At 41.9% G+C, this 126,536-nt stretch overlaps 3 protein-coding genes across 4 annotated transcripts; 2 read left to right on the forward strand and 1 right to left on the reverse strand.

Moving 5' to 3' along the window:
- The first annotated feature begins 9,016 nt into the window (after window positions 1–9,016).
- GRAMD2B (GRAM domain containing 2B) lies at window positions 9,017–51,213 on the forward strand. Of its 2 annotated transcripts, none has more exons than XM_009469193.2 (14): window positions 9,017–9,198; window positions 32,025–32,147; window positions 33,885–33,972; window positions 34,284–34,350; window positions 35,328–35,431; window positions 39,494–39,589; window positions 40,620–40,691; window positions 40,812–40,892; window positions 41,577–41,688; window positions 43,445–43,567; window positions 43,761–43,848; window positions 44,299–44,400; window positions 46,237–46,330; window positions 50,001–51,213. In XM_009469193.2, exons 1-14 carry the CDS (start codon window positions 9,074–9,076, stop codon window positions 50,040–50,042), a joined length of 1,317 nt encoding a protein of 438 aa, XP_009467468.1. In that variant the 5' UTR covers window positions 9,017–9,073; the 3' UTR covers window positions 50,043–51,213. The 2 variants fall into 2 exon arrangements, with proteins under 2 accessions (XP_009467468.1, XP_087598604.1); XM_087742478.1 differs by lacking the exon at window positions 9,017–9,198 and adding an exon at window positions 19,288–19,454.
- Window positions 51,214–67,440: 16,227 nt separating this feature from the next.
- ALDH7A1 (aldehyde dehydrogenase 7 family member A1) lies at window positions 67,441–84,447 on the reverse strand. The gene is made up of 18 exons (XM_087742477.1): window positions 84,245–84,447; window positions 84,013–84,066; window positions 82,595–82,660; window positions 80,836–80,916; window positions 78,672–78,795; window positions 77,942–78,074; window positions 77,283–77,327; window positions 76,211–76,288; window positions 75,243–75,340; window positions 74,208–74,249; window positions 72,803–72,897; window positions 71,841–71,925; window positions 71,448–71,554; window positions 70,558–70,674; window positions 70,007–70,104; window positions 69,768–69,841; window positions 68,755–68,830; window positions 67,441–67,958 (listed from the first exon to the last, which is right to left on the reverse strand). Exons 1-18 carry the CDS (start codon window positions 84,419–84,421, stop codon window positions 67,904–67,906), a joined length of 1,605 nt encoding a protein of 534 aa, XP_087598603.1. The 5' UTR covers window positions 84,422–84,447; the 3' UTR covers window positions 67,441–67,903.
- Window positions 84,448–103,372: 18,925 nt separating this feature from the next.
- LOC148050451 (endogenous retrovirus group K member 6 Gag polyprotein-like) lies at window positions 103,373–104,626 on the forward strand. The gene has a single exon (XM_087742249.1). It carries the CDS (start codon window positions 103,373–103,375, stop codon window positions 104,624–104,626), a length of 1,254 nt encoding a protein of 417 aa, XP_087598375.1.
- Window positions 104,627–126,536: the final 21,910 nt, after the last annotated feature.

The raw sequence follows: 126,536 nt of genomic DNA on the forward strand, positions 1-126,536 counted from the left end.
CAAGACAGCAATTGCAGATGGTCAGTGAAGAATCCCATTACAATATACCTTTCCTAGCTTCTAAGGGGAAGCTCAGAAACAAGGCTGAACCCAGAAGTTAGGTTGAACATCTGTTAGGCAAAGAACAAATCCAGTGCTTGTCCAAATAACAATACACAGAAAGCAACCTGCTCATGAAAACTATTATACGTGCAAAGTTACCATCACCCCTCAAGAACCTAGTATAAAACAGTGAGTTTTACCAGCATTTTTAAGGACATAGGATTAAAATTACATTGGAATGGTTGATGTAAAACCAAACTTCTTAAAGTAAGCAATGATCCTGACTATAAACCAAAGTTGATTCTAAGTATGACTGCAGAGATTTAATTTAACCTTTTAGACATAAAACTGACAAAAATGTTAAAGGTTACCAAGAAAACTAGCAAGTGAGCAAAAAGAAAAGTACTTGTGATATTTTCTGTCTTTCCTTAACACACATAAATTACTGCCAGATTAGATCACTCAGCAAATTAAAAAGTAATATTTATTATAATTAAAAGTCACTAGTAATTAAAAATAATGTTAGGAATGTAAAGCTAAATGTTAAAAAGCCTAGTACTATTGTTTCCAGTTTTACTGGAACACTGGGCTATGTCTCCTGTTTAAGCATAAACACATTTTGTTCACTTACAGTACTATTATATTATCAATAACAAATTGATAGCTTGGCATATGAACTGACATACAAATCTATACTTAGTTTTAAATATAAAAACCATGGTTCAGCTCCTCTAAGCAACGTTACCTACTGCAAATTGAGCCAAACAATAGCTTTATGTAATTAATTTGAAGCATTAGGGGCACAGTCCCGTATTGCTGGTCAAATTGAAGAGCTTAAGTTTTGAAGGCTCTCCCTACCTCACTTATCCGAATGACATGGGCGGCTTGAATGGGCTTTTCAAACACTCAGCATTAATTGGTAACAGAGTCTAGATCAGAATCAGCCGAGTTCCTTTAACCTTCCCCAAATACTCTCACATCTTCAAGTTTCACTTAATGTAATTGTAAAAACAGGTCTACTGTTATTCAACTCTCAAGGGTGGTATTAACTTCATTAGGTGCTGTTTGTACAATGTTTTAAGCTCCTCATTAGAACATGCACAGAGGTATTTCAGACTAATGAGGCACTATTGTTATAACCTATCACTGCATAATTGCAATTTCTTTATAAGTAGCTGATGTGGTGCAAACGCTCTTAAATGGTAAATTTAAGCACAACAATCAGGTTTCATTGATGTGTACTTTAAAATAAATCTTCCCATTAGGGTGCAGACTCTATGCCTGCTAGCTTCAGACAAAAGAGATTTAAAAAAGAAAAAAAAGAAAAACAAAACTACATACACGTGACCAACGCCTCACCCATTTGCTGAAGAGTACTGCAGCCTCCTTCCTTCTTGCGGCCCCATTACACAGCCCGATCTGCTGACCGGACACACAGCAGCAGCAGCAGATAGGCTCTACAGCTACAGCTGAGATGACAAGAGTCCAGCTCACCCCGCCTGTGCTTTTCAGCAGCAGCCTTCAGTGACACCCTCAGTTCAGGTATTTCACTGTCTCCTCGCACACTAGGAGAGAAGCAAGCCCAGAGGTCTGCACAGACGGGCTCCTCTCTCACAAGTGCATAGTCACAAGAGCTAAACCGTGTTATTTCAACTGTGCTCCTGGTGGCAGGAGGGACGGAGGGAGTCAGTCAACTCAGCAAATGCAGCAACTAATGCTCTAGGCCGGGTATATACAGCAACTCAAGCACAACACCTAAGAGTGTCTTGGAACGAAAGAAGTTAAGCAAATCAAGGGAAAAACAAAAGCAAAACCGACCAAATAAATATCCAGGTTGCAAACAGGAAGTATCCTTCTGACACAGGTTTGTTTCTGAACAATCTAATTTCTATGCTCTTTTCTGCCCTTCAAGAAGGAAAGACACGAGGCTTATGTAATTCAAATCGTGTACATAGCTAAATATAATAAAATCTTCAAGGGAAAAGAGCTGCACCTAAAAAAAAAAAGTTTTGCTTTTAGCACAGTTGCACAGAGAAAGACAGCAGATTAAAATAGATGTGTGCATATGCAAGGACAGCAATTTATCTCTGAAAAGACATTCAAAAGGAAAAAAAAAATTCAAAAAACATTATTTCACTTTCAGGAAGCACTCTGCTGTGCAATCACTTAAGATTAAACTTGTCTCTCCAACTCTTCCTCCTATTGTTTGTGTTAAACACAATAAAAATATATGGTAAGAGGTAGGAAGGGAATATAACAACTGGGCTCATATTCTGATCGGGACTACATCAGAGCAGTAAGTTGCCACCATTCTTATAAAGAACAGAAAAACAGGTTTGAAGTGCTTAAACTTCCTGGATCTGTTTACTTTCCTCATGGGCTAGTCTAATGGTTTCCTGAGAAAATCAAAGTAACCAAAGCCATGATTTGTTCAGACTGTCTTTACTGATTACTCGAGGCAAGTTTCTATGAAGTGAGGGTTTTTTCCATGCTTCCTACCTTCAAATTAAGTTCACTGCTGCAGCACAAGGTTGTCTGACAGTGAACTGATTAGAAGTCTGATGAAGCTTCTGTTCACCTCGGTGGGGTTTTGTGTAAGGTCTCCAATGCCCTTCCCATTTTAACAATTTGCTACACTGACATATTACAGCTGGCCTTGCTGGAGTTTTATTCCTGTTACCACCTTGTTATTTTACTGACAACTGTATTCCCAGCTGTGATCTCACCAACATTATTACTGTCTCATGCATCTTCCTGGTGCTGCTACGCTAGCTAAACATTGCTGGAATTTCCTATTTTATTCACTAACGCTTTTTGCCATGCAACCCTTGAGAGGGGGCGGCACTGCACAGTCAGCAATGGTATTTTACACTGTGCAGACCAGCACCTCATTTACCAAGTGAAGTGTTTGATAAAGCAGAGGTCTAGATAGAAGACAGCTAGCATAAGCTCACCTCAGAGATGACAGTACTATGGGTAAGCAGAAATTTTCAACATTTCACAATGCTGCTTACTGAATTTATGTGTTCCTTTCATGTCAGCAGCCACCAGCTCGGCAAGATTTGTCACTTCTCATTCTTAGCAACATTTTACTCACCTGGCTGTAATCCTCACCATTACCACAGAAAGTCTGAAAACATGACCTTGACAAACTCATCAGATTCAAATCCATAAATAAAAAGTTGGTTTTGGTTTTTTTTTTAATTATCTTCTTATGCCACTCAGAAAAGAGAATAGAAAGAAAATCAATTCACATTTTTTAATGCTCGGACTGATAGTACCGCAAGACTAGACATCACTTAAAGAATGAGAAATGCAGCCATTAACAAAGCTAAGTTTTTTTACCTTTTTAAAGCATATCCTGCAAACATCCATAAGGCGAAGAATGGGTCATTCACTTAAATAAGCAGCACCCTGCAAAAATCAGGTGCTAGTAGCCTATTTGCTTCGCATACCTATATTCTCTTGTTTACTACCACAGAGTCTACGTTCTCATTCTCACCCAAGCCACTCAGGCCAGGCATTATTAATAGCAGGACTCCTTCAATCCACCAGAAGATATATTTTTTTGTTGTTATTAACAAATCCCTCACTCACACAGGGCAACAAACTCAGACACTTTTTGACTTATATTTATCAGCCTCTGGTGCTAAAGCATTAAAGCTGTACGTACACCAAATTTTTAGACTTCAGGGTTTCCTACTATTCCAACAAAATTTTACAAAACACTATCTTCCAAGTCAGACTTGCCTTTCGTAATCCCACATCAGACTCTTCTCTCCACCCCACTGGCTTTCTTCCAAGTTCATTGGGTGTGTGTTTGTTTTTTTAAAAAACTCTTTCCTGCCTGGAAGTAGAGGCTCCCAAACACAGATAAGCCCAAATACTCAAAGTGGGTAAGTCTCATCTATGTGGCTCCAGAAGTTGAGCATAAAGGAGCTGCTGGGGGAGGGAAGTGAACATTCATACACTGGAGTAAGCACAACAGCATCTACTGAGGTGACCACCATGCCAGAGAGCAAAAAAGACATAGTTTTAAGTGCATGTTCCTACAACAAGATTACTGAAGGGAAAAACAGTCACTGGCTTCCACAAACATGGACTCCACTCCATTCAGTTCATTCCTATATACTTGTAGGTGTCATTCTTCTATGCTACATTTTCATCTACCTCTCTCACTGCACCTGACCAGTTGAAGAAGTTTTCTGTCTCCTTACTCCATAAATGTGGTTGTGATTCTACCAGTTCTGCACTCATCCAGCACTTAGAGCAGCACAGGAGCCACAGCAATCCTCAGTTTCTGCCTGTAGCATCCCACATACTCAACAGTTAAGTACTGGTGTAAGTTTAAGCAGAAACAGGCACAACTCAAAACTCACTGCATACAAACTGAGTGTATATCACTGTTGCAGACTAAGCATAGGGTGGAACAGATCAAACACAAGTTCAAGAGGAAAACCAAGAAATCTAAGATTAGAAAGAGGAACAGAATATAGGAACCTAGATATAAAACTTACCTAAAAACATCCAAACCTATTTTATAGTGAACTAGATCTGATCCATATTTCATTCTGGAATTATCTGCGGAAAGCTGCACTTTTCAAATGTACAATTCAGAGAAAAAAGACTAGTTTTTGCACAGGCTTGGTCCAGGCAGCAAAAAAAGAAAACAAAGATTGGAGGCAATCCTAACCATGAAAGACAATATCAGCTCTGAATCAGAGCAGCTGCTTCTTCACGTACCACAGAGAACAAAAATTATGCGAGCCAAACCCATAAAGCAAGAACTCAGTGCTCTAGGCTACTAGTTAAATGTTGTGTCCCCCCCCGCCCCTCCATTCTAGGGATCATACCAGACTAATTATGCAGTCTTATTCCAATTTACAGGCCTGTAAATTCTGAGACTCACAACTAACTGATGAAACACCCACTCATCCATTCCCCTGCTCTTTACTGTAAAATCTATAAGGTTTTGTGGCTGCTCTCCAACCAAGATGTAAACTCTTCTAAGATTGTACATAAAAACATTCACTACCATCTCAAATCACTAGTATGACATTCTGCCACAAGTAGAGCAGCTGGTTTGTTGTTGATTTGATTCATTCTTGGATGGTAATAAAATTGAATGTTTCGTTCAGAATATCTTTCCAGCCATCTCTTTACCTTTTTTGTTCAATAACATCTCACTTTATCCTCACTTCAATTTGCAATCTTTATGCAGTTTCTTAGCAGTTACCTACCACAAGGCACAAAGGCTTTCCTGGCATAAATGAAAGCTCTCACTCTGAATACCCAGAATTCATCACTTTTTTCTTCCTATCCAGTAACATGAGATCATTTTAGTAAAGACATAGGGACTTACAATAGGTGCAACACAATTGGCATTGCTAATATATTTCCCGGTATCTCTTTCCTCCGAAGAAACACTTCAGGAACTGAGAAAGCAAAAATAAACCATTTTTCCTGGAGTTACACACTTTTTGAAAAAAAATTCACAGCAATCATGAGGATAAAAGAAGAAAAGAGAATTGTAAATTTTTCAGGACAAATTCTAACCTTTCAGTGATGACCATTGCAGACTGAGAATAAAATTCTATGAGGTTCAAGGACACCAACAACTTTTTTTTCCTGTGTCTGCCTATCAGAAACAATTGCAACAATGCTAGATTTCACAAGATACAGTCTAGCAGGTAAGTGATAACGGAGTGTCAGTGACAAAGGTCAGAATTAAAGGGCATAGTTTGAGAAAAATAAGGATACACTTGGCCAAATATGTATATGGAGTTGAAGAAAAGTAGTTTACAGGAAGAGAAACAAGAAATAAAGGGGAAAAGCTGTTTTCATGATATGGGACAGCAAGAGCTAGAGTCAAAAAAATGTATTCAAGCTTACAAGCCACTGAGGTAGCAATTTCTTCAGAACATAAAGCACAATTCTCTGGGGAGATGTCCGTGTACAGAAGATAGCCACACGGTCAGCAGTATCAACTTCTCCCCACACCTGATCCACCGCATCAGAAAGAAAAAAGATATTGGTGTCCGTTAACTACTGCTAAGAGATCTGAAGCAAGCAGCTAAGAAAAGTAAATACTGTATCTGCTACACACCTCTATAGGTGAAATTTCTGTAGGTATCTAAACCTCCCCTGGAAAATTTTATGGATACAAGGAATCAGAAAGACAGGGAGTGATTGACTGCTTTAAAAATTTGCATGGTGATTATAAACTACAAGGTTTGCATACGGTTGCATCAAAATAGGGCAATCCTGAGGCTGATCATACAGCTTAAATCCCCTTCCCCTTGTCTTATCTTTTATAGAGGCACCATCAGGTCAGCCCTTTTGGGCTCCTACCTGCAAACTACCATGTCCTTTTCCAGACCCAAAACAATCTCCAAAACATCTCAACATCACAGTTGTGCAGAAGCACTAGAAATCAATAGTAAACTCAATGTGTCTGAGCCTGGTAATAAGGAAAGCTCCATCCGTTGGGCATATAATGACATCACTACCACCACTGTACCTCTCTGCTCCCACCAGAAATGCATCTTGTAGGCCTGCTCTTCTTTTTTCTATCAATCCAGGCAGTTACTGCTGCAACGCTCAAGAAAGGTGAGCCCTCTTAATAAGCAGCAGCAGTGAGTCTCAGAGCACTCTCACAGAAGCCTGTTTTGTTCCACACGGCCATACATAATGCCAGTGTCACTGCACAAAGTTCATGTGGTGGACTTGGCAGCATTAGGTTTACGGTTAGACTTGATGATCTTAAAGTTCTTTTCCAACCTAAGTGATTCTATGATTCTATGTAGTCAGGCCTGAGCTAGTCCTAAACTAGCTCAGTAACATCAGCTGTGTAGCCACAAGAGCATTTAACTCACCAAGTTAAGTACCTAATCTGGTTAGTATAGTACAGGCATATGGGATACAGTCATGTAATTGCAGGCCGGAAAGGATAGACTTACCACGTGATAGTGTATGATGGAATACAGTAGTTTACAGGGTGGCACAGTGCTCTGTAAGAGAACTTAACTGTTTTATGGACAACAGCAAAGATGCATAAACTTGAAGGAAGAAAATCGTCTCATGGTTGCTCCTTGCTAAAAATGTTCCTGTAATTACCCATTCAGGGAAAAATTCCATTGCCCTTTCTCTGTACTTGCTCTTGGAACACAGTTGCCATTCTGACTTTTATTGAAGGGTTTTTATTACATTTTACTATACAAATAGATTGTTTTCAAAGATAAATATTTCCTATTAATGATTTATGAGCTCACTATGTCACTTAAGTTTTCTAATTAGTTTTAAGGATGTTTGTTTCTTTAAAAAGAATAAAGACTTCCTATCCTAAGTGGATATATGTGAACAACACGACAGAGCCAAGGCCAACTCTCCTTGTGACTAGAAGAGGAAAATAGCTTTTGTTTACTATATTTGTTGAAGGTTATATCACTTGTTTTATGGCGGAGGAATAAAGTACAGAGACTTTGCCCAGCTAGCCAGCCCTGTGTTCGTAGTTTAATGTCATGCAGGATCAAGCAGATTCAGAGTAACAAAAAGGCCTAGATAGCAGGAAATCAAAGATGTATAGCATAGCTGCTGAAGGAGGCATTAATTCTGAACGTTTAACTCAGGAAAAACAAGAAGTCCAACTCACTTTCCAAGCAGCTTAAATACTGCTCCTAAGTACAAGTGTTCAATTTTTTCCACTTCACAGGGAAAACCTAAGATGATGAAGAGTGTGTATGTCATTCCTTTTCTGCCTTTGGTCTTTCAAGACTTGTCACATTTATTCAGAATTTTCACTTCCAAGGAAACTGCTGTTTCATCTCTGCCTTTGCTCCTTTGGTCTCCTTAGCTATTATGCTAATTGTGTATTTTAATATTACTGTTTCTCCTGTTGTTTCTGACATTTATAGATTTCATTACAGTTTGCTTAATACTGATCACAAAATAAATTTTATGTTTAAAAAAGCAAAGACCAGGTATTTAGTCATGTAAAGAAACCAGAGACAAAAAAACCAAACCAAAACAAAAAAAAAACATGGAGAAAGACATCATAGTTTGACTAAATGTCTTCAAGCTTACGAGTAAAACCTGGGAACAGTCCAAAGGCATTTGTATTGTTTCACAATCTATTTATAGATGCTGAGAATAGAAAGAGAGCAGTACGTTCCACATGTTTTTTCAGTCTCATAGACAAACCCTTATTACCATGGAGGTCCTAAATGAAGTTTAACAGAATTTCTGGCAGCCTTGGGATGCTCATTTGATATTATAAGAGGATTTGAAATCTAAAGAAACATTGCTTATCAATTCCTTGACTAACCTAATCATTATAGTCATCTTCAATAAACAGAAAACTCTGCAAGTTTGTAGTTAATGTTTGCCAGTTCCTATGGAAAAAATGGTTCAGCAAACTGCTTTTGTTCAGTTGCATTTGGTGCATTGAGAATTAAAAGATTATCTGTATTTAAGCTGAACTGGAACGACTCGACTTTATAGCAGCTGCATGCACACATGTACACCAATTTGTCACTGGAGAGAGAAGTGCAATATAATAATTTTGACATGTCAGCACAGGTATCCCTTCTGAAAGAGAGAAAATTATGTTATTCAAGCTTGGGTAATTAGAGATAGGTAGATAATTCACAAAGTAGAACTTGTGACAGACCATGTTACAGTTTTTGGTACAAACCTGTCAATGAAACATTATTTGAATTAGAGTTCTTGTTTTACATTCCTTCTTTTTCTTAATTCATCAAAACAAGTTATTGCTATTAATAATGACATTCCAAAGACACGGTACACCTAGATTTGATGATTTCTGTTTCCAAGTAAACCTATGAAGTGCTGCGGATAAAAAAGAAAACCACCTCATGATGTCACATCAATATGTTACTCATTAACCAATTTTAAAAACTAGCCTGAGCTGGAGTCACATTGAGACTGCACTTCCTATAGCAGTGAAAGGCTGTGTGTTTGAAGGATCGCTCTAGAACTGAACTTAGTTAACTCTGCAGTTAACTCCATTAAAATGATGAGAAAAGGGAATTCCCTGGAGGACTCCGTTTTTTATTCTGAAAGTCAGAACAGCTTCCAAATGTCATGTAATGACACCCCAGTCAGCCCTACAGAGAGTTTCGGATCAGTATTTATAAGGTAAATCCTGATGTGTTTGAGCGTTCTGTATGTACTTGATGCTGGGAGGGACGGGGCAGCAACACAGGAGGGCACTGGGACAAATACACCAGTGAAAATACCCTGAAGAGGAAGCTTAATATGAAATGGCAATGCATGCAGAGATGATAATTTCACTCATGTTACTGATTGCACTGGGAAAGGGAGCGCTACTGTAAAGGAGAAATTTTTAAGGGATGACAGGACGGTGTTGTTCTCTCTTTCCTTATCTATTACACTGAAGTAGGGCTTTGATTGTGTATAGCATTGTACATTAATAAACTCAAGTCTTAAAATGACCTCTGCAAGGTCATCCAATACTATCTATGATATTCGAGTGGATCTCTCTACAAAACAAACGTAAGCGTTGTTAGAACAAGGAATTTAACAAAATATCTTCAGGTGTGTTTTGGCCTATATGAAGCTTTACAATGCTTATTAAATTATGTTTCAAGAGAAACGCTACCATAATTACAAGGAGTATTCATGGAAGTTGAATGCTTGCATGAATGAATACTGCTAAAGGGTTTGCTGATAGAACAATCACAAACTATTTTTAACGGGAAATATGCTTTCTTACTTTGGGAGGGTGGACTTGCTGGATTGTGGACTCACATTGAGGTGGAATTCATTGTAATGAAGAGTTCTGGATAAATCATGTGCATTTTAACATAGATAAATGAGGGAAGGCAGCGTCAGAGGGTTATTGGCACTTACCACGTATCCTTTCCCATCTACTGCATGAGAGAGACAAGTAAACATCCATAGTATTTATGTCAACCCATTATGAAAAAAATAGCTTTAAAAAGCTATCCAAAGTAGCTTTAGACATTTATTCGTTCTTAACCAACTTCAAAATTCTTTACCAAGCGCTGTTCTTAATATCTGCTCAGTGCCCAGCCACCCTGAAGAGTGATTTGGAGGGAGCACCTCTACATATTCTTTGTGTGACTGAATTTTATTTCTTTGTAGCTGTGCACAAATTCTTTATATGGGGTGACGGCTTATGTCACTAATTGGGTCACAAGTATAATTAAGTCTTCTGGCCTCATTTTTCCTCTTTTGAAATGTTATTAGGGCTTTTTAATATTATATCTGCATAACATCCTTTCTTCCAACTCAAATGTCAGAGAGATAATGTCTAACAGTTTGAACACAGAATAAGGAATCAGAAATTTTAAGTTTTAATTAGAGCTCTCAAAGGCTCTTACTTAGAACTACCCACTTGGAGACTTTTTTAAAACAATATCCACATATGGTTTTGTATGCCTCTCTTGATCTTATTTTCCAATAGGCATGGGACATGAGTACACACAGTGGCATATGCAGGGTTCAACGCAAGTAGGTGATGTTTAACCACTTCTAATTTGGGCAATAGAAAGTTTGCCTTTTTTTCCACTGTTCAGCCCGGAACACTGGGCAGACAGATTTACCTACTTTTTTATTTACCACTAGATAACCAGTACACAAAAAGATACCATATATGCTCTGATAGCAACATGGTCAGCCCTTACAGAGAACAGAGTCCTTTCCCTCAGATTTCTCAATAATCAACCTGCTGCCAAGTAGCGAATGGCAGGGGCAGGCCTTCTAGAAATCCAGTTTACTCAATTGCTGTTTCAGTGAGAAGGATAATATGATTATAAAACCCTGCTGTGAAACTACACCTCTATCGATAGCAATGATGGAATAGCAGGCTCTAAATACTAGACAATCTAATACGAAGAATGCATGATTGGACACAATGAGCCAGTGGCTGGACTGAGCTCTCACCAAACTTGCTTTTCATGTGTTTGTCACAGTCATGATACACTTGTCCAAAATGAGCCACATGAAAAATCAGGGAAAATGCTTTTGGGAAAAAGAAATGCAGGCTCTGCATTTTTAGGTACTATTTTCAATACAGTCTTACTTACTTAGAGCCTATTTCCTGTGTATGAAGATGCAACCACAAACAAAATTTACTATATTAATGATTGCTCTTGTTTATCGTAATTATTCTTGCCTGAGGACAAAACCTGACTATATGCCTAAGTTTTTATATACCTCTGTTTTCACCTCACTGTAATTGGCACCATGTGGATGAGCACAAATTTGCCAGGATCAGGGGGGTTATTAATGTTTCAGACAGGGGAGCTCACAGTTTATCACCATGGCAGCATGCAAATGCTGACACAGAGCGGAACTGATTTCAGAAGCAAATTAAGACTCTGGAGCTATAGCTGAGGTGTCAGCCATGCATAATAGATCAGAGATTTGTATTGATAAAAGTACTGGCCACGTGTGTATGCAGCATTTTATCAGCATCAATGTAGAGTTGTTCTGACCTTACACAAAAACATTTTCCAGTAGTTCAGATCAAAATATTGGCAAAAACAATAGGGATCTCAACCTCCCCTTTGAAGCCCATCCCCATAATGTGACTCAATACCCTGCATCCACATCTCCTAAACTGTAGAAAAATCTCAAGCCTTGTGGTTTTGACCAATATTCAGAATGACCCTGAAGAAAATATATTGAACACAAAAGGATGAGATTTTTAAGCAATTTAGATCAGGACTACTGATCACCAGCTCTGTGAATGTCATACTGCTACATATGTTAACATCAACCCTAGAAATAATCAAATGCAGATGGTATATCAAATACTTGTAAAAAAAAAGTCAAAGATTCAGCATTTGCTTGTAACATTAAGTAAAAATCATAAATAAAAAAAAATCAGGAAAAAAGTACAGTATGGAGAGGTAGTTTTCTAAATGCAAAGTCATGGAAATGGAAGTCAAAAGGGTCCTGGACTCTAATCCTGACTTGGCAGCTCATTTGGTGTACTGCAATGCATAAATCAATTAAATACAATACTTGCATTTTCCATCTGTGATTTGGCATTAATATTTACCTACCTTTTGCATATAGCAGAATAACAGAAAAACTGTGTAACAACTTGTAACATAAACTGTAAAGATTGTTTTGTTGCAGTTGGGTTTTTGTTTGGACACAAGATAGGATCTGTACACTCAGGTTTCCTCTCTGAAGATTTTTGGATGGGAATGTGAACTTTTTTTAGGAAATTTACTTCGGCATTAAAATTATACCCCTCAGAAACATCCAATGCACTGCTGTAAGTCTAAGGCTTAGTTCAGACTAATCCAAGCAGTCCTATTAAAGAGATAAGCACATACCTACCATCTTCTAATAGGTGTATTGTCTTTATAGCTCAAGTATGAACACCCAAAACACTGCCAACCACTTTACTGCTCAAAGGCTTGCATCTGGGATTTGGCATTCACCCTACGTGGCCTTGCAAGTCCTATCTACTTTTTTTCCCCCCACCGTAATATAGCTCCTAGTTCTAAATGAGATAAAACAGTAAGTCTATCTGGTTCAGCAGAATAGTTTATTATTCACAACCCCAGCTGATGTAAGGACTGTGAGAGAAGTGATAGCATGATTCATTCTTTCACATTATCCTGTGTCCCTCACTTTAACCTTCCTCTCCTCAGAGTAAGAACAATCCTTTCCTAAGCTCCGGGAAAGTCTGGGCACTATTTTTTCTTGTGGAAGATTCAATTCATCCTCAAAGAAACTGTGCTAACTTCCACTTTCTTGCATACTTAACATAGTATAGTGCTGCTCTTCAGAGACTGCTAGATGACTAAAGGTTTCTCTCAAGAAAATGATCACCATGTTTAGATATACCATGAATGTTTGCAGGCATGCATGCATATCTGGTTCATGGAAGTATCCATGTATATTCCTTTATGATACACAGACTCAGTAATTACATACATGCATGCACATTATTCATTAGACCCACGTAATCTCTTTGATGTCTTAAACATACTGGTGCACGTGGATTGAAATTTTTGTCCATGTAATCTGTATACAGAGATGTCACACTTGGATGTCACCTGGGATTTCCTCTGGACATTTATAAGCAGAGGATGACAAATCAAGCTAAGCTGATCCACCAGGGTAGAATAAGCAATATTTGTATTTATCTTTTCCTGCCTAGCTGGCCAATATATTAAATGACAGTTATAAATGCAGAAAAATGGATTTCACTGCCATGGGATTTGGTACTTTCATCATAAATGACAAGATCTAGGCATCACAACATTCTAACAATGCCATCCATGAGGCATCCAGGGCAATATATTGCTTGGAAGGTATTCCATGACCGCTTTTTTTCTCATGAACTCAGAGGAGACACTGACCTGTGTTTTTCAGCGAAGTGCCAACTGGCTGAGTGCCACCTCATAGGTAGCAGAACTGAACTATTACATGTCCCGAGGTTGCTTTTTTCAAAATATAAGAAAGTTGCCATGCACACTTTGGAGAGAGATCAATGTTCCTTTACTGCACCAATTCCACTGTGTTTTGCCATTCACCCTCCTTCCCATGCTGTTCTTTTGATCAGTATGACACACAGTAAGACACATTGGTAAGACGCACAGTATGCAGTGTGTCTTCTGTGACTACACAGTAAGTTGTGTGAAGATCATTGGTATCAAAATGGCAGTAAATGTGCTGGCGGAGTACACATACAATGATGTGTTACACATTCACTATCAGGGGGCTGACACAACATTACTAATATTCCAGAAGTTTTGTGTGAGAATTTCTCTCCTTTTTCTTGCTGGGTGCTACAGTACATAATTGTAGTGCAGTCTATTTCATCCAATTGCTTCAGTATTCAAGCCGCAATGAACAGCCCCAGCGTGCCTCACCATTTGTGGTGAGAAATGCTCTAACTAGCTTTCACCCCAGCTTACCTCATATGCCCTATGCACCTCCATGTCAAAAGGGGAGTTCAGCCAATACGGTAATCCAGGCTCCTTTAAACAAAAAACAGGAATGGATAGGCAGATAGGACTTCTAGCAAACTGCTCAGAAGAAACCAATCACCTGATATAGGTCTCTATAAAGCAATCTCACACTTTTAAAAACCAATGAATTACTAAATTCTTAATCCAGGCCAGGAATGGGGAGCAATTGGCCAAAACTGCTTTTCACTCCTTACAAAATTTCACCACTCACTGTGTTCTGGCCCTAGTTATCTTCTACAGACTATTCAGGACCTTGGTTTACTCCATTTATTTTGAGCATACTTCAAGTATGCTGACTGACTTGCAGATGTTTCTGAACATTCCTGCTTGAGGCAGAAGTATCACCGACACCAGACCAGGTGTGGCTTTGTCTAGCTGGTCTTGTAACCTCCAAAGACAGAGTCTACAGCCTCTCTGGGCAACCTGTTCCAATGCTGCACCACTCTTTTACTGCAGTTTTTTTTGTCTTTTCTAGTCTGCACCTCCCAAGCTGTAACCCACTTCACTCTGGCTTGTGGCTGACTTGCATATATTCTAGAAACCAAAATTTTTCAACATCTTTCCAAATGTCTATTAGTTTGTGTCTCATACTATCACAGTTCCTATTTCTATTGTATCTAACATAAGTCTGCTTTCCTATCCATATTTCAACAGAGTAATGTAAGGACTTACTTAGCGGGTCCTTCATCACTTAATGGCTTCCAAGGCATTTCAGTAGCTTTCACAGAATCCTACCAATGCAGAATATCACATAGAAAACTGAAGACAAGACATAATGACCTATAATCCAAAAGTACCTGTATTCAGGTACTGTTAAGGCTGTATCTCTTTGTAGCTTTTCGTTCCTGCAAAGAACTACAGAAGAATTCTCTACTGAGGAGAAATGTGCTCAAAGTATACAGAATGCCAGAAATCACTGTACTTATTTTCTGCTTTGTTCCTTCTCAAGGAAGTTTCTTCACATTTAGGCATACTGATACTCACCATATAAGCTGAGAAATACTTTATGAACAGCCTTGATGACCGTACTGAAATAAAGCCCCAAGATACATTAATACTGTTCATTACGACAATCTCTAACCCTGTTTATTTCCAGCTATATTGTCTTTTTTTATCATTCATCAGCAATATGCTATCCAAGAATCTCTAGGCATGGGTAGCAGTCATACTGCTTTTTATACTGACCTTTCCAGTGTGTCTCATTGGGCTCCTTTACTCTTCCTTTTGTCATGTCATTCAAGACAGGATTCATAATTATTCTGATAAACTGAAAAAACAGCTTGAAAAAAACAAAAGTGAAATTCAAAAAGGATATGTAGGAGGTCATACTTAGTCAAATCTAACAATCAGCTGCTAATGTACCAAAAGAGAACAACATTTCAGTTGTCCTTTATAAAAGCTTCACCAGGTCATACTGGTTCAACAATTAAACCTGAGCCAGCCTCATGCTGCTGTGAAATACGTAAACGCTTTACTACAAAATATAAACAATGGTAGTGTGTATAGGACAGATACAGTAATCTTTTAATCTTGCCACTATTCAGCCTTCGTAAGGCTTCTGGTGTCCAGCTTGGGGCACTGCACTTCCGAAAAGATGTGAACCTATTAGAGACAGTTCATAGAAAAAAAAAAAAAAAAAGTCCAGAAAACACAATTTGTATCTTTCATCTGAGGCTAAAGAGAAGAAGAAAATGGGGGGAAATGGGAGACAGTTTTTCACTGTCCTTCATACTGAACAAATTAAGAAGCAATGACTTTAAATTTCAGCAAGAAGGATTTGGGATCATGTTAGAGATTAAGAAGGATTTCGCCTTCCAGCAAACACTGGAATTGATTGCCTGGATACATTGCTGACTTTTAAGAACAACTTAGACATCTAAGTGTCTTGTCAGGAATACACAGGAATAGCAGGCCTTGCCTTGGGATAGGGAGTGAACTCAGTGAATCTCTCCTCATTCTGGTTTTCTGTGATTTCATATGTAACTTAAGTCTTTTTTTACAATGGAAGTTTTTCGTATTATTTCATCTCTAGTTTTTCATCCTTGGCTGTGTTATACATGATGTTGAAGGTCCTGATTATCGAAAATCCTCAACCCTCTCTGAGGCTTAATGTAGTCTCTTCAGAGGAGGAACATGTCAATTTTTGCCTACATGGCATCACTGGTGCTGCAGGCATTAAACAGTAATCAATAATTTTGTAGTACACTAATTTCTCTTTCTCTCCCCAGTCTGCACTTCACCAATTAGAGAAAAACACAGTGCAAATTTTCACACAACAATGGGTCTCTGTTGGTGACAGCTTGGTCTTCACATACTTGCTTTACTGTATCTGTATACACGAGCAACTATAACTGTACTTGTTAAGCACAAAGGTCCTTTGTGCTTTTTTTGCATATGTAAGACATGCCACAGCGTATCAAAATAAAAGCATAAGGTTTTCAAGTATATTCCACCCACATGAGCAGCTGCACATTTGATTGTTAATATAAGGCATTCCTTGTACATAGTACTGAGAATCCTGGCATTCAGGACTTTTATCACTCAGGAGTGTGTCCTTTTGCTCTGGAGTTGCTGTACTGTGCACAGCTTGACAAAACTTGGCCACAGAGTTTCTTTTTCAAATCCTCCAAAAAACACAAGCTATAGTAATTGCTTATTACTTCCACTGTCACTAACAGATAATAACAAAACACACTCAAGAGGCACATATTGAAAATTTGCCAGAACCAAGTCTCTGTCAAGAGTTAAGATATCATGATATGGAACAAAGTATTTAGTAAGGATTCATTTTTAGTGTCTAGGCTGCAGGCATCAATTTATTTGAATGTAAGTTTCTTCTACAGTGAATATCTTGACTAAAATTAAAACAGAGAGCTTTGCATACCTTGAGAATGGAGCCAGATGAAATGAAAACAGACTGAGCTCCAGGGACCAAGCAGCTCCTTTCCAGTTCTTGCACCACAGTGGTAGAGGCAGGAACCTCTGGAGATGAGTGAACAAAACAGTCACCGGTAGCATTTATCTCCTGTAGCTAAATCTGCCAGAGGCTAAAAATCTAAGCCCTCAAAAGGCAGCTGATTTTATTTGTTCAAATATCTAAAAGTCAGACACTCACCTACTGTAAACCAGCATTGTTCTGCTGGAGTTGGTAGAGCTACGTAAGAGTTATTCAACCACAAGACTGCCTTCAGCCTCAAAATTATGACTAAAATAGCAACTGATACCTTTCTAGTGCAATGAAAGGCCTCCAAAAACCATATGAAGGGTAGGCAGTCACTTTTCCTACTGACTCCAGACATACTGTGCATGCCTTGGTAGTGCACACCGATAGGAGAACAATTCCCACGGAACCCAAAACCTCACACAGGTTGCTGCACCCCAGCAAAGGGTCCTGGGTCCAAAGAGACACACGATGCCAACCCTGCCTTCCCTGACTCTTTCAGTTCCAGCTCTACTCACAGCCCAGACAGCTGAAACGGGGCCTATTCTGTTATCCCTTGGATAAATGGGATGCCGCTATATAGCCCCAGGTTGCTTCCAGCATACGGGGGTGAGAGAGGCTCTGCAATGCAGTGCCAAACCTGCTCAGGTGCATCACAGGGAAGCATAAGGCAGCAGTCAAAGTTTCACAGGTGCAGGACCTAACAGGTCTGAAGAATCTTTCCTGTAAATTACATCTCATTTTTCCACCTGTGCCTTGGTTTTATGTTAAATACTACATAAACATTAGTGAATGGTGTTTTCCAGAAATACAGCCCTTGTAAATGTCTTCTGTCCTATGCAGCTTGGCACACAGTCTTTAAATTTTCTCGGATTGGAGCTAATTAAATACACCTGGTCTAGCTAAGACCATATAGCAATCTCACATTTTCTTCCCAAGCAGCTCTGGCAATCCTGAGCCTTTTCACCATTAATACCTTTCTCTTTACGTATTTCCTGACTGTATTGCAACAATACTTAATACTTAGCTCTTGCACCTTCAAAATACTCTGTATCTAGCAATCCTAACAATGCCACTGGAAGGCTGATTGTTTTGCTTTGTGTATCTTTTAATCTGAAATGTACATTAGTATATATCTCCTACCCTTATATCCACTAACAGAGACCACTCTCCTGTACATATTCTCCCCTTACCTCCTGTGAACAATCCCCCAGTTAGGAAGAAAACTTAATATATTCTGTTGTTAATTCTATTAATATATTCTAACACATTAAACCATGAAAACAGGCCTTTTTGTAGAGATGTTATGTTGAATTCTCATCCCAAGGTTGGCCTACCTTAGATTGTATCATTACAGCCACGGACTCCATCTTTGCTTTGTGAAAATATTAGTTCACCAAACTGAACCCTGACTTGGGTATTAACCACGTAATGGAAAACATTTTTCATATGCACATTGATAGTTTGTGTCTGCCGCGTGAGATGACTTTAGCCAAATGTTGCCATTTAACGTTTCTGAGGACACGCAACTTCCCCAACAGCCCCACCAGCACAAGCCAGGAAAAGACTATGCTCGTTCTGGTTTTTGCGCAACATCAGGCCACATCCTGGGCAGACAAACCAGCCTAGGGTGCTGCTGAAGGAAACAAAAAACAAAACACCTGAGGGAGCCACAGATGGAAATATCAGCTGATCACCACATTAGTTCATGTTAGTACAGCTGTCTGCAGGCATCGGTATTTGGACCACCGCCTGCTTCAGAGAGGCACCAAGGAAATGCTCTGACAGAACCCTGCGGAAGGCCGTTTTCTGTGAGTGACTGCCGCCCCGCAAACTCCCTCCCAGACGGGGCAGGCAGCCCCCTGGGCCGCGCCAGGCGCTGTCCTGCCTGGCTGCCTTCACCTCAGGGCCTGGAACCCGGCCGCCGCTCCTCCTCAGAGCGTGTGTGTGCGTGTGTGAAACCGCATCTGCCGCCCCCCCGTATAAAACATTAAGGGCGCCTTTTGTTCGAGCCAGCGGCAGGCAGCGTCTCACGCGACGGCCTCCTGGCTGAGTAATTTAAGGCGCGTAACGGATCTGCTGCGCGGGCTCCCGCCAGGGCCACGTCAGTCACTCGGCGGCCGCAACCGGCCCCGACCTCCCCGCCGCGGCCCGGGGCGACAGCCAGCCCCCGGACGGACCGGCGGAACCGGTTTTTAGCGGCTTCCCGTCGCGGGCCCGCGCTCCGGCTCCAACTGGCCCACGACGACGACGGCGGCGGCGGTGGTGGGGCCCGCCCGGGGGCGGGGCGGCCGGGGCGAGGGCGGTGCGGTGCAGCTCGGCCCGGCGCGGCCCGCCGGTTGAGTGCTGTGGGGCGGCGGGCTGTGTGGTGCTGTGCCGATGGTGCTCATGACCGAGCAGCGGTGCGATGCGGAGGAGCCGAAGGCTGCGCGGTCCGCCGGCAGGCGGGAAAACAGGGGCGCCCTGCGGCTGTGAGTACTGCCCGGAGCGGGAGGGGCGGCCGCCAGCCCGCCGCGACCCCGCGGCTCCCGCCCGGGCTGCCCCGCAGGGGAGAGGAGGCCGCGGGGAGTTACTCGGCGGAGTCACGGCGGCGGCCGGGCCCTGTGAGGCGGCGGCGGCGGGGGGAAGCCCCCGGGGCGGCGGGCGTTGGGCTCGGCGGCGCGGTGGGGGCTTCGCTCTCCTGGGCGTTGGCTTTGCTTTGAAGTTCATAGGGAAGAGTCGCCAAGGGGTCTCCGCGTCCAGGCTTAAATTAGGCACGAACATTTCTGCTCAGCCGAGATCTGCGCTCCTCAGGAGGCGGCCCCGAGCACAGCGTTGAACTCCGATGTCGTACTTTTAGGAGCAAGGCATATAAATATTGCTTCTAGTGATTTCATGCAACAGCGTGGAAATCCTTCTCTGCCGTGGCACAGAAATCCAGCAGCTGTGCTTTATCACTTACAGTAATGTGCGTGGGCTCCAGTGGGAAGCTGTGATCCTCTCCTCTGGGTGCCAAGAAAACCCAGAACTTTGTCGAAAGTTCACAAACTTTGGTACAGGAAAGATGCAGTAAAATGGGAGTTCAGTCTGACTTACATCCCAGACAGAGACGGGATGGGCTACTCCAGCCAGGCAGTGGGCACTGGCCTGCCTTGGCATGGTTCCCCACTGCGCTCCTTGCCCAGCACAGCTGTACCCATACCTGGCCTCCCTCTGCTTTTTAACCTGAGAGGTACTGTAAAAATTGAGCAGATGAAGAGATCAAAAATACTTAATATCCTTCGGGAGGAAGAGGAGGCCTTGCTGCCTGGTAAAGACTGCTTAGGCTAACTGATGGAAGGTAGGGAAGTCAGAGGGCTTCCCCTTCCATGGGCAGGAGGACTCCCTGCACTCCCCCAAGGCCACTGACCTTCCAAGCCTCCTATGGTGGCTGGGGATGTCAGGGGTTAAAAGCTGCATCTCCTGCATTGGTCTTTGGCTTTCTTTGGAGGTCTCAAGTTGTTTAGGTGCTTGTATGCCATGGGGATGACCATCACATGAAAGTCTTGCTGGAATCAAGCAGCTGTCTGGTTCCATACCAGGCTCCCAATTCACATGGGACTTGACAGTCCCAAGGATGCTGTTTGAGAAGTTAACTATCTGTGACAGAAGAAACTAAAAAATCTGGGGCTTTCTCCTTGAAAGAAAAAAAAAAAATTACTTTCTCCTACTCTGGGATGATTCCCCTCCCCAAAGAACTTTTCTTCACAAAGATTTAATCTGAAACAGCCTCCAGGAGAAAAGAGAACAAGTTACCAGCAACTAGCTCATTTTCTGGAAAGAAACTCTGAGAAGGTCTGTGGTGTTGTTTGGTTTTTTTTTTTTTTTCCCCAGCTGTTGTATTCCTGGTCTCTAAGCAGGTGTATTCCCAAAGTATGTATTGCAGTGAAATCTGTTGCCAGAAATAACTTGCTTGTTAGAGAGCACTGGGAATCAAAGTGTCTTCTAAGTGTCCTTTATCCTGTATGGTGTAGTCACATCAGTGACTTCACATTACAAATGAGACATAATTCCCCAGCCTTCTCTAGAGCCTTCTGACTTCAAGCCTCGGGTCATGATCCCCCACGCAGAATTATGCCAATGAACTTAGTGAAGTTCTTCAGGTATGCAAGATCTGTATCTGATTTTTCTCTTGAGAACGGGACTGGGAGTCCAAGACTGTATAGAAAGCTTGATGTCAGAGACATTGCACATGCATCAGCTAACTGTCTCTGTTTTGTCCCCAGGTGTTTAATCTTTCAGTGCTGAATCAGCTACAGTTGTAGAAGTGAGGTCAGTCTTTACCTGTGTGATAAATGGAGAAGTCTCACTTGCTATGACTCTCCTTTTTTTAGCTGTCAATTTTTGCTGTTCAGTAGGAGGTAGGTGTCATGCAGCAGAAAGCTAGGCAGTCTGTTATGCTGCAAGCTATAGTGTTCAGCAGTACCAGCCTGGGCAGCAGGAGGGTGAAAAGACTGGGATAGGCAAAAAAGTTGACAAAATGCTTTGTCTTAAACTAGAAAATTGTTTAAGCATTTGCTCGCTGGAAACAAAGTTGGAATTTATTTGCCAATCCCATTTAACTAGTAGCTGGATCCTTCTGAGAAACCATCGTGTTCATTTGTGAGTTAACCTCAGAAACGAAGTAACGTTGGTTTGACTAAAGTGAAGCTACGGGGGGGATTGTTCAGCTGAAGAACAAGAACAGAATCTTGGTTTTGATTTGGTTAGAAGTGAACTAACTAAAAGTTGGATCGTTGAAGATTTGGTTTTAGAAAATTTCATAAATAAGCATGTGTGGTTGTGCTGCAGTTTGATTCCCTTCATGTACTTTCATAGAACAATACCCAACCAACAGAGCTCATGCTGACCTCTATTTGGAAAAAAAATCCTAGCAGAGTTATAGAGGCTCAGGGAATCTTTTAGTGTTTTCCAGAGCTCAGGGCAGAGAGATTTATGTGTGTACTGTAATCTGTACTTCTTGAAGGTATGCTTAAAACGTTGTTCAGTTTAGAGATGGACTTTATAGCCCAATGTGCTTCTGCTGCTACCATAAAGGCGTCCCTGGGGGATAGGTGCTTCTGAAGGATTGAAGCTGTAGGAGCTTTTGGGGTTTTTTTTGTTGGATTGGGTTTCTTAATTATTTCAAGATTAGATCTGAGAAGATGGTATTTATCTGCCAGTGATTCAGGAAACTCAATACAGAAAGAGTTAAGTACATTCATACTGATTTAGCAAATGGGCCTCTCTGGCATGTTTAGCAATAGTTATATCTTTGCACAGTTTGCAGTACTTCTCTGTGGGTTGTACAACCCCAGAGGTAACACTCTGTGGAAGATGGGCGCTGTTATGAAGCAGACCCAAAATAATGATGTGCCAAAAGTTTGTTGTTACGTGGAGTTCCTCCCAAGCAAATCAAAAGTTCCTGGACGGAAAACACCTTCCAAGTGGTGTTCCCTGACCCTTACATCCTGATGTGGCCTTCAACCAAAAAGGAATTAACCCTTGCATTCTATTTGGAGGATGTTTATTTTTCTGACTTGAAAGTAGGGTGTGTTATGTTTGTGATGGCGCTGGACCTGCCTCAGAAGTTGTCAGCCCCACTACAGGGACAGCTGGTGAAACAGTTGTATTGTTGAAAAGGGAGTGTAGTACATTAAGGAGAAATGGCAGTGATGTGTTAATGGGCAGTTCATATTCCATGTCGGCATCCTTCTACTTTCGCACACACTTGCTTCTGTTGAAGTCAATATAGCATTTTCTGGTTTCCACAGGTAGTATTTGGCCTAGTACCATTAAATCTGTCTGTATGAGGGCAGTGTGCTCAGTTACCATATGGTAAGATACTGCTAACATTGTGTCACATTCTGTCCCCTTACAGTTACAGCATAAGGTAATGTCCAGGTACTGAGTGTAACTTAAAGAAATGAGGAGGCTGGGACTTAAGACTCTGACAGATATGGAAAGTTTTAGAGATTTTTTTTTTTTTTTTTTTTTGAGCAAAAATACATTGCAGACACTGGGGAAAATCCACTATTGAAAGCAGTGGAAAATGCTTACAGGCAAATTATGTACTTCTGGGAAAAGAGAGAATATGGTCTTTATGGTTTGTTTGTCTGACGTGTTATGCTGCTGTAACAGATGTTTCCTAATAACTGTTTATCAGTTGATACGTTAAAAGACAATTAATTGACTGACCTGTGCATAATCATGACTCACTTTTTTTCCTAAACTCTCTTAGGAGAAATAAAATGCAAAGAAGAAAGGGGAGGTTATTTATTACTGATTCAAAATGTTATTTCAGCTTTGATCGAGGTTAACTCCTTTCAAGTAGCCAAACTTCTACTGGGTTTTTTTTGTGAAGGTAAAAAGACATAGATATGTGCCTGTGTTATTCATGTTCTGTACTTTCAGTGCATGAAGATATTAACACATATTATGTATCACATTTTTTAATTCTTCCCTGGTAGTTCTTCCCTGTTTTTATAGCCAAAGTTGTAACGCGTGATCTGCAAAGAAGGACAGACTTGCAAAGTGAAGCATTTAAATTTGAGGTGTGACAGAAAAGAGGTTTCCTATCTGGATGACCTCCATTTGTTCATGATATTTTTTAATTGCTCCTATTTTTTCCTTTTTTCCTGTCATTCTTACTTTGTTCACTCTATATACGTGCTTAAGTTATAAAAGCAGCTTTTTAAAAATAATTGTGCCATGTGTAAATGCGTGCCATGAACCTGAACGGCCTTTTCTTTGTAGCAAAGTGCCTCATTGGCTAACCTGCAACACTCCCAAATGTGCTGCCTTTTCTGGGTTTATGAGGTGTGTGAGAAATGCTTGTTAGGCAACATATACTACAGATAAGCTTTAGGCAGCAGGATTTGTTGCTGGTATTTGACAGGTGATGCATAAACATAGTATCAGAGTATTGTCTTATTACCACCATCTCCATAAATGTTGCAGTCATGTGGTTAGAAATTATGTGCTTATCCAGTGATACCACCGCTGGGACTAATGATCTTCATGCTCCGTACATAGCTGCTGCCAAGTCCATACCTATCCTTTCCAGTTAAGCTTTTTAGACTTGTGTTACTGTTATGCCAGAGAGGTCTTATGTTTGGTCTAGCAATCTTTACAGACCTCTTTCGTAGTACTTATTTTAACCAAAATTCATGGGTAACTGTCTGGATCCAGCTAGGCTGATCAGCAAGAGTCTCTTCAAATATTGTGATCACAGGGCAAATAATTTCTCTGCAGATAATAGGAATACGTCAGGGCAAGTTGTCTCCCCCTGTTTCTCCACTTTTCCTTGAAAAGAAACTTCTTGCTTTATCTAGAAGATCTCTGAGCTACCCAAAATTACAGAGAGATTATGTTTTCCTGCCAGAAAACTGTAAACAAATATTTAAAACATCCATTTTTCCATAATGCAAGTGTCAGTGGGAGATTCCAGGAGGACATGGGCAACTGTTCCCTGCCAGCCCACTGTGTAGGGCCCTTGTCTCCTCTTTGTAAAATGACATAGCGTGCTGTCTCGTGCTGGGGTCACTGTTAAAGTAGTGCAATTAAGTACTGGGGGAATTAAGTACTGGGAGGTGGGACACCTGAATAAAAGGGATAACCAGGGGTTGTAGGGTACATACAAGGAGAACACCGTTCCCTCTTCTCAGTTCCCTGGTAATTGAGCTTCAGTGCTGTACTGAAGGATTCACTTCCTTTAACTAAACTTCTACCTGGCACTGACGGGCTTCTGCCTCCATCCTTGAAAAATAGCACACTAAGGTGAGGGAGGTTAGTAAGCTTCCAGAAGTTGTGACAGGAAATAATGTGCAAGTTGCAGATAGGCAGCAGAGAAACTCAGCAGGGTAGAGGATGTAGAGGCAGACTGAAGCCTTCCTCCTCTGCAGATACATGGGGGAAGCTACTATGAAGCAACAGTTCCTGACGTCCCCAAAAAAACCAACCATACCTAGGCATGTCCTCTACAAAGATCCGTTCCTGTAGGCACTTCAGTGGTTTAGCCCTTTGGGAATCTTAGTTTAGGCTGTTTATGAAAGATAGACCACCTAGGCAAAAGACTCTTGATGGGAGTTTTGTACCTACCATTTATGCTACGCTAGTTCAAGAAGAGCCATTTAGGTTTGTTCAGCCTTTTTCTGGACAAGAAGGAATGTTATAGTACAAAAGTCCAGTAAATAACAAAATTATATATATGCCCATTGGTTTTCTGAAATTTTACAATAAATATAAATATGCTATGGCCAGCATAGGAGAGAGTGGGTGTTGCCATGGAGGACAGCGTGCAGGCAGTGGAAAGGCTCATGCTGGAGAAGGAGTCTTACAGAGCATTCAGACTCAGTGTCTGGGTGACACAGAAAATAAAAAGTCTGGCTGGCCCTAGGAGGGATCTGGCCACCACATGTCACATCTGGTTCTAATAAGAATATCTTTTTTCCAAGACTTTGGAAGGAAAATGGTTCCTTATATGCAGTGTTGCAGTCAAGGCACTGTTGTGATGAGCGTCGGTTAGACCCGTTGTTGGAAACTAATATTTCCTACTGTGAAATAATAGCTTTTGTATTAGATTATCTACATTGTTCTGATCTTTTCCATGAACACATAGACGGGTCTGTAAGAAAAATCATATATTGCAAAGGTAATTATGGGAAATACAGCATTGCCAAACGTTTGGTGAACAGTGCGCCTCCAACAGTGATTTCACTTTGATCCGCTTCTGTCCTTGATGGAAGGTGTGATGAAACAGGGTGGATGGACATAATTAGATGCTCATTTTCATCTCAGTTAGTGTTTTGCATTAGGCCTTGTGCACTGTTGTTGCTGGGGAGCCTACAAAAAACGTTGTACTTGGGCATCCCTTGAAATAGCTACTTTAAATTTTCTCTGCTCAATTAGTGTTGCCTTTTAAACAAAGAAATCTCATTAATGATTGTGGGTTATCTGTTGTCAATGCCAGTTCTCAAAGAATCTGCTGCATGATCAAACCCAACCATCTTTCTCTTTTTGCATATTCTGTCTGAAGAACCAAAATTATGGTTTCCCCCATACTTTGATTAAAACACTTCATGTGCAGCACATTGAGTCATTACTTCTGTGCAGCATATTGAGTCATTATTTCTAAAAGTACCATAAAACAAGTTTCTGATCAAATGATTAGTGGCAGCTTCATTTTTTGTTTTTCTTAAGGAGCAGAGAAAGGAATAAAGGTGTTGGTAGGACCGCTCCCAAACCTCCGGTATCATCTCTAACTGTTCTGCGTTCTTAATAGCAGTTGTTAATACAATTGCTGGCGTCTGCTTTTTTTTTCCCTTTTTTTTTTTTTTTTTTAATCCTAATTTAGTCTGATGTAACTGCTCAATTTTTTTCAAGAACACAGTTAATGCTGGAAAACTGTCAGCCAGGTCTTATATCATGTGGAGGCATGTTGCTCTGGAGTTCTTCCTCCAAAAAACAGAGATGTAGGTTCAGGTAATGAGGCCAAACCTTTATGCTTATGCTCTGGTGATCAGGCCTCATTTGTCAAGATGCTTGTGCTGTTCCAGAGAGACATTTGTGTTGTTTCTGCCCAAGTTACAGAGCAGATCTAATTGATCAATGCGTATGAGGTCATACTGAACACATGGATTGTGTATAGATGCAGTATTTATCTTTTTTATTGAATATGATATAGAACAATTGGTAGACCTGACACTCAACTGCCTTTGCCTTCTTTTCTGCATCCTGAACAAGTCGTATATCAGGAATTCTTCTTCCTTCTCTCTTTTGCCTGTTACCTCTGGAAGCTGAAGATAAAAATGTGATCTGATATAAGGCTGCATGCTTCCTCTTCAGTAGGAGTTGTGATCCTGGTTTTTGTCTTGTTCTGGGTTAGAAGATAGGGTAGGCTAGAACTAGGAGATAGGAAAACCTTTCCCACTAAAGACTGCCAGCGAGTTGGAGAATGAAACGAACACATGCTCCAGTCCAAAGTAGATGTGAATGAGCATCTCCCCTAAGGTCTTTTGCTTCACATTTTTTTCAGAAATGTCTGTCGAGACAATTTGTGTCGTGTGCTGGAATTGGCCATGCCTATGTTCACATAAATAGTTGTTAGTCACCCTGCTGAGACTCCCATGAAAACTGCATCATGGGAATCTTGTGGAGTTGAGTGAAGATACATATGAGAGGGCTTTTGCTTTTTGAAGTGGATATCTGAAACGGAAACTCTTGAAAAGACAAGAGAGCTAAATGGCTTATGTTCCTGTTCTAGTGTTAACTTAATAAAATATCTTGTTATAGTGTCTCATGTTTCAGAGCACAGGGAATTCTTCTGTGGTTTGTTTTTTTTTTTTTTTTTCTCTGGAACTTGATAGCAGTCTGGTTTTGATTAGACAGGGAATACAGCCAGTTAATAATAGATGGTATTTAAAGCAGAGAATTTACATACTTGCTAATGACGTCTGTGGTGTCACAGTGATCTTGATGATGTCCAAGTGGTAAGGTAGTGTGAAACTTGATCTGGTTATTAAGTGAAATGTCTATTCAGTTGAGGAAAAAACCTGACTTACTCTGTCCTTAACAGTGTTGGAGAGGTTTCTGTTCAGTATTAACTAAAAAATTCCATTCATCCTTTTAATAAAGGTATAGCAACACAGATATACAAAATGAGTAATTGTGTTCCAAGATATAGCTGTGAAATAGAACACAGTAAATATTTCTGAAATTAATTACCTTGATACATAAAATAAGATTCATAATTAACAAGTCTTTACAGTTGGGTTGGTTGCTCTTTCACTGCTAGCTGACATCGAGATTCCACCTTGCCTGCAGACCTGTTTCATCCTAGAAATGCATAGAGAAGCGCCTGGTGTATATGCATGTGTGCGCATCCATACGCATATGATATTCAGTTAATGTGCACCTGTATAACTTTGCCTCCATTATGCCGCGTTTGACTGTGATATCATGAGAAGAGAATTAGCCTGCTCCTTGAACAACCTGAGGTAGTTAAATCTCAGTCTGGTTCATATGTATTCATATTAACAAACTGACCCTTTCCCTTATGCAGGGTTTCACATCTCTGCTCCTTCATTAATGCTTTGCAGCTCTCCATATTTGGTATAAATACATCTGCTAGCTGTATATCTGTCATACAAATTACATAAGAAATGCCATACCTCAGAATCAGCTCCTCCACTTTTCAGCCTTAAGTACAGGCTGTGCACTAAGTATATGGAATTATACAAATACCAAATGCATACATTATGGCTATCCTTAACATCTATTATAGCAGCTATTAAGCATCTCTCTGCTCCTTTGTGATTAGGGCAGCTGTAACTCATTTTCTGTCTGTTTTGGTAGTTTTGGACTCTTGATGATAGTTGATATTTGGCTTTCCATTTGCACAGTAAAAGTGATACTTGGTCATAGCGTTATTCTGAGGCATGTCCTTTTAGGAGATGTATTTTTCACCCGTAAACAGTGCTGTGTGCCACATAACACTGAAGCATGGCTGTAGAGCTACTGGAGGCATCTTGTCTCTGAGTGACCAGACTTTGTAGAAACACACAACATCTAAATCCTCGACTTGAGCACTGTTGTTAGTTTATCTAGTACAGAGACCACTCTAATATGCTATGAAGAGGACAGCAAGAGAGTTTACAATGGAAAAGGTGTTTTCTAAAGTCCAAGGGTGAAATAATTCAACTGCGTAAGGTATGAAAGCAAGCTTCTCAGATAAAGCACTCCGGATTCTGATTACACATCCAAAAAAGGTTTGTTCAGACTGGTGTGGCATAGAAAAGATGTTTAGTGGAATGATGGGACATACCTTCTGAAAGAAGATTTAGGACTTAAGATATTAGGCCTAGCAAAAGGAAGGCTGAGGTGATTGCTCCCTCAGGGTGTGATAGGTCAAGGAAAGTCTGTGCTGAGGAGGAGGCCTCTGGCCTGCGGCATGCTTAGAAGGGTGTCCTTTCAAGCACTAGTAGACAACTTCTTTCTTTCTTTCTTTTAGCTGATATTTTAAATAGGTTTGGTAGTAGTACCAAATACATGATATATTGTGTGTATTTGAAAAATGTTTATTTTCATATCAGCAAAGTCCTGATGTCACAAAGTTTACGTGCTTTGCCCTGATATTTGCAAATACAGTGCACTTATATGCAACTGTTGCTAACAGTTGTAGTGAGCATCACTTTGTTTCTTAAGTGCACTTGATCTAATTTTTTTTTCATGGTTTGTTGACTTTCGTGCTCTTTTTACAAAGCATTTACGACTCCTTACTCACACATGAAAATGTCAGGAGTGCTTTAATTTGCTTGTGACTTGATGAACAATATTGTACTGGTTTTAGGTCATACCTGTGATATTTCCTTCTCCAGAAGGTCAGCTAAGATTCTTCTGATACTTTAAAGACACCTACTAGGAACTTAGCTGCTGTGTGGAGCTATAGTTTTCAGAAGCGTAAGGACAAATCCTTATGTAGTTTTTTATTATGTGAAGGGGGCATATGGGAGGTAGGGTAAAGGATAGACGTAGCAAGACCACATCAGCTAGTAAGAATACACCCAATTGCTACTGTCAGTGGCATGTGTTACATGGGTGAGTCTCCTCATGGCTGACATGTTTTGGGGGAAACTTTTGCTGTGTTTGGGTACATTCTCCCTGTTCTCAGCTGCAGAAGACGATCCCGGAGAGGTGGCCAGACTGGCATGAGACAACTCAGCATTTCCACACGCAGCAGTCAGCAGGTTTAACGTGTTGAGATGCTGTAGCTCTCCACTGTCTGAAAGCAGCTAGAGGGAATGACTTCAGACAGTAGCGGTTCAGGAATAGTAGTGGTTAATAGGGAAGACAAACAGGATAGAACAAGTTCATATGTTTAACTGTAAAGTAGGGATTAATTTATGGGTGAGGGAAAAGGGAATAAGAGTGGTAACTAAATAAAGCGTTTAAGAGCAACAAAGCACCTAACCATGCTGGCAGGTGTAAGTGAACACTAAAACCTGTGTTATAAGTATTTTTGAAACAAACTTGTAGTACAGAAGCGTGGGTGTGATACAGGCTGCTTTATATCAGTCAATAGCATTGCCATGTAAGAAAAGGAGGCTGCCCAAGGCAATGATGGACACCAGTCGAGCTCCAGGCTCAAGCAACTGCATCTTTAAAATGCTGCTGTGTTATGTAGTCTTATTCACTTGGGAGTTTCCATGCTGCGCTGTTCTTTTGACATGCAGGTGTGATTGAACCTGACAATTTTGCCTCACTCTGTTCCTCATCCCATTCATGTCTGCTATTCTCTGGCCTCCCTTGAAGCCCAAGAATTTGGGTAACAGAAAAATAACAGATAGGAATGTGACTAAGACATTTGCAGGATTTGCAGACTTGTGGAATACAAGCTCCCCTATGCTTGCAGGGAGCACCTTGGGTTAGCAGTTCTCTCTGCTTAAAATCTCAAACAGCATAAAACTGCTTATTTGGGTTTTTCAGGCAAAAGATTGGGTTCCACTTAAATCTTTTGAATTGCCCATTTAATTCTAGTTTATATTGGCCAAAAATAAAAGCTGGTGCCTAGTGGTGAGGCAGGGCTGATCCAACAGTGAAGCAATGGGGAAACAATTGTTTTTTTCCTCATTGACTTTATTAGTGCTGTAACCCTTTCAAGTATACACTAAGTGTGACTTAGGAAGTGTCAGTTCGGTACCCCTGTGGTGGGGAGTGGTAAGGGTTGGGGAAGGATTTGATAGGGGAATAGTTGCGGTATGTAAATATAAGACCCCTTGAGAACAAGTCCCTGCACCAGTAAGGCAAACTTCATGGCTTTTGTCCTGTGACATAAGCTCTAGTTTAGCTGCAAAGTAAGATACCACCTCATTAGATCTCGATTAAGATGTTGTGAGGTGTATCTTCTGATCTTATTCACCAAAGTGTAATCAAAGCAATGGATCTTTTTATGCCCTTCCTAAAAGAAAATGGAGATTAAATTAGTCTGGGGACCTCTGTCAGCAAAACTTTTGTCTTAGTAGAAGAAACTGTTTATTGTCAAGACAACCTCACATGACGGCAGCGGCTATGTTGTTGCCATAAAATTGCAGAAATAAAACATTATAATGGAAAGCTTCTGTAAATGGGGTCATTCAGGCCAGGCATTAAATTAACAGGCAACATAATTTCTCTTTCTTCTTTAATGCTAAGAGCATCCTGTAGTCTTTCTCAGTCTTTAGTCTTCCGAAGGAGGGTGTTTGTATATATTTATCATGTCTTATTTTAAAGTATTGTCATTCTTCAGACCCTGCTGTTAATGACAGCTCTTTTCTCTAAATCTTCTGAGTTAACATTTTATTAGAAAATTATGAAAAGGGAAACCAGGGAAAGGCTCCGATGGCACATCTCTTAGCTCTCAGGCTCTACTTCCTTAACATATATTTCTGATGCAGTGGCATGTGCTGTGAAAGGGCAATGCACTGTGGTGGCAGTGCTGCTTTTGTAAAATAAAACCAGCACTTTTGATACTTTGAGAGGACCCTTTATCGTGAAAATCCTGCAGGTGGACTTTCACAGAAGAGGTAAGTGAGAGGCAAAATAGGACCCAGCTTCCTCTTGCAATATTGAGCCACAAAGAATCTGCTAAGCACTAGGTACTGTCATGCAGGATGTTTGTCTCCCAACTTGCCAATCAAATTAATTTCCATTAGTCACACGGTCTGAGTACTGAATATGGAATGCATTTTTCCTAAACGAGACATTCTCTTTGGAACGGAAGCTAGAGCTACAAATTTTATGAGCACTGAAATATCCACGGCAGTATTTCAATTTTCCTCTTTTCATTACTGAAATTCCAATACTGGAGCTCAGAATAGTGTTCAGATGTATAATACTGTAAAGTCAGTAGATGAGGACTTTTCAGGACCTTAATATAAAAGATATGTCATAATTTTATTCTTTAATATGTGCTGTATTGTCAACATGTTGCAGTGGCATTTGACATTGGTATGAATCCTGCAATACACATTTCTATCTCTTTTTTTATTTTTTTTTTCCCTCTGCAGTTCAGATGGAGAAAATGGAACAGATGAAAAAAGAAAGGCAGGAAAATCACCTACTGTGTTGCTGCAGACCCCTACAAGTGAAATGGAATATTTTGATGACCGGAAAAAAGCTGATACTGCTAGGTAATGTCAGAAATGCTGTCAGTTTTCTTCTAGTCAGATAATCAGAATGGTTACAACCTATTCAAGAAGCTACACTGAGTAGCAAGTTTTATCAGACATACCAGTTGTGGGTTAGCTTGCACACTACGCAAGGAAACAGGAATCAGAGCCACCTTCCAGGGGTTGCTCTGTTACCCACCACAAGCAGTCACAATAATGAGAATTTAGACTTTGGGACCGGCTTAGCTTCCCTGTTCTAGGAAAAATACATTGCCCTGTTTGGTGCCACTGCTAGTTACATCCCTTTCACAGTCAATTTGACAGGCAGTCAAATGAGCTGCAGTTTGAGTCCTGGGCTGTTCCCAGAACACTTTTGTGCTGGAATATTGATTGTCCGTGGTAAAGCTATGACAAAAGTTTTAATTTTGGACTCTGTGCTGTATATTGCATCAGATTATTGTAATGTCTCTGCAAAAACAGTCATTCTTCCTTTGTTGGAGAACAGGAACGAATGCATTTGAAACTCTTGTAAAAAAAAGCTAAATAATAATAATTTTTTTTTGGTAAACTTTCCTTCCAGTCTCACCTCTCACATACCATGTAATTGACTGTGTGCTGGTGAGGGGTTGGCATAAGTTTTTTGTAAGGCTCACTATTCATTTCAGTTTGACCTGTACTTTACGTGGGCACACAAATACACAAACACATGTATTTTAGAGTTTTCTTTTGTGAGGGACCACCTAAGATATGCAGCCAGCCCCCCTGCTATCTAAATCAGTTCTGCTGTACAATCTCTTTCCTAAATCCAGCTATATCTCCATTACATCTGGGGGTTCTCATCCCCTCACTCTTACAGTTTTTACTGGAAATCCTGAACCTCTCAGGTTTAGGAAAGTAAAGATGACTTATTGTGCAGGATAAGGTGCAGTAATGGAACGTTTTGTAACACCTTTCTTTCCCCATTGAATCTTTAGCACAACATGTTCTTCAGGACATTTAATATAGGAGTCCTGTGTTGTGTTTTTCCCTCTGTTCTTCAGTCTGCATCTGAAGGCCTCTAAAAAAGAGCTACCTTATTTTTATAGCCTGTTGATATGGTTTTGTTCTGTGCTAAACAGCTCTCAGGGATAATGTTCTTCTCTTCCTGATTTATGAAACACTTATCCCACCTCTGTTTTTGTTTTTCTGAACAGTCCATGCCATTAATTTCTCCTCTATAAAACAAACAGAACTTATTTTCCCAGCCATCCGCAGAGACTTTCCTCTGTACTTGTTCTGCTCTAGAGTTATTGGGTTTTTGGTTGGTTTTCTTTTTCCAGTATGAATGGCTAGAGCTGTACAGGTGCAGCTTGCTATGCAACTGGCACTCACAATTCCCTTTCATCTCCTCGAGGATTGCTGTCTATCTTAACGATTTCACTACACCACACTACACTACACTACACAGTTCATAGCCATCCTCTGACTTGTGCACCTATGTTTCCTCTCTGTTGCACTTTGCAAATGATCTCACATTTTGTAGTACAAGTTCATAGCTTTCGGTACACTACCCTGCACTCTCGGCTACTAAGTTCAGTGAGGGCTGGAATGGTTTAAGAATAAGATGTGCTCCTCTTTATTGCTGCATAATCCTTGATGAATCAGATAATAGTTATTAAAGGATTAATATGTTTCATGGAAAAGCATGTCCTGTTGATAACTTACCAAGACTAATGAACTGAGGCCAAGCTTATATGGGATATCTTGTTTAATCTTCAGGACAAAGAGCAGCACAGATAGTCCACTCCTGACAGTGGATATCAAGAGTGACTCCAAGATTGAAAGGAAAAAACATGCCTCGAATCAGGTAAGGCAGAGGAAGGACTTGTTTGTTTGTATGTAATGAGTAAATACATTACTACCATGAGAGCCCCCATCGTTAGCAATATTGTAGTTCATGGTTGTATAAGGACATAGATTCCTTTTTCATCTGTGTGTTAGAGTCTGCGTAAAGCAGGATACAGACTTAATAGCCACATAGCAAAAATGAGGATTTATTGTAAAACAAGTGGGCAAAATGAGAAGGTATTGGGAGGACAGGAAGTGGAATGGGTCACTTGTTTGTAAGAATCTCTAATAAGGTATGTGTCTCTGGGTGTGGGGCTTTTTGTTTTTTAGCTGAAGGCAAATGCACACTTTCATAAGCTGTTTCTAGATGTTCCCATTGATGAGCCACTGAAACAAAGTAAGTATTAACCCACTTGTCATTGCTGGCTGTGGGTCTAAGATAATGTTGTTACCCACCAACTGTGCTGATGTACAAGAGGGGCTACTTAAATTTTAAAAACCTTGAACTCCAGCTGCCTAGAGCTACAAGGCCTTCATCTGCATGCAGTGGGTGTTTTTGTTGTAATCTTGCAAAATTTGACTCTTCAAATGTTGGGCATCTTTGGGAATTGTAGCCTGCTTTGCACTTCTTAGCAGAGTAACCTAGTGCAACATTTTTTTGCTACTGAAGCTACCTTACTAAAGGCACTACTTAATTGAGACAGCACTGGTCAAGCGACTAGCTTGAGCTTTTGCTGTTGATGATGCTTTAAGATTTAAAAACACTGGTAGGAGAAGGACTTAAAATGTTTAAAGATTCTGCTGTTTTCTGCGGTAATTACAAGTGAATTCTGCATAGATACTTATAACAAATGTTTCTTGAAAAGAATACAAGGAAAGCAGTTCATGAGTGGGAAATGGTTTGCTCAGTGGCTGTGAAGTAAAAGCAGTATTATTTTACGTATGTTGTACCTCTGTTGGTCGTCTAGTCCGGACAGCTGCTATAGGGCTAAAAGTTTAAAGCTGAAACCTTTCATTAACCTCCTTACATTTACGTAATATAGTCACCTGAAAGCTAGTCAAAAAGTTTATAGGAAGCTAGGTGGTACTCTCTCAGAAAGGATTCTTGGCTTCTGGGAGCCAGTTGCGTGTTACTATTTATTTCAGTCTTTGTCCTTCATATATTTTGAGTCTAAACTTAGGCCTGGGAAATCTTCTGAGCTTGTCAGTATTAGTTAAACTTATTGAATAGTTCAAGGTTTGAGAATGTTTATCAAAAGGTATAAACCTAAACATATTATGGCTTTGAAAAGAGAGCAAAACAAAAGCCAAACTGGTAATAGTTGGCTTGCATTGTGGTTACATTAAAGATTATAGAGTATCTATTTGTTTCAGGTTTTACCTGTGCTCTGCAGAAAGAAATTCTGTACCAAGGAAAGTTATTCCTTTCTGAAAACTGGATTTGCTTCCATTCCAAGGTTTTTGGTAAAGACACTAAGGTTAGTAAAATCTTTACATATAGAACAGTAACGCTATTCCTTAACAGTTTATTCATCACCAGAAGTTCACAGTATTATGCAAGGCTAGAGTACTAATACTTCTAAGTATTACTGAATACAATCACTGTTCAGAAGCGATGCCTGAAAGTCACTCTAGAACTGGAACACTATTATTATTACAGATCTAGTCTCTCTCTTAAGGACTTCCTGTGTGAAAAAAATAGATGAAAGGAAAGGATCTGACATGCAACGGTGAGGGCATTGCCAAGCCCATGTAGCACACACTGTACAAAAATGTCTCTCTTGGGGTTAGTATGGAAGAAAGGAGGAGAAGGGAAGGCTGAAAGGAAGACTGTAGCTGGGGAACTGGAGGGAAGGATCAAGCATATTAAGACAATTAAAGAGGAAGAACTAAAAATGGCTTCTGAGTTGAGTGGCAGAGGTCTTCTAGCACTCCTTCTGTTCTGCGTAAACAGAGAACAGGGAAAGAAAAAACAGTTTGCTAGGTTTTTACTTGTGAGCCTAGTATGAAGAGCAAAAATGCAACATCAGGAAGATCCTAATTTACAAGATCATCATTTATTCTTCCTTCGTGCAGATATGACCCACCTAAGGCTTGGGCCCCCTGTCATGAAAAAAAAAAGATAAAAATAAAGCCTTTCCAAAAAGAATTGTCTTCTGGTTCTGTTGATTCAGAGCTTTTGGAGTGGTTTTCTTTGTTTACATAAACTCTGCTTTGTTTTTGAGCTTTTATTGGAAAACAGCTCAATTTGCTGCGAGTATTTCTTTGGCTTCTTTCTTGAGTACTTTCTTAAACAAAGTTCCTGGTTAGATCCAGACCTTTTGTCAGTGAATTGGGTGCTGAAACCAGTTTAGGAGGTGGCAGTATCTCATTTCTCTGCTGTCACCCATTTTGATAGAACACCATCTATCTTCGAAATGGCTTTTAAGAAGGTGGAATAGATTTTAAAAATGCTTAAAATTATTAACAACACATTGTTCATAGTGACCTTATGGGTTATTGTGTTTTACTGCTTGGCCCAAGGAACTGTTATTGTTGATTCCTAGTTAATCTAGTTAATGGATTTTATTAGTCATAGGCAGTACATTAATGTGGATGGTGTGTATGTCGGTGAAAGCCATGTGGCACAAACAAGGAAATCAAAATTAACAAATGATTGGGTACTATCATTCATAATTAATAACAGCTATCTTGGCAGTTAGTTTCATTAAAATTGAAGCTGCTGTACTATCAGTCTCCTGTTCATCATGAATAAATGTGACTACTTCAAACTGTGGGACAGCTTTCTAAATTCAAGCTAAGATAAATGTATACAAAAATCTAGTAGAAATCTACCAAGTAGACGAGAAAGACCTGGGAAAACCAATGCAGAATGATAATGATGTAATACTAGGAAATTACCTTTGTCAACAGTGTTTTAAATGCAGGAATATATACATATTTATGTATACGATGAAAAGGGCAAACATATTACAAGATAGGGTAGAATGGACAGTATTTGTAAATGTGGCTATAGTGATAGTCCAAATTATTCAATTCTGGGTAATTGTTTTCAGAAAACATTGCAGGGAAAATGAAGAATGAAGGGGATAGGCCTGATCATTTATTTCCAGCTGTCTTCCCCTACCCCTGCAACACACACTTAAAGCTTTGTTCAGTCACATACAGCAGGCACAAGCTTTTAGGAATACCATCATCAAAAAAGCAGGTAAATCAGGGATATAATGAAAAATAACGTATTGGGAGGAGGAGGAGGAAATCAAGCTTAACAGGAGGAGGAACCTTCTTAGCAGTCAGATGCACTGACAAAGTTTCCAAGACACAAAACCTGTATTGCTTACAACTTGTAAAACAGTTTAAGCTTAGTGATAAAGTGTTTTATTGTGAGAAGTAGCAGGTCTACACATTCTAATAAATTTTTGAATGTTAATTCTTCTACCTGCAGATTTTTATTTTTTTTTTATTGAAAGCTTTGGTGGGGGGAATAGCCATGCAAGTCAGGAGATTTCAATCTGCAGTGTAAACATTGTGCATATTCAAAAACAAAAGATTGCTTCTGCAGGATTGAATAGGCTTTGAAAGACACCACTGTCTGTCCAGGTAGTTCTGTTTTGGCTATATATATTGGCCTTGAGTCTTTCCTAGAGCTAAGCATTATCTTATGCGTTTTAGTTGCTTTCCAAGTTCCCTGCAGGTAGACTTTGTTTCCTGAAATAATTATTACTCCAGATAGAAATAAAGTACTTTGCAGTGATTTTACCATTATAATCTAATGCTGGGGTAACAGTGCAGTAAGCAAATGCTTAATCCCACTTAAGTACACTTTAGTCTTGATTACAGTAATGTTATCCATCAAAATAGCATGCAGTAGAATGCCATTAACATCTCTGATTTAAGGTTCTTTGAGGTGAACTGAGCCAATCAGAAAACTTCTAAGCTGCTTTTTTATCATTACCGTTAGCTGGATTTCTGCTGAAAAATCTTCTGGTTTGGTTTTGTTTTGGTTTGTCATTTGTTTGAGTTTTTTTTAAAAAAGTGATGCAGATTCTGTTCTGACTACCTGAGCATTCTGGGTTTTTCCCATCAAACACGCATCGTAGCTGCTCCTTTCTCCCCGCTCCCAGAAAAAAGCTGTTTTGAAAAGTGTTGCAAAACTTTGTGGAACGATACAATATCCAGTTAAAGCAGAAAAGGTATAGTGGAGGACCTGTTTAATTACCCGTTTTCGAAAGACCTGGCTTCTGAAGCAGGACAAATAGAGCTGACATGTTTAAAAAAGTCAATAGAACAAATAATGACCAGATTTACAGATTCTTAGACCCAGGCCTGGGACTAAGAATAATTAAAATTATATGCTTTGTGTTGGGTTGGTTTGGGTTTTTTCTGCTAGCACACTTTTTTAACAAAACTAAGTACCAACTAAAGAGTGAGTTTCTAGCCGCTTAGATGACAAGCAGATACTTGACTAGCCATGCTTAAACAGTGGCTGGCAATCATGTACCCGAACTAAGGTACACAGATACATTTTTTTGTTACCTGAAACAATTTTTCATTTCATGACTTTGTGTTGCTGTTCTGAACAAAAGTTAACAAGGTTTTATGAAACTGTGCACAGAGTAGTTTCATTCTCCTTCTGCATTGACGTGTTTTTAATTCAGTGCTATGATCACTCATTGAACAATCCTTGGACACTTTTAATCTTGCTTCCAAATTTCTCAGGTAGTTGTGACAGTGTGTGCCAAAGGAATTTTTAACAGGAGCTGTATACTAATCATGTGTATCCAGGGTTATTATATTTGCCTGACTCACTAAGCTCTAGGCTTTTCAACTGAAAGTCAAACCACGTATTCGGTCCTTTGTAATACTGGGTTTACAAGAGCACATACAGAATGTCTGAAGTGAAATACTCTGAAACTTAGCAGGCATTAAGCTAATGGGGTTGGATGTAAACACAAAGCAGGAAGGAAAATTGAGAACTTCTCAATGTAAATGTAGACAGTCTGGATGGCACACACAGGAATCAGTTTAAGTAAGTCAGTGGGTGTGTGGGTATTGGATCTTTCAACGTTACTGAAGGATGAGCTGCTTACTGAGCTACTTGTTGCAGACTAAAGGATCTGTACGTGGTGAGAAGACTTTTATGTTCATTCTTCAACAACCCTCTCTTGTCTGATGTGTTCTGAAATGTTTTGTTTCTAAACAAAGAAGCCTAGCTTTAAGGCTGGTTTGTTGTGCAGATCTACAGTGAGCTAAGCCTGTCGTCTTGTAAGAGCCGTAAGGGATCAGGAAAGGAAGACACAAACAAAAGCCTGGATTGGCATCTGATAAAAATAGAAGTAAAAATATTTAAGAAATAGTAATAATCTGAAACCATACCTGTTCATATGAAATATTAGTAATCAGAGACATAGTGGAGATATCTTTAAGTGAAGAGTGTTGAAGGTCTGGCTTATCACAGTTGGTAGGCTGGCTCCTTTGAAAGAGCATGCAGATTCGTATGTGTGTATTGGGACTCTAACACTACATTGATCTTGTTTCAGATTAGCATACCTGTGCTCTCAGTGACACTTTTGAAGAAAACCAAAACTGCCCTTCTTGTGCCAAATGCTCTGATCATAGCAACAGTCACAGACAGGGTAAGTACTGGTAGAGGGCAAAGCTGTTGCGCTCTGCCTGCTTTCTTTTTCATTTGTTTCTACTTTTTTTTTGTCCCTACTTGTTGGCAGTAATGTGAGGGATTCTTGAAGGTGCCCAGTGGCCATTTAAACAGCTATAGGAATTGGTTGCATGTGGCCATTTAGATTTAGGACCTTGGAGGATCTGGCTTCTTAGGGGATGATTCTAGCTTCTTCTGCCTCCTCTCTTGTGACAGGCAAGGACCATTTTTATTCTTCCTACTAACTCCATCTTTTTCCTTTGGGTCAGCAGTAAACAAAGCTATGTAGAACTTGGTGAGAAAATAAGAAATGGAATCTCTGGTTGCCACCTGTTCTCTGTAATCTGTCATTCCCTGTTCTCAGGACTGCTGTGTAGTAGCATGGGGGGAACTGAAGCAGTGGGTCAGGAAGTGCACGCGCAGATGGTTAACTGCCTTGTTGGCAGCTCTGACAGTATTTTTTCATTTACTTGGGTCTCTTACCTGACGAGAAGTACCATAGATGCACAAAATACAGTTGCTTACAGTGATACTCAGGAATAGTAGTTGCATCAATAAGTTGAAGATGTGATTATCCTGAATAGTAGTTGCATCAATAAGTTGAAGATGTGATTATCCTAAGAGCAGCTTTAGAACCAGCCCATTTTCATTGCACAAATATTTTGTGGGTGCAGGAGACCATACAAAAAATGAGTTGTGGTTTTGTTTTGTTTTTTTTTTTAAAGGGGTCAGTAAAACATAGTATGCAAAGTCTTTATAAAAGAAAGAACAGATTTGGACTATGCTTGGGTTCCTGTAGCAGAACATGGTAACTTTCATGTGCCTGTTCTGTGTTCCTTGTGATTAACCTCAGGTCATAGGCTTAGAAGGAATGGAGGTTTTGCCTGCTATGTGAAAGTGCTTGAAAATAGTCACTTGATCAGCAAAACCATGTATCAGTTTTATTTAGATAAAAGGAAGCTTGTACGGTATGCCTTTTCTCAAACAGTTTTGCAACTTTTGTTTTTCAGTACATGTTTGTCTCCTTACTCTCCAGAGATACCACCTACAAGCTATTAAAATCTATCTGTAGGCATCTTGAGGTAAGTACTAATGGGAGTGAAGATGGTATGTAGCTTTGTGTTCATTATTACTGCTTTCCTGCTTTTAAATGCTAGGAAGTTTCGGAGCATGTTCCTTGTTAACACCGCTGCTTTTTTCAGGATACAAGCATGGGTAACAGTTCAAATCCCTCTTCTGCAGAAAACAGCTTCAGGGCTGATCGTCCTACAACTCTGCCCTTGGTAAGTGGCTTAGATGTTTGTTCTTTTGTGGCATGGCATCTTTCATTGCAAGTACAATGTCTGAAGAAAGGAAACTGAAGGAAATCATGATATCTGTTTCTAAAACTTTCATGAGTTTTTTAACATTAGGAAGCAGTGGGAATGATTGGCATAGGTGTAATTTGATCTGTTCACATGCAGTATATATACATGCATATGCTTTGGATATATTCCAAGGTCTGTATGCTCTACATACCTCTCTTTAGCAGTCAGGTTTCACAGCACTCTGCACTGACTTAAAGTAGCTTCTTCCCCTGCCCTGAAGAGTTTTTGAAGTGTTTCTAGTTGCAATTCTTCCTCTGTGAGGCAATTCAGACATCTGAAAGAGCTGTATAGCCACATGTGATGACCAGAGTCTAATTCTAGTAATGCCTGTCCTGGATTTCTCAGTTTGTCTAACTTAACAGTCGCTTTCTTTTGCACACAGACTTAATCACTTAAATGAAGGCAGGGGAACGAGACTTGAATTCTGGTGGTCATACTTTGCTGACTTGATCTCAACATCTTGATATCAGAGATTGTTCCTGGTTAAACAGTTTTAAATCTGTAATTGTTGGTTCAGTTTCTAGAGGAAGGTCAGAGGAAATAAGGTTATTTAGATTTAGAACAGGGCTGAGACTTCTTGTGACTCTTTCTGCCCGTCAGGATTTCAATGAAGACTATTCTGATCTGGATGGAATAGTGCAGCAGCGGAGACAAGAGATGGAAGAGTCCAGCAGCACAGGTTCACAGACCCCAGAGCTGGAATGCTTCCAAGGTGAGTGGGATCGTGAGGCCCAAGAAAATGAGAATGGCTTAGCTCTCAGTTTTGCTTCTGTAATCCCCTTCTGATGTGGAATCTACATTCTGCACAGTCCTGGAGAATTACATAGTTTTTAAGGTCTTCCTCAACGCCACAATAGCTGCATTTCCATTATTATACCCCTTTGCAATCCAGACTCGGGCCATGACTTGGTCAGCAGCAGATCTGATTTGTCACTACGGCCTCCAGCTGCTTATCCATCTACTATCTGCTCCCCACATCCCCCATCAGTTATGCTAGCAGAGATACAAAGTAGGAGATGTTCCTCCTTAAAAAAAAAAGAAAAGCGAACAAACAGACAAACAAAACCCCCTATTCTAAAGTAGTTTAAGTCACAGTGTAACTTATTCTAATCTATACAAATAATGTTCTGTACCATGGTGGCTTTTGGTCATCAAAAAAGTTATTTTTGACATGTGGTTTTGTGGTTTTGTTTTTTAAACCCTCATTCTTTGCAGTTACTAAGACACTTGAAGATACTGTCCAAAGTTGTTCTTTCTTAGCGCTACTGTTTGTAGTCTCATATGCCTCAAGTTCTTCACCTAATTAGCAGGAATGCTGTGTAGAAACTCACTGCATAGAAGTTCATAAGTACAGCAGAACTTGTTTTATGTAGCACATGCTGAATGTTATTAGCAAAACTTGGGGTATTATTCTGCTGTACAATTAATATATATTAACATATTAATGCGTTGTTATGCTGTTGTTACTCCAGGTTCCATCTTGACTATAAAAGTATTTGTATAATAAGAAACTTTTACCATTACTTTTAAATGAAATACTATCTTTTTTTTTTTCATAGCAGTTTTCTGTCACATTAGTTTTAATTAACTCTTCTTTTGTCCTATGTGTCTTTCGTTCAGTGGTATGATTTGGGGCTAATTACTTTCATTGGTCTTTGGTATTTACTCTGTGTGTATGTTTAACTGTTTGGTGGTGTTTGTGAAGCAGTAACTAAATTGTGGTGTCATCACTTGCCACATGAATGCTTCTGAATAGTGATTTAACTTGCTGTCTTACTGCCTTACAGCTAATAACTGCTTCAAACCTTTCTGTTTTCCATAATTAAAAAAACAATATCCTGTTAAAGAATCACCCTAGTAAAAGGAATTGAGGGGTGGAGGGGAACACATCTGTCACTTGTGATCCTGTTTCTTGTGCATCATTAGAGCAGTCCAGGTTCTGCAAGTAAAGCATGAATAGAACCGAGTGTGACTGGATTTTTCTGTCCCATCTCTTTTAAGACATCATGTGCATTTAAAAAACAGTCAGGAAAGGGAGCTATAATCTTCTTTTTAAAGTAACAATGCAATATCTCCATTTGATGTTGCTATTAAAGTCATTTGGAATCATTACTCTAGCATATTCAGTCCTTTTGCGAGATGACTTTTGTGTCTGTATAATCTTCTAACTGGAGAATGGGTGATAACCTTCAAGGTTTGCACAGGTTGCTGTCTTTCAAAGGATCTGGAAATGTAAATGCAGCATACATCATCCTCTTCTAGTCCAGGTGCTTCTTTATATTTTGTGATTATGTGAAATTACTATGCAAACTGTTTTAAGGCTACTAAACCAACTGCTGCTTTCTATCCAAATCCAGAAATACACCTCTTAAAATCCTCCTTTTCCCCTACTCCTTGACTATCTGAAGCCATCAACAGCTTCCTTTGACTTCATATTTCAGCTTTATTAAAAATCTTGCTTTTGACAGATTATCACGTCGTTGAGACACAGACTCACTTGAAAGTTTCCAAGACTGAGGCAAAGGCTGTCCGTTCAGATGCACACAGTAAACGCGGAGCTGACGGAAAAGCCCAAAACAGTCCTCGAAATGGTAAGGAGTCAAGGGCAGATCTTCAGCTGGAGTTAGTTGAGATAAATTTCCATAGTTATGTCAGTTCACATAATTTGGAAGATCTCTTTCTTGTTTGTCCCTCTATTTATATTATCTGTTGCACACTTGAAAACACTGTTTGTGTGCCATGGTCTGCTTTGATCAAAGTAACACTTGGCTCTTTTTCTTGCAGGCGATTCTGAATCCTTCAGATTCTTCCACAAAGTGAAGTCCCAGAAGCTCTTGTCTCTGAACCACGTACTTATATTTTACGCAGTTCTGTAAGTTAACAACTAATACCAAGATTGTCAAACTACTAGGATTTTCTTAGGTTTACATAGACTAATATAATCTAAGCTTCACTTGAAAAAAGGAAATTATTGGTAATTGTGGCCTTTATACTTTTCAGAAGTAGAAATGCTGGGGCAGGCTTACTTAACGGGCCTTTTACTTTTAAAAGCAAAGGTCTTTTGGTTCAGGAAATGTTAAGAGTTTAACTACTTGCAAGTTCATTTTACATGTCGCTTAGCAAAGCCATACTCAAAGCTGAGATTTGCATAACTGCCTGTATGCCACTGATGGGTATTCCTGAGGTGTTTCTAAGAATGATACCTTTATTACTCAACGTGTACAAGTAACAACTTAAATGTCTTTTAACATTAAATTTGTCAGGTACCTCAGCCAAAGTTAAGTTTCCATTAACTGATGTACCTTATTTTTCTCTTTTACAGTGTTTGTGTATTAATATTTTCTACCTTCTACATGAGATATAAAATCAGTGTCCTGGAGGAACGTCTTATTTCCATCACATCCTTTGATTCACATATTAAGGAGTAAGATAGAGTCTGTAAAATTTTGGAGTTTTAAAATCTTTTTTCCAGTACTTGTCATGCTCCTCTATTTTCTTCAGAAACCACTGTGATACTGTAGTGCCTTTGTGATACTTTAGTGTCCTGTAGTTCTTTTATCTGTACTAGCCTCATCTCGGAGCTTTCTGTTTAAGACTTTTAGTATAAATGTGATATATCATGGTGTACTACTGCCTTGAGAATTTTTGAGATAGCTTAACTATCTCAACTAGTAAGTTAACTACACTTTAACTTAAGTGTAAATTGCTGAAGCGAGCAGTTCCTTTCCAGTTCCTTTATTCTGTGGAAAAGGTGTAACTTCTGTCTTCAGTCTTAATGTCATTTGATTAGCTTAAGATGACAGAAGGTACTTCATAATCTGTGGGCTAATACACCTGACTTGCTTGTATAATGTTTTCTAAAGCTTTGGCCTGCCAATACCCTCATTAGAAACTGATATCCTGTCTTGCTTAAATAAAAAAAACCAAAAAACCAAACACCCACACCACAAAACCAAACCAAAAAAAAAAAACCCCAGGCACACCAAGGGGAGGTTCTTTGTGTATTTGAAGAGGAAATAGGGAAACGGGCCATAGTTCCATTGATAGTTCCATTCTGTAGCTAGAGTCGTGGATGTCATCTTCCCTTGCATTTTTATTTTTTTTTTTTTTTTAATCACCGTGTTGCATGCATAGGAAATATGCAAACATCAAATGGAGAGGCAGTGCAGGGGCATACACCACAGCAATGTGCTGTGTGTCAGCTTCCTGGTCCTCTCTTAGCACAGAAGGCAGTTAACTGAATACTGCTGAGAATACTAATCAGTTTATTCAGCATTACATTTTGCATTAACTCTTCTCCCCTTCTTATACCTGAACTTTTTCTGAGCTGCTCTGAAAAACATGGCTTAAGAAGTCATTTATAAATCTCACTGCAAAACCTGCAGCCACATGCAGCATGAGTGGGAACGCTGACAGCTGGAGAAGCACCACCTGAAAAACAGAGAGGGAAAATAAAATTCAAGCCAGAGCGTACCTAGGCTGGGTGGAACTGTCTGCAAAGTGTTTCAAACCTTTAGCAAGTTCTTGAATAAGGGTGCTTCTTAATTCAGCTTTCTTTGACGACCCATCCATGATGAACAGGTCACTCCGATAATGCACTTGTGGTCAAACTGAACAATGATCGTGCTTCCTAGAATCCAGCTGCTGTCAGCTGTCTTCTGTGGAAAGCAGTAGGACTTGCATGTGTGTGTCAGAAGACAGAGCTAGGTTCTTGATAAAAAAGGAATAGGGAGGAAATGGTTCTTTATCTTAAATAGGCTTGTATTTATATTTTACCAATAATGCAAGGAGAGGGGTAAGCCTACCTCTAATAGTAGGCAATGTCAAAAGCCATTTTCCCACTTTTGGCATGTTTTCATTAGCAGGACTCTGTGTCCCTCTTCTAAAGCATTCTTACATGAGAAGGTCATGTTTTCTGTTGCTCTGATCCCAAATAGTACAAGATACAGGATGATCTGATGTGTACTTCTACAGCATCAAGGGGTTAGGCTTTCTGATTTCCTGCAAATCACAGGACATGGAACTTCTGCAAGTTTTCAGCTTATTTCCAGTGGAAATAGCTGTAAAGTTTTCCATCCAAACTTCTGGAGAATGAAACTGCATAAAGAATGTAGTCAAGAGTGCAAAAGTGACTTAGGCCTTTGTTTCTGTAAACAAGTACAGTTCACAATGTCACCATTGTATTCCCATCTACATGTATCTCAGTGCTGTTTTCCTCTTTTTCATTCTGTCACACTTACTTCTTCATTCTGTTTGACAGACATCCAGTGCGCCAGGGTTTGGGATCTCATCTGCAAATTAATGCTGATGCCCTTTGTGATGAGTTAACTGCTAATCTTATAAAATTGGAAAAGGTAACTTTCTATGATACAATGCAAATGCTGATACACTAATCAGGTTCTTGCTGAATTTCTGTGGTCTGTTATTTCGAAAAGTGCCAAGTTACCCCCAGATTTGATACCAGAAGCTGGCATGTTTTCCTAGACAAAGGGCTGGTTTTTGGACTATAAATTAGCCCAAGTACAGGTATTGGTATGTGCAAATGTTTTGCCTTGAGCTGAGGCTCACAACCAGGAATACTAATAAACTGGACACTTCAGGGGTGATTATTGCGTGTAACGATCTGAATTATTTTTTTGTTCATCAAGGCTAAGGATTCTGAACTTAACCCTTATTACTATTTGATGAAATTTTCTGTCTGGAACTTTTGTTTGAGTTTTGGTTTTTTTATTAAGAAAAATGATGCTGGCTTTCATATGTAGTCAGCCTCCTCATATGAAATGACTGGAATCTGCCTGTTTCACTTCAGTAACAAAAATGCTGCTGCACCAGTTGTGTAATTCCGTATGCCTGACCTTTACTTTTTACCATTCTCTAATTGCAAAACTAAATGCACTTGCTGACTTAAATTGGAAACCTGTGCAGAACAAGAGTGGGTGTGCAGACCTTATTTCCACTTTAGGTGTCATGATGGGCTAACCTTGGCAAGCAGTCAGGTGCCCACCCAGCTGCTCTCTCACTCCCCTTTCCTAGCAGGGCAGGGGGGAGAAATAGGATAAGAAAGCTTGTGGATCAAGATAAAGGCAGAGAAATTGCTTACCAGTTACCATCGCAGGCAACACAGACTCGACTTGGGGAAAATCAATTTAATATAGTGCCAGTTAAAATAGATTTGGGTAGTAAGAAACAAAGACAAATGATAGAACATTACCTTTCCTCCCTGCTGTCCCAGGCTCAACTTCACTCCTTCGCTCCCGACTCCTCACCCCACTCCCTGCCCCCCAAGTAGGGTGGGGGCGTTACACTCAGTACATAAGAATTTTCTCTCAGCTGCTCCTTTCTTACCCCATTTTCCCCCTGCTGCAGCATGGGCTCCTCCAAGGGCTCCAGTTCTTCAGGGAAGACCCGCCTGCTCTGGCATGGGCTTTCCATGGGCTGCAGTGTGGACATCTTCTCTGCCACGGAGCACCTCCTCCCCCTTTTCCTTCTCAGACCTTAGTGTTCCTTCTGCTGTTTCTCACCCTCTTACTCTCCTTTTTTCTCCAGTTGTGGTTTTCGCCTTTCTTAAAACCACTTTCCCAGAGGTCCACCATTGTCTTGGCTGAGGGGCTTCTCTGTGTACAGTGGTGGGTCCATTGGAGGCTGCTGGAACGGCTGTGTCCAGCACGGGGCAGCCCCCGGCCTCTTCCCACAGCAGCTGCCCCTGCAGCCCCCTGTCCTGCCCCTGCCCCCAAACCTTAACAACTGCACCCTGTACGGGTGTATAAAATGGTATGTGTTGGGAACACATACACTGGACAAGCATGAAAAAAAGTATTAGTGGAGCGAAAACAAAAGTTACTTGAATTCCTGTGTGCTTAAGTCACATGCGCTATTTTTGCCTCTGTTTCTAAAACTGAGGGCATGTCAAGGTCTTTCAACACTTTTATTTCCCAAACTAAGTTTCTCAGATAGCATAAAGCTAGGATTATTTAACATCACTGTTTACCTGTGTGGCATAGGTTTTACAAAGACTGCCAAAAAGAGGTTTCTCCCCCCACATCTCCATCCCGTTGGCTGTGGAAGTCTAGAGTAATGCTAACATAACCCCTCTGTATGGTCTGGATAGGAACAATATGAATACAAGGGGAAAATACTTACCAGATGATTACCAGATACAATCTTTAGCCAAATTAGGTCATTTAAGAGGTTACTGCTTTCCAGCTGTTTAGGACAGGCTAGCGAGATGGTGCATAGGAGACCTTAACTTCATTTAAGTGGGAAGCCAGCCAGCCCTTTGCAGCAGGACTAGGCACTTTCCTACTCCCTTATATAGTCTCTGCTTGGAGGTGCAGTAAAAGGCAGCTGGATGGTTGGATCATTCAGCTATTCCCAGAGAAGTGACCCTCTGTCCTGAATTAGAGTCTTAAGTCATGTGCTTTTTTCAGTTAGTGTCTACAGGATTGGACCCTTAAAGTCTTACCTTGTATTTGCCAAATACTCAAGACACAATCAACTGCTGTGCACACAAGCTAAATGAATATTGCCTGTAGCTGCATATTGCCAAATCCCAGTCCTCTCTAATCTAGACGAGCAGTGGTTAGAACAGGATCTTTGACCCTACTCTTGTACTGCAAAACTTGGTAGATATCTAATAACTTTATGTTCTCTGAGCAGTTACTGCAGTTGCTTAACTGTTTCATATGCCTTGGTGAAAAGTGCTAGTAATTGGCTGCAGCTGGCTTGGGCAGCAAAGGTAGCATAAAAGTTCCAGCGTAACTTGTCTTCTCTCCCGTCCCTTCCCGTGTGACCGCAGCATTGTAAGCTAGAGCACAGAAATTATGTGGGTTAAAAACTAAAAATTACTCTCCAGTTAAAAAATGTTCAGTGCAAGAGTATGTTGCAATGATTTTTTCAGTGTGATCTTGTGATTTTTTTACAAGCTCTACTTCATACTTGGAGCCAAGGAATTACCCTGGCTTAGCAGAATTTTGCTTTGGCATTTAAGTGTATTTAACAGGTTGTTAAAATGCACCATGTCTATCAGAGGATAAAGCGTTAAACTGGGGGAGGGAAAATGTGGACTAATGTTACTCATTCCCTTACTCTAATGTCATTTGTGAAAAAGAAATTCCTGTGTATGCGTTAAGTGTCTCTTATAAAATCAGGTCCTCCTTACTGTTTTTCTTTCCCCAAAATGCCACTCTTGAAAAAAGGTGTGCATCTGGGCTAGAAATCATGAGGTAGGATGAAGAAGTGGCATCCTTCAACAAGAAGTACAATGGCTCCTTAAATTGAAGTCTGAAAGTAGCTGTGACTGAACCTTGTGTAGCCAGTGACTGCTAGTTACTAAGATACAGGGAACACGTGTGCCAGGGAATGTGACGCACTATATTCCCTGTTCTCTGCTTTTAAGGACAAGGAGATGAAAGGTGGATAAATAGGCCGTGTAAAATAGGTCTGTGCAAAGCATCCTTGAGGATGGAACTGGCTGACATTGCCTTCACTGTAACTAAGGGAAGATAACCCACAATCAATACACTAAATCTGGCAAATAGGACATGTCTGCTAATGGTTAGAAGACCTTATTTTGCTGTGCACACGTCATAGCCAGCTGTGTAGCTGAAGCTGTTACAAAACTGTTTGAATTATCCACTTAAACCTAAGAGCTGCAATTTTGAAGTTTGAGGCTTTTATTGGGTTTTGGTCAAGTTCAAAATAATTGGATTTCTTGTCCGTTTCTTTCTAGCTCTAGTTTTTTTCTATTTTATTTTCTCATACCTAATGAAGGAGAGAAGCTATAGGAGGAAATTGCAGGAGATACTCATAATACGAAAGCTAGGTGTGCTGCTGGCTGATCATATCCAGATGTTTCCTGTGGCTCTAGTGCAGAAAGCATTTAACATGAATACCATTGGTATGAACAGTTGTGACAGAATTAACGTGCACACAGAGAGTATATTGAAGAGTATGTCTTGTTTGTTTGTTTTTTAAATGCAGTATAACACTTCCTGTCTCCCAATTATTTTTCTCTCTTTTTCTAAGATACAGAACAACTTACAAAAACTACTTGAAGATGGTGAATGAAACATCGATGTTCTTGGACTGCTTCAGACCTCATTCCTCTCTCTTGACAAACAGTTCCAAAGGAGCTCTGCTGGCCAGAGTTCAAGGTTCTTTATTTTCAGTCCAAGCCAAGGTTAAACTACTGTAAAGCTCATGTCATAATGCAGAAAGTCAGTTTATTCTTGAGCATGTATCTATGTGTTTTGAAAATAAGGGGATTATTCCTTCTCTATTGTGTGTGAATTAATGGATTTTATAGCTTGCTTGATTATACACTTGCTTACAGCAGTGCAAACCTGGTGCAACTCCTTTTACCTCAGCATTTGCTTTATGCCTATTGTCATTGAAGTGTAAATGGGAAGAATTTCAGTCATGACTCATGTGCTGAAGTAGTGTGTGAATGAACTGGTTATTTGTCTCAGCTGTGGTTGTGGGTTGGTGCTGTGCTCTTCATTTTTACTTATTTGTGGCCTGGCATCCCAAAGATCAGAAAACAGACACCTCTGGATTTGATTATGTGAAGTTCTGAATGTTCATGGTGTGCTCAGTTCTCAGGTGCTGTAAAAAGGCTCAATTCCACTTTCTGTGGCATTGCATCACGGCTGAGGGTAAGGTCTGTTTCTACTGGACATTCAGTTTCCATTGAAGTCAAGCTTGAAATATGTATGGACTCGCCAGCTTGCAGTCAAGTTGCTTATGAAGAGCAGTATGGGTGTGACATATCTGCACAACTTAGAACTGCTAGGTTTTTTGTCCACTCATATGGTCTCTGTCCGTTAAGTTAATTGGTGTGAAGACCCTTAGTCAACTTTCCTTGGAGTTGCATGGGGTTTTGGTTGGCTGAGCAAGTGCAATTTGTGTTCCAGTTGATGGAAATCTAGTCTTGGTACATGACTCCAGGGACCAGATATTTCCATATAATAGGAACTTGCGAATTAATGATGCAGCAATACAATCAGTAGAGTGAATGAAAAAGTGGACACCTGCTTTGTTATATCATACTATTTTTCACAGTGCCTAAGATGGAATAACTGGGGATTTTAGCTTACTCATTTCTGGTTAGGTTTTAAAAAGCAATAGTTAGGATAATAACAACTAGTATCTGTAAAGTAACAGTATTGTTTATAATATGCTATGCATTTTACAACCATTTCTGTGAAATGTACCTACTTTGTTTAAATAAACTTTTTTAAAACAAGCAACTCAGTACTATAATTTGGATTAACCCTATTCCATCCATCAGTTTTAGTCAAACGTGATACTCATGATCTGAGTAGGCTCATACCTCATGGTACAAAGTTTGTGCAAAACCCAGTACCCAGCACAAAGGGTGAGGAACTGCGTCCTGCTGATGTGCTTCCTCTTACTCGGCTGTACTCAAGGTCTTCCCAGGCTGCAACAGTAGGAGCAAATTTGGACTCCAGAGTTTTGAGGAAATGTTAGTCGTTTTCTCAGGTGATTCCTCCTTGAAGGATATCGGATGCATATTCTAATGTTGAGGCAGCTGAGAGAGCCCTGTGTGCTCTCTAATGTGCGTGCCTGGCTCAAGTTGCCACCTGAGCATGGTCTGTCAGGAATCTCTGATATTAGACTGTTCTACCTGTTCCTGCCTCTGCCTTTCCTTCCTCAGCTATCATGAGGTTATTGTAATACTTGCTTTCACAGAAAAACTATGAAAGTAAGTTATTTTTTTCTTCTTTTTCCATCCTTTTCCCTACTCTCCTTCCACAGTTACACAGCTTATGCAAGACTTTGGACTCTGCCCTCATCCTCTCCCTTCTTCTCGACTTTCCTCCCTTTAATTCTGTATCAGTAACAGAAGTTTGTAGTTCTGTTTATGGTTTAAAAATTGATGCCACAAGTCACCTTTGTCAAATGAACTTCGGGGAAACTTGATGATATCCAGCAGCTGAACTGAGTTAGCCTGTTACCTCATTACATCAGCAAGGATGTGCTTTGCTATAGGAAAACAAGGGGGGAGAGAGAATATTTGGCATGTGCCTCATGTGAAGCAGGCAGGATAAACCCTTGTCATTAGCCATAAGCGAACAGAGCGATTATTGGAGTGAATGAGTAATCAGAGGTGGATGCGTGCCCTTTAGCCCATTGCGGCAGCATGCCAGGGGAGGCAAGCCTGGACAAAGGTGTAACTGTCTTTCAAATGGGGGAGAAGCAAATTACATGCCGAAGAAAGAAGCGGCACTTGGCGCTTGTGACTCTGGTCGCCTCAGCTCACTGACGCAATTCAACGTGGCCACCTCTTCTCTGCTCTTCAGTTGGTGCCCTTGCTCCTACTTTCCCGAGGAGGAGGAGGATGTCCTGAGGATGTCACACTGTTCAGAAGGCAGCGCGTGGTTGGGCGGTGTGTCATGCTACGGCACTTCCAAACTGGGAGACGGAGCACACGCAAGACCCTGTGGTGGGGAAGTTTAGGCATATGAGTGGAGTGGTTTCAATCCTGTGATTCAATCTTGTGACTGAAGAGGAGGGGTTTGCCCCAATCCTGTTTGGGAGGGAAGTAACACCAGCAGTGGTGAGCAAGGAAAAGCTGCTTCCTGCGAGGGTGCAAGTCAGTCAAAGAGCATGGGGGCTTCTCCTCCCAGTATCTGTGGTAGGCGGTGCAAGCAAAGGCCACGAGAAGGGGTTTTGCTGTTTGGCAAAGGTGGAGAGCTTGTTTGCAGAAATAGGTGGGAAAGATGTGCGACCGGGGAAGTCAGAAATCTACACCAAACGTTCAGCACATGGTGTTAATAATGATCGCTTATAATTTGCTGCATAGGCTGCCTGGAAATCGGATTTAAAAAGCCAATTTTCTTATTTCTTTTTGTTTTTCAAGTTTTGTCTGTCTGTTGTGCCTCACAGCATAGAGGCTGGAAAAACAACTGGGCTCCACCAACTGTGAAGGACCTAATAGTAGTACCAGGTTCTGGCAAGATCGTTTGAAACTGCAGATTTATGGAAGGCAAGAGGGGCACGTCACTGTTTTCCCTAGTGGCAGTTGGTGGCCCAGTTATTTTTTCTTAGCAGTCTAGCCCGACCTTCTTCAATTCATGTGAGTGCTTATTCTAAAGGAGAAACAAACAAACAAACAAACAAACAAAAACAACCAAGCAAGCAGCTGCTTGATTTTATTTCTTAGAAAATGAATCTTGAGGAAACTTCCAAGACACTTTGGTGATTGTGGGTAGGAGTCACACACAAGACCTGACTTTTCCGCGTACATTCTGCCAACTTCCAGCAAGTGAAGTCCTTACATCCTGGCCTGGCAAGACTAATTTAAAGTGTTTTTCTCCACCTCACTGGTGTGAATGTGTACCAAATAGCTAATAGTCGCTGTGGTGGAGGGAAACATGGAAGTATGTTATAGACATGATTTTCTGATGTTTGGGAATTCATCTACCTTTAGGCTGCTGTCAAGAGGAAGAGTCCTTTCCATTTCTCCCCTCTTCCATATTCTCACTTGTTGTTTTCTTGTGCATTTTCACAGATAGCAGAACTGAGGGGAAAAAAATAACGTGGGTTTGGAGAGGCTGGTTAGGTTGAGGGGTTGTTGAATTAGTTTTCTGCCAAATTAGTTGCCTGAACTGGCTTGGACTGAGGGCTATCAAGTTTATGATACTGTTGGTGTGAAGGATGCAGCTAGTACTCCAGGAGGGGGAAGTATCATAAAGCCTCCTCTCAGCAGAACATGAAAGGCAGTAACTGCTGTTAGCGTTTGCAGAAAAGGAACAGTTTTGTGTGTGTGTGTGCATGTGTTTGTTTGATTTCAATACTATCACTGCTTTCACCTGAACCTTCCTGCAGGTGTGTAGTAATGCTCTCTGCTTTCTGCTATGCCCGCACTTTCATTTCCAAGTTTTCAGCTCATAGTCAGCTGACAAACGCTAAATAAATCTCCGGGTTGGTTCCATCCAGGCCTTTGCGGGCTATTGCTCAGCTGGTTCAGCTGCAGCTGCTATTGAAGTGTTACACCCAAGAACATAGGATATTTTGCATTTACAGAGCAGGTGTGACATGCAATAAAGGTCACGAAAAAGCTGGGTATTTAAATAGAAAACTGAGCAAACAGTTTCTTTTGTGCCTCTGTGTGTGCTTCTGTAAACAGCAGAGGAATAATGTCATTTGAAAGGGTTTCGCCAGCAACTGCTTTCAGTTTGCCTGGTGAGACTATCAGAGTCTGGCAGGCAAATTTGCTCAAGTGGGAAAATTGACTAATCTCATTTGACACTTGCAGGTTTATGGTTTGAACCCTGTGGAGCCTTCTGCTAAATGTGGCTGCATGTAATGACACTTTACAAAAGGGAAGGGTTTTTTTGCTTTCTTGGGTTATAAAATCACTGTAATACAATTTTATAACTGTAGAGCTTCATGATGGCCTGTTGTTCAGCGAACAACCACAACAAAATATATGGCAGTAAATTTCATTTAATTTTCTCTTAAGTTATTCCCTGTTTATCAGTAGCCTTCCTGGACTTCAACAAAAAAACAGTCAAACTCATATAATAAAACAGTGTACACTATATGCACTAACTAGCAGCACTTACGAGAGTTTATTCCCCGAGCTTCACACAATGTTACAATGCCTGTAACTATTCCTGTCCAAAATACAGGCATTTCACTGATAGGTACATAGTTGTTTTTTAGTCCTTCTGGTTTTCTTCCTGGTCCTACTGACCCTCAAGTTTCCATTTAGTCAAACTGGCCAGCGATACTGTGCCTACTCAGCTTAGATTAAATCTAAAATTATTTGGGTGACTAGGCCTACATCCTTACAGCAGCACGGTTAAGAGCCCTTGTCTACACCTGCAGTTGGTAGGACCCTCAAAGGGGATGATCCCAAGAAGGAACTGGTTAGAAAAATTCTCTTAGAGGAAACCAGCAGGATTGGTATAATAACCACAATATTTTGTCTCTCTTCCGTACCTGGTATCATCTCTATTATAATTTAAAAACAAGTGGTCAGGCTGCAGCATCTTAGCAAGCAGACTTTAAGCAGGAATTCAAGGTAATCATATGTTAGCAAAGCTTTCCCCAAGCTCATGTTTCTAATACAAACAGTATCAGAAGGTTCCGGCTATCCCCTCCTGAAGTTACAAATGCTTTGCATGAATCACTTTACCTTTTTTCCCCACAATGGGCAGTATTTGTGCCAAAAATATTTCCTCTCCTGGAAGGTCCGAGTACCTTTCCAAGAGTGTTACTGTTGGTAGAAGGGGTAACCACCTTGAGTTGGATGTCTGTTTACTAAGTAGACATCTGTGCCAAAAAAATTGGAAATTAGCTCCTTGAGGAGAGCATGCTAGAAATTATTGCCCTCCATATACATCTCATACTGACTAGGCTCGCTAGCTGCCAGCCTCTGTGAATTCAGTCTAGATAACTCTTTCCCCCTCCCATTTTTTTTCCTTTTGTCCATTGTGTGTGGAGCCTGTGCCAATGTATTTTATTGTGTATGTGACCTTCTTGCTTTGCCAGTTCCTGTACTGAGTTCATTTGGATACTGCTTAGAAGTTCATTATGTTCTTAAAGTTGAAAAGATTTCTTTTCCCAGGCTTTACATAACAAACAGCAAGCTCATGTGATGCAGGATGATGTTGTAAGTGCATCCTATTCTGGAGGTGTGACATTCAATATTAAGCTTCATAGCAAGGATTTATTAGTCTTTGGCAATGCAGGTAGTTTGGACTGTACAATACAGGCCTCTTCAACTGCTATTCTCACTTAATGGTATTGATAAGGTAATTTTCCACTGAGTAGGCATTCTAGCAGTGCTTAGCAGGAGATTAAAGAAAAATCATTCCAATGTGCTGTCAAGTACAAAATTAAAAACCAGCTCTTCTCAGTATCTACAGATAGATAAGGGCTCCGTCCAAGAAGAAAAGGTAATGAGTAACTTAATTATAACCTTACATGCTGGACCTGGCACACAGGGCAAAATATAGCTCTGAATCCTTCCCACACTTACAGCTTGCTATCGTGGCAATATGCACACGTGGCCACATTCTGGAGCAGGGGCAAGGTGGGAAGAAAGTCAGCTTGTACTAATAGCTGTTTCCACAACGTGTGTAATGAACCATGAACCTTCTGTCACAGGTGAATCATGTGATAAATAAACGCTTTATGACACTGGCTTATGATACTAGCGTGAAGAGATGTCCTTCTATGTCTTTCCCCAAAACAGTTCTAAATGATGCCACGAACAGCACGCATGAAGAAAACAAATCTACATTAGCTGATTTGGAACTGGTCAGCCTTCTAAGGACTCTGATCAACAGTAATGGCTATAAGGAAGATAGTTGTTGAGCTGAAAGACTTAAACTTCTTCATTGTGGGAACAGATCTTCCACACTTCTCTTCCAAGTCCCTCCATACATTTCCAGTTTTGAAATCATGCTTTGACCATAACAGTAACTCCTCCCATGAAAACAGTTTGTGGTTTGGGGTCTAATTGAATTAATGAAAGCACAAGAGTTGGATTAGGGTTAGGACTAAAGAAACAAGGGTGCTCAGAGCTGGCTATTGAGAGCTCCCATACTTAGTTACTCCCTCCTTCTGCTTATAGGCTATCCTCTGTCTCCATTTCCCTTCTTGTGCTACCAGATGTAACCTGGATCCAAAAGAATCTGCTAAATAGTAACCAATCCAAAAATAGTTAATTTTCCACCAGATATGTGAGAAGAGTCTGTAAGACAGCCCACAATCAAAGGCCTGTTGAGCAATGCCTGGAATTGTATTTTAGGAGTTTTGCTGACATCATTACTACTTTTTCCTTCTATTGCTTTCTGTAATTTTATTTCATGCAAAGTGAAACAAGACTGGAAACTGCAAGAATAGTCTGAGGCAATTTCTCTGTACACCTGCCCTGAACCTCTGTGCTTCCCTAAGGGGCCATGGACACAAATGAGTGAGATGGACCAAATGTGTCAGCAGCAACGACTTAGGCTTCCACGCAACTCTGGTTGCACTCCTCAACTGTAACCATCGTAGAAAACTCCTCTTAATACATGACAATGGAGGATTATCAAAAAAATGTATTTGTCCTGTGATTTTTTTTTGTTTGTTTATGTTCCCTCAGAAAGCAGAGAGTTACCTAGCACAATCAGACCTGTATTACTATTTCCAACTTATGGAAATCAGATTTTTTTTTTTTCAAGTTGTGACAACCTTCAATATTAAAGTTGGAAGCGTGTCTGTTACATCAAGTATGCCTCAGAATAAGATGGACTGTAAGCTAAGTGCAATATTCATTTTTCTCCTGCAAAAGCAAGGTTATATGCTGACACACTTCATCACTGGATTTTTTCCTCCTTGTTTTGAATACTGAAATTAGTCTGCAGGCACCAACACCAGGAATCATCTCCCTCATCTCTTGCTTTCTCTGCTTACCAGTTATCCTTCCCCATTCACTTCTTTTTCATGAATCAGCTCTACTCAGCTGTAAGAAGCAGAGCCAGCAAATCCCGGGGTTTAATGTTTACAATAAGCTCTTTAAGCTAATACTAGAAATTGCACTTATGTTTCTGCATTTGGTGAAAAAACATGGTTCTTTTTGTGTTGGAGACATATAGTAACAACTGTACAGTGTACTACTATACAGTGTTCTTTTCAAAAGGTTTTTTTCCTCTTTCTGAAACCTACCTTTTTTTTTCAGTTCTCAGACTGAGAGATCTTTAAGCTAGTTTGATTTCCAGAGTGTGGGTATTTATTCTGGTCTGAATTGATCCATTCTTTCTTTTACAATGTTCAAGAACGTACTGCAAAAACAGATGTATTCAAATCGCACTGGAAAAACAGAGATATTAATGTCTAAATCATAGAACAGGCTTTTTTTTTCTCTCTGACAGTTTTTCCAACAAGTAAAAACTTGTTACAATACACCCCAACCATGGATGAGTGAGCGTGTAACAGCTATGCTGCTTTAGCCACCGAATTATTATCGCATGGTGTCCTGGGCCATCTTAGAAGGGTGCTAGGGAGGCTGGACTTGGAAAGCTCGGAGCAGTACGGGATTTCCCCTACTGCCCTTTCCTGGCTCTGCCTGGGGAAATGCCACATGCAGCAGAACAGTTTCGCTCCCATCACCCCCAGGCAAAGCCCATCCATAAAGTACCTTTACTGCGAAAATTTTAAAGCTCCAGCTATTTCACCACTTTTGCTATTACTTCTGGTGATACCACCACTTAAAACTATGATGTGCTACTGCTGTTGGATGAGGGGATGCGCTTCTAGTGGATGCTTATCCCACCCTGGTCCCATGAGGGATGGTGGAAGCCGTAGGAGGAGAGAAGTATTCCTCCCTATGCTGAACTCAACACAAAAATCCCATAAGCAAATAAGCTTGCACACAGGCTAACAACCACAGCCTCATGACCAGAGACTGCAGCATTCTTATCAGTTGTGCTGGGATGGAAAGTCTACCATCAAGTGCCACAAAAGTTTTGCCATCATTGCAGAGTATGAGGATGTGCAATTTGAGCAAATGAAACACGGATCTTTTATGAGCTGAAATGAAGTCCCGATGTTTCCTCCCATGTATTTGTCATCTTACCTGTCATCAGTCCAGAACAAATTTTGGCAACCTTGTTAAGAAAGTAGGTAGAAAATCTGCCCCATCAAAAAGTAAGTATTAGCAGCCTAGATTATCTAATCAGTTTATGATCAAGAAATTGTCCAAAGGACGAAAGTCTATGTAATGTGATGGTCTTCATTTGGACTCCCAGGGCATTTCCCCACTGCTTTACATCAGATGATACAATTGTATAACATATGATAATGCAATTTAAGTGTGAATTTTTGCAGTGGGTGAGTGTGTACTGGCTCAGAGGTCTGATCAAACAGTGGCTTGTGGCTCAAGGCACTGACAGCCTTTTGGCAGCAGTGCAAATGACAACACCCCAGAAGCAGCACTCTTCAAGCTGCTGCCAAGTTGCTACTTTTGGTATAGGTTTCTTGAGGGAAAAAAGTCAATAATTTTACTACCAAGATCTAGTTGGCCCAGTGAGGACACAGTTCAGGAAGTGCAAATGAGCCAAAAAAAAAAAAAGAAATCTCCATTCACACCTCTGTTGTAGACTTAGTGGTTCTTCTTGTTCCTTTAAGCCGCGTGCCGTAGGCCTGTTTCCCTCCTAGGGCTGGTTGATGAGAACGGGAAGTTGCTCACTGGGGTTTTATTGACAATAACATGCGTCATGAGCTAAGCCACAGGCGTGTAGGGCTTTTTGAATAACTACGCTACCTGTCTTTCTGCCACCTATCTTGCATTTGCAATAAGCAATCCCTCACAAAACACTGGTGGCCAGCTATGTTGTTATTATTTCTTGCACCACTTGTAAGGTTGAGCGGCTGGTGTCTTTCCTGAGATTAAAAATATAAAGAAATGAGCATTGCCTGATCCTTAAGGGTTCAGTCATACAGCTGGCCGAGTCACTTCAGACCCGTGCACGTTTCCATCTCCTCTACCCTTAAGCACTCAAGTGAGGCAGACTATGACAGTTGTCCAACCCGCCAGCAGTTGCCTTCCTTAAAGACCAGTACTGCTGCCACCCCACCGTCACCTCCCTTCCTGGTCACGTGCTGCTTCCCATCCCCACCAGTATGCCTGTGGTGCAGTGCCATCAGTATCCCTAATCTGCTTCCAGTAAAAACTGCTGGGGTTATATTTTGTGCAAAGCCCAGAGTGCCAAGGTATGTTGCGCCACCTCTGCTAAATAGATTAGAGCATGTGAGTAAGCAGTTTGGCAGAGGAAGGAGGAGCTGGAAATGATGAGTGTCCAGGGTAAAAACACATTTGTCTCCTATGGATAGGTGTGGAAGATGCCGTTTTGGATGTCCAATTCCCTTTTGGCAGCATTTATCTGTATTTAAAAGCAAGCTTGGAGAGGACCATCATACACACACATACATACCCCTGCTCATAAAGCAGTTAGAACTAGATTTTGTGAGATTCCCTGGCCAGGCTCAGAGGAAACTTACTGCATAAGGCAGCCAAAGGCTGTGGGGCAGCAGCTGATTTGCTACCAGGCAGTTCAGCAGGTCACAGAGAAAACAGCAGTGTCGCGGAGGGCAGCGCAGGTCCTGCGCGGGAGCCACCAGGATGAGTCAGGCGTTGAACCTGTTGGATTCTGTTCAGCCTCTAGTTCAATGCACAAGCCAAAATCCTGCTTTGGAGTACTCTGGCCACAACTGTGTGAATGAAGCTGTCTTCATAGTGAAATTTTCGTGCTTTTACCTTGCAGTCACTGTACTGGGTAACTGCAGAGCAATAATAATTTCTCTGGAAATCTTGTAGACGGGAGCAGACCTCTCTCAGTCTGAGATGCTCATGCACTGCTGTGAGCCCGCAGAAACACTGCAGTCAGGCTGTCATGTTTGTGCTTCATATAGCATGAGGCCTTTATTTGGTACCTCTGACCCCCGGCAACTGGCTCTGCTGATGGGAAGCTGGGAGGACATGAGCGGAGGCCATGCCTGCGTGCTCATTGCCCAGCTCTGCCCACTGCCCTGCTGGGTGCAAGCGTTCACAGCAGGGCAGCTCAGGCGGCAAGAAAGGGCAGACAGCTTTTCTCATCTCTTGGACAAGTAGAGCAGCAGAATAGCGTACTGCAGAAAAATACAGTGTCTCGCATCCCGTCTCCTGGGCAAGAGCTGTGGAGGAAATGAAAGCTGAACAACAGTAGTTCACAACAGAGATCAGGGAGAACTTGATTTGTGCTTTGGCTGCACTCACTGTATTCATCCTGTCTTGGTGGAAGAAAGCAAAAATTAATACTTCAAATCTTAATTAAGTGGCCTGGTAAAGACACATGCAGATCCAGATTCTCTACTCCCAGTAAATATCATTCTGGAGTAATTATACAGAATTGTACAGAGTTCAAACAGAGAGTGCTAAACCAGAATAATGAGAAAGAAGAGCACAAATATTTTCTGCTCTGCTGTGTTGATTTACTGAACCATAACAAAGGTTAACTAATCTCACCTCAGTGCTGTGGAATGAGAAGCTACAGAATGATGAACTAGAGAAACAATTAAACCAAATGCAAAGTCATGGAGATGCTATAGAAAAATACGTGTTGGTCTATAGGTATTTAGGGGAAAAATGAATTGTTTTGACTTTGGTCATATCGGCTGTAATTCTATGCCAGAACTCATTTTGATCTCTGGTAGGTGTCGTGGTTTAACCCCAGCCAGCACTATACCAGCTACTAAGAAGAAAATTAACTCTATCCCAGCTGAAACCAGGACAGTATGGAAATAATGAATTAAGACCACAATTTCCTGGTATTTTAACCCAAGTTGCAAAACAAGTTTTCTTAGCAGCTTAAATACAGAATTCAAAAATGTGTTTTCTGATTAGCAGTGGGCTATTGTAAGCCAAGCAAATCACTTATTCTCTGCAAACCCAGCAGACTCTGAAATACCAATGTATTAAGCCAATTTCAGAAAAGCCCCAAAGAAACAAGCTAAGTCTCTGAGGAATGACAAACTTCTCACTTACTTACAGCAATTAGGAAATTTGTGATTTGAGGAACTCATAAAAAAGTTGTGCAAATTGTGCTTCATATCTACTGTTTCCTGTAGGAACAACACAACATGGAATAACACAGGCTAAGTACCAGTAAGGGTTAGCCTTTCTGTGAACTTTCAGTATTTATTGTTCAGAACGAAGCAAGCAGTGAACAGCCAGAAGACTAAATGATACGATCAGCATGCAAGCTAGAGTACTTAGACAAATATTGGCTGACATAAATCTAACAAATCTAACAAATCTACAGATTTGAAATGCGTGGATTAATACATCAGAGCTGATTTTAAAAAACACGGAACAAAGAGATTGGTGTGTGTGGTTTTATTATTTTTTAATTTTTTTTTTTTTACACAAAACATGCTGAATGACATTGGGACAATTTTTACAGTAAAGAAAACATTAACCATCAAAATAGGAATGTTTCTTCTGTTCTCAGATGCTTTCCTTCATGTTGCTGTTGGTTTCTTCTTTAATCACAACAGATAGTTTTGACAGCCTGTCCTACTGCCTGATTCATGCTCCAGCCAATGAACTCTTAACAGATTTGGAGATTTAGGATGATATTATTCCATAGTGAATATGTCTGTCTATGCTTTATTTGCCCTAATTGCAGCCTTATGTGTTAGTTTAGAGTACATCTGGCTCCTTTTGCTGTTCTCTTATCCTTTTGTTCCTTTATACAATATTAAAAAACATACTCTTTCAATCTATCCTATTTTGTGCACTCTGCCCCACCTCCCATTGGCAATAGTCTGACCTTCCCTTCCCCAGCGTTCCCAGTGTAATATCCAGCATCTACAAGTCTGGTACTGGGTCCTCTCTCTCCTCTGTGGTACTGCTGGTGTCTTTTTTTCACCCTGGCTTCACCACCTCCTTTGCTGGTGGTTTTGAATTCTTCATCCTCACTTTCAAGGCCCTTCCTTTTTCTGCAGCCAGTGACCGGCTGCTGCCTTCCTACAGATGCCCTTGTACAACTACGGTCCTTGTCAGGCTTTGCAGGGAGTCACTTCAGCATTAAATTGGCAGGGAAAAAAAAGATCAGTAACACATCTAACCAAAAAACATGGAAAGGAAATCAGCAGGCAAGAGAGGATCACAGCAGCCAGTGTTGGTTAAGCCTGCTTTGGAACAGTGATGCTTGCCTCACCATTTTTAGATTTCCTACCTTGTGCTCCATCCCTGACTTGTTTCTTATTGCTATAAGGTTCTGTCTCCTTTGCTGTCACTGCATGATCCTACATACCATCTCTTTCTTTCAGCTAAGCTCCTCACATTGTTTTTTCAGCCTACAAAGATTTAATACCATAGCAAATCTTAGGAGGGTAGTTTGACTTGCACTGTATCATGAAACATCACCATAACCTTACTCTGCTATTTGTTCTGCCTTAAACCAAGACCATAAATCAAGTGCTGTCTGGGTCAAATTGAGAGGAGAAGGAATGTCTTTACTCTTTATGGAGCAAACAGATATCCTTCATTTCTCAAACACATAATCGTGAGCATATACAGTCATAAGTGAATGCAGTCACATATGAGCCAGAAAGAGGTTTATATGCTGGGGTTCTATGAGTATCCTGCATACTTCTGGTGATAAATGTGCTAAAAATATAAAATTAGCAGCAATTCTGGTAAAAAGTGTAGTTAGAAGAAATACAACTCGCAGAAGAGGTATGTGCTACCCTTTTTAGATACTTTTCAAATATAGCTACCACATCAAACTGAGAGGTTTATATCATTACATGTCAGTCTATACCACAGGCCAATGAGTGAGTAGCCTCTTAAAATCCACAAGACAGGAGACAATAAGTGCTCAGCAATATTTTGGGGACTAAATAAAAGCCTTAGAAGCAAGAGAGATGGTATTTACCCTCTGTTCTTCCTCAGTCTCTCGTTTTTAAACTTGCATTTCGTTACCTCTCTAACGCTCCCTTGAACAAGCGAATGGGTGATGCTGACTCCACTGGCGCTACTAAGGAGGTTTGGGACACCTGTAAGGATAGTGCCAGGGAAGTGTGAAACACAATTACCACCAACTTCCAGCTTTCCAGACTGCAACGTAATGAAAGTATGTGCCTTCCTCTAAAGGTGAGATATCTGGCTTGCACTGTTCGTTCCTCTTACCCCCACCCTGAAATCAGGTTGCAGCGAAACAGAACCATAATGCTGGGGAACAGTAACGTACTGGGTAAAGCAAGCTTTAAACAATTTGTTCTTCCCTGGAGATGAGTACCCAGCTGAAACACTATTGTTTTTATCCTTTGGTTTTTGGAGTTAATGCTTTATTTACCAATTGCACTAATCGACTGAAGCTTTTGCAGAAAAAAATTTATTTAATTACCAGCTCAGAAGTAGTGTTCTTAGATGTGCCGGAATATGAAAGGCAGTCAGAAGAAGAGGCTTGTGTTTCACACAGCTGGCTAGCGAACCCAGAGGCTGCTCTGCGCAGGAGGGATTGCTGCTCCGCGGCCCTTCGGCAGGCGTTAGCCTAACCAACAGCGACACCGGGAGGAACGCAACAATTAAAAAAAAAACAGGCTCTGCTATGCCTTACTGTGCAAGTCCCTGTCCCAAAATGCAGAAGCCTTTCCCTGTTTTCTGGAGGAAAGCAATGAGCTGTATGGAAAATCAATGCTAATAATTTAGCAGAAGAGACTGTGAGCAAGTACGTACCTTTGTAGCAGGTACCCGCAGGCAACCACGTTCAAAATGCAAGGTTAGACGAGACGCTTTGCACTGCAAGAAGCACTTCAGTGGCAGCAGAAGTTTGCAAGCAACTGAATGTAATTAATCCATTATTTTTCAAACACTAGGCATGTAGCAAATGACAGCATGTTTTGCTGATCAAGGAATACGCATTTCAGAATACCGAACACAAGACGTTAAAAAAGTCCTTGCCAAGCCATAGTTTTACTCAAGAATTTAATTTTATGTGATTAAGTCATTTTGCCCATATATAAGCCTTAAAAATATTTGTCCTCTTCCACATAGGAAAATAAAAATATACACTTGTGCAATACATGCCCAACACATTGGTGCAGCACCAATGTGGCAAGTGATTCAGAAGACAAGCCAGGCAAAGAGCTCTCCTGTAATTTACACGTTCTTTTTTTAAATAGCTCCTGTTGAGATTAATGCAGAGACTTGAATGGATTAGTACAGGCCAACGAGTCTTGGATGCAGCAACGATATATATAATAGCTCATACGGAAACATAGGCAGCTGCCACAAACTAAGAGTTCTGGCAGCTTCTTGGTTTTGAACCCACCCAGAAACAACTTATAGAACTGAATGACAGAAAACGACATGATACAATATGAACAGGTTGCTCTCTTAGTGCTGAAAGATAACAGTGAGCACTTTCCCAGTTGTTTTAAATTCATCACTGCAGGGCAGCTATTTGCAAAAACACAAGTTGAGACCTACTATTGGTGAGCAGTATTCCTGGTTCCTGAAAACAGTTCCCATACCAACTCTGCTATTGGGAACTGTGGTAGGATGCAATAGCATGGGAGAGTAGCAGCCTGCATCTTACAGCCTGCAGGTTTGATTTTTCACCGTTCGTTAAAAAAGCAATTGCTCTGTTTGTTTGTAAGTCAAAATGACGTTAGTAGAATTTGCATTTTTCTTCAGTTAAAAATAATATGCCAAAAAGAAAGGAAGTTACTTGCAAGACTGTTCCCATCAAGGTCATTTCACAGTAAGCAATACTGTGCTAACAAATGAATTATTGATCACGTGTCATTTAACACTCGTTATTCACTGGTGTTACACACTCAGTGGTAATTAAGTTTATGCAACAGTGGATGCCGCCGATAGAATTTGTATTAAAACTGCAAGTGCCGTTATGTTGCACATACCAGTAGCTCCCAGACACATTTTATGAATTCTCAAATTGCTTTCTTCGGGTGAGATAACCCAATGACAGCTAATGCAGTGTACAATCTCGTGAGTGGACTTTCCAAATTAAAAGCAGAAATTGAGAAACAAAGTGCTTACAGCATCTTTAAACCTCCTTAGTTTAATACCTCATCATAATCATAACTGCTTATAGGCACCTAAATCCTTGCCAAAATCTATTACAATCTGCAGCTGTCTTTAAAAGGCACTCTCCCCAGAGCCACTTCACTGGAACTCATTCAGCCAGTCAGTTCAGGTAGGATTCTTCAACAACAGGTAACTAAATAAATAGAAGGGTGGAGAGCAGCAAATTGCAAAAATCATCTAAGAGATTAAAAGCTGTCTGGGAAGTAGATGAAGCGTTATGATTACCTGTTGTAATGCCATACGAGCAGTCCAATGACAATGCAGATAACACAGTCTTTGCAATAGAAGTTCATGTACTCAGCAAAAGTCAGGATGAATTCATAATCTACTTACGGAGACAGGCCATTATTTATCTACATAAAATGGATCTAATGAGCTTACCATAATACACAGAGGTAGTTACACAAGTATTTCAAGCTGAGTCCTCTGCAAGACTACTCAAAAATTTGTGTTGAAGGATTGTGACATATCAAAATGTCAAGTTAACCTTTAAAAAAAGGTTTAGCATGTTTGCTCTACAGTCACCCTCTTGATTACACTCCTACATTTTTTCCATTCATACCCATTTTCAGATAACGATTTGGAGACCAGTCAAACATCAGACTCGCCATCCCATTTTTGTTCCATTCCGTGGCCCGAGTTCACATACGTGAAGCCAGATGGCAGAGTTAACCTTATTCCTGTAAATTAAACCACTGGACTTGCAAAATTATTTTATCCAAAAAGAGTAAAAATGCCTTTATTTTCCAGAACAACAGATGTGACATAATGAGGCTGTTCAAAAACTATTAATAAGCAGCAAAAAGGGGAGAGTTCTTGAACTTATTTTTCATTGTTGAAACAGTTTCATACTGACATTCAGTGCCACAGAACAGTGTTAAAGAACACAGCTTCTGTAACTTGTGCTATTTTCAGAATAATTAAATTTAGAAATTGGATTATTTCTTTTCCCTCTATCTGCTAATGATTTATCTGTCTGTGTAGGGGATTTCAGTTCTTTCTGTGTGCAACTACACAAAACTCTTTCATGAAATCTGTTTCCTAGTTAAATGGCCAAGCACAAAGAACTACAGGAGAGAGTTCACCTAGCTGTAAGAGACTCAGTAGGAAAAAACCAGCTGTTTGTTCTGTAGAAAGGGACACCCGAAATACTTTCCATAATACAGAAGTAAAATTCAAAATACTATGTATTTTAAAACTAGATACTAAGGTGAAAGAAGACCAGCTAGCACTGCAGTACGTTGGACCTTTAGCACAATTTGGATGACACTACTATTATAAGGTGTTAGTGTCAAAATAGATCAAAAGCCAAACCAGAGTCCTAGAACCCAAGCCCAAAACGAACAGCTCTGCCATTTTCAGAGATTGTGGCAATTTAGTACATAAGATTGAGAGGAAAAGAAATCTCCTCCAAAAATGGTACATTAAAAACCTCAGAAGTTACTCTGTGGCAATGTATAGTCAGCCTAGTAGCACCGTGCCTTTTCTCATCTTGGACTCTGAGCAAAGCTGCTAAATGAGCTGATGCAAATTCCCTCTGGAAGAGTATTCCCTCCTGGCTGCATCTCCAGCTCTTCAGCTGGTTTGGTTGTAGAGTGTCACAAGGGCTGTGACAACCTGAACTGGCTGTGGCTCCTCCTAGCGTTAAGAGGAGGTTCCAGGAGACTGCAGTAGCCCTTGGCCTTACCCCTCACCTCCCAACACACAAGGCGAAAGCCTCTTTTCTGGAGAGGCAGGAAAACTGAAGCGGTGCTTTTAGCCCAGTGAGACTTCTCCCAGCTGTGTGAAAATGGAGTCAGCTGAATGTTCCTGCTCCAGAACAACGAACAAAAAAACCCTAGAAGCCCAAGGTATGTCACAAAATGTACCTTTATTTACGCACTGAAAAATAGCCCTGTACTGCCCACCCCCCATAGCACCAGGTATCCGTAGGAAACTCAGCACATAGTTTGAAGCATAGTTCTACTAGCTGGAAATATCGGTGAATGGTGGGGAGGCAGGGGATACAGACAGTGTTGATACTGAAATATAGTGATAAGGCAACAGAAGATTATTCAGGCTGCCTGAATCCAAGTTTGTTAGTTTCAGTCAAAACTCCCTTCTTCCCAAAGAGCACGTACTTCTCATTTGAAGGCTGAAGTAGTAATTTCATACATTGAAAGTAAAGCAATTTTAGAGTAGCTGATTTTTTGACAGAATTAGTATCCTTGCTGCAGATAAGTTTCAGATAATTAATTTTCTTCGCCATGAGGCTTAGAAGGTGCTTGGTTCTGAAATGCTAGGACAGTTCATGGCATGGCTGTCCATAAGGCTGTTACTGAAACTTGATTCCTTGAGCCAAAGGTAAATCCTTGCTGTAGTTGATTGTACTGCAAGAGAAACAAGTATTTAGAGATGAAACTTGATCACTAAGACAGATTACGCAGTCCATTTTCTATGTACACACTTTCTGATTTCTGTCACACGTATACAAAAGACTTCTGTAAGCAGTTTGCCTATTTAAAGTTATAAACTGACGTTATTCCCGTTTTCAATATAGTAACTATGTATGGAGGAAGACCATATTCCCCATTATCTCTTCCTTGATAGATCAAGGAGAAAGTAAAGTATCACTCTCTATTTAACCTTTTACTAGGAGAATGTCCATACAGAAAAATCAAGGTGGGACTTCTCACATTCATAAGCCTTTGCATGGAAACCAAAGTTAGCATAGATAAAGGCTAGGGAGGGCCAGGAGAGAGTGGGAATGGTGACACTACAGCCTGTCACGAGATTTATGGACAGATACCCAACATGTAGCTAAATCACCTACCACTGGCAATAGCAGTCTCCTCACTGTGGTTGCCACTTCATGTATTTCCTGGCAAGTTTCAGTAATATAATTTTTAGCCGTGTTTAAATCAGGCAAGAGCAGAAAAAACCAGAATATTTTTTTTTCCTTTTGAGGAACAGTGAGCAAAGAAAGGTCTTTATCTAGACCCTTCAAATTATCTTCTACTAGGAACACAGATGTAAATTCTTGCATGAAGGAAAGGCAATTACACTCATACATGGTTATCTGACATTTATCGAAGATAACCTCCTGTAGTCAAGGATTTAGGTTTTGAACTTTCACAGGTTTACCTGTAATTTACATTTATCTGGATTTTAAAAAGACTGTCTTACCAAGTAGACCGTCTCATATAAAGTTTCCATGAATCACTTCCAGATTCTCTTCCTCCACCAGTGTGCTTTTCACCACCTGTAGGAAAAAGGCTATAAATGAAAACTTGAAATTTTTTTTCAGCATGGGAATCTGGACTAACTCCAGGAGGTGAAACATTTTGTAAATACTCATGGGAAAAACTGTTCCTTTGCCCTTGTTCTGTATCTAAATAATTACCAGATCACCACCACATACAACTCACATAGCTAGCTCTCTCCTCATGCTTGATCCAAAAAACATCTGCCTGGAGTTGAAATTCTCATCATGCTGGCACCAGAGGCCCTTGTTTTAAAGATATTTTCTTTTAACATGAGACAAGAGTACAAGAATGTGTTGGTTCTTGTACTGTTTAAATGGTAAAGTGAATATTTCTTCTTCCTTCCCCTCACTTCCTTCAGTATATACAAAAAAGAGAAATAAAGGCAAAAATGTATTTAAAGACTTTCTCACAAGAATACTTTATGTTGTAATTTTTATATACACATGCAAACATACACAACAAAAATGCTCAAGGCTGTTTTAATTAAAAATGTTTTAAACAGTTTTCTACTCAGCCACATCTCTAAACATATTCAGAACATACTTCAGAGTTACATTCCCTTGATGAGGAGAGGGGAATGATACATGGAGTATTTAAAAACCAAATACAGATGTTTTTAAAAGCTGAAATCCAACTACCTCTGGTCATTTTCTATTTTCTGCTAAAGCAGTATAATTCAAAATTAACTTCAATGATTTCTTTAGATTTAGTCATTTAAATGGACTGATTAAAACCTTGAAAAATTGGATGAGGAGATCTAAGTCATACTAGTTTTACAGTGGTAATGCTTTAATCTCTTCCAAAGTAATTAGAAAAAAAAAATCCCCCCAGCTTTAAAAAAAATGAAGCTTTAAGAATAATACCAAGTCTCTAGACCTGATGCTAGAGGATTTAATCATTTAAAGGATAAAGAAACAAATGTAAGTAACATACCAAAAGCACCTCCAATCTCAGCCCCACTGGTTGGGATGTTGACATTCACAATGCCACAGTCAGACCCCTTTGGCCTACAAACAAAGATAAGACACAATTACTCCTCAGGACCAGGAAAGGTTCCTTCCCTAAAATGAGGGCTATAAAATGCTCCACTAGCATCGTGCATAGGTTTACAAAAGACATGAAAGACTGTGCTCTTATGCTTCAGGAAGGTAGAAAAATAACTTAAATTATACCCAAGCCAGCGGAAAATCCGTCCCAAATCCTTGGTGAAGATACTGCTGGAAAGACCTTGTTTTACTTCATTATTCCAGGCAAAAACCTCCTCTTCCTCCTAAAAGGAGCATGTGTCAATGGTTAAACCACGACAATTCAAAGCAAAGCAGTTACAAAAAAGCACTGTGAGAAAAACCCAAACATACCACAGCCATAATGCAAATATACTGAATGCCACTTGGCAAATACACATGCATCAAGTCAGGGACAGAATACCTCTACCACTGCACAAAACACACAACCTGCTTTTGAGCAGGTTGACGTGAACAACAAAAATCTATTCCTATACAGACTCTTATCTCAACTCTCCAGTTGTCTTCACAGAAAATGCATAAATGCAGCTACACAGTGAGGTAAGCTATTACAGTGGATATCCCACAGTGCAGAACAACAGCTACCACTTCTTCAAGTGCTGGGACAATTACATTAACATGACATACATCTGAAATCTCTCTCCTGAGTCTTCTGTTAGCATCCTTAACACCTGACTAATTTCCCATTGTTATTTTACCTTAAATTTCAGCACATATAGTATGGGGGCAAATGTCTCAGTGTGGACAATGGGTGCATTATGAGCAAGGCCAGTCACAATGGTTGGTTCAACATAGTTTCCAGGGCGATCTATAACCTTCAAAACACATAAAAGAAGAAACAACTGTGTAAGTTCAAACCAGTATCCTGCTTAATATTAGTGTAGGAAGGGAATCCTTCATGGTCTTATTACTATAGTTGTGCCTAGCAATCAGAAATAGAAGGTCAGGTCATCTGAGTAGATAACTTAAATTTTACTCATTTAAGTATTTAAAATACAGAAGCGTAACTTAGTCTACTAAGCAGGTAATCAAATCTCAAAGTCTAGCAGCTAACAAAAAACACTTCCTTTCTCCTACTTTTAGGCTGATTAGTAAGCTGATTAAAACTTTAAAGGTGTTAGGAATAAAGAAGGTGCCAGTGAAAGACAAGAGTTGCCAGAACGTTAAGTCCATGAGAATTAAACATCCTGTATGATGAGGATGTGCAAGTGGCTCTCTTGAATCTTCAGTATTTCCTGAAGTTTGATATTGTGAATCCAGGAACAGAACCGCAATTTTTCTTTGTTATGTGTTTGATATTCACCATTTACATTGCTGTTTGTATTTTCACCACCACCTGCAATTAGGGAGTAGTGCAAGGAACAGCCAAAAGCTCTTAGCCGTTTCTTGGAGTAGAAGGTAGCTTGTAAGTAGACCCATCTTTACCCTAAAGACAGGATTGCAATTCAGACATTCTTAGACTGACTAACTTAACATCCTGAAATGGGTGACAGGACAAACTGAGGCACAATTTTGGCCTAAGCCACCATGTTACTGTACTTTTTTTCCTAGAGCACTAAATGTAGCAGGGAGAATATAAGTAAGTCACCTTTCCACCATAGACCACAGAGCCACCCTGTTGTTTTGCTTGTTCCACTGCATCAAGGAACATTTTCACTGCTTCTTTGGTATGAAGAGGCCCATACAGAGTGTCAGCTAAAAACAAAAGATCCAAAGGCATACTTTCAGCAAAACTGTATATGTTTGCAAATATTCTTACCATGACATTTTGGGAGTAATTATTTAATCTGTCCAAGATGAACAGTATTAGCTGGATTCTTCACCTCCTTTTCAGAGTTTGTATTCTAAATGAAACCAGCTATCCCCATGCCCTGGCAAACTGCTAAAATTACATAGCTTTGATCTATAATCTCTTTGGAATTTAAACAGAAAGAAACAGAAACTTGTGTTCTAAACCCATGAGTTGGAAATAGCTACTTACAGTCCCATGGATCACCGATGCGGACCTGGGCATAGGCCTTAGCAAGCTTTGCCACCACCTCATCATGGATGCTTTCATGAAGGAACTAAACAAAATGTGATAAGAAGGTTGTAAGACAGCTCAGGCTGTGTAACTATTCCTGAAGTACTACTGCAACTTTGCAGAGGGCTGAATGAAACGTGGAGATAGTGTTGCTCCTATTCAGCAAATCCCAAAGTTAAAAATGAGCAAGGCCTTGAAACAGCAACAACACCATGAAATGAAGATTTAAAAATCTTCACTATGAAGATTTCAAAGAAGCAAAGAAACAAAAAACTCTTTTTAATTTTACCCCATCTCTGATCATTGGTATCAATGTGTTCTGTAAACTCCTTAGTTAAGTGTTTTAAGACAAATACTCAAGTAATCTTTATTGCTATAATTCGAGGAATCACTGCCCTTCCTATATATCCAAAGTTAACCCACATCAATTTTGACTAATATTTACCCAATCAACGCAACTCTGAAAAGACTATACAGACACAGACTGACACTGTAACACCTTTAAACTTGTTGAAAATGATTGGTTAAAAATTAATAATAAAGTAAGCAACACACACACTCCCCCTCACTTTGTTGAAATCTAAACCCTGCACCAAAATTTGCAGCAGGCACAAGCCAAGAAGCTCTGGCAATGAAAACAGAGAAACACAGGAAGTATGGTAAGTTTTATTTTCCTGAGTTTTAGCACCATGTACACTTAGAAACACATACAAAGAAACTCTTTAGAGCTAGAATTATAGCAGAATGACAAATTACCATCTTATTTTCCCATCAGACCGATTTTTGACAAAGTAAAAATGTGTTTCAAAGATTATTTATTGCTCTCCATAATATTAGGAATTGTCAGGCATTTTCTGAGCTAATTTAGAATTAAGTTTAAATTCAGAGCTACCCAAACCAGATAATACACATTTACTCACCAGCCTTCTAGCAGTTGTGCACCTCTGACCCGCTGTTCCCACAGCGGCAAATAAAGCAGATGGGATGACTAGGTTCAGATCTGCATCTTCAAACACTGAACAAAAATTAAAACATCAACATGTTACTGAAGTAAACAGGCAGTTCGCAAGACTTAAGACACTAAAGAATATAATAAACTGACAGACTGGTCAAGAAGCATTAGGAATAGTCCCACTAGCACAGCACATACAGAAACACCTCAAAACTCCTATTACTTTTACGCCTGGAATTAGACACACATGATTGGACATAAATGTAGGTCCAAACAACTGAAGAGAGCCTTTTGCAGTAAAGCTTGCAAAGAACCTCAGCTTCATTTTAATTCAAGAAACTACAAGCAATTTCTTCCCATTTCGTCACCTTGTCCCTCTCTCACCCACAAGACATCTAGCAGCATAACGAAACAGTGGTAAAGTGTACCCAGATGGCATGCAAAAAAAGTAGCTAAAACACATAGGTACACAATAATGTAAAATATAAATGAGCAGAACAAATTAATCTGGCTAGAAGACACTGGGATGTTTAAAGCAAAGCTAGTATGTACAAGGCTCAAAGGGTCCCCAAAATATCACTCAGCTTAACCAGCCCCACAGAACTCTAAGTATCCAAAATTCTTACTAAATTTGGCACAAAATCCAATCAAACAATGTTTATGCCATCATTCAAAGCCAACTGCAGAAAAAGCAGGACTTTCGTGTGAAAAACGAAACAATTTTCTAAGTATAAAGCAAGTTTATGCTACTGGCTGCAAAGTAGTACAGCAAAAAAGAAAGACCTGCTCAAATGTGGTTTCCAAAAGAGCTTAATGTTCTAGACAGGCAATTACATTTATCCATAATATGAGAAAGGTGCAACAGAAGGCTACAACACAACAGGATAGCAATTTAGGTATTTATGGAGCTTATATTTTCTTTCTGCCACATTGCTAGCTTCACAGTATTTATGCTATGTTTATCTAGGAACTAGATCATACCTTAAGCTATTTAAACCTGTAAAATGTGCTACTGAAATAAATACCTGCATGCTTTGTATACAGATGTACTTGCATTCTAAAATGCTAAAAATCCGGTGTTCACGAGATTAGAACTATCCTAACATAAATTTATTTAGCATTGTCCACATCCCACTACTGAAGCTTTCTGCTTCTCCCATTCCCTTCTTCACTTCAATGGTGAATACATGTCAGAGCTTGAACTTTCATCTTTTATATAAAACACTACCCCTCCACAATATTGAAGGCAGAAAAAATCCAACATTCTACTACATACTTTTTAAAGAGAGAAAAAAGGGATAATTTGCTACAAATATTTGTATACTGACTTCCAAATATTATCTATGGGACTAAATTTCTACAGTGCATATTACCAATAATGGCATTGTTTCCTCCCAGTTCCAGCAGACTTCGACCTAATAAAAACACACAAAACAAGTTATGTCATGCACACCTGTATTCACCGTACCTCCTTCAGTGAGCTCACCTCTAACTAGGGTTAAGTTTCATTAAACATGTTTTTCTGGATAGACAAAAAGTTTTAGGCATCACTGTCAACTAATCACTCTAGCCAAAGAAGAAAACGACACCAAATACTACATCTGTCACATATTGTGAAGAAAGATACCTGGAGAGCTGTTAGGGCAGAAAGGAGCTTAAAAAAATAGGCAAAAATAGCACTGGAAAGGAGAAGATGAAAACAGAAAAAGTTGCAGCATAAACGGTATGATGCAGTCAAAGAAGAGGAGGAGGTGTTACAGAGATCAAAATGCATACATAGAATTTAACCAGCCTTATTTATGTCTCCAGCAACTTCTCTCAAATCTGAGAGAAGGAATCACCATCTACTTCTGGATGAATCTTTGCAATCTGTTGTGATTTTTTTTTTACATTCCTATGAACTTCAAATGTATAAAATGAGAAAAACCTGTTCACAAGGTTTTCCGTTTAAAACTAAAAAGTTAGAGTCCAGCAGCTGCGCACAGACTCATGCCTGTACACTTTTAAATATCTGCAACAAAAACAGCACCTCAAGAATGATAACTTTTCTCCTGTATTTAAAAGGAGTAAAAGACAAGGGGGCATTTCTCCATGAACACATTGCCAAAAGACCATAGGCCCTGACTGTTCATCTTGACAATCTCCATACAATTATAATCATGGAATCCTGCCCAGAATTAACTGTAGGACCATGGATTTTTGGATACCCTGGAAAAAACGCTGAGTTGTGACAGAACAAACTGAAAAATGCTCTGAGCAGTTTCACCATCCTATTTCCACGAAGTTAAAAAAACAAAAAGTAACACAAGAGGTAAGGGAAACAAGCTGTTATTTTAAAATCCTATGGGGTTCCCCTGCCTTTCCCAACCATGGAAAGAAATTAAGTGGAGAAGACCCCACACACTCACCAAATCTCTCCTGAACCATGAGCGCTACCTGCTTGCCCACTTTCGTGCTGCCAGTGAAGGACAACAGGTCCATTCTCTCATCTCTTGCCATTGCTGTCCTGCACAATGGGAGACATACCACCATGTTCAGTGGAAGAGCAGACAACTGGAAAAGCTGCTGGCACCTTCCACAAAAACCAACTTCAGCCAGGGAGATCTTTTAAAGTCAGAGCCACTTCTTTGAAAACATCAGATAAGTAACTGAGCAGACAGCAGGAAAGCTGCTGCTTAGTCAGAAAAGGAGCAAGGCTGTTCCCCTCCCCCTTTTCAGACCGTGCATCACCTGTACTAATTTTGAAATTCAATCTGAAGTACGTAGTGAGATCAGCTCCAATTGTTATGTTCCCTAAGAAAATATGGATACTTATGACTTTTTTTAATGCTTACCATGTTTTGTCTTCTCTTGAAATGCTCAAAAAATACATCTGAATATATGTTTGTACTGGGAATTACCATGTTGTAATAAGCAAACAAAACTATGATTTGTACAGCTTCCAAGCAGAGGTATGCATCTATGAGCAACTGCAGAGTCCTATGTAAGCACGGAAAACGGTGAAGTATTCTCCTCCACAAGTGGTCCAAAAGGCCAACAGGCTAGGAATTGAAAACTCTTAAGAATATGAGTGGAACTTAATATTAGCTCTATTCTTTGGGTGTAAGCATATGCAGAAGTAGAATATAAACTTAGTCATGTCTCTCCATTAAATATGTGATAAGTTATTTGATAACAGCTGATCTCACAACAGCAAGTAGAAATATGTATTATGTTTACAGCAAGAGCAGTTTCAGACCAGTTGGTAAAAATGATAGCAATAGGTACGTGCACGTAGTGGGAACTCCTGGAGGTCAGAATAACTTTACCACAAGTACCTCAAAGAATATTCTTTATCCTCTATACATCTTCACAAAACACAAAAAATGTTACCTACCCAATGTCTGCTCCACCACAAACCAGAGAACAGATTGCTCCAGGCACTTTGTTATCCTCCAAGACTTTGGCAATTATCCTAGAATCAAAGATGTAAAGATTTCAGAGATTTCTGGCAGGTGCATATAATAGGGAATGAACTGTTAAAACCGTCTGACCATGCACTTGAAGAAGCTACAGATTTTTAAAAAGCAGCAGTCTTGCAGTTAATTGACATGTAGTTTGTACAATAAATAACTCACTTCCCTTATCAAGGACTTTGGTGTTACACTCATAGCTCACACAGAAGACTGTAAAATATATTCATTACGCATCCACAAAACTGGCACAGACAAGCATTAGATCAGTGTGCAAAAACCTTGTCTACACAGTTAACTGTCTATGCAGTTATGGAGTTACATAAAATACTCATAAGTAGTTTGGGGCCATTGTTCTCAGGAGTTGATATTAAAGCTACAAGACTTACTAATTAGTTATTTTAAAGGGACCTACTTATATTTAGCATTTAAAAATAAATGTTATTCATAGTACACAACAGAGAAGTATTTAAAATGCTAATATAGTAAGCAAAGTAACAATAAACCTAGAATAAGTACCACTATGACATTTATTCTTTGGAGTTGTTGTTCTTTTTATCAAGAATGAGTTTTGAACCCTGGAAACACATGCTAAGATGTTACTAAGTTTGGATAATAAAGATTGTGTGAAGGCATCTTCAGGAAATAGGTCTACACAGCCAGTGAGAAGAATTTGCCAAGAAACTGGGTGCTGAAGTTGGGCTGAGACTCCCAAAAAAAGGATGACTCTGAAACATGAGTGTGTGACTGAGGGAAGCTGAATTTCTTGAGCAATTCATCCTCTGCAGGGAAGCAAACCACATAGCTAGCCCTACTTCAGCAGAAGCACAGCCCTGGTCCCAGAAAAAAATGGCCAACAGTATAGGTAACATCCTATATATACTGTTACTTCTTAGGTAGCAAGGGGAAAGCAGTTCTTCTGACCACGAAGCACTACTTAAACAGAAAAGAAGTTGTTTTAAAAGCAAAACAGAAAGCAAAGAAACCATAACTCACTTTGTAACAGCAACACTAATGAGGGATGTTGTAGGAGCACCCTTCCTAAAAAGAAAAAAAAAAAAAAAAAAAAAGACATTATTTTCTTTTCTGTTCTTCGAGAATAAGAAATAATTTAAATATGCAATTTTTATGGTATCTGAAATACAGCACACTTTGGTTAGGCTGGTTTTCAGGTGTATGTTAAGACAGGAACTCAAGCACGTGTTTCCACAGCTAAGCATTCAGAGCTTCCACTGAAATCCACGTGAACGTGAGCTACGCCAGACATTAGAGTGAAGCCGGTAGATGAAAGCGAAGAAGGAGCGGAGAGAGGAAGTAAAGCTATTTATTTAGATTCTTAATTTTAGCGGTACCAATGCTGAAAATATTAACTGTTCGCTACCACTGCTGCAAGACCTCAACCAGGGTTCTTTATTAACAGGCCATTTGGCTAAGTCCTGGACCAGTCTGAATCTCAGTAGCTCATAAATGAGGTTACCACAAAATAAAACAAAGCTCTTTAACTACAAGTGAACCTAAAAATAAATAGAAATCAAGCCTACGTGAGATAGAATCAAATATACAGAAACACCAGACATTTGATAACAATTTCATGCCTGACATAATAGCACTCTAATTTTAAAATACTGTTAGCATCTTGGAGAGCTGTATCTTACCAGAGGCAAGCGTTTCCACAGATCATTGCAATTGCACTGTTCCACCCATAAACTGCCACGGGGAAGTTAAACGCTGTGATGATTCCTACTAACCCAACAGGATTCCACTGCTCTATAAGGGCATGGCCAGGTCCTGAAGGCAAAGACACAACATAACTCAATTTGCATCCATTTAATGTTTTTTTTCAAAAGGAAACCATGTGAGCAAGGGGCCTAGCATCACTCCTCTGTCCACCAGAGCATTAGCTTGTGGAGAGCTGTATTGTATGTGCTCTGCAGCTTACTGGAACAAGGTTAGTGAGGTTGTGGAAAAAACTAATAACATGACAACACGAAGTTTTACTATTTTAACTATTCGGTTAAGAGAATGGTGATTGTTTGCTAGTCAACAACTGACAAAAAGGTCCCTCATTTCTAAATACACTGCTGAACTTTTTACGTACGTTCCTCTAGGACCTTCATTAACAAAGAAATCAAAGAGAATCTAATGCTTCAAAAAGTGGTGAGAAAAATCTATTGTCTCTCTTGCTATATGCCACAGGCTAAGTAGTTCATTACGTGGCGCTACTGCCTACCAGCACATCTATTCCTAGACAACATGCTCCCTAAACAACTCACAGTACAGAGATTTTGCTGCACTACATGACTGTATATTTAAGATACATCTCCATCTCTTCATTTGTACAAAAAAAAAAAAAAACAAAAAACACATACATACAAACATACTTACTTTCTGAAGGCAAAATAGGTCCACCAATCATTCGGGACAAACCAACAGCATAGTCGCAGACATCAACATACTCCTGCACTTCCCCAACACCCTCGACAAAAATCTTTCCCATTTCCAAAGAGACCTGAAAAAATTAAGAGCAAGACAAAATTCTTTTTTAAAAAATTCCCTTGCATCCCCAATATATTTTGTCTCCCACTAATGTCAGGTATATCTGTATACCAAGTAAGATTTAATACACATTTTTTCATTAGAAGAGCTTCACCTCTTCCTGAGTTATTCACAGCTTAAGGAAAGAACATAACAGACAACTACGCAGGAGTCACATTCCCATAGAATAGAAGGAAATTAGAAGAGGAAATCAATGAACAGAGGAAATAAAAAAACTTCCGAAAGGAATACGCACAGTAATGAGGTTCATAGGTTTAGATCAACGAAACACTGAATTTTCATCAGGATATTTGCATACATTGTGGACCAGGTGTTCAAAGAGAGGGATTACTCTGCTCCAGCAAAAGAAAATGGTCATTTACATTTTTCATAAGCAAACTACTCATTTTGCAATATCTCAAAGTGAGTTTGAGAGATGCCATTTTCAGACACTGCTGAAAATGTCTGCACATCTTTACTACGTTAGTAACCTGGGATGTTTAGGATCTTTTTTTTTTTTTAAAGCTGAAGTCAATTCTAAGCTACGTCCTTCTGTTAAAAGCATGTTAGATGTACATAGCAGACATACAGATTATCAATGAGAATAGGCTCGTATTTGAAGACATCTTCATCCAGAAGGGAGTAGTCACCCACTTAATTTTACAGTCATGCTCTAATATCTAGGTGCAACTTTCATGCAGATATCACCTACCACTTTAGCTTGATGATTGCACTTTGAAAAAACTGTTAAGTGAGGAATAACGTTTGAAGGATTGCCACAAGATTTTATCCCCCATGCAAAGGTTAAAATAAAGGTGACTAAATGTATTTCTAGGTATTTCCATGATGCCTGTGGTCATCTCAAGACAGAAAGAATAGCCCCTACCTGTGACCAGATATGGAGGGGCATCAGACGTGAAAAGACTAAGAAACACAGCTGTGAGTCCATAAGTGCAGTAGAGATATGTCTGGATACTTGACAAGGACATAGTGAAGCAAGGCTGGAAATTCCCAACGGCATATGAAAAGCTGAGTTGCAATATCATTCACTTCTACACATCCTAAAACCTGGATACCTACTGCACAGCTTTTACCCTGAAGTTCACCCCCTATCCTGGAACAGCTGAACAGACTTATTATCTGTTTGGGAAAACTAGAAAAATGCTCTGGCAATAAGTAACAAGTTTTGTCCAAGGAACATACAGCAAACTTCTGTCTGTCCACACTCACTAGGGAAGCTGTATGGTTTTTGAATACAAAAGTATGTTAGCATCTAATTCCACCACAGAAACTCTGCTGAGGGCACAACATCAAGGGAAACAGCAGAACAAAGTTCTGTAGGTTAACAATATGGGCTTGACTACACATGGAGTTATTCACTGACAGCTGTTTCTGAATAGCAGCACATAGAGGCAAGCCTTGTAAAAGGAAAGTGGCAAGTTCCCCACTTGTCTCCTTTTCTTCCCTAGCAACTAGCAAGTGTTTTAAAGGAGTGGTCCTTCAACCTTTATGTCCTGCACAGCACTGCAAGATGATCTCGTTAAGACCATCTCACCTTCTGAAGCCTTATACCTCCACATGTCAGTTCACAAAATCCTGCAGATCACCAGAAAGAGCTTAAGGTTAAAAGCTCTGTATTAGAGGAAGGTCTTTTTCAGGACACTTTCAGTATCAGACAGTGCCCTATCTGACAGGCAAGTGGGAAAACAGCAGGGCAACAGTTATAACATTCCTCCCAGCCAAAGTACAGGCTCAGAATGAATTACACTTTCTTTTCCTGTTACATATTATCATTTTCAGTGTAGGATGCCAAAATGCAATCTTAGGGGTTTTTTATTTTCCCTTTTTTAAATTAGAATTTCTTTAGGCAAGCTAACAGAACTAACATCATTTTAACAATTACTAAGGTTAGTATTGCAGAGCGGTACACTAAAAAACAAGAAAAACAGTTTGGACACACCCACCCACCCACCCCTGCCCCCATGACGTTAAGCTGCTTCTTAGAACACCTTACCAAGCTTCCCAGAACTTTGATTTTTTGTCTCAGGGCATCACCAATCTGTCGCACTATTTCTCCACGCTTAGGTGCAGGGATCTAGTCAAAACAAAAGAAAACAAAAGAATCTATTTGAGATTGAACATCTGTGACTTCTGCTGCATATATACTGCTAGTTCACTACCTCTGCAGTAAGAAATCACTGATTGCTGTGCTTTTTCCCCTATCTTCCCAAGACATCGTTACTTGTTCATTTTTATCATGCACACTGCTTTACAAGAAACTGTTTCCTGCCCCACAAAGACTGATAACACTGCACACATTTATGTCTGTTCAAAACTTCAGTTCCACTGAATATTGCCAGAAACATTCAGATTATTAGCTCTGCTACTTCTGTTCAGCTACACCACCCACAATGCCCCCAAACAATCCGCTGCACCTCAAGAAACAAGTACTTTTATAAAAGCCCACTTAACTGGTTTCTGAGCTTTTGAAGTGTACTTAACATCACATTTTCAAACTCTTTGTTTCAGTATGACAGTGGCTGCCTACATTTATTTTGTTAGCAGATGCTGAGACACACGGAAGCCTCAATCATGAAAAAATTAAACCCATTTATGAAATATTAATAGATTTTTTTTAATGTAGTATCAGTATGTTAGGTAATAATCAATAGACAGGATCAATAGTAAACCGTACGCATGCAACCAGATTTACAGGATTAGAAACTGTTGATGAACAGGCAGCTGTAAAGACAGAAGCGACGAATATATAAACCATGCAAGCATATCTCTTTACAGGCAAAATCTTTCAGACAAGCTCATTAAAAAAACAAAATTCACAAACGAAAAACAAACAGCTTTGAGACGAGGCTTTAAAGCATTTGATCTGTTGATTCTTTGTTATCTGTTAGGACTGCTTTCAGATTATTTCCAAACACATCAGGAGCTGGCAGTCGCTCACCAACATTATATTCACAAATTGTAACAAAAGAACACCTACTACCATATCCTGAGGAAGCTGCGGAAGCTGTTGTGTTTGTCCTAAACTTTGTTCTCTTCAGGCACGGCAAACCACTTCGCTGGATAAAATACAGACTGCCCAATACCTTACAAATTCAGGTTTCAGCTTGTATCAGAGAAGTGGCAGAAGTTATAAAAACCAAGCCCGGCAAGAGAATGGATGCTGGCTGGACGTAGGTTGTACAGGGACACTGAGAACTACAGCTTGCTGAGGAAAAATAGCTTAGCTGTTGTCTGACACAGCGACTAACACTAAAGTTTTGGAATAAGGCAGCTGTTTTGTGAAACACCAGGACAGCTGGTGAACAAAAAAAGCACACTCAAAACCAGCAGTCTTCTTCACCCCATGAGAACCAGATTATCACTACAAGTTAGGTGTCAAAATATGCGGAAGTGTTCTCGCAGGAGAAAGCATGTGGCAACACCAAGTTAAGCACACCCACAGGGATAGCCTGCTCGCTACAAGGTTTCTGACCTTCAGCGGACCTGCTGACAATGGTTTACCGGCACAAACCTGGGTCAATTTGCCAGGCTATTCCAACAAACATTTTCCACAAGTCAACGTCCTCATCTTTGTATCTCAATGGTAAGGTGCGCAAGTTGTCTGGGTTTGTTTCTTGAGGTCCTCATTGCAGATTTTTGCTTTAATGCAATATACACAATATGAACATGTTTTTACACCTCCACCTGATAGGGCAATTCAATGGCCTTTACCTGCCAGAGATACGTTATAAAAGATAAGTCTCTTAACTTACATCAGCCCAGACCTTCCATGCCTCTTTAGCCTTCTTTACTGTTTCTTCATAATCCTCCAAACTAGCCTACATGAAGAAGCATGTCAAAGAAAAAGTTAGGAAAACCAAAATCCCGAAACAAATGCCACAGAAAAGCTTCTGCATCCAGCTCAAGACATTTCTAGTGGGTAGTACTGCACTACAGAATACCACTTCCACAGGAATTTTATATCCTGCCATAGATTAGTCCCAATATGGCATGCTGAGTTGCTTGAAGTTACTGTTGAGGAAAACCACATGTGCTGCCTTCACAAAAAAAAAACCATGAGCAGAAATTTTCCTTCATATGACAAAGGATGCTCCATAAAGAATAGTTATAAGGGAGGCATTCATCATATATTCATATATCAGCTTTAACCTTAGATACTACTACTGTTAACAATATTAAACAAAGGCTGTGAGGACTGACCTACTCCACCAGCCTCACTGGACATCAAGGGCTAAGCATGTCCAAAGAAGGGCAACAAAGCTGATGAAGGGTCTGGAGCACATGTCTTATGAGGAGCAGCTGAGGGAGCTGGGGTTGTTTAGTCTGGAGAAGAGGAGGCTGAGGGGAGACCTTATTGCTCTCTACAACTACCTGAAAGGAGGTTGTAGCAAGGTGGGGGTTGGTCTCTTCTCCCAAGTAACAAGTGATAGGATGAGAGGAAATGGCCTCAAGTTGCGCCAGGGGAAGTTTAAATTGGATATTAGGAAAAATTTCTTCACTGAAAGGGTAGTCAAGCACTGGAACAGGCTGCCCAGGGAAGTGGTTGAGTCCCCATCCCTGGAGGTATTCAAAAGACAGGCAGACGTGGTGCTTAGGGACATGATTTGCCGGTGGACTTCGCAATGCTAGGTTAACGGTTGGACTTGATGATCTGAAAGGTCTTTTCCAACCTAAATGATTCTACGGTTCTATGAATCCTAATAAGCAAAAGGAGCAGTTAGTGCCACAGCACTATTCTCACACTAAGAACTGCCACAAATTTGCCACGTGAACGCCACGTTGCTCTCCTTCACACCTCCCCCCCGGCCACGCAGCTCCACCGAAGAGCCCCAGTCCACACCTATTGTGCAGCTCCCTCTAGAAACAAACGGCGACGGGCGGGAGCGGCCCCCGCTCTTCCCAGCAACACTTGCAAGGGGCGGGGGGGGGTAAAGGCGAACAGCCTGGTTTTCTTCCCAGAAAAGCCACAAGCTTATTTCCACCAGACGGCCCGAGCTGCGACGAGCTCCGCCAGCCGCCCCTGGATCCCGCACCCCCCAGACCCCGGCCGTCACCCGCCCCGGTCGAGAGGACGCGCGGCTCCCCAGCCGCGGCCCTAACACTCCTCAGAGGAGCCGCTGGGTCCCTGCCCCCGAGCTCCCCGGGCCGGGCCGGGCCGCGGCGGGCTTACCTGCCGGACGCTGGCGATGGGCTGGTTGTTGGCGGGGCAGTAGGTCGTCACCACCTAGAGTAGGAGGGGCGGGTGAGCAGCGGGGCCGCGCTTCCCCCGGTACCCACCGGAGGGGGCGCAAGGCCCAGGCCCCCGCCGAGGCCCAGGCGCGACGCGGCGCCGCCCCGCCGCAGGACCCGGCCGCCGCGGGCCCGCTCCCCCCGCCCGCCACAGGCCGCGCCACCGCCCGCACCTGGCCGCCACCGCCCCAGCGCCCGTTGTACACGCCCGGGTTCTCCTCCTGCAGGCCCAGCTCCCGCAGCCAGGCGTAGCGCGGCTGGCTGACCAGCAGGGTAGACATGGCGGCCGCCGCCGGGGCCCCGGCCCGCAGCGGCAGCAGCGCGGCGGCAGCGCGGCGCAAGCCCAGCATCGCCGGCGGCCGCCCGGGGCGGGGGGCGGGGGGCAATGGCCGCCGCGTCCCGCCCCCGCGACGCCCCCCCCGCCGCCGGCGCCGATTGGTGGGGGCGCGGGGGCGCCCCTCCGCCGGGCCCCGCCCCCGCCTGCCTGCGCCTGCCTGGCCCCTGCCGGCTGGGCCCCCGCCTGCCCGCCCCCTGCCTGCCTGCTCCCTGCCTGCCCGCCCCCTGCCCGCTGGGCCCCTGCCTGCCCGCCCCTTGCCCGCTGGGCCCCTGCCTGCCCGCCCCCTGCCCGCTGGCTCCCTGCCTGCCCGCCCCCTGCCCGCTGGCTCCCTGCCTGCCCGCCCCGGGCGGAGGCAAGTGGAGTAGAGCCCAGCCCATGCGGAGTCCCAAGACCTCCCCCATCCCAAGTTCCCCTCGAGGGCCACCGCGCACCTCGGGAGTGCGGGGCGGCCAACCCCCCCCAGCCGAGTGTCTCTGATAGCCGGGGACAGTCAGAGCGCACAGGCATCAAAACAGGGAAAAAATGTAGCTACCTTTAGTCAACAGAGGAGTAGTAATAAGGATAAGTAGGAGCATGCATTACCCTTTTCATTCTTTAATACCATGCTTGAATCTCAGTGAAAACAAGTGGCTTCAGCTTCCAGGCCGGCAACTCACCCATGCTCCAGTGCTTGTGATTTTACAATCTTTTTATTTCTCCTTTCCTGTATGCAGGACTAACATACTCACCTCACTTGATACGTACTCATCTTGCAAAATTGCAAGTGATTTTTGTCCCATATTTTTAAACTGAAATTCCCCTTGAGAGGCTTTCAAAATTTAGATGACTTATTTTGATCATGAAATGTTGTTTGTTTTCAGGAACGCAGTATTTTCTAAATGACCAAACCAATTAGGAATAAACCCTGATACTAAGCTTTAAATGTCTTAGAACATAAGTAAAGAAGAAAAATTCCACTGATCTCAAGAATGCCATAATTTATTTTTTGGTTTCCACAACTACACACTTCTTCTTACTGTGAATTGCATTAACTATAAATAATTTGCTGTTTAAGAAACAGTTGTTTGAGTAATTTTGTTGAATGAAAAGTATCTTTGGATCATGTAAACAGATCAGTATTATAAAATAGTCTGGCAAAGCTCAAGAGCTGAAGATGCTGTTGTCACTTGTACAAGGAAACTGGGTTTGGGTACTATAAAACTTGTATCAAAAAGTCAGCAACCATTTGCCTTTGAGGGGAATATATAAAGAATCTTGAGCAAAAGCAACTCAAAAGGGAAATTAGTACATCTGAAAGGTTAAACTCTTTTTTTCACCAGCAGGATGAAACCTTACATCTACCTGGAGAGCAAACACCAACAAGAGAACAGCAGTATAGGCTTTCTTCCCCTGCTTTGACATCGTGCTTTTACAACCTTGACCTCAAGAAGCTATCTTACAGAAGGTATCGTAGATCAGTCCCAGAGCTGTCTGTTCATTGGCTGGCTGGCAGAGCCTACTGAAAACCTGTCAGATAGGTTTCCGTCACACCTGACCTGGAGTGAGCTTGTTTTGACCTAGTGACCCACAGCTATGAAGCATCCCTTGAGCTATTCTGTCTCCTGATGACTGTTAGTCTCAATGCAAACCTTCTTCTCGGAAGGTTAATTTCGTATATAGATCAAATACATAGACGAAATTGGCTCCAGCAGCCACACAGCACGCTGCACCTGGTGAAGCTGGAGCTGCAGCAGGTCCACAGGTGCCTCGGGGAAGAAGACCCTGGGATGAGAGTACCCCATCCACTTAACTGAGAGGCCTTTGGGGCCGTAACTGTCCTTGCATAGTGTTCACCAGCACAATAAAACACCGGGGAGAACAGAAGCCCACAGCTTTGTGTATGAAATCATCCAGACACCCATTTGAGATCATGACCTCCATTGACCCTAGTGAAATTTCACAAAGATCTTCCTCATAAGGTCTGGCCCTGACACCTCAAGAAGGACTGGAGGGATGTACTGCAGCTGAAGGGCATGGGCTTTCTCTTGGTGTTAAATACCAAGGTTGTGAACCCACTGTCTCCAGAGTGTCAAGGACCCGAAGGCATCAATGAGTCTTAATGGCCCTGACCAGCCTTGCCTGGGGCCTCCATCCGCCACCCTCAGGCACCGACTGAAGCTCAGCCCTGGGCCTTTGGTGCCTCCTGCCTTGGCTCAGCCACAGCCATGCCTCTGCTTGGACAAGGATGTGGGGAGCCAGACCCTGACCCGGTGGCTTCTGGCCTCTGCCCATCACCATGGGATCTGCTTGTCAGCCTCTGGCTTGGTCCTGACCCTGAGCAGTGGGCTGGCTTCCTGGCTTCACCTCGGACCTGCCTCGTCACTGCCATGCTGCCTCACGATCTGGGCTGTGTCTTTGGCTGGTGAGGCCCCTGTCATGCCCCCCACCTCCCTGTCCCCCAGGGTGCAGTGGCTCTTGCTGATCCCTGACAGAGAAGGTACAGCTGGCTCAGGCCTGTGGCCTTTGAGAGGTGATGTTTTCTAATGCATTGCACAATCTTGTGCAGACTTTCACCTTTTTTGGCCTTATATATATATGTGTGTGTGTGTTGTCAAAGGGGTATTTCACAATAACATAGCTGCAAGATGTCTTCAACCCATGCATTGGGTTCTAGCAAAAAAGAGGGACCTCCAAATGTTTAGGGCTGTAGCTGAGGCGTAGACCACATCGTTTCAGTTCCTAGCTCCTCCACGGACTTTCTGTCACCATAAGCAAGCAGTTCCTCCAGCCACGACTACACACAGCTATTGGTACAGTAGCCATTGGTCAAGCAGCAAAGAAAATCGAAACCCTGGCATGGTGCCTGACTTTGCTCTGTTCATCATTTTGCTCCAGGGTGTCCAAGCTGTCTGAATTGCCACTGTCATATGTGGTGCCAAAGTCCTTTCAGGAGGGACGCGGGGCCAACTTGTCTGCACCGTATTGGTTAGTGGTTAGATACACAGTACTAGCTGCGTGAGTCACATTGTTTTTCAGCCATCCACCATAGTGAAGATGTCATTAGACCTGCTTAGCATGGGGCCTAAGCTTTTTTATTCCTGCCATGTCCAAGTTGACATTTAAATGGAAAGACTGTGCAACAGGGAGCTATAAGAGGGGAGGGAAAAAAGCTCCATATCAGACTATAGCATGTATTTTTTTCTGTTTGTTCTACATGATCATACTGAGCTCAATATCTTAAATCTTTATTTATTAAAGGTAATTTTAGTGAGAAATTAGCTGTCTATGGTAAGCTTACTTTGCGGTGTCATCATGCTAATATGATAATTTGCATTCCCCTTGGTTTGGATGTCTTGTGTCCACTAGTGAGAGCACATCTTGGAATCTGTGACATTCAAAACCAGTCATGGAACATTATTCTGCCGTGAGGATGTAATTAGGGTTGCTAAAATTTCACTTCTACCAAAGCTTTCAAATAGGTGGGAAAACATCCATTTCAGTGATGCTCATGAAAGTCAGTGAGAACGTGTCCTCGTCTTGTCCATCAAAATTTCCTTATTTCCAGATGGATCTGTGACCTGAATCAGCTGAGCATACTCACAGGAGCACTTGGCTCCAGCTCAAGGAAAGCAACATGGTAGTGGAAGGAGGCTGGAAGGGGAGGCAGTTCGGCAATAGCCTGGTCGTAAGCCAGACTGCAGATCTTGTGAAACCGTGCTCTTGGGTTCTGAATTCACTTCAGTGCTCTTCAGATGTAGCCCTTCCTCACCCTGTGCTTCATTTCCTCATCTGTAGGAAAAGGTACAAGCAGCTTCACTCTTTAAAGGATAATCCGGGGAGCATTAGCTGCTTGAATACATGGAGGATGGACGTTAAATGTCCATGTTAAGAGGAGGAGATCTCAGAGCTTTTACGTTTATGTGACGTTAGAGCTGCTTCAGGCTAGTACAAGGTATTCAGACAAATGGAGTGGCAAGAAAAATAGGAAAAGCTCCCAAAAACATGCTTAAAACTTTCCCCCCTTTCACACGTGTTTGCAGCATGACATGGCCTTGCCCCAGAGCAGCAGGGTCTTCTGTCATGTTTACATAACAGCTTTCTCAACTCATTTTCAGAAGGAACTGTGTATTTTTCTCGGTGTTAATATATTAGCAATGCAAAGAATTATGGCAATTCTTGGTCTCAAAACACTGAGTTAAAGCTACAGGGGGGAAAACAAACCACAGATTTTTTCTTGACCTGAGATATTTCAAATCAGTGCCCTTCACTTTTGTAGTTCGTCAGTTACTCACATTTTAAAGTTTCCTATTTACTCTGCACTGGAAGTGAAATCATTTATGAATCACTTGAATCACAAGCAATAGACACATATGGTTTTATGGGGCATAAAGACAGAAAATGGTTTGAGATATTAAAAAAAAAAACCAAAAAACAATGAAACAAACCCCAAAACTGAAAGTAGCTTGTCATGTGGACAATACAACATGGAATTTAGCATGCACACAAACAACAGACTTTGCATATTTAGCTGCAAGTGATAGTGTAATGGGCAACACTACACTATCTGACTTCCATCGGTAATGATTTAATACAAGAAGTGATCAGCAGATCAGTGAGATCTGAGGCTGAAAAAAGAGTTGATTCAGCAACAACCTCTGCACTATGGCTTTTCCTTCTTTCCATGCTCTCCATACACTGATAACTGAAAGAAACATACATTTCCAGACATAAACCAGCTAATATGCAGGTCCTCTTTGGATTATGCAAATAAAAATCACATAAAATGAAAGCATTCTGGTGTGCCACTTGAGGACCCATTCCATAACAAGATCACCTACCTCTTATACAGCCTATTCCATCTGCAGAAAGTGGTTTATATAGAACCATTTCACCACCAAGGAAATGGAAATCAAGAGACGTCAATTCACAGGCTAATGGGGGAAATCCCTTAGAATTTAGGTTTTGGTCTGGTGCTTTAGCCCCGAGGCCTTGCTGCTTTATTGCTATCAATGTATCATTGTGTTACAGCTGTATAGCTTTCATGTAGTCTGTAACTGTACTAACAGCACCCACGTAGCTTGTCTTCCTTCCAAAGAAGAAGCTGTTAGTAATATGAAAAGGACTCACAAACCCACCTCACACAAACTTGGCTTATCATGAGACTTGTTTACATCTTTAAGCTGATGGGTTGAATAAATGGTGATGAATGTATTTTACTCAGGCTGGCAGCCTGTCACAAGTAGGGTTCTGGCAGGGACCAATAGTGGGCCCCACACTGTTCAACATCTTCATAAATTATCTGGGTGATGGGATTGAAAGCACCCTCACAAAGTTTGCTGATGATGCCAAACTGGCTGATGGGGCAGACATGTCAGAAGGGAGAGCTATCTTACAGAGAGACCTGGACAGGCTGGAAGAGTGGCCAGGCAAGAACAGCGTGAAGCTTTAAAAAGACAAGTGCAACATCCTGCACCTGGGACGACATAACCACAGAGCCCAGTACAGGCTAGGATCTGTGTGGCTGGGGAGCAGCCTTGCTGAAAGGGAGCTGGGGGTCCTGGGGGACAACAAGCTGAACATGAGCCAGCAGTGCGCTGCTGCAGCCATGAAGGCAAAGTGGATCCTGGGCTGCAGCCACAGGGGCATTACTAGCAGAGATAGAAATGCGATCATCCCACTCTACTCAGCACTTGTCAGGCTGCACCTGGAGTACTGTGTCCAGTTCTAGTCCCCACAATTCAAGAAGAACACAGGCAGACTGGAGAGGGTCCAGAGGAGGACCATGAAGATGATCAAAGGGCTGGAGAACATGCCTTATGAGGAAAGACTGAAGGAGTTAGGTCTCTTCTGCCTGGAGAAGAGAAGGCTCAGAGGACTTCATCACAGTATTCCAGTACTTAAGCGATGGATACAAAGAGGATAGAGGCTCTTTTTTCACAATGAGCCACATAGAGAAGACAAGGCACAATGGGTACAAGTTGCACTAGGAGATGCTTCATCTCAACATCAGAAAGAAATTTTTTATGATGAGAACAATCACTGGAACAATATCCCCAGCAACGTGGTAGAGTCCCCATCACTGAATGTTTTCAAGATGTGATTGGACAGGGCTCTATATAGTCTTATCTAGGCTCCCTTTCCCATGAAAGGCTGGACCAGATGATCTTTCAAGGTCTCTTCCAATCTGGGCTGTTCTAAGATTCTATGAAATACGTGGGGTGCATTGTCCGAGAGCCCAATACACATGAGTAATGGAGAGAAGGACAAAGAGAGGTGCAAAAGAATTTAGAACATGCTTGAACAATTCTGGTGGACTTGAGGTACATTTTGAATGATGTGGAAAATTGGACAACCTGGGGGGAAAAAAAAGACAGTGTTTTATACACACATGTAGCATAACATATATTTTAATATATTTACATAGGTGTTTCAAGTACTTGTGAAGCAGATTGAGTATAAAAGAAAAAACGGTTAGATACAATGAAGAAAAGCATTTGAGGTCTTTCTTTTTCATAAACTAGAAAAGAAGAAAATGAGTCAGAGAAAAGACATAATTCAACACAGATTTATATATGGCACAATTGCCTTGACGTCAGCGAAGATTTACAGGGTATTACTAAGTTCAGTGTGAGCATTTCCCAAGGACTGTAGAAATTAATGTTAAAATAGCAAAATGTCATGAGGAGATACAGGACCAGATTTAATGGCTGAATGAAATATACATACAGATGCTTCTGGCAAAGCCATATCCAGTATAATCTTAATAGTTCTTGACTCTTTATGATGGTATGGATTAGAAATAACTGAAACTTTAAATAGAAAGAGCATTTGTTGAAAAATTAGGAGAATTAAAGAAGTAGTTAATATTTGCTGACATTCAGTCAATTTGGGGGCAGAGAGGCAAACTACAAAACAGTATTTTCCCACATTTTCCTGCAAAAGTGTTGAAAGAAAACACCTTCTGTCTTCACTTTGAAATAATATTGCCAGCTCGCAACTTACATAACTCCAAGGAAAGAAGGAAGATGGTGAATGAGTTAAATACAAGACTATTATAAGAAATTTGTCTCATGCTAGGTCAATCCTAAATTGTATTCCTTTATCCCCTTTGCAATCAGCAAAGCCAGATTGGTTTCAGCTGGGATAGAGTTAATTTTCTTCCTAGTAGCTGGTATAGTGCTGTGTTTTGGATTTAGTATGAGAATAATGTTGATAACACACTGATGTTTTAGTTGTTGCTAAGTAGTGCTTACACTAAATCAAGGACTTTTCAGCTTCCCATGCTCTACTGACCGAGAAGGCTGGAGATGCACAAGAAGCTGGGAGAGGGCACAGCCAGGACAGCTGACTCAAACTGGCCAAAGGGCTATCCCATACCATATGACATCATGCTTAGTACATAAACTAGGGAAAAGCTGGCCAGGGTGCTACTGCTTAGGGACTGACAGGGTATCGGTCAGTGGGTGGTGAGCAACTGCATTGTGCATGACTTGCTCTGTATATTCTATTATTATTATTATTATTACTAATTTTTTCCAATTATTAAACTGCTTTTATCTCAACCCACAAGTTTTCTCACTTTTACTCTTCCAACTCTCTCTGACATCCCACCGAGGCTGGGGAGTGAGTGAGCAGCTGTATGGTGCTTAGTCACTGGCTGGGGTTAAACCACGACAGCCCTTTTTGGCACCCAACCTGGGGCTCAAAGGGTTGAGATAACAACAAATCTGACCAGAGTGCATTAGAACAAATTTGTTATAAACATTCATTATATTAGTTTGATAGTCGTTGGTCACATGTTGATTTATTTGCTCTCAAAGTTGTTATGCTTGTTCTTAAGAGTTGTGCTATGTAACGCCTTACTTGCTCAATATGTTCCCTGTTGCACTGTTCACCACCTCTGGGGGCTGGGTCAAGGTTATCATTTTGCTGTACTTTATAACACTGACTTATGACATGAGAAAGTGGCTGGTTGTGAGACTAATCTGGTATTTGTACTCAGCATTGCTGTCACCTCTGTACTTTGGGAGCCATCTCTTGGAAACTATTAATAATTACTCTTTGTACCTTTTCTCCTCAGAGAGTCAATTTACAGGGCAGACGCCTCCCTTCACCTTCCCCTTCTCCTGCAAGCTAGTTACAATAGCTTTTGAGAATTCTGAATATCTTTGGGATATTCAAACCAGCATGTTCCTGTTGCTCCTACTCCTGAATGTGTTTCAGGTCTTGTTCAAAGTTAAACAACTATTTAAGAATACCACCCAGAGATCTACCCCAAGGCAGGGTTATGAGTGGCAGGGTGTGTGCGATAGTATCAGCAAGTACCTAGGACAGTGAGCACCTCCAGTGTTTTGGAACTTCACTCCTGAACAAGTGCAGAATCCTGAAAAAATTAGTAGAATATTTGGAAAAAGTATGCTGTCATCCTGGCAATGCCAGAGAGACACAAATCACTGCAACGTGCTGGGGCGTGGCCCATGCCTACCGAGCCCTGTTCAATGCTATTCAGTACCCTCAAGGGGAAAAGAGGGTCTCTGGATCTGATGACAAAACGACAGGCACTGCGGTTACTCCAACCTCTGCAACAGGCACTGCAGCTGAACTAGAGAACCAACCCATGCTGGTATCAGTCACCCAAATACACAAGAAGATATCTTGGAAGTAAAATTCAGCTCGTTTAGTAAGGGATGACGAAAAAGTAGGGCCATCATGAGAAGAGGAAGAAGAAGAGGAAGAACTCATAAACGAGATGGTAACCACCTGATCCCTGTCCCTGAGTGAGCTGTGAGATATGCAAAAAGATTTCAGCCATCATCCAGGCAAGCACATTGTTACCTGGCTGCTCTGATGCTGAGGTAATGGGACCAGTAGCCTGGAACTGGAGGGTGGGGAATCCAAACAGCAGAGATCCCTTTCTAGGGAAGGGGGCATTGACAAAGTGATTGGAAAAGGGTCACACGCCCTCAGCCTCTGGAGGCGACTCCTGTCAGGCTGGAAGGAAAGGTATCCCTTCAGGGAAGATGCTGTATGTCACCCAGGCAAGTGGACTGCCATGGAGAGAGGTATCCAGTCCCTGAGGGAATTAGCCATGGTGGAGGCGATTTATAGTGATCTGGACAGCAAGCAGTTATCCAAAGATCCAGATGAAGTCAAGTGCACATGACCCATGTGGTGGAAGTTTGTACAGAGTGCACCATCATCATATGCAATGATGATGCATCCTCATTGGCAATACTGACCTGGAAAGACAGAGAGGAACAGGCGGTGGATGAATTGGCTGGCCAACTCCAGCAATGCAGAGAAAACGTCTCTCCCTCATCTCAGCTATGGAGAAACTGTTCCAGGAGTTCCAGCAACTCCAATGGTGGGAGTATCCCCACCTGTACGGACAAGTATCACAGCCACTAGGAGTAAGTGTTCCTCTGCTCAAAGAGAGGATATAATGGATGCACACCATGGACCACCCTGTGGTTTTATCTGCGTGACCACAGAGAGGACTTGAGGAAGTGGGATGGAAAATCTACCTCAACTGAAGAGGCACAGGTACGTGAGTTGCAAGAAAAAACAATCACAAAAGAGGGTTCTTCCAGGAAAATTGCTGCTCCAGTTTCCAGTGGGCAGTTCCCCAGACAGAGCAGAAGGGCTGATCTTACTTCTGATCTTAATAAAGTGACTTCTGATTCACATTTGCAAGGAATGAGTAGCGAATACTGTGACCAGAACTAGAGGGGCCCTGCCTCCAGCCAGGTGGAGGAAAGGGACAACCGGGCGTACTGGACTATGTGGATTTCATGGCCTGGCACATCAGACCCACGGGATTGTAAGGCTCTAGTGGACACCAGTGCACAGCGTACCCTAATGCCATCAAGTTATAAAGGGGCAGAACCCACCTGTATTTCTGGAGTGACAGGGGGATCCCAACAGCTGATTGTATTGGAGGCCGAAGTGAGCCTAACTGGGAATGAGTCACAGAAGCACACCATTGTGCCTGGCCCAGAGGCCCTGTGCATCCTTGGCACAGACTACTTCAGGAGAGGGTATTTCAAGGACCCAAAATGGTACTGGTGGGCTTTTGGCATAGCTGCCTTGGAGATGGAGGAAATTAAATGGCTGTCTACCCCACCTGGTTTCTCGAAGGACTCTTCTGTTGTGGCGTTGCTGAGGGTCAAAGAACAACGGGTGCCGATTGCTACCACAACGGTGCACTGGCGGCAATATCGCACCAACAGAGACTCCCTGATTCCCATCCATAAGCTGATTTATTGACTGGAGAGCCAAGGAGTGATGGGCAAGAAACGCTCACCTTTTAACAGTCCCATATGGCCAGTGTGAAAGTCTAATGGAGGGTGGAGACTAGCAGTAGACTATTGGGGCCTGAATGAAGTCACGCCGCTGCCGAGTGCTGCTGTGCCGGACATGCTAGGACTTCAATATGAGTGGGAGCCAAAGGCAGTCAAGTAGTATGCCACAATTGATATTGCTAATGCATTTTTCTCAATCCCTTTGGCAGTGGAATGCAGGCCACAGTTTGCTTTCACTTGGAGGGGCATCCAGTACACCTGGAATCAACTGCCTCAGGGGTGGAAACACAGCCCCACCATTTACCATGGACTGATCCAGACTGCACTGGAACAGGGTGGGGCTCCGGAACAACTGCAATACATTGAAGACATCATTGTGTGGGGCAACACAGCAGCAGAAGTTTTTGAGAAAGGGAAGAAAACAGTCCAAATCCTTCTGGAAGCTAGCTTTGCCATAAAACAAAGTAAGGTCAAGGGACCTGCACAGGAAATCCAGTTTTTAGGAGTAAAATGGCAAGATGGGTGTCGTCAGATCCGAATGGATGTGATCATCAAAATAACAGCTATGTCTCCACGAAGTAGCAAAAAGGAAACACAAGCTTTCTTAGGCATTGTGGGTTTTTGGGGAATGCACATTCCACATTACAGTCTGATTGTAAGCCCTCTCTATCAAGTGACCCGGAAGGAGAATGATTTCAAATGGGGCCCTGAGCAGTGACAAGCCTTTGAACAAATTAAACAGGAGACAGCTCATGCGGTAGCCCTTGGGCCAGTCCAGGCAGGGCAAGATGTTAAAAATGTGCTCTGCACCACATCCAGAGAGAACGGCCCTACCTGGAGCCTCTGGCAGAAAGCAAGCACCAAGGGAGACTCAAGGTCGACCTCTAGGGTTTTGGAGTTGGGGATACAGAGGATCCGAGGCTGGCTATACTCCAACTGAGAGAGGGATATTGGCAGCATATGAAGGGATTTGAGCTGCTTCGGAAGTGGCCGGTACTGAAGCACAGCTCCTCCTGGCACCCCGACTGTTGTTTTTCACTTCTTCATTCACACAGTTCCTAATACAAGATATTATGGCCTAGCACTGAAGTTGCAAGAAAGAACCAGTGTGTAAAAAAAAAAAAATTAACTTCCTTGAACTTTTTTCTTATTTTGGTTCTTGTGATGGAGGAGCAAAAATCAGAGGTTTATCTGCTTGAGAGAGCAGGACAATTAAGTACAAGTGATTATGAGAGAGTTGAAGCACAGGGAATTTCTCAGACCCTGCTGGAAACTTTAGGGTTTGTAAATCTAGAAATTGTGCCAAGGAAAATCAAATGTTTCATCATTTTCTCCATAAAATGCAATATCCTCTTTATAAAATAACTAGAAGTATATTAGAGTACTAATAATGCTAAGTGCATTACTATATTGGTAGAAGTATTATATTACAGGTGCATTGTCAGTTTGCCAGTCATTCCTGGGATGCCCCAGCTGTTTAAGAGTGCACAACACCCAGCCAGGGCACAAGGAACGGTGCCAAACAGCCAGCGTTGCTGAAAGATTTCATGGTTGGATTCTCTCTTATCTACCAAAGTCTCAGCATTGTTTTGGCAGAGAGGGGGTGTTCGTAATGTTTTATTTATGTGAATTGCCTTTCACGTATCAAAAACAGAGCTTAGACTGTTATCTTGTCTTTTAATAAAGGAATAGCGTCTCCCTCTTTATTTCTTTTCCTCTTTATTAAAAGGGAATATGTAGAATCTTTGAAGTCTTTCCATATATCAAATGCTGTTGAAAATTTAATCTACAGTTCAGAAATTGGGTACCAGTAAACATAAACTCTTTATTTTCCACTTAGAGAACCAGGCTAAAAAGTAGATTATCAAAGGGGAAGGATTAAAATCCTGGGATATCCCCACCGCCACCAACTCTTTTTTTTCATTGTGTTCCACCAATGAGGCCAAACCAATGAATGGTTTGTCATTGAAGGCACTGGCTTAATTTTTTTCCACTAATTAACTTGCTCTTACAGATCATGGCTTCCCACATAGGAAGAAATGAAGGGCTTGAAAAAAATTAACTCTGTGGGGACAGCAGGGCAGTGCAGGGACAGATGGGATGCCGTAGTAGCTTTATCAAGGTTACAGTTGCAATCTGATTATTTTACCCTTCCACTGAGAGAGCTGATGAGGACAAATCAGTGTGTCTCTAAGTTTTTCTTTGTTTGGGCTGCTCTAATTATGTTCAATTTCGCTTACCATTTCAGACAAATTTCGTTTTCAAATTAGGGTAACATTAATATGCTTGTCATAGAATTTGTTTCATTTACATAGTTCTCCATGTGCACATGTGTTGAGAGGGAGAAAATTTTATTTAGAAAAATCCAGCAGAAGCTGTTTTTCCCCATCCACCTTTTTCTCTCAGGATGTAAACTTTTGTGATTCTCAGCTGTCTCTTCTGTAAGAAAGGCAATCAAATTGCATCCCCGTCTTCCCAACAGCAATTAAAAAAGGTTAAATAAAATATACAGAACTCTGTCTAGGGCTATTTCTGGAGAATGATCAAAATATAAAGGTCTTCATGTCACTGTCTGGCATCTGTGTGTGCATGAAGAGGAAGAGGCATCAGGGGAATGGAAAGTGGCTATGAAAGAGCTTAAGGTTAAGGTCTAAGTTTGAAATTATAAGGTATATACGTCCTCTGGGATGCCAGTCCTTATGACATGTATGTGTGGGGAAGAGCCTCATAAAAAGAAATGTCTTTCAGACTCCTTAGCACAGGAAAATGTTACAACCTTTGTTGACTGCTTCAGGAAGGGGCTTGGTAAGACTCATTTGTTGCAAGTAGTCCTTGCATGTCATTTTAATCTTTAATTTTAATCTGCAGATCTGCTTATCTTGTTAAATCCTGAAAATATACAGGGAAGTTTTCTACCTCAAGATGATGTTTTGCTATAGTGAGTAAGATGGAGTCATCTGTGTAAATTTTTTTTTTTTTTAAATCTGATACAAAATAAGATGTTCTAAGTGATTCTTAGCTGTTTAAAACCAAACAAATTGACTTTTTAAAATATTTTACTTACATCAAGGTTTAGTGGTTTGAACACCAACTACTTGCATTCTCCCAGATCAAGACAGACCTAAGAAACATCCCAAATGAACCATCCTGCTTGTCTGTAAGAGGCAGTTGCCAGCAAAAGCTAAGTGGTTTATCAAAATGTTAGTGTATATGGGAATGAGCAACTAGGTCTCCCTAATTATGCTAGGCAGGCAGCTGTGACCAGTACAGATGACAGTGTAACAATATTGATAGCAAATCCATTATTTTCAGTTTTTTAAAACTAGAGCTACACACTATTATTGCAACAAACCTCTACTGCACTTTCTCTTTTGTGGTTTTCTCAGGTTAGAGAGGAAACAATATAATGAAAGAGATTTTAAAAAATAGCAGGGCTAGGTGTAGCATAAGCATTTGTGAAATAATTCTTATTTCTTCTTAGTTACTGAAAATTCATTACATATTGAATAACATACTGATTGCATTTGTTCTGCAAGAAGCTCTGAAAGGTTCTGTTTGAAATTTTACTTCTTTTTTTTTTTTTGAGAAAAGAAGCACACAAACAAAATCACACTTTTCCCAATTTGTGGGATCATTTACACCCATGTACACACCCATATTAAACTCAGGGGGAATGCAATGGGCTTGTGGTAAATTTGCAACCAAACATAAAAAATTATGCCTCGGCCATCTTATGGCAAACCAGTGGCAAAATTACATAATAAGTTAAAGCTTGTTTTGTCTGGTGATAGATCTAATTAGAAAATAAAGACATTAAATGAGACTGCCTACCTATCCTTCCATGGCTAACAGTAATATGGGGTTTTATTACTACTTTTATTTAATTCTGTTTCTTTTTACTGAAGTGCTTCATTGCTTAGTAACTATGGGAGTTTCTCAGAGAGTGCAGGAGCTTTTGACTTGTCATGGAGAGATCTGTTTTTCCCAGGGAAGGGGGATCCCATGGGAGCCCCCTCCCTCCTCCATGGCAGGGGCAGCTCTTTTAGGGGCAGCACATAAGAAGGGCAAGAGGGAATTAAATTGATCCCTTCTGTGGAATATTGTTCTGATGAACTGTTCAAGAAGAATCATGAAATTGAAGACTGTGACCCTTAAAGACAACTTTAATTTAGAGGCCAGAGGAAATCTGGTGGTTTATAAGCTGGTGCTGGAGTAGGAAAGCAAAGATGACATTAACACAGTACGTATCAGCTGTGGGCTTGGAAATTATACTGTCTTATAAAAATTAGAAATTAACCAAAACTGTTAAACTTCTGCATCTACCAATTCATGAACATTGAAATTTATTGATCTCCAGTAACCTAAAGAAATGCCCTATTTCCAAATCACAGCTTTCACCACCATCATTGAAAGCTTGGATCTGAAGCCATGTTTTCCAAATGATTATTAATGAACAAGAGTGTATCAATCATCAGTGTTAGGTAAAGCAATCCATAATTGTGTAGATAAATTACATCAGATAAGAGTAACTTGAATCATCATTTTGAGTAAATTGAATGTAATCAGAATGGATACAGTCCCTAGGGTTATCTTTATTTCTTCCAAGTACATATACATGTAAAAACAAAATTATTTTTTCCATTATTTTGAATTAGATTTTCAGCATCACCTAAGGGAGTTAGCAGTATCTCATGAAGGGTTTCTAGGAGATTAGTATCTATTAAAGACCATCTGGGAACTACCAGCTAAAAAACATCAATAGGAAATATATTTTAATTTTAAAAAGTAATTTCCTGTGCAAAACTTTTTAGTTCACTAAATAGAAAAGTATTTTCATTTGTCAGTTTGACCTGAACTGAAACATTTTGTTGGGAGGTTTGGTTTTTTTGGATTTTTGTTTTGCCTGCACCTGAAACAGTTCCTTTCAACATTTTTCATGCTACATCTCTCTTTTAAAGTATCACGGACAATTATGGGGGTTGTAATATGTGTCCCTTTCTTTTTCAAGTGGTAAGGACTTTGTCCAGTTTACTCCACTTCTGAAGTACCTCAAGCATCTCCTGGCAGAGATGGGTAGGACACCATTGGAGTCACTTGCTGACTGTCTGACATGGGAGAGGTAAGTTAATCAGGGAGCTCAGCCTACTGGAAAGAACAAAGAAATAAAGTACTTGAACTCTAACTGCCATGTTCCTGTATAACATTTTAGAGAGAGACAATTTAAGGTGAATGTACTCCAAAACAAAAAAGTACAGACCTCAAACTGGTGACCTGATTTTCTGTTTTGCTTCATGTAAAGTAGTTATTTGATTTTTCATCTGAAGTTATCAGAATGCCAAAATTTCTGTTCTGTGGAAAAGCATTATGTTTGCTCTTTTGCTGAGGCCCTTTAAAATCAGAACCAACATCCCTTGCATTGTACACCTTCCCCCATCCCCTTATTTTCATTTTTCTTTAGAACATGTCAAAGTTGGCTTTCTTAAGGTCTGGGGTCTGTCCACATTCCCTTTGTGAGAGGCACTCCCTGGAATGGTGGTGCGTTTTGTTGTGCATAGGATATTTTGGATATTTTGTTCACTTGATGTAGGAATCCAGTAACCACGGGCTGTATGTGTTTTCATGTCACCTAGACAGGCTCTGATTCATATCAGAATCTCGCGTGCGTGTTCCACATTAGGACCTATACAATCACCGTATGGCCGACGACCCTTAAGGAGAGTTTGCATCCCAACTCCTCCAACACGCAAAAGATAAAAAAATTTCAGTTCATAAATTATTTGGAAATGTGGGACTTTCTTACTTAAAAAAAAATTAGGAAAAAACCCTATGTTTTAAGGGACTTACCTGGAACTTCAGACAGCTAGAGAGAGGTCAGCTCTTGTATGACCAAAAGCATGGTCGCACTGCTAATAGCGCTGAGACCCTGAGCTAGACATTAGCTTTTAGGTCTACGTGTTACTTACCAGGTGAGGACAGAAAGGCACGACCAACGACTGTTCAACATTTTGCCTATGCTGATAACCTGTGTCTCTTTTCTCGTAGTGTTTATGATACCATGCTGATGATGGAGTTAAAGAAATGGGGCTTTTGTGTAGCTATCATAATTTTTGCAAAGGTTTTTCTGAAGTGTAACTTCACATCTAAATGTCTAGGTGGGTGGTAAGATAGCTGTGAAAACAGACTCCCCTCTGTGACTAATTATTCAGTGCTTTGCAGATTTGCATTTCTTGTCCTTTCAGTAGCATTGCTTGATGAGAAAGGTTGGCTGTTCAGCTGAAATACACCTTAGGCAGAGCTCTCTGTGATATGTTTAGAAAATGACTATGAGGACATTAAAAAATAAAATTTAAAATATTGTCATCCAAGTCTTAGCACAAGTGAATCTGGATTTCATTACTACAACATTGCATATCAGAATAACAAGGTGAGAGTGTAAGGGAAGAGAATATGCAAAAATTAAAATAACAGATCTTTTACAATAACTGTCTGTTATAAAGGCATCATATCCTTGAGACATATGCTTAAGTTCAAGCCCAGGAGTATGTCCAGAGAAAAAAAAAAGCATTCATTTTTTTATGCTTCAATACCCAGCTGAATCAAAACCTACAATCACTGGAGACACAAGCTTGGCACCAGATCAAAAGAGAAAGGAATTCAAAGGCTTAAATTCCTCCATATAATATTCCCATGAATATTACAGATTTGGGGCAGAACGAGGCATGTCTGGAAGGGTTTTAGTCTTGTTGATATGGAATAGTTCAGTGTTAATTCCTAAACCCAGTCTGGACAAAACCCAAGCCCTTCCCCTGCCTGTCTTGTTAGAGGAGGGAGGAGTTGTATTTGACCCCGTCAGCATCCTTAGAGCAAATGAACCTGCAAACCCTGGTTACGGGTCTGTCTAGGCTGAGAAAGGCATTGCCAGAAGGACTTAGCTCTTTCTTCCAAAATTAAGGGAAATTATTTAACCCTCCATTTGAAGCTGTTCAGTTGTGCGGTACTTTCTTCTCTGAATATACTTACCTAAATGAAAATAACCACTCCTGTACAGTTATATCAGTCAAAGTCATTGTTCACACTGGTGCTAAGTGGGGCATGAAGGATTAATTAACACTTCATAGCAACCCTGAAATCCCTTAAGACTGCTGCTAGCATAGAACTGATGGGAAAAAAATTACCTAAGTAATTCCACTCAACAAAATATTGAAAACAAAAAAAAATTATATTGCTACTCAGCTTTTTCTTTTGCAGCAGATCATTCATATTTAATATATATCCCTCCTTTAATCTACACAACCAAACTGATAGTGCATTATTAACTTTCAGTGTTTGTTTTTTTACAGCAGACAATACACTTAGATCCAAATAGCGGTAAATTGAATAAGATGAGATATGATTTTGTTACAAGATGGAGGAAGCCTGACTTGGTTTTTCAAGTTGGTAAATCACTTAAACACATGCTGGAGTGCATTGATTAAGTCTATACCATTGGGGTTCTCACTGAAGGTGTGTTTAACTGCTTTGAATTAAGGCCTTAACTGATGAATAAATATCTAACAAAGTGTTAGAGGTGAACAGGGCCTTCTCTATTATGATTGTGAGGTTTGTCCCTCCATAATAATTTTATACTCTCTGACCTGTCCAAGAATAGCCTAATTGTAGTGATATTTTGTGGGAATAAATGAGGCTGTGTTTGACTTTGACGAGATGCAGCTGTGCCCTTGAGGCTTGTTACAAACAGGTTTGAAGGGATGCAGCTGTGCCCTTGAGGCTTGTTACAAACAAGTTTGCAAAAACTTAGAGGCAGCAAAATAAGGATGTTTTTAGATACGTTTCTGAAAGAGAAGAGTTGTGTGCACCAACTTGAAGAACCAATAAGCAGCGCGGAAGAGACGCGTGAACGTAAGACAGTAACCAATGAAATAAGTTTTGCTTGCTCGTGAACACTAGATCATATTATAAAAGGGATAGATGGTAAAAATAAAGGGTCTTCGCTTGTCTTTGCCTGAACTCATATGTGGAGTCCGTGTCTCATTCCCTTCAAATGGTGACCCCGCCGTGATCCAGAGGACACAGCGCTGCAAGTAGCGTCCGGAGGGAACCCAGCTGAACGACTCAAGCTGACGGCAGGACCGCGGCTTTAGTCCTGGGACATCACCTTAAGAAACAGGTGAGCAGCTGGGCAGTAATCATGGGAGCTAACATATCAGCTGAAGAAGAAGCTATAGTTAAACTTTTAATGCAGCTATTAGCGAAACGAGGAGTGAAGTATGACGCATATAAAATAAAATTATTACTGAAGTTCTTGCAAAAGCAAGGGGCTCCCTCTACAGTCTCTGCAGTATTTGACGTGAAAACTTGGGAGCAGGCAGGGGAGACGATTTGGGAGGCAGCATCCAGAGGGGACACCACTGCCACCGAAGTCATGACCACTTGGCGATTAGTGACTGAGACCTTGTGCTCATGGCAAGCTGAAAAAAAAGTACAAAACGCAGTTGCTCAAGCAGCGCAGATAGGGAATGATGAACTGAGTGAAAGCAAGCCCCAAGACAAGGAAGCTCTTATAGACTTGGGGGAAAATGAAAAGAATGAGAACTTGGTTGAAACAAACAAGGGAACAGGACTCAGACCACCTTCCCCCAAGTTCCATTCCAATGAAACCCACTCCGTCCTGTCCCGCGTGTCCGATGCAGCCGCCTGTGCCGCAGGCTGTACCACAGCCTGAGCGAGCCTTCAACCCCTGGGATCGGTGGGAGCAGCTCCGCAGGGAAGCTTTGAAAGATGGAGAAACCACGGGGTTCTCGTTTCCGGTGCGGGTACAAGATAATAGACCAAACGAATGGATCCCCTTTCAATGGGATCTGATTAAGGAATTAAGGAAAACTGTCACTGTGTATGGTTTAAACACGCCGTTTTCTCAATCACTGTTGGAAAATGTTATGACGGGACAGTTATTAACCCCATTTGACTCACGACAAGTGGCTGCAATGATCTTAACACCGACCCAACAATTACTCTGGGAGCAAAAATGGAGGGAACACTGTGAGGTAGCCGCCCTGAACAATCTAGCGCGACAGGATGGAGATCCCCTTGCCGGAGCAGGGATACCCCAGCTGATGGGTACTGACCCTTTGCTGGATCTCCGGTTGCAGGCTAGATTAGACCCAAATATCCTTCGACAATCTGCGGCGTTAGCTCTTCAGGCGATGTTGCAGCTGCCCAAAGTGGGAAAGCCAGAGCAATCATTTACTAGTATTCAGCAGGGGACCCAAGAACCATATATGCAATTCATTGATAGGTTAAGAGATGCATTGGATAAACAAATCGAAAATTGTGAGGCAAAAGAAGCCCTAATACTAAAGCTAGCAGTGGAAAATGCAAATACAGATTGTAAAAAATTACTGCAGGTGCTACCTGTAAACGCCACACTGGTGCAGACGATAGAGGCTTGTAATCGAGTCGGATCTATTGAACATCATATTGCCGCGTTGGCAGGAGTGTTTGCTGCAGCCCTCAACATTGGGAAGGGTGCCGACGGGGAACGGCGATGCTATTGGTGTCGTGCCACCAGACACCTAGCTGCTGATTGCCCACAGCGGGCCAGCCGAAGTGCCGCTCCCCATCCTCCTACCCTATGTCCACGATGTGGAAAAGGGTGGCACTGGTCTAACCAGTGCCGCTCGAAATACAATGCGGATGGACAACCCCTGCCACCACGGCAGGGAAACGGGAGGCAGAGCGCGGGGCGGAGCCGCGCGATGACACAAGCTCCACTGCCTCCCGCACCGAAACGACAGCCAACGCCAGATTTCCGGCCAAGGGCAATGCTGGCCGAGAGGCCGGTTTCTGCAACAGTGACGGCAACTTCACAGACATCATCCCCATGGGCACCCTCACTGCCCAGACCAGAGGGAGTGCCGGACTGGATGGCACCACAATAGCAGATCTTACCCTTTGGGGATCCCATGTGCAAAAAACCCCGCTAAACGTGAAAGGACCCATTGGACAAGGATATAGTGCACTATTATTAGGTAGATCAAGCACCATCTTAACAGGCTGTTTTGTTTTGCCTGGAGTAATTGATGCCGACTATGAGGGGTAAATTCAAGCAAGGGTTTGGACTCCTTCTCCCCCAGTATTTATACCTAAGGAAACCAGAATCACTCAACTAATCCTGTTTAAAGCTACAGTTCCGTGAGCTGAAAATCACACGCGGCACAACGTGGGATTCGGATCAACAGGGCCTCCTGCTATTTTTTGGGCCACAGACATTGCCACTACAAGACCGACACTTACAGTTACATTAAACAACCCACGCGCAACTCCTTCTTGTACCCAGCTATCAGTCTTAATGGATACTGGAGCCGATGTTACTGTCTTAGCTCTTACGGACTGGCCATGTAGTTGGCCGTTAACCACCCCCACAGAGGGCTTGATTGAAGTCGGCGGCCTTTCTCAAACCTTTCAAAGCACCCACCTGCTCAATATCGACACCCAAGAAGGGTCTACATTTACTGTACGGCCATATGTGACAAATTTGCCCATGAGCCTGTTGGGGCGAGACGTAATGTGCCAATGCAGCTTCACCTTAAATTGCCCTGAAAATTTTCAGTAGCGGCCATTGATGAGCGACCGACAATGAAATTTATTTGGAAAAAAGAAACACCCATTTGGATAGATCAATGGCCGCTCCCAAAAGAAAAGGTTGCTGCCCTTCAAGAACTGGTCAAAGAACAACTTCAACAAGGACATATCACTCCTACAACCAGCCCCTGGAATTCTCCTGTATTTGTTATAAAAAAGAAGAGTGGAAAATGACAACTGCTACATGACTTGAGACAAATAAATGAAGCTATGGAAGAAATGGGAGCGCTCCAACCTGGCTTGCCCTCGCCAACAACAATACCCCGAAATTGGGACATAATCATAGTAGACTTAAAAGACTGCTTCTTTACTATCCCACTACATCCTACGGATGCACTGCGTTTTGCGTTTTCGGTACCAAAAATTAACCAAGGCAAGTAGAACTTCAAATGGCCTTAGCAGACCCCTCATAAAATGTTCACCTTTTACAATAATGTAAAAATTGAAGAGGCACTACTATACCAGTGGCAACTGGTTAAGGGTCAAACGGTGTTCACCAATGGCTCAGGGAAAACAGGAAAAGCAGTCATCACATGGAAAAAAGAAGGTCAATGGCAACACAAAATAGAACAAATTGAGGGTTCACCTCAATTAGTCGAGTTGCACGCCATTACCATGGCTTTTAGAGAATGGCCTCTAACTCCACTAAATATTGTATCAGGCTCTATATGCTGTAGGAATTGTGCAACTCATTGAAAGGGCACAACTAAAACATATACTGAAAGAAGCCTTGTTTTTGAAGTTTAAGAAGCTATTATTCTTAATAGAACAATGAAAACATCCCTATTGTGTAATCCACATTAGAAGCCATACAAACTTACCTGGGTTCTTTACAGAAGGAAATGCACGAGCCGGTTACCTAACGAACATTGCATTACATACCCCAGTACCAAACACACTTTCTCAAGTTCAATTATCGCATCAATTTTTCCACCAATCTGCCAAAGCTCTTGTGAAACAATTTGCAATCTCTATGAGGGATGCAAAACTCGTTGTGCAAACATGTCCAGACTGTCAACAACAACCATCCCGCCCATTGTTTGCGACAAACCCTAGGGGACTCTCCTCCCTTCAGCTCTGGCAAACTGATGTGACTCATGTACTCGACTTTGGTCGGCAGAGATATGTTCACGTTTCCATAGATACCTACTCCCATGCAATCTGGGCCACTGCAATGACAGGTGAAATGAGCCGGCACGTACAAAGCCACTTTCGAGCTGCCTTTGCAGCACTTGGTATTCGAAAAGAAATAAAAACAGATAATGGCCCTGCATATGTCAGCCATGCGACACAAAAATTTTTCCACACATGGGGTATCACTCATAAGACAGGGATACCCCATTCCCCCACAGGGCAAGCTATTATAGAACGTGCACACAGAACCTTAAAAACTCTATTGCAAAAACAAAAAGAGGGGGAAGCTCAGGAACCTCCCCAAAACAGATTAGGAAAAGCTATATATGTACTAAACCATTTATCGCTGCCTTTTCAACATGAAGATGTCACACCCATAGTCAAACATTTTAAAGCTACGGAGTCGGGAATGGCACATATACCACAGGAGAAGGCGATGGTAATGATGAAAAATTTAAATACTGGGTGTTGGGAAGGGCCATATCGGCTACTAAGTTGGGGTCGAGGGTATGCTTGTGTCTCAACAGATGTAGGACCTAAGTGGGTACCTCCAAGGTGCGTAAGACTGGCTCTTGCATGGGATAACAGGAACGAGCAGCAGAAGACAATGAACTCCAAGAAGACTGATGGGGAATGACCACCACGTGAACGTGAGAGCAGTTTGTGTCCATTGTTCGAGACCAGGAGTGTCTCTTTGTCCCGTCTGTAAACAGTGTTGTGGATTTGTGATCTTTTTTTTAATTACTATAATAAGTAAACAAGCTTTTGGGGCAGAAAAACAAAAAGGAGGAATTGTGGGAATAAATGAGGCTGTGTTTGACTTTGACGAGATGCAGCTGTGCCCTTGAGGCTTGTTACAAACAGGTTTGAAGGGATGCAGCTGTGCTCTTGAGGCTTGTTACAAACAAGTTTGCAAAAACTTAGAGGCAGCAAAATAAGGATGTGATTAGATACGTTTCTGAAAGAGAAAAGTCGCGTGCACCAACTTGAAGAACCAATAAGCAGCGCGGAAGAGACGCGTGAACGTAAGACAGTAACCAATGAAATAAGTTTTGCTTGCTCGTGAACACTAGATCATATTATAAAAGGGATAGATGGTAAAAATAAAGGGTCTTCGCTTGTCTTTGCCTGAACTCATATGCGGAGTCCGTGTCTCATTCCCTTCAATATTTTTAGGAAAACAAACAAGCCTGATGAGTGTTTTGGAGGTTGCTGACAGCTGGATTTGAAAACAGTGCAAGAAAATAAACTCTTTCACAGGTAGTTGACTGGCTCTGTTTGTATGATCATTGAAAGCTTCTGAGAATCCTTCTCATAGTACTAAAGTACTATGTGTTAGGACACTAAGAAGCTTTTATAGTAATTTTTATTATTGTTTACTTTAAAAGAAACAAATAGGAATAATATGTATTGGGAGTGTGGGAAGCTTAAAGAGTTTCATTTGACACGACCCTTTAGTCTCTTTACTTTTTGCTCCATCCCTTTTGTTAGCAGAAAGTGACATAAGTCAGCTCAGAAAATTAAGTCATCCAGATAGATATTAACTGGTTTAACAAATGAAATAGCAGTGCATAGTAATAATAATAATAATAATAAATCAACAACAACAACAAAACCAGGAATAATTTTCCCACTTTTATCACTAATTACCTTGAAAGAGATTTCTATAATTAAATATTTCATCCAAATATTTCGTTAGTAGCAAGAGTTACAAAACAGAGTAACAGTGTCAGTTTGTTCATCCCAAACTGCTTCAGCTGAAACACCCCTCACATTTGAACTTCTGAGGAGGCCAAGAGGTGGTCCTAAGGGATTGATGTTTAAATTATATGAAAACTGAGAAACCTGAACTTCCTAGGGAGACCTGTGAAGCAGACTGCCATAAACTTCAGATCTGTAAGCAGCCAGGCTTGAAGGCAAGACATAATTCCTAGGGATCTCAGTTCTCAGCAGCTGTTGGACTGAGAAGAGCATCAGTTCCACTGGGTAGCAGCAGCATCTGGGGAACACAACAAAGAGAAACACAAAGTCTGTACATACGTGTACATTACCTAACATAACGCTCTACTGGAGGCCGCATCAGGTCAGTAAGGCTTGATTTTATTCAGTGGCATGTTGACAGTCCACTGGAGTCTCTTCCTGCCGGTCATAACCTGGCACCAGTGTTCTATGCTGGTGGAAGGACACCTTGTGTAAATTAATATGCTTCAGCACACACAAAAACTGTTCAGCCAGGAGCAGGGCTTGCCTGGCTGGGGAGGGAGTGAGAGTGAGTTCTGTGAGTGGTGGTGGGCACATTTGTCAGAGATCTCACCTGTTCCAGGCACCCACCTGGTACTTACAGGCAGCAGCCATAAGAGCTTCATTTCCTTTCACTTCCTGAAGTATTTACTGCAGGCAGATTTTCTGGTCCAATACTCTTTTAGATATTCCGCGTGAGAGTTTAATGTTTTAATATCAGATTTACTTATTTGAAGATTTTTGACATTACTGGGGTTTTAATTTTGAAGAGTGATACAGCAATGCACTGAAATCATAACAGAAGCACAATATAGCAATCACAATATACAGGTGAACCACAATACAAACATGATTCTCATTACCAGCCACTATATGTTGCACTGTCATGATGCTGGGCATCCCCAGACACTGGGAAGGCATAGGTGGGTTGAAGCCAGCTCAAGCCCATTGCTCTGTTCAAAGTCCATTTTGTTGGTTGTTTGACTGTTGGGCTGAGCCATGTATACACTCCTCTCACGTTGGTCTCGCTGGCTCAGGAAGATTATACTTTCTATTACTTATTTTAGGGAAGGCCATTTACATAACCAGTTAACCCACTCAAATGATGCAGCCATTTATCCACAACAAAAGTCACCCATTGATCTCCTTGGTGTTAAGTTCAGCATCCTTTACAATAGCTGCGGCCACTTCCTGCATTCTTACCTGAGCCTCATGAGTGTGCCATCCTTGTCTATCTTCTCTGAGCCTTCTTCCATTGCAGGGTTTTGTTCACCAGTCATGGCTAAGGACAGCACAATAGCAAGTGCAGGTTACCTTCGTGCCTCCTTGATATCACGGTATAAAGGCCTAGTCAGCAGCCAGATATTTTTGGGTGTTTCATCCCTGATGGGAGCAGTTGCATGCTTTGCCTCGGAATTCCGTGGACCAGAGACAAGGAGCAGCTCTTGGCTCCGGAGGCTGATGGAGAGGCACCCCGGGACATGCCAAGGAGCAGGTAATCCCAGGGGCAGGGAAATATTCCCGGTTTCTCTTCTCCCGCAGCCACAGCTCCAGCCTGCGATGCTTGGGAGCCACGCTGGCGAGTATTTTGCCATCTCGTGGCAGTTCACAGGCAAAACAGCTCTGGGTGGTCATGGACACTCAGCTGCCCAGGAGGAGCAAAACCAGAACGAGTTCGGTTGTGGTAACTGTAAAATGGCACTCTGAAGGTTTGCGGCTGCACAGAGCAACCTAAACCCTGCAGAGATCATCATCTGCCACCTGCAGCTCCGGTGTGTTCTCTGCATGCCTGTGGTGGCATCTGAAATGAAAGCAGAGAAGCTGATGTGACTTATTTGTGGGACGCTGTAGCTAGCTTGAGGTATGCTAAAAAATACAAACCCAAATGGAATGGCCTGAGCCTCCTGCTGACCTCGTTCCCCAGAGGAGCTGTTGCTGCCGTGCCTGAGAAGGCCTTCTCCCCAGCCCCTTGGCCTCCTGCTCCCAGTGTGTGCCCAGCTGCCCCTCTCCAAGGCACCCCATGGTGCTGCCCCTGCCCCTGCTCTGAGCAGGGAGTGGGTAAGACTCAGCACCCACCTCCCCATAGAGATTGGAGATGCGCTGCAATGGGGATCCTAGAGGAGGGACCTCAGGAGCAAGATCTTGCTGGCAACGGCCCTGGTGTCCCTCCAGAGACGTCTGCTCAGTGCCCGCATCTCTGCTGTGTGGCTACTACGCATTTGTGGTGTGGAGCAGGGGCAAGGTGGGATGTCATGGCTGCTGCCAGAGCGAGCCAGGGAGAGGGATGGGGTGGTTCCCCTTCCCAGGACTGCGGGTCCCACTGGCAAGAGCTTGGTCACTGCCAGTGCTATGGCTGCTGCTCAGGAGGGCTCCTGTATGCTCTCCCCCCAAAAAAGTTGTCAATGGACAAAAGCTCTGCTGCTAATCCAGAAACTCCAAAGGACACAATGGCTCAGGAAGCAATGCCAGGCCTTCTCAGGGGAAGGTTTTTCCCCAGTTCCAAGAGGTCTATGGATGGGATGAGGTGGAGTAGGTCTGTGCAGGTTGTGGGAGAGGAGCCCCAAAGCTTCTGCTCTTCTGAGATGTGTGGAGAAACAACCCGCAGAAAGATCCCTTTAACCTCCAGACTTGTTTCTTTTCTGCTCAGAAGTGAAAGTCCCTCTGTGAAGGGGGAGCTTTGCAGCCTCTTCTTGCTGGCCCAGGTCACTCTTGATGAGCATTGGTGAGCAAGCACCAGCCAGCTGTAGCACCAGTTCAGGTGGTTTGTATCAGACAAGGTATCCACTGGGTGGTATCAGCAGGAAGATGTCACAGATCCAGGTCCAGACTGCCAGCAGTCGCTGAAAACTCCAGGCTCCCTTTTGCTGGCCTTTTTGCACTGAATCCTGCCTCAGGGTTTACCTGTGTGCCTAGTGAAAGACTGCAGCAAACCAAAGATTTTCTTCAAGAGCTGATGCCTACTTGTGTGAGCACACACGTGGGTGAGCAGCTGGACAGGAGCTCTTTGGACAGCAGTCCCACCAGTGGGACACAATGAAGGATGCTGTGGAGGCCAGGCTAATGGAGGCCTGGGGAAGAGCTGGCCAGTTTGCTGTTCCCTCCCCGGCAGACCTTGGCTGTGCATGACCCTCCTCCTGGTGCTTGAGCATCCATGCAGTCCCCCTGAATCACAAAAACATGAGCATGGGATGAGAGCCCCAAACCACTGAAGCGCCAGTGAGTGCCCTATTAAAGCCAACAGCAAATTGACATGCAAAGCCATCCCCAGGTTAACCAGAGGGAAGTGCTGCTGGGTGTCAGACCTGTGCCGCTGGAAGCAGGTGCAAGAAAAGTCAGTGCTACAGCCCACCCTCCTACATATTTCTTGGGAGAAGAGTCAGTTTTGGCTCTCTGAGCAATGTTATCCCAATTACAAGTTGGGGAAAGAAGAGAAACACCTTTCAAAGACAGCAAATGACACATTTCCTTGGTTTCTTATTTTTATGTTAAACACAACTTTGAAATATTCTGGGGATATATTTATCACACTATGAGAATACAGGATAGCTTTATGTAGCTACAACTTTCAAACACCCTCCTGAGAAACCTTAAAAGTTATGTACCAGCAATATTCTGGCTTCTTCACTTTTCAGAAGTGTTCAGTGTAAAACATGCTACTTATTTTTTCCTGGGGCATCAAACCAACAAGATCTGTTGACAAGCCTGTATTATTGTCAATGGCAGTCTCTCTTGGATGGTCTAGGAAGGATGTCCTGGGGGAAGACAGTTGACTGGAGGATGCTGTTTGTGCTCCTTGGCTGAGGGTATCATCGAATCATAGAATGCTTTGGGATGGAAGGGACCTTTAAAGGTCATCTAGTCCATCCCCCCGGCAATTGGCAGGGACACCTACAACTAGATCAGGTTGCTCAGAGCCCCATCCAGCCTGGCCTTGAATGTTTCCAAGGATTGGGCATCTACCACCTCTCTGGGCAACTCGTTCCAGTGTTTCACCACCCTCATAATGAAAAAAATTTTTCTTGTGTTTAGTCTAAATCTACCCTCCTTTAGTTTAAAACCATTACCCCTTGTCCTGTCGCAGCTGGCCTTGCTAAAAAGACTATCCCCATCTTTCTTGTAGGCCCCCTTTAAGTATTGAAAGACTGCAATAAAGTCTCCCCGCAGCCTTCTCTTCTCCAGGCTGAACAACCCGGAGATGTTCCTGCTGACACCAAGAAGGATTTTTGGAAGAGGTTCTTAAGATTGAAGCCTCCACTATCTACTAAGATGATGAGACATGGTTCCTCCATGGGAGGACCTCCATTACCTGCAAAGGTAATTTGTGTTTTCTTACACGTAGGTGAGATACTGAACAAGACAGACACGGAAGGTTTGCATGTGAAAAAGCACTCCTTGTTGAATAATCAGTTGGCTGCTTGTTTGCAGCCTCCTAGAGTACGTGCATAGCCTGTGAGCACACAGGCTCATAGCAAGCTATGTGAGCATACACAGAGTGAACTGCTACGTGGGATGCATTTCTTTGTCTGCAAACATGATTCTGAATGACATGGAATCCCCTTCTTGAAGTTAAAGCTGGAAGGAGACTTGTCTTGATGAGAGGAGTTCATGTTTGCCACAAAGGATTACCATTCTTCACAGGATCCACTTTTCTTTCAGTCTTTCTGACATTGATAATAATAGATACAGACATGTATACTAAGATGGAAATATTTATAGAAGGCAATTGAGGCAATGCCTTGAAAGTCTGCTCAAATATTCTTCTAGGGACTGAAAAACAAAAAAGCACTATTTTTCAGAAAATTGCTTTATGGGGGAGGAACGGCAAGGTAGTTCACAGGTGTATAAAATAATGTATAGGCAAAGTTGATGTTTGTCTGTGACAACCAGTCTCATCACCCAAATCAGTTGTCCCTCTCACAAACATACTGAGTCAATGAACATTGTCTTAGAGAAGACAGGAGATCTGACTTCTTACAAGCAATTAATTATTTTTCCAATGTGGAAGAAGATGCAAAATGTTATATTTTTGTTTGGTACAAGACTCTTTCTTCCATCTTCTCTGAGTGAGTGTGGTTTGATGCTTTTCTCATCTTGACAACCCTCATTCTGTTTTCTTTCCTGGAGGTTGGTCATGCTGCCAAGAGAGGGCAGCAGTCAAGCACAGAAACTGCATGCCTGGCCCTATATTAGGTCACACGGGAATTTAATTTAAGGGATCATTAGCACAGAAGCTCTGTGTCTTACTGTAATTACTGCTCAGTGCACTTAGCCCTCTGCCAATTCGTTCTCACTGCAAAAACAACCCTCTGAATTGTTGTCCTCTCTTTATGTTTTCTTTCAGACAAAAGAAATAAGCCCAAACTTCTGCTGAATCATTTGGAAGTTCTGTGCCATGGAGCATGGTCAGACAAACACCAGAGGCTGCTCTGGGGATGCTGTGTAGGAGGCATAGATCCCACACCTGCGTTTCCACAGCTTTACAGGGGACTGAAAGTGTGTGACAAACAAGTGTACAGCTATTTTATACCTTTATTTCCATGTGTAAGACATTTTCACAGTTCATGCTGTCACCTTCCTACTGCAGGCTGTGTTACCAAGAATAGACTGCTCTGCTCTTTAATGGGCAGCATTTTCTCTCAAATCCACCATTGCTGTAAGATCCAGAGCCACCTCCTTCATGTGTGAGACTGCATGATCAGATCACCACATACCCTTAAAAGCGTATTTATTCCAATATTTATTGACTTGATCTGGGCTGAATCCACTTTAGAAACAAAAGTAACCTAACTGGTTTTAATTTGGATAATTATTTTTACCTTAAAAAGAGCTGAAGTGTTTTGGCCCCTGCCTCTGGAGGCATTGGGTTCTCCTGCCCATATTTTTGAGATTACAACATTAAAACGCAATATTGACAGTGAGCTTTTGCTTAATGAGGAAAATGTCACGGCCTGATGGAAAACGGAGGTAGAGTGAGGGAGGGTCGGCGTAGACTTTATCTTACTGCAGGACAAAAGCACTGTTACTCTCTGGGTCTCTGCTCTTCCCACGTCAAAGACAGGTGCTGGCTCTTTGCCTGGTCACTGGAAAACACCTGAGGCTCTATTGATAAAATGGAACTAGCATTTAAGGGAAGAAGAAAAAGAAACCATCCCCAAGCACACTGTGTGGAGCTGGACGGGGCTAGAACAGCGGAGAAGCACAAAGTGCTGGATGACTCCTGCCGCCTGCGCTATACTTAAACGGACTAATGCTGGCTTAACCTTGCGTATAAAAAAAGGAAAAGCTGTGGGTCAGACTGAGACCTTGTTGTGGGAGACCTTGAAGGGCTTCTCAGGGCAGGAGGGGCTGAGAAAGCACCAAGCTCACAGGGAAGGCGTTCAGCTGGTGTCAGACCCGGATTGCTTTGGCAGGGGCGAAAAACCTGCGGTACCACTGGTGATCCTGCCCATTTCTCCTCAGCCAGGAGGCTGCACAGCAAACAGCATTTTATGGGGGAAGGAGATTAAAAGAGAGGAGGAGAAGCACAGGGAATGGGAGTGGTGGGGTTACACCAGGCAGACACTGCTCTCTGTGCAGGTACCGCTGCTCTTACCATCCAAGCCTGATCCTGCCCCAGATGTCCTCTGTAACCTGGGTGAGGGCACTGAAGCCTAGATTAATTTAAAGGCCAATTCAGTTGCCTAAATTCCCTGGAGGGTATGAGCCTTGGCTGCACTTTCACACTACAGCTAAATCCATCTGGTGGCTGCTGAAAGTGGTAGGACACCTCCTGCCCTGCTCTCCCCTGGGGGCTTTGCTCAGGTCTGCAAGTGGCGTAAGCAGAATTAAAAACCCTGGCTCCTCTGAATTCTTTGCACAAGGGGAGGATGCTCTTGTAAATTCAGCTCAAGCTATGCAAACAACAATTAAAGAAATAATCAGGAATCAGACAGCAAAAGGCTGGCCATTCAGTGTTCCACAGGTGCTGTGCCTTGTATCCCCAGAGCTGCCAGCGTTGGCTTCGTAGTGCTGCCAGCAGTCAGGCAGCCCCTGTGTATGACCTTCAATGATTTCAGCTGGGATGAGAGCACAGATCACACAGGGGACAGGTGACCTTCCACCCTGCCATCCCTATGCCAATGTCTTCAGCAAAGCACCTCCCTTTGCAGCATAGGAACCACAGCAAGAGCTGGACACCCCTGGATGGACTTCTCCATTGGTGGCAGCTGGTGGGTCTCCATGGGAAGTGCCTGGCGAGTGCTCAGCACCGACTTAATCAGCAAAAAGGGAACCATTGAACTCAAATTTATCAGCTTTTCTCTCAGCATTTCTGCCTTCTTTCACTAGCACGAGTAATAGCTTCCTCCAGTCAAACTAGTTTGTTATTTAAAAAAGGCACGGAATTCTTTTTTTATATTGTCCTTACACTCAGTAGCTCTTGTGTTTTTTTCTTTCTCTGATTATTTTTTTTTAATAGAGTGGAGAAAACAGTCATTAATCACACCAACACATCATCTTTCAATGTGTGTGTTTGTTGTAATAGGCAGTAATAACTCCAGACAAACCATTCTCAGCAGAGAGCAGCAAGAGGCTAACAGCTTGAGCACAGGTCTAAGAGACTCCAAGCCAATTAATGAACTGTGTAGCCTCTCTGCTGAAATCAGGGAGCCCACAAGCAGGGCTTCAGGAGTTTGCAGAAGTAGTGAGACTACTGAGGCTGTTTTCTGTAAGTTTGTGATTCCCCGTGCTGACAATGATGCACATGAATCCATCCAGATCCAGAACTTGCTGCAGAATAAATTTTGTGTTAAATCTGAAATAATCTTTGCAGAGATACCTTGTAGCAAACATGTCTTGGAAAACTTAAGTGATGCTGTGAATGGCTCAGCATGGACTATTATGCTACTGACAAAATTTTCTGAATGGATCTTGGTACGTGTTTCAGTCTTACACTTCCTTTGTCAATGTGCTCAATGGCATAAATTACAACTCTGTGATACCTGTGAGACCACTGAATAACCCACTTACCCAGGAGAAGACTTTTTTTTTGCCTTCCAGGCTGTTAATGCACCGTAAGAGGATAGTCCTGGCTTTGCAAAACAAGTGGAGAAAATTTTCCAGGAGTCTACACACAGGCAACAGTGAGAGATACAGAGGGAGGAAAGGGTGAAACAGAAACTAGAGCACTTGTCATGGTGAAAAACGGTGAAGACAGATAATGTTTAGAATAAGGCAGAAGTGATATTCCTTGCTCTTGTTTTATAAAGGAAGGGAAACTCTTCCTTTGGCAAAACTAATGGTAAAGTTTTCCACCAAGGCATGTTACTTAAGTGCTGTTGAATGCATGCCGTATATGAAGGCATGTCTGGCACTGTGGCTACTTAGAGGTACAGAATGCTGCCAACCCTAAACCCTAGCTATGGTTGGCTTTATCATGTGAACTCTGCTTTGTTTTCCATGAACAATGTACAGCTCTTCACATCTCGTAGCTGATACTGAAAAAGATTAATAAAAGAGGGATACTAGTCATTACAATGAAACCAATACATCACCAAAGGCACTCTACGAAATATGCTGCTACTTTGAGAAATGGGCATTTCAAAGATATTTTATTTTTGTTATATTTGGGAATTTTTTCCTATATAGAAAATCATTTTCTGATGTGTTTTGTTATTTCAAGAAACATTTTCTTGGCTCATTTTGACTAAACTTTGCTTGGCATATTCTTTAAGGGAAAAAAAATCAGACAATTATATTTGAGAGAATAGTGTGGGAGGCTGTGTTTGTCTTCAAGGCAAGTGTTCTGAGCTCAAGCTGGAAAAGGAGGAGAGCCACAGAAATGCCATTGTTTTGAATTACTTGCATTTTGTGCATTTCATATATCCTAGTTCTTGAGCATATTTGAACAGATTTAAGACAGATCTTCAGTGTTCCGTTTTCCTCCTGTACTTGATAGGACTGCTAGCTGTGATTCTGTAAGACAGCTTGCATTAGATTTCACTATAGTTTTGTATTGCTGATGTGGAATGTACTTGCTAAAATAGCATTGGAAATCTTTCCTTTTTCTGGTGGAAATTAAATTAAACACAATAATTTATTATTTTCTGAATGACTGAAATCTGGCTATTCCAAATATAAGGCCAGTCAGTTCTGAGCAAAACAATTTGTTCCTTGCTGAAGAGAAAAGGCAGCGAGAGGGGCTTTGGTGTCTGGATCAGCATTGATGCCATGTTTGTGGGAGGTAGCTGATGTGATAGCTGTGCCATTACTTGCACATGGTGGGATTTTGGACACAATGTTTTGTGTTCTGCCTCTGTTCCCTGTTTTGCAAATGAGGAGAATAACAGCTATGTATCTCTACCTCAAAAATTTAAGGTGGGAATCAGTTATGGACACACCATGTGCTTCATCCACGCGTGGGCTGTACCCTTGTGCCACAGGAAAGCAGGTTTGTGGAGCTGGCAGGCTGCTGGGTGTCCACAGCCCTTGCAAAGAGCCCTCAGTGCAGCTGGTCATGGTTCCTGGGATGGCAGAAAGTCCTGAGCAGGGTAGGGGGGCTCTCAGTTAATCACCCCTGTGTCCTGGACGCTGCGAGCGATGCCGATCGACAACAGGCAGCTGCCTGCAGGCAGAGGGGCACTTCTGACTCCAGCGCTGGGGAACAGGTCACCATAAGTGGGGTGGGCCAGGGCTCTGCTCCCCTCTGCCCGCCTTGCCCCAGCAGGGTGGCTGGAGTCACCAGAGCTCCTCGAGGAGAGCCACAAGCACTGTGAGCATGGGTGGAGGGTTTCGGCTGTGGAAGGCTTTCAGAGTTCCTCTGCCAGTGCTGATTCATTTAAGCACTGTCTACAGTATTTTTCACCTTTTTTATTTTTCCCGCCAGTGTAAATGTACTTTTTCCTGTGACGTTTAAAACAGTAAATGTTAAGACAACCTGTCTATAGCATACAGTCTATAAACCATACCAATGGGAGGACTATGAAAAGAAGACAGAAGGAAAAGAGAACGGGAAGAAGTCTAAGAGAAACAGGACGAGATGTGATCTGTCCTGGGCTATTAAGCAGCTAAGTGATTCCAAAAAGGGAAAACAGTTCTCAAGCTTGGACCAAACCTCAGCCACCCAGAGACTCCTGTTCTTGAGCTACCAAGCTGCTGCATTGTTGTTGCTAGTTATTTCTTCCACCTCTGTAAAACCATTCCTTCTGACTGCTCCCAGGAGACACCAGTTGCTTTGCTGGTAAGAAGTCTATACTTGCAGGTAATATCCTACTGTGCAGCTCTTGCGCAATGTCTGAGGGTTAAAGTCCCCAGGTCATTTACGCTTTAATGTTATTCTCTTTCAATAGCTAGTTCAGAAAAAAAGTGTTCCTGCAATGTGTTACTGTCTGCTCATACTGCTGCATGCTACCTGCCAGAACCACACAGACAGCTATCTTGTACACTAGGTGCCTACAAATAAGAATTGCCGTCTCATTTTCATGCAGAAATGTGTGCCTTGTCACTACTGATCAGTGCCCATCCTCCTGCCAGCCTTACCAGGATGCTTAGTTTGCTGCCCTGCTGGCTGACAACTGCCTGGCTGTTAAGCGAGGCTCTGCCTGGGAGTTGCAGACTCCAGCCGAATGAAACTCCAGTTATTCGTCTCAGGCTGCATTCGCTGCTGACCGCAGCTCTGCCGTACCTCTCCCAGGCAGCTGCCTTCATGCTACGTGCAGAGTTCCCCGAGTACGGCAGCAGAAGGCAGTACTTAAAAGGGTATGCAGGGATACTCTGGCAAAGGGAGGAAATTTGTACCCTGTGCTAAGAAAAGCCTAAGAAATGCGTATGTCATCCAGCTGTGGCCTGCCCCTGCTCTCACACTCGTGGATGTGAGTGCTGGAAAAGCAAGCTGGGTGACCCTACTCTGTCTTTGGTACGGTAAAAGAAAAACAGGTCAGGAGTTGTGAGCATACTGGTGGGTGAGTAATACTGCGCTACAAACCAAATATATGGAATTATGTCTAAAGCTGAATTACTGCTCTCCAGGAGAAGCTGGAGCACTGTTGCCATGACTATCGCGTTTGTGAGGGAGACTCTCACCTGCATCTTGGAGCACTCTGCACCAGCAGCCTCTGCACTCGCTCCTCCCTCTGGAGGTCCCAAATGTCACCCTGACACCACCTGTCCCCTCAGTACGCTCTGTCCTGGCAGAAGTGAGCAAAGGGTCAGAGACGGGGGGAGACCTCGGGGATGCTGAGCATTGTGCCAGACTTAGGTGAAAGGCTCCTGGCCCTGGGCGGGGGGGGCTGCGGTGGTACCCTGGTTCAACAACAGTGTTTGAAGCAGGCGCCTTATTAATGATTGGAAATTGGACGTGCCCAAACAGATGGGGAAGGGGAGTGGCAAGACTGAGGGCTGGGACAGCAAGGCATCACACTGGAAAACCACTCTCTGGCACCAGTCTCAGCCCCCTCTCCCCACAGCGGGTTAGGTGCTTGGAGATCTCTCTATGCTTTGCTACATTCAGCTGTTAAATAAGAACAGTGATCCTTATGTCACAGAAGGCCACATATATTTTATTTACAAATTCTTGTGATAGAAGGCATTGCACAATGGGAAGTGGAGCTTCATATGTCTAATGGTGTGTTTGGCTTTCTCTGTCATAGGTTATTAGTGATTTTAAGTTTTCCTTTGCTCTGCCTGAAGGCCTATGCAGACTTCTGCAAAAAAATTCTGAGACTTATTAACTGGAATAAGCCGTTTTCTGTTGGTTTTTTTTTTTTTTTTTTTCTCTTAAAACTACAATGGTATTGCAAAATTTCTGGCACCTGTCTCAGATCTTTCCCAATCAACTTGGCCTGTGGAAAACGTGAAGTCTTGTGCCTGTCACCTCGTCCTGCACTGCATTCAGCCCTTAGAGAAAGGGCAAGGTAAAAGCAGCAGCTCTTCCTTCTCAGAAAACCATCAATATCTCATTTGGCATAACCACTAAAAGGGGAAAAAAAAAACCCAAAACTGAGATAAGGCAGCTTCTCCTCATATTTCAATTCAATTTCATATTTTCTCCTCAATTTCTGGCTGACAGCCAGAGTTGGGAAGGACAGTGCCTGAGTGCCCAAGGCACTAGTAGCATAAACCCAAGAGATTTATAAATCTTAAGTAAGCTAAGGCAATCTGTGGAGAACAGTTTTAATAAGCTCAGTGTGGTTAGCATTAAAAACCAAGCAAACAGCTCCAATCTGCTCTAACTGAACTTCTGAGGCATGCTTGCGAGAAGCCCTAGTAAAGTGTATATTAGTAATCCAGCCTGCATAAAAAAATGGAGTAGATGCTCATATGCTGCGGCAGTGGAACAGGCAGCCTCGATAAGGAGGGAATTGGTTACATGGGTGTCTGTTGCAGACTTGCTCAGAAACGTGAAATCACGCTGTTAAAGGCAAGTGGTGAAGGGCTTGTGGGGTTTCCTCAGGCGGGTCAGGTGTCTGGAGGGCAGGATGCAGGGCAATGCCCAGGGGTTGGCTGTGGCTGATGGCAGCTCCGCAAGGAGAAGAGCCACTACCGAAATGACTCCCGTCTTTCTTTCAGAAAACCATCAGAGAGACAGACAGAGACACCCCTCCACAAGGGAACTGAGAAACTCAGCAGCCAAGCCGAGCTGAGTCATTTAAAAAAAAAAACCAAACCTCTGCCTCCTAACCTAGAATTAAGCCAGGCTTGGAAATAGTTTTCCTGTTAGCCCGTGCCCTCTCTTTCTTCAGGGTCAAGCTAGACTCGGTAATCAGAGGCAGATTAACAGAAGAGTCCCTAGTCACAATTTAATAGGAAGCTACTCCCAGAGATCTTCTTGCTAAAAGGCCACACACTTGCCCCTGACCAGCTGCTTATGGAAATGGTCAGAAGGCAGAAAATGAGAGCAGACCTCTCCAAAGCCCATACGCATGTGACTGCGTGCATGCGTACACACACACCCCCCCACGTAGCCAGAAACCGCTGGGAACTGGGATTCTTTGCTACAGACAGAAAGGTTTCTGGATATATATGGCAACATAAAAGATCACAGCCAGCCTGAACTGCTCGGTGCCTCTGCAGACTTCCAATGATAGTTACAGCTGCAGATGACTAAAATGTAGGGACACTTTTAGCGCTTGCATCTGAAGCCAAGGACTGAAATACTACCGGCATGCTCCCAGCCACTAAGCAGCTTCTGCAGAAGCTGCAGCGCGCGGCATGTTGCAATCCAGACCGTTGCCTAGCACCTGTACTCTGTTTTGTTTGCTCTCTGTGCTTGCGCTGGCTGGTGCTTACGGTAAATGGAGTATTTCTCCGATTACCCCCCAGGCCCCCCCTTCTACTGACATCTATTTGAGGAAAAGTAGCTTTACCACATAGATGTTTGCTTCCAACCACTTTGGACCCCCTAGAGCCTTTTGAGCTTTCCGTCAGCCCTGGCCGATCAGCTCTGTAGTTTTTCGCTGCAGTGAATTAGTGGAGGGGTCTGTACAAATGCCTGGGAGTTAAATATGCGTATTCCCAAGTATCATGACTAGCCTAGTAGGTTTCATTGTAGGTGAAATGTCTGTTCTATACTTGGAAAGCAGAGGATGTTATGTATTTTTTATTCCACCCACTGTGGAAAGCTTGTGAATTCAATAGCTGAAATTCTGTATATCTTCAACAACACTGTCGGGCCAATCCCATTCCCTTGGCCTGGGAGCAAAGAAAGGAAAATAACAGGGGGATAATACATATGGGGTAACAAAAGGGCAGCAAAACGACTGAGCAGCCTATTCTGGAAGTTTCACGTCTACAGTATACCAGAATAGGTATAGCCTGTGGGACAGGAGAGGTTCTGGTGTCACAAGGGCACAACCCGAAGTTTAACAGAGCAAAGGGTTAGTCAAACCAATCAATTGTAAACAAAGTCGCAGCGCGCACCCAACATATCTCTGGGAGCAGATCGCACTATGGCAGAGCTTGGTTCGACCCCAGCAGGGCTAGCAACATGAACACGACTGGCTCGAACTAATAATGGCACAGTTAAAGTATAGTGAGTTAATTTTTAATGGTAAGCTAATTTTTGATGTATTTGTTATCTACAGCTTAGCCAACTCTTGACTTAAAACAACCGTACTGACGAATCTGAGATTATTTTGTGAATTGCAAATGTTGCTTTGGCAGAGAATTTTACTCTGGCAGTTGCTTTTGTTACATTTAAATTCTGCCACGTTGTATTTAAAAGTTTTACTACTCAAGATCTGTCATGTAGCCTAGGGCAGCCTCTCCCAAAATGCCAGGCTATTGTTACTGAAGAGGCAACATATGGTCATGCACTGGCTAGCAGGAATATCTTTGGATGTATGAATTCATATGTGCAGGTCTTTTACAATACATGCTAGGGACTGCCAGGAGAGGAAGAAAATTGGATTTGTCTTCTTGGAGGGAAATTCAGCTTTCACAAGCTTGCCAAATACCGCCCTGAAAGCTAGGTGCACATCTGCCACTGATTTTAATGATAGAAATGTTTCAATCTCTCAAAATCGCAACCTCTGTCAATGTAATTTCAACCTCTTGAATTAGCACCAGAGGCAGCAGAGAGAAAAGAAAGGAAATTTTGCAGCTTGCACATCACATACCATAATAGTAAGGAATGATGTAGGTTAATTAGACTGTTTAAAACCCCTGAACTCCCTTTATGAGGATATTTGTAAACTTGCCCTATTTGTACCTTTTAGAAATACCCACTTCATTACGACACCAGGAGCGTTGATCTGCCTGAATGTAGAAAGGCCCTACAGAGGGATCTGGACAGGCTGGATGGATGGACAGAGGCCAACTGTATGAGATTCAACAAGTCTCAGTGCCGGGTCCTGCACTTGGGTCACAACAACCCCACGCAATGCTACAGGCTTGGGGAAGAGTGGCTGGAGAGCTGCCCAGCAGAAAAGGACCTGGGGGTGTTGGTTGACAGCTGCCTGAACATGAGCCAGCAGTGTGCTCAGGTGGCCAAGAGGGCCAATGGCATCCTGGCTTGTATCAGAAACAGTGTGGCCAGCAGGACCAGGGAGGTGATAGTGCCCCTGTACTCGGCACTGGTGAGGCCACACCTCGAGTACTGTGTTCAGTTTTGGGCCCCTCACTACAAGAAGGACATTGAGGTGCTGGAGTGTGTCCAGAGGAGGGCAACAAAGTTGGTGAAGGGTCTAGAGCACAAGTCTTATGAGGAGCAGCTGATGAAACTGGGGTTGTTTAGCCTGGAGAAGAGGAGGGTGAGGGGAGACCTTATTGCTCTCTACAACGACCTGAAAGGAGGTTGTAGCGAGGTGAGGGTCAGCCTCTTCTCCCTAGTAACAAGCAATAGGACAAGAGGAAATGGCCTCAAGTTGCGCCAGGGGAGGTTTAGGTTGGATATTAGGAAAAACTTCACTGAAAGGGTAGTCAGGCATTGGAGCAGGCTGCCCAGGGAAGTGGTTGAGTCCCCATCCCTGGAGATATTTAAAAGACGGGTAGATGTGGTGCTTAGGGACATGGTTTAGTGGTGGACTTGGCAGTGCTAGGTTAATGGTTGGACCTGATGATCTTCAAGGTCTTTTCCATGTTTCTATGATTCTGCGATTCTATGTGGAATAGCACCTGTCTCCTGTAGTATATCTCCATTACTAAACCACTGTGTGTATTTTAGGGAAGCTAATCTGTAAACTATTCCCATTATATACGCATACATACATACATGCACATGTACAAATGTATAATTTAATAGCCTATAAAATTAGTATGATTTGTACAAGTTTTTTTACAAATTGTAAACAAACTGGTTATCGTTTTCTTCTTATTTCCCTGTTTTCATAGTACAACTAGAGGAAATCACTGAGCCAAACATTGTTATGGATACTGGGGGTAAAACCGTGGCTCAGCTGACTTCACTGGAAACAAAATATCATCCTTACACTCCAGGGTGAATAGGCAGAGACACTTATTTCCTCTTGAGAAATTAAGTACTTCCCAGGACCAGACTTCTCTGTCTTGGTCTGTGTCCACACTCAGGCTGCAGATGTTTTCTGCTGTCAGCTGTGAGTTATGTGCCAAAGGACAAGGAAAGCTCACAGCTTTCAGGGGTTCAGCCAACCTGCCAAAGCTTTTCAGTTCCTGTAGACTCACATCTCCAGCTAGCTCATAACCTCTCACAATTTTAACACCAGTCTGCACCAAGTTTGTCCGCTTACACAATAACTAATGAATTCAGCTCCCAGAGTTTTGTTGACAGGACAATACAAGCACGAGTTGCCAGTTAAAGAAGAAACTTCATCATCTGGCTTGCCCAGAGTGGCATTGCATACAAAGGGCTGGGATTTTAGACCGAAGGGTGAATATCTGGATCACTAACATCACCTAAAGTGAGCAATCACCTTTTAGGAGACTAAATATGCAACTACCTCATGCATGTAATCTCCCCAACCCGAGCATGTGTCCAAGGCCCATGGTGCTTGCTGTCCTGAGGGGGAGAGGGATGTTTTGCGATGCAGCACGCACATTGCTCAGGCTCAGGCAAGGTGAGGTGGTGCTGCCAGTGCCTCAAGCCCTTGCCCCAGCCCCGGGGCACAGTTGGCATCCCCTGGCTGGCTCACATGGTGCAGGGGTCTCCCGCTGCCACAGAGGATGTCGCAGCCCCTGGGCACAGATATTTCCAGGGTGGGTGTCTCTGTCAGTCCTCATGAAGCTCTTCTGCTATGTACGAAAATGCATAAATATTCATGGGTAAGACTAAGTGACAGCGACTGCGTATAGCATCACTGCCGGCATCTGTGCCACCACTGGGGCTGCCAGAGGTGCGGGCAAGCACCGGCAGCCAGGAAGGAGGCTTTACTGAGGTAAGTTTGGCAGCATACAACAGGAGTTTGCCATCACCGCCGCCTCGCCTGGTGGTCAGGGTGCCTCAGGGAAGACCTAGAATTCAGGCTGTGCTTCAACGGGTATTTCAGTTTACTGAATAATTTGGCCTCAGCTCACATGCTGACATTTGCTCACAGACACCTTAGGCATCTCTCTGCTCAGCTTGTCATCTGTTCCAGCTCCCATTCCTGGCAGCCTTCCTGATCCCACACCCTGTATGTCCTTCCTGACCTAACTCTCAGCCAGCTCTGTGTACAGGACTGAGTACCAGTTTAGGTAAGACATCAGCTACATACACCACGCAGAGCAGCTGGAGTGCATGTCCACCTTGCAAAATGCAACACATATAGTTTTCTGAGTTAGCTCAGGGCCTAACAGAAGTATAGTCATGCTGGCAATACCACCTGGTGCATGATGAAAAGCAGGATAAAAATTCTGAGGAAATCACCATGTTAATGTAGATATATTGCTTCTAGTGCCAAAGCTAACAACTGAGATGTGGCTGAAGTTTCTCTTTACTGTATTGCTGTACATAGCCTGCCTCGAGGACAAAGTAAGCTCTGCACCATCCTCTTCTGTACTTTGGGACATAGGGATAAAGAAGTGAAGGGACGAAACTAAATAATACAGCACTTTACAATCAGATCTCTTGCTGAAAACAGAATTTGGCTCCCAAAATGTTATCAATGGCAGTCCTGAAAACCCTCCCGCTGGATCAGAGACCAAGCACTCCATCAAGCATTGTCTGGTGACCTGTGAGTTTTCCCTTATGGTATTAGCATTTGTACACAAAATGATCATCTCTTCTTCACTCTGGAACTAAGGCTGTGGATGCAACAGTAAAACAGTGGTCTGTGAGACACAGTGCCACAGAGGCGTGAGCCAGGCACCGAGGGGAGGACCGCTCCGCACCAAACTGCAGGTGTCTGCAAGGTGGGTAGCACGTTAGTCCCTTGTGTATGTGACAAATCTCTTCTGCTGTCTCCTGTGAATAGCTGTGAGGACAAGAATACTCTGAGGTGAGAACTAAGTCATCATAACACATGTTATTATTCCACTTAACACCATTTTCCATTCACAGCTTTCAAAAACAGAGAGTATATTTTGGGGAAGAAAACTGCAAAACCAACCAAGCATCAAGGCTAACTGGTCTTTTCAATGGCATCGGCTGAATTTGGGGGCACCACCAAAAATCCCAGCCTGATAAGAACACCTCTCTTCCCCATGGGCATGGGACCATTATTCCTACACCCAGCACACGGCCACAAGGGAGTGGGAGGCAAGCCAGATGAAATTGTCCCTGGCACCATGTCCCCATGCTAGGTTGATTGGCTACGAATGATTGAAGTTGAAACCTTAAAGAAAGAATCGATATCTCTTGTTTTTCACGGTGCTTCAGGTACGCTGGGTCAAAATATTTGCTTTTTACCTCTGGGAAGCAGGGCTTAGGTCCATTCTGGGAGTCAGAAAACAACTGCAGTGGGGAAG

Source organism: Nipponia nippon, unplaced genomic scaffold (genome assembly GCF_047370975.1).
Source record: "Nipponia nippon isolate SJK-2023a ecotype South Korea unplaced genomic scaffold, ASM4737097v1 scaffold_8, whole genome shotgun sequence".
Lineage (NCBI taxonomy): Eukaryota > Metazoa > Chordata > Aves > Pelecaniformes > Threskiornithidae > Nipponia > Nipponia nippon.

Bases quoted from the DNA above. Each gene is read 5' to 3' on its own strand.
- LOC148050451 (XM_087742249.1), top strand. From the start codon at position 103,373: ATGCAGCCGCCTGTGCCGCAGGCTGTACCACAGCCTGAGCGAGCCTTC.
- GRAMD2B (XM_009469193.2), top strand. From the start codon at position 9,074: ATGATGAGAAAAGGGAATTCCCTGGAGGACTCCGTTTTTTATTCTGAA. The intron at 32,148-33,884 runs GTAATGTCAGAA...TTTAATCTTCAG, and splicing joins AAAAAAGCTGATACTGCTAG to GACAAAGAGCAGCACAGATA. The intron at 34,351-35,327 runs GTAAGTATTAAC...TATTTGTTTCAG, and splicing joins TGATGAGCCACTGAAACAAA to GTTTTACCTGTGCTCTGCAG.
- ALDH7A1 (XM_087742477.1), bottom strand. From the start codon at position 84,421: ATGCTGGGCTTGCGCCGCGCTGCCGCCGCGCTGCTGCCGCTGCGGGCC. The intron at 77,328-77,941 runs GTAAGATACAGC...TTTTCTTTTTAG, and splicing joins TGTGGAAACGCTTGCCTCTG to GAAGGGTGCTCCTACAACAT. The intron at 76,289-77,282 runs GTGAGTTATGGT...CTTTGATTCTAG, and splicing joins ATTAGTGTTGCTGTTACAAA to GATAATTGCCAAAGTCTTGG.